At 47.8% G+C, this 140,335-nt stretch overlaps 7 protein-coding genes across 7 annotated transcripts in view; 4 read left to right on the top strand and 3 right to left on the bottom strand.

The window, feature by feature from the left end:
• CEP41 (centrosomal protein 41) overlaps positions 1-7,604 on the bottom strand; it is a 13,856-nt gene extending 6,252 nt beyond the window's left edge. The window contains exons 1-6 of the mRNA XM_058805576.1: positions 7,537-7,604; positions 7,169-7,232; positions 6,214-6,261; positions 2,009-2,070; positions 930-999; positions 396-522 (exon numbers count right to left, since the gene is read on the bottom strand). Coding sequence (XP_058661559.1) covers positions 396-522; positions 930-999; positions 2,009-2,070; positions 6,214-6,261; positions 7,169-7,232; positions 7,537-7,569 — 404 coding nt within the window. The 5' untranslated portion in view covers positions 7,570-7,604. The remainder of the gene's footprint in view (positions 1-395; positions 523-929; positions 1,000-2,008; positions 2,071-6,213; positions 6,262-7,168; positions 7,233-7,536) is intronic.
• A 2,246-nt stretch (positions 7,605-9,850) lies between these two features.
• On the top strand, positions 9,851-17,778 carry MEST (mesoderm specific transcript). The gene is made up of 11 exons (XM_058804544.1): positions 9,851-10,004; positions 10,676-10,755; positions 11,147-11,224; positions 11,972-12,108; positions 12,331-12,389; positions 13,191-13,231; positions 13,995-14,065; positions 14,792-14,893; positions 16,075-16,151; positions 16,546-16,611; positions 16,970-17,778. The coding sequence occupies exons 1-11, from the start codon at positions 9,851-9,853 to the stop codon at positions 17,083-17,085; spliced, it is 981 nt and encodes a 326-aa protein (XP_058660527.1). The 3' UTR covers positions 17,086-17,778.
• COPG2 (COPI coat complex subunit gamma 2) lies at positions 16,182-47,421 on the bottom strand. Its single transcript, XM_058804543.1, has 24 exons — positions 47,342-47,421; positions 44,497-44,549; positions 42,307-42,387; positions 41,954-42,025; positions 40,813-40,892; positions 39,459-39,534; positions 38,189-38,281; positions 37,595-37,681; positions 36,316-36,473; positions 33,742-33,875; positions 33,063-33,130; positions 32,408-32,596; positions 30,945-31,040; positions 29,382-29,625; positions 27,378-27,453; positions 25,786-25,889; positions 25,148-25,273; positions 24,418-24,480; positions 23,558-23,697; positions 22,837-23,008; positions 21,442-21,539; positions 19,617-19,755; positions 19,407-19,505; positions 16,182-18,169 (listed from the first exon to the last, which is right to left on the bottom strand). Exons 1-24 carry the CDS (start codon positions 47,376-47,378, stop codon positions 18,039-18,041), a joined length of 2,616 nt encoding a protein of 871 aa, XP_058660526.1. The 5' UTR covers positions 47,379-47,421; the 3' UTR covers positions 16,182-18,038.
• Positions 47,422-59,715: 12,294 nt separating this feature from the next.
• IL15RA (interleukin 15 receptor subunit alpha) lies at positions 59,716-67,653 on the top strand. The gene is made up of 6 exons (XM_058805975.1): positions 59,716-59,944; positions 65,302-65,493; positions 66,249-66,302; positions 66,515-66,912; positions 67,216-67,294; positions 67,390-67,653. Exons 1-6 carry the CDS (start codon positions 59,716-59,718, stop codon positions 67,413-67,415), a joined length of 978 nt encoding a protein of 325 aa, XP_058661958.1. The 3' UTR covers positions 67,416-67,653.
• A 2,433-nt stretch (positions 67,654-70,086) lies between these two features.
• On the bottom strand, positions 70,087-104,417 carry FBH1 (F-box DNA helicase 1). The gene is made up of 21 exons (XM_058805023.1): positions 104,215-104,417; positions 101,590-101,750; positions 99,646-100,133; positions 95,980-96,110; positions 92,629-92,758; positions 91,412-91,602; positions 88,940-89,035; positions 87,529-87,623; positions 86,048-86,216; positions 84,927-85,155; positions 83,855-83,942; positions 83,166-83,252; positions 82,157-82,293; positions 81,568-81,667; positions 78,731-78,852; positions 77,462-77,537; positions 75,522-75,719; positions 74,368-74,493; positions 72,387-72,493; positions 71,603-71,743; positions 70,087-70,410 (listed from the first exon to the last, which is right to left on the bottom strand). Exons 2-21 carry the CDS (start codon positions 101,747-101,749, stop codon positions 70,309-70,311), a joined length of 2,973 nt encoding a protein of 990 aa, XP_058661006.1. The 5' UTR covers position 101,750; positions 104,215-104,417; the 3' UTR covers positions 70,087-70,308.
• Positions 104,418-107,856: 3,439 nt separating this feature from the next.
• Positions 107,857-123,118, top strand: ANKRD16 (ankyrin repeat domain 16). The gene is made up of 8 exons (XM_058805851.1): positions 107,857-108,191; positions 109,266-109,486; positions 113,133-113,175; positions 114,388-114,496; positions 115,465-115,626; positions 118,994-119,072; positions 121,164-121,352; positions 122,739-123,118. The coding sequence occupies exons 1-8, from the start codon at positions 107,860-107,862 to the stop codon at positions 122,744-122,746; spliced, it is 1,143 nt and encodes a 380-aa protein (XP_058661834.1). The 5' UTR covers positions 107,857-107,859; the 3' UTR covers positions 122,747-123,118.
• A 1,715-nt stretch (positions 123,119-124,833) lies between these two features.
• Positions 124,834-139,927, top strand: GDI2 (GDP dissociation inhibitor 2). The gene is made up of 11 exons (XM_058804905.1): positions 124,834-125,007; positions 132,998-133,105; positions 133,627-133,726; positions 134,518-134,652; positions 135,994-136,192; positions 136,456-136,587; positions 136,979-137,078; positions 137,655-137,826; positions 138,576-138,720; positions 138,932-138,986; positions 139,084-139,927. The coding sequence occupies exons 1-11, from the start codon at positions 124,963-124,965 to the stop codon at positions 139,237-139,239; spliced, it is 1,347 nt and encodes a 448-aa protein (XP_058660888.1). The 5' UTR covers positions 124,834-124,962; the 3' UTR covers positions 139,240-139,927.
• Positions 139,928-140,335: the final 408 nt, after the last annotated feature.

Here is a 140,335-nt window from a genome sequence, read left to right as displayed (position 1 = left end):
GCCCCTGCCCACCCTCCCAGCAAGGAATTCCTTCCCTGTGTCACTCTGAAGCCATTCCCTGTCTCCTGTCCCTCCATATCCACACAAAACCATCACCAACAGGAATGCACATGACTGAGCTGACCAGAGCACTGTGTTATCCCCAAAATCCTGGAACGTGGGGGCTGGATGGAATCCCACAAACACATTTCCTTGTCACACCACCATCAGGTGACAACAATCTTGGGTTGCTGTTTAATGCAAACCCATTCCACCGGGAAATCCTGCCAACCCCCTCCCTGTCACCTACAATGACAAATACAGGACAAAACCCCTCAGCAGCAATTTAACATCACCAGCTGGGCTCAAATAACCATCAGCTGAGACAGGAAGGGAACGGTGTTGGTGTGAGGCACCTCTGCAGCGTGGAGCGAAGGGATTCCCCTGCCCCTGAGCTGTCCAGGAACAGGACAGGGCTGGCTGTCCCCTCAGGGCTCCCTTTGCCGTTTGTCCCCGCTCCATCGTCCCCTGCAGCACCAGCATCTGCAGAGAGAACAGGGAGCTCAGGAGCTGCACCAGGTAAACAAGCAGCTCCTAAGGGCAGCTTCTATTCCTGGAAAGAAAAGTGTGACAGCTTTAGCTTCATCCTCTTAACCGGGAGAATTTACCCAGAGCCTCCTTATTGAAAATAATAAAGAGCTCATAGATTTTTTCAGGGCTTGAGCTCTCATTGGAAGAAGTCAATAAAGCAGAATTTTTGATGTGGATTATGTTGCTGCCTGCACAAGGCTTTTCCTATTTGCAAACCTTTCATTTTAAGGAGTGTTTCTACTCCCAGGCCACAGGTGAAGTTTGATTTTCCATGTTTCCTCCTGATTAATCCCATCTGCCACTCCACGCCCTGGCAGTGACCCCAGCTCCCCCTCTGTCCCTGCCATCAGTGCTGTCACCTTGCAGCTTGTGCAGCTCCTCGTTTGTCACTTCCAGGCTTTCACTGGACAGAGAGGCCACCTGGAGAACCTGCAGGGCACAAAAACCAGCAGACACTGATCCCACATCCACAGCAGGGAGCAGCTCAAGGAAAACAACCCAGGGAGAAAAAATCCTGAGTCTACAGGATCCCACTCTTCACATTCCTGAGTTTAACCTTCCCGTTCCTCCCCTCCTGAGAAGATATTTTTTTTTTCTAGTTTGAAGCAGTTTTCTTGAACCAGCACTCCCCAGCTCTTTATTTCCTGATCAATTTAATTTTTTTAATAGGATGATTAAATAAAATAATGCACAGACAGCCTTGAAGTCCCAGCTGCTCCCTTCTGCAGTTAAACCTGGGGTCAGGGAGGGCTGCAGACCCAAAACTCAGATTTAGGTGGTTTTACACAGGGAGAGCTGCACACACAAAACTCAGATTTAGCTGCTGTTTTACACAGGGAGGGCTGCACACACAAAACTCAGATTTAGGTGGTTTTACACAGGGAGGGCTGCAGACCCAAAACTCAGATTTAGCTACTGTTTCACACAGGGAGGGCTGCACACACAAAACTCAGATTTAGCTGCTGTTTTACACAGGGAGAGCTGCACACACAAAACTCAGATTTAGCTGCTGTTTTACACAGGGAGGGCTGCACACACAAAACTCAGATTTAGCTGCTGTTTTACACAGGGAGGGCTGCACACACAAAACTCAGATTTAGCTGCTGTTTTACACAGGGAGGGCTGCACACACAAAACTCAGATTTAGCTGCTGTTTTACACAGCCTTTTTCTTTTGCAAGATGCTTGAAGATCCTTTTATTAAGTTAAAGGACAAATCAAATAAGGAATAAATTTCAAAGATGGGGTCACCACAAACTTTAATTTGTAATTAAAGGCATTTGGCCCCTGTGGAAATGAATTATTTGCTTTTATTAAAGGCGGGAAGAAGCCAAGACAGAATAATTACAGCTAAAGCTAAATAATTACAGAGGAATTTTTACTCCAAGGAAAAATGCTGCTCCTAAAAGATTTTGGAGGAGAGAAGGATTTGTACATACCAATTGAGCAAAAGTTGTCACCTTCAGCCTCTTGAACAGCTCATCCTTTTTGTACCTGTAATCTACAAAAACAAAACAAAGGTAAATTTCCAGTCCATTCCCAGTGTTTTTAGACACCAGGTCATGGCTTAATCCCAGCTTTTCTCTGAGACTCTGCTGCAGCCAGGCAGGAATTCAGGGCAGGTTGTGCTGAAGGATGAGAGCAGCAAACCTGGAGGCTTTGTGAAATACCTGTTGTAAATGAAGGGTTTGATTAATACCAGTTAAAAGAGAAGGTTTAGCTAATCCCAGATATAAAGAGAGATTTTGATTAATTCCAGTTATAAAGAGAGATTTTAATTGAGACCAGTTATAAAGAGACATCTTGTGCAGATATGATGAAGTGGAAGAGGCAGATTTAGTTCCTTGAATATGAATTTATATTTTCCATGGTGCAGGAAGCAGTTCAGGATTTCCCCCTTTCCCTGCTCTTCTTTGGAGCCCACTGGAGTCACAGAGCTCCTTAAACCAAAAGAATTATTTACCTTAATCTTTAATTTGTGTAAATAGCAGCAGTATCAGATCATGGGGCATTGTGTCTCTGCAAATACCAAGCTAAACACACAGGTGTAATCTTAACAATTCAAAAAATCCAAGATTTTGTACTTTATCTGACAATTAAATTCTGATTTTTTCCATTTGCTGCCACGGGTCTCTCCAGGAACGGATAACTGGCACAAGAAACTGGACTAATTGAGTCTTAATGGGTAATTAATACAAGAAACTGGCCTAATTGAATCTTAATCCTGAAGACACAGCTTAGGGAGGAAGAAAACTGAGCAGGGCTGCTGGCAGAGACCCAGAGCAGAGATTCCAGAGCCAAGGTGGGAGCTGATCCCATCCAGGTCCTGCAGAGGAAGGGAAAAACCTCCTGGAGGAAACAAAAGGTGGAGGAGGAGAAAGAGAAGCAGGGTGGTATCAGGAGGAACATCTTGCTACGGAATAACCTGTCCTGGGAGCAAAGGGAGCTTTGTCCCTTGGGAAATGGGGCTGGGCTGCAGCTGCTCCCTCCTGGAGCTCAGGATCTTTGGCAAATCCACTCAGCTCAAGGATTCCAAATCCTCTAAAACCATCTGCTGAAGGCTCCATCAGCTCAGGGGACGTGGGGACAAGGGGGAAGGGCTGCCCTGCACATTCCTGCAGCCACCACACCAAAAAATTCCTGTGGGATTTGCTTGTGGAAATTCTCCAGCTGAGCTGTGTTGGAGAGCCACGGGAATGCTGGAGGCTGGGATCCTTCCCCTACACATTCAGAGTTCCCAAATTCAATATCCTACCCTAAGTAATGCTGATTTTTGCAGAAAAAGCACCTCTCTGCTCCTCACAAGTTGTCCTAGGAAAAAAGAAGCCCTTCCAAAATATCCAAACCACAGGGCAGAAGCACAGGAGGTGCAAAAAATGGAACGGAGGATGAAGAGCTGCAGAAATTGAATTTCAGGATGTTAATTAATGGGAAATGAGCCTCATGGTTCTTGCAAAACCACCTGGTTTCAAACCTCAAATGAGGCTGTTAAATCTTCCTTTAACTCCAAAGAACCCCAGCAACAATCATCTCCTGTAATTACTCCCCATTTCATCTGCTCCAGGATTAAAATTGCCCAGCAAAGGCCAGAAAAGAACCTTTCTGTTATGGCAAATAAAGTTCATTTAGAAGGACAAATAAAAGTGGCAAAAAAAAAAAAAAAAAGCAGCAAAAAATAAAAGCAGCAAAGCTTGGGAAGTGCTGGATGGATAAAAACGAAGCAGAACCGCTGCCAAATGATGCAGCTCCTGCATGGCTCCTTCCCACCTCAAACAAAGCATTTTCACCCCAAAAAAGCCTCTTTGCCCTAGATCTTGCCTTTTTCTTGCTAGATTTTGCCTTTTTCACCCAAAATCCCTTCCCAGAGAGCTCAGGAGTGCTGCCTGCAGCTCCAAGAGCAGCCCCACATACCCAGTCTGATCCTGCATGGCTCCTTCCCACCTCAAACAAGGATGCAGCTCCTGCATGGCTCTCTCCTACCTCAAACAAGGACTTTTTACCCCAAAAAAAGCCTTTTTTCCCCTAGATCTTACCTTTTTTTTGCTAGATCTTGCCTTTTTCACCCAAAATACCTTCCCAGAGTGCTTCTTGCAGCTCCAAGAGCAGCCCCACAGACCCAGTGGGGTCATGCATGGCTCCTAACCTCCTCAAACAAGGAATTTTTACCCCCAAAAAGCCTTTTTTTCCCCCCTATATTTGACTTTTTCTCACTAGATCTTGCCTTTTTCACCCAAAATCCCTTCCCAGAGAGCTCAGGAGTGCTGCTTGCAGCTCCAAGAGCAACCCCACATACCCAGTCCAGTCCTGCATGGCTCCTTCCCACCTCAAACAAGGAATTTTCACCCCAAAAAAGCCTTTTTACCCCTCAAAAAGCCTTTTTTTCCCTAGATCTTGCCCTTTTCACCCAAAACACCTTCCCAGAGAGCCCAGGAGTGCTGCCTGCAGCTCCAGGAGCAGCCCCACGTACCTGGTCCTGCTCGGCTCCTTCCCACCTCAAAGAAGGATGCAGCTCCTGCATGGCTCCCATCCTCCTCAAACAAGGAATTTTCACCCCAAAAAAGCCTTTTGACCCCCCAAAAAGCCTTTTCCCCCCTAGATCTTGCCCTTTTCACCCAAAACACCTTCCCAGAGAGCCCAGGAGTGCTGCCTGCAGCTCCAGGAGCAGCCCCACGTACCCGGTCCTGCTCGGCTCCTTCCCACCTCAAAGAAGGATGCAGCTCCTGCATGGCTCCCATCCTCCTCAAACAAGGAATTTTCACCCCAAAAAAGCCTTTTCCCCCTAGATCTTGCCCTTTTCACCCAAAACACCTTCCCAGAGAGCCCAGGAGCGCTGCCTGCAGCTCCAGGAGCAGCCCCACGTACCCGGTCCGGTCCTGGCGGATCCGTTGGGATTTTCTGACATGGCTTTGCCTGGGATGATTCTGTTTTCCAAGGAACTGGCTCCTCAGGGCTTTGGAGAGGAGGGGACCGAGAGCAGGGAGAAGGGAGAGACCTCCTGTGTGTCCTCAAGGCAATGAACCCTCCCAAGGATGGATGGTCGGTGGGTGCAGCTGCTGAATTTTTGATGGCGCGGACGGGGATCTCTCGGGTTACACGAGGGACAGAGAGGAGCCTGTGCCGGGGATTTCAATCTGCATCCAAAGGGTGTCATCTATCCCTGAGAAACCAAGGGGCAGAATCCTCCACTCCCTGGCAACACAAGGCGGCCATTCAGCCCGCACAGAGTGAGAAAGCCCCTCCAAAAAAAGAGAGAGAGGAGGGAATAAAAGAAGCGCGCGGAACAGATCCGCGCCGAGATTGGAAAGGCACAAAAAACGAGATTTTCAGCAGAAATAAAAAGCCAGGCAGTGTCCAGCACTGAAATCTCAGTCAACAGAGCATTCTGGAAAGCTCAAGGTCATTCCTCTTTTCATTTTCCCCCCCCAAAGACCTGCAGTGTTTGGAAAAAACCAACCCAAAGCCAACAAACAAGGCGCAGACAAAGGGCTGTTTTGATAGCACCAAATAAATTCCCTCAAAGTGGGGCTGGGAACTCAACCTGAACAGCTCAAATCCCAATTCATGCAGCCTTCAGCTCAATTCAGGGTTTTTTTCACCTCCACAAATGCAGCTCTGAGGTTGAAGAGCTTTCCTGGCTCCTCATGGGAGAATAATCTGGGAATAAAGTCATAAATCATTGGTTTTGTTGGGAAAAATTATTTGGAAAGCCTGGGTTTGGTGGGGAAACAGAGAAATAAAGATAATTTAAGTCTTCATTAGTCTGAACAACATAAAGTCTTCAAAATGCCCATGTTTAGTAATGGAAACACAAGGAAAGAGCTTGGGTTTTATCTTTTTTGGAGTATTTCAATAGGAATTTAAATTATATAAAGATAAAAGAGCTCAAGTTGTGACCTAAAAGTGAAATAAAAGTCCCAGAAATGATCCATAAATCTTCCCAGATCAGTCCAGCCTGGATTTCTTAGCTCAGAGAGCTTCCAATAACACAATCCAATAACCAAGAAGGATCTGGAAGATTCCTGCTTGGATTTTTAAATGAAATCTGTGGAGATTTCCAAGGAAAACCTGCTGGAATTCATCTCCTGCCCTTTGAGTTTTCAACCAAGCCACTCTTAGCCCATCCTGCTCCTCCCCAGGTACTCACTTCTTTTGATCTCTTCCAATTTTTCCATGTATTTCGACAAACTATTTCCTGTAACAACAACAAAAAAATCAATTCATTACAATTATTTATTTTTATAGGTTTTCTTCAGGCCCACAGAGGCTTACATTTTAATTGCTTTGAAGGGAACAGCTGTTTGTTGTAGATCCTCTTTCACAGGGCAATAAAAGGTACAAAAATGCCACAATTTTCCTCTTTTCTCTCAAGGAAAGTAGAATTAAAGAGAAAAACCCAAGGATTTGCTGCTCCTTTCCCAACATTTTGGTGAGGATGCTACAAGATAACGTTACTGGGTGAAATTCAGCTGCTCTAACAACAAAAACCCCACAAAGACACCCCCAAATAATGATCTTGGCTCACACCCTTGATAAGATACAGGAAAAATCCATGGACAGAAATTCCAACATCAGTAATTTCTATGGGAACCACCACAAGGGAGCCTGACCCAGTTTAAACCTATTTAACCCCAAATTCTTATTTAAAAAGAAGAGGAGAAAAAAAATAAACAAGTTTCGAGACAATAATGACTTTAAACATGTGATCATCTACACACAGAGCATTTAATCTCAATTTTCAGGGGGCTGCATGGTGTTGTGTGTAGATAAATATACATAAATACATTAAAAAATATATATAAAATATACATAAATTTGTATAATTCGTGCTTGTTTAAATTTCAGATTTGAAGGAAATTGTAAATAGGACATTTTAATAATTTTTATAATTGTAAATAGGAATTTTAAATAATTTTTATAATTATAAATAGAAAATGTCTATAATTTTTATAATATTTGGTGACACTAATCACAACTACAATAAGGATTCTGCAGAATTGGGATGAATTAGCTCCGGGCAGAGGTAATTAAAACATTAATTATATTTTTCTGTCATCCTACACCAATTTTGGATGGTTTTACCCCACAGCAATTTCACTTACCAGTATCCAGACGAGTTTTTATATGTTGATATTTGGGATTCGGGGGGATGCGCCGGGTTAGAAACTGTTTCAAAATGGAAAAGACGAGAAGCCAAAATTAAAAAAATTAAGTTAAAAAAAAAGGAGAAAAACGAGCATAAAACGCGACTTGAAGGGGTTTAGGAGACAGAAAAACGAGCGAGGAATTCCTGAATGCCCATGTCGGTATAGACGCCGCTGGTTTGAAGGCTCGGAAGGAGAATTTCTGCCGTTTGCTCTCCGCGCGGAGCTCTCCCGGCTGCGGGCGCTGCCCGAACCATCTCCCCGGCCCTGCCCCGTGCTCCCCTCTCCCCCCGAGGCTGCGGAGAAGGGGAGGCCCCTCCCGGCACCTGGGGGTCTCCGAAGCCGCCCCGAGCCGACATCGCCCCTCACGGCCGCCGGCCCGCTCCGCCCGGCCCTCACGCGCGGCCGCGCTCCCGCCTCCCGCCCACCCCTCAACTACGCCCGCCGCCATTGGCCGCGCGCCGCGCCCGCGGCCAATCGGAGGCCGCGCGGCGGGGAGCGCGCGCGTCGCCCGGCAACGGGAGGGACGCGGCGGGCGGGAAGCGGCAAAGGGGGGAGCTGCGCATGCGCGGGGCGGAGGCCGCGCCCCTCCGGGACGGCGCGATGGCGGCGCGCGCCCGCGGCAGCACCTGAGAGCAGGTGAGAGCGGCGCGCGCGCGGCCGAGGCCACGCCCCCCGCCGGGAGCGCGCGCGGAGGCTCCGCCCCCCGTCCCGCGCTCAGGGAGGGGGCGTGGCCTGAGGGGAGGGGGGATGGGGGTCCCGGGCTTGGTTTGTGGGCGGGCTCTGTGGGGGGGTGTCCCCTCAGGTGGGAGTGTCCCCTTAGTGGGTGTGTCCCCTCAGGTGGGAGTGTCCCCTCAGTGGGTGTGTCCCCTCAGGTGGGAGTGTCCCCTCAGGTGGGAGTGTCCCCTCAGGTGGGAGTGTCCCCTCGGTGGGTGTGTCCCCTCAGGTGGGAGTGTCCCCTCAGTGGGTGTGTCCCCTCAGGTGGGAGTGTCCCCTCAGTGGGAGTGTCCCCTCAGGTGGGTGTGTCCCCTCAGTGGGTGTGTCCCCTTAGTGGGTGTGTCCCCTCAGGTGGGAGTGTCCCCTCAGGTGGGAGTGTCCCCTCAGGTGGGAGTGTCCCCTCAGGTGGGTGTGTCCCCTCAGGTGGGAGTGTCCCCTCAGGTGGGTGTGTCCCCTTAGTGGGTGTGTCCCCTCAGGTGGGTGTGTCCCCTCAGGTGGGAGTGTCCCCTCAGTGGGTGTGTCCCCTCAGGTGGGAGTGTCCCCTCAGGTGGGTGTGTCCCCTCAGGTGGGAGTGTCCCCTCAGGTGGGTGTGTCCCCTCAGGTGGGAGTGTCCCCTCAGTGGGTGTGTCCCCTCAGTGGGTGTGTCCCCTCCGGTGGGAGCATCCCCTCAGTGGGAGTGTCCCCTCAGGTGGGAGTGTCCCCTCAGTGGGAGTGTCCCCTCAGGTGGGAGTGTCCCCTCAGGTGGGAGTGTCCCCTCAGGTGGGTGTGTCCCCTTAGTGGGTGTGTCTCCCTTTGACTGCCATTGATTCCCTGAACCTTGATGGGGTCACGACCCCCAAGACCCCAATAAGCTCCTGACCACCCCCACGGCCCCTCAACCCCCCCCAATGACCCCATGGCCCCCGTGGACTCTTAGTGGGGTCATGCCCCTTCTCAGAACCCCATGAATCCCCACCCCACCTTCAGACCCCTGATGGATCCACAGCCTCCCAATGACCCCATGTTCCCCCTCAAACCCCAGATGGCCCCACAGTCCCCCTCAGACCCCAAAGGGGACCTTTGTTCCTCCCCAAATGGCCCCACAGTCCCCCTCAAAACCCAAATGGGATTGACCTCCCCTCTCAGACCCCAAACATTTGCTGGATCTGCCACCCTGGGGACATGCAGGTTATGGGAATGGGGGAGTTTTGGGGCCATGGAGGGGGTTATAGGAATTTAGGAGTTTTGGGGCCATGGATGTGGGTTATGGGAATGGGGGAGTTTTGGGGCCATGGAGGTGGGTTATAGGAATTTAGGAGTTTTGGGGCCATGGAGGTGGGTTATAGGAATTTAGGAGTTTTGGGGCCATGGATGTGGGTTATAGGAATGGGGGAGTTTTGGGGCCATGGAGGTGGGTTATAGGAATTTAGGAGTTTTGGGGCCATGGAGGTGGGTTATGGGAATGGGGGAGTTTTGGGGCCATGGAGGTGGGTTATAGGAATGGGGGAGTTTTGGGGCCATGGAGGTGGGTTATAGGAATGGGGGAGTTTTGGGGCCATGGATGTGGGTTATAGGAATTTAGGAGTTTTGGGGCCATGGAGGTGGGTTATAGGAATGGGGGAGTTTTGGGGCCATGGAGGTGGGTTATAGGAATTTAGGAGTTTTGGAGCCATGGAGGTGGGTTATGAGAATTTAGGAGTTTTGGGGCCATGGAGGTGGGTTATGGGAATTTAGGAGTTTTGGGGCCATGGAGGTGGGTTATGGGAATGGGGGAGTTTTGGGGCCATGGAGGTGGGTTATAGGAATTTAGGAGTTTTGGGGCCATGGAGGTGGGTTATGGGAATGGGGGAGTTTTGGGGCCATGGAGGTGGGTTATAGGGACCTGGGGATCTCAGTGGGAGCGCACAGCCCCGGGGTGACCCCGGTGTCCCCGTGTCCCCCAGGATGAAGGAGTGGTGGCTGCAGGTGGGGCTGCTGGGCGTGCCCCTCCTCGCCGTGTACCTGCACATCCCACCCCCCCAGCTGTCCCCAGCGCTGCGCTCCTGGAAATCCTCCGGGAGCTTCTTCACCTACAAGGACCTGAACATCTTCTACAGAGGTGACACAGCCACCCATCCCATGGGGACATTATAGACCTGGGCCAGGTGGTGACAAATCCCTCCCGGTTTTTGCCATCCTGGATCCTGGGGATGGACCAGAACGTTTCACTGGGGAAAGTTGGTTCTTGTACCTTGCTGGGAATGATCTCAAGATGGATCCGTCCTTCTCCTCTGGGTGTCCATGGCTGAAACTGGGATTCCACCTCCAAAATTCTGAACATCCAAGGGTTGCTCCCAGGCAAAATCTGCCAGTTCCATCCAGTCTGGCTGGCCTTGGCCTCTGCTGGCTGCCCCTGCAATTCTGGGGCTCGGTTCTTTCCTTCCTATGGAGATCACTGGGACACAACATGGAGAAGACACTGGAAACCCTTTTTGCAGCATGGAAAAGCCACTGGAAACCCTTTTTGCAGCAGCACAGAGGCTGCTGGAGTTAATTTGGGCTAATTAAATCTTTTTATCAATTAAAAATCCATAGATTTGAAATCAATCCCTGGGTTGATCACGGAGCCGGTGAGGTTTCCAAAGGGAAGCTGTGGTGGGACTCAAACCCATCCTGGGTTTTGGGGAGCAGAGGGAGAGGTGGATTCCCGGTGGGATGGACTCAGTTCCTGTCCTGGAAGGGAGGGATTTTGGGAAGAGCTGACCCCAGGGTGTCCCACTGTCCCCACAGATTCCAGCGGCGCCGTGGGCAGCTCGGACGTCGTGGTGCTCCTGCACGGCTTCCCAACGTCCAGCTACGACTGGAGCAAGGTCAGGGGTGGCATCTGACCCAAATCCCAGATTTACAGCTCCTGGGGATGAGCAGGCGGCACAGCAGGGGTGGGCCGTGCTCCAGAGAACTCCTGATTTCTGCTGGAGGTACCACCGTGCTCCAGGATTTCACCTTGCTCCTCTCCCAGTGTGAAATCCAAGCTCTTTCCACACCCCACATTCCAGGAAACACCCACAACAATCCCTTGGCTTTTCGGGGGATGGTGGGGCTGTTTATTGGGGAATGTTGACCTGCTGCTGTTTTCTTGGAGCTGGGATGTTCTCTGGGGTGCTGGGGAGGAGCACGTCCATCCATGGCTGCTCACCCTGCAGATGTTTCCATCCTCTGCTCCCACTGGATGATTTTTTGATGCATTTCTCCTCTTCCCAGATCTGGGAGGGGCTGACCCAGCGCTTCCACCGTGTGATTGCCCTCGATTTCCTTGGATTTGGGTTCAGTGACAAGCCTGTGAGTACCCTGGCATGAGGATTTTCATGGTTGCTTTCGGCCCAGCACTCCGGAAAATTGGTTTTTTGTTACAGACATCTTTTATGAAAAATCTTTTCTTTAAGATTTTTCCTCCTGAGAAGCTGAGAGGCCTCAGGAACAAAATGTAAACAATGGTTATCTGCTGCTGTGGAATGCAACAGGTGCATCTGGGATTGGTCTCATGTGGTTGTTTCTAATTAATGGCCAATCACAGTCAGCTGGCTCGGACTCTCTGTCCGAGCCACAAGCTTTTGTTATCATTCTTTCTTTTTCTATTCTTAGCCAGCCTTCTGATGAAATCCTTTCTTCTATTCTTTTAGTGTAGTTTTATATATAATAAAATAATAAATCAGCCTTGTGAAACATGGAGTCAGATCCTCATCTCTTCCCTCATCCTGGGACTCCTGTGAACACCATCACAGTTTTTGCCACCCAGGAGAAAAATTGGTTTTTCTCCTCCCATTCCCTCTGGAAAAGGGATAAATCATTACAGCAGTGGAAGGGATAGGGAAGGTTTGTGGTGGGTGGGTTTGAAGGGACTCCAAATGCACCTTGACCCTCTGGAGCATGGACAATGCTCCAATGGCCTTGTGGACATCCCAGCCGTTGGGTCTGGGCTCACAAGTGGTTCCATATCTCCACAGTCCTCCCTTGAGGCATTTCTTCTGTGGGCTGAGGGCTCCTGCTGGGCCAGGCTCTCACTGGGACCCCCTCCCCCTCTTGCAGAGGCCCCATGGCTACTCCATCTTCGAGCAGGCCACCATCGTGGAGGGGCTGCTGCGCCACCTCGGGCTGCGGCACCAGCGCATCAACCTCCTGTCGCACGACTACGGGGACACGGTGGCCCAGGAGCTGCTGCACAGGTCCTGCCCCACCTCCTGCCCTCTGCTGTCCCCACCACGATGATTTCCAGCAGATAAGTGGAAGGATGTGGTGCAGAATTTCCTTTTCCTTGTGCCTGTGGTGTCTCAGCCAGTTCCCAAAGGAAATGGAGATGATCCCGCGCAGCTTGAGCTCCTGCTCGGCCATTTCTGGGAGCCTGGGGAGGTTTGGTTGTGTTTCACCTTCTTCTCTGCTGTCCCCAGGTATGAGCACAACAGAACTGGGAGCATCCTGATCAACAGCCTCTGTTTGTCCAACGGAGGTGAGGTTTGTGCAGGGTGGGATGGGGATCCGTGGGATGGGAACCCCATGGGATGGGGATATATGGGATGGGAACCTATAGGATGGGAATCCATGGGATGGGGATCCATGGGATGGGGATCCATGAAAGGGAACCCATGGGATTGGGATCCATGGGATGGGAACCATGGGATTGGGATCCATGGGATGGGAACCATGGAATGGGGATCCATGGGATTGGGATCCATGGGATGGGAACCATGGGATGGGAACCCATGGGATGGGAACCATGGAATGGGGATCCATGGGATTGGGATCCATGGGATGGGAACCCTTGGGATGGAAACCTATGGAATGGGAACCTATGGGATGGGAACCCATGGGATGGGGATCCATGGGATAGGAACCCATGGGATTGGTATTCACGGGATGGGGATCCATGAGATTGGTATCCATGGGAAGGGGATCCATAGGAAGAGAATCCATGGGATGAGGATCCATTGGATAGGAACCCATACAATTGGTATCCATAGGATAGGAACCCTTAGGATGGGAATCCATAGGATGGGAACCCATGGAATAGGAATCCATGGGATTGGGATCCATGGGATTGGAATCCATGGGATGAGAACCCATGGGATGGATTGGCTTTCCCATCTCCACCCAAATCCCAAGGATTGCAATCAAGGTGCTCTAATTAAGCAGGAGAATCAATCCTGGGGCTCCCTGGGCCACTTTCATGGCACCATGAAGGGGGACAGCCTGGGAGATGTGCAGCAAAACCCTTCCAGCCTTACAGCTCCCTTCTTTGCTGTTCTTCCAGGGATTTTTCCTGAAACAAACTACCCCCGCTTCATCCAGAAGGTGAGCTGTTCCCCTCCTCAGCCATGCTGAACCCCAAAATCCCAAACAAACACCCCTTGGTGAGCTGCTCCCCTCTCCAGTCACACTGAATCCCAAACAAACACCCCTTGGTGAGCTGTTCCCCTCCCCAGCCATGCTGAACCCCAAAATCGCAAACAAACACCCCTTGGTGAGCTGCTCCCCTCTCCAGTCACACTGAATCCCAAAATCCCAAACAAACACCCCTTGGTGAGCTGCTCCCCTCTCCAGTCACACTGAATCCCAAAATCCCAAATAAACACCCCTTGGTGAGCTGCTCCTCTCTCCAGTCACAATGAACCCCAAAATCCCAAACAAACACCCCTTGGTGAGCTGCTCCTCTCTCCAGTCACACTGAACCCCAAAATCCCAAACAAACACCCCTTGGTGAGCTGCTCCCCTCTCCAGTCACACTGAATCCCAAAATCCCAAACAAACACCCCTTGGTGAGCTGCTCCCCTCTCCAGCCACACTGAATCCCAAAATCCCAAATAAACACCCCTTGGTGAGCTGCTCCTCTCTCCAGTCACACTGAACCCCAAAATCCCAAACAAACACCCCTTGGTGAGCTGCTCCTCTCTCCAGTCACACTGAACCCCAAAATCCCAAACAAACACCCCTGGAGCGCTGCTGTCACACCCCATGGACACCTCCAGGGTCTGGGCCTCATGGGAAGAGTCCTCCATGGATTTATCCGTGTGTCCAATGCCGAGTTGTGCTCTCTCCTTTTTCCCTTCTTCCCAAGCTCCTCAAGGATGGGGGTTTGCTGTCCCCCCTCCTCCTGCGGCTCATGAACTTCTTCTTCTTCTCTGGAGGGTGAGTGGGGTCTCGGGGGTGCTGGGCACCATCCATAACCACGTGAACCAAGTGGGGAAGGGGAAATGCAGCAATGAGAAGGAATTCCTGGTGGGGACACCCTGGAATAGAATTCCTAGAGCAGCTGTGGCAGCCCCAGCATCCCTGGAAGTGTCCAAGGCCAGGTTGGAGCACCCTGGGACAGTGGGAGGGAATGCCACCACAGGGTGGCAGTGAATGATCCTTAAATTCCTTCCAACCCAAACCATTCCATGATTCCATAAACGAGGGATTTGGCAGGGAGCAGCAGTGGATGATCCTTAAATTCCTTTCCAACACAAACCATTCCATGATTCCATAAACGAGGGATTTGGCAGGGAGCAGGTTCCTGGCACTGGCCCTGCAGAGGTGGGATTGACATCTGGACCATTCCCTCTCCACACTGGCCAAGCACTTCAGTTTAATAATACACCAATCAACTTTTCCCTGGACACTGGAAACCTCCTCTCCACAAGTGTTGGAATTCCACATTTCAGAGGCAACAAAGCCCCTGCACAATCAGATTTTCCCCCCAAAGAAGCCCTTTCAGGCCATCCAACACTTATCCCTACTTATCTGGGGGACATCCTGGCCCTTGGAGTTGTGCTGTGGAAACTGAAGTGCTGGAATTTTTTGCCCTGGAGGAGTTTCTGAGTGGTTCCCTGACATAGCTGCTGTTGTGTCTCTCTAAATCCTTTTGTGTTCCAGGCTTGGGGCAGTTTTTGGGCCCTACACTCAGCCCTCCCAGGCAGAGCTCTGGGACATGTGGACAGCAGTGAGGAACAACGACGGGAACCTCGTCATGGACAGGTACCTGGCATGAACTCCTGCATGAGCTGGGTGTCACACCTGCCCTGAGGGGCCCAGAGCTCTCCAGAACTTCAGCTGCTGCTGGAAAACACCCCTTGGAGTCCAATATTGGAGATGCCTGGAGATCAATATTGGGATAATATTGGTGGAGATGTTTGTTTTTGTTGGAGATCAACATTACATCCCAAGAAAGAGCTGGGGGGTGATGTCGGAGCAGAAATTCTCTAGGATGATGCAGGGCAGGGAAATGAAGGTTGGAGTTGGGTCTGAGATGGGGATTTTTTCCTTTGGAAGGGTTTGGATTGGGGAGAGTTTTGGTAATGATTAGAGCTCAATCCCTACTTGGCAGATATTTGAGCAGCATTGTCCCAGGAGAGATTTGCCTCTGGATTTGAACCTTCTGGGCCATTCCCAGAAATCCCAATCCCAAATCTTCACTTTGGCAATTTTGGAAGGACATGTTTTGTGCAGTTTGTGGCTTTTAGAAGGCGCTTGTGCTTGAGTTGGTGGTGGTTGAGTTGAGCTCCTTGTCTCCCCTTCCCCAGTGGGAGAACAGAATCCCTGAGCCCAGGGATGATGGTGTGGGGCTGGATTCCCACAGGAGATGCAGATCCCACCTGGATCTCATTGTGCCCATGGCCCCAGGAGTGAATTCCAGGCTGGGCAGCACCCACTGCATAACCAGGGCTTTCTTTTCTTTTCTTTTCTTTTCTTTTCTTTTCTTTTCTTTTCTTTTCTTTTCTTTTCTTTTCTTTTCTTTTCTTTTCTTTTCTTTTCTTTTCTTTTCTTTTCTTTTCTTTCCTTCCTTCCTTCCTTCCTTCCTTCCTTCCTCCTTCCTTCCTTCCTTCCTTCCTTCCTTCCTTCCTTCCTTCCTTCCTTCCTTCCTTCCTTCCTTCCTTCCTTCTTCCTTCCTTCCTTCCTTCCTTCCTTCCTTCCTTCCTTCCTTCCTTCCTTCCTTCCTTCCTTCCTTCCTTCCTTCCTCTTCCTTCCTTCCTTCCTTCCTTCCTTCCTTTCTTTCTTTCTTTCTTTCTTTCTTTCTTTCTTTCTTTCTTCTTTCTTTCTTTCTTTCTTTCTTTCTTTCTTTCTTTCTTTCTTTCTTTCTTTCTTTTCTTTCTTTCTTTCTTTCTTTCTTTCTTTCTTTCTTTCTTTCTTTTTCTCTCTTCCTTCCTTCCTTCCCTCAGTATTTTGCAGTACATAAACCAGAGGAAGAAGCACAGAGAGCGCTGGGTTGGAGCTTTGATGTCTACCTCAGTCCCATGTGAGTAGGAATCCATCCCGTGACTGTTTGGCATTTTTGGGAATTGCCCCCCTCATTTCCAGACTCCCTCCACTCATCAGCCTCTCATTATCCTGAGCTCAAACCCAGTTTTGCAGCAGAGACAACATTCCCTGTTCACAGCTGCTCCTCCAAGTGCTGCCCAGGAAAGCTGGGGAGCTTTTCAAGCCCCAAAAGTTTGAACCAGTGAAAATTTTGGGGGTTGGGGGCTGGACTTGATCCCAGGGCAGCCCAGCAAAAGCCCATTCAGTTGTTTTGTTCAGTGCTCCCAAGCCTCCAGTGGAGGGATCACTCCTGCAGGTCTCCTTGGGGATGTTCTAATTAATGAATCCATTAATTTATGGATATAAAAGCTCTGTCTGTGCTTCCCTTGCAGTGCATCTCATCTATGGACCCCTGGACCCTGTGAATCCACACCCAGAGTTCCTCCAGCTTTACAAGACAAAAATGGGAATTTCAAGGGATATTTTGCCTGGCTCTTCCCTCAATTCCATCCTCATGGAGGCTGTTTTCAATTCCCACTGGCACCTCTACAGCCACGTGGTTCAGTCAGAGCAGTTTGGAAATTGGTTCTGCATTGTAGGCACCAAAATCAGGATTTTCAGTCATGATCCATTTTTAAACCACACAGGGAAGATTTGTTTCCTGAGGAAGTCATCTCCTCCAAAGTGACCTGAGGGAAATCCAGCACTTGGAAGGGGTCAGATGGAGCTGCTCCAGTCTTTTTTTACCCCAAAAATGGGCACAATTGAGTCTGTAGCAGTTCCTGTGCTTAACCTTGCTCTGTTTTTCCACCAGGAAGGTGCTTCCCATGTCCACAGTGTCTGTGCTGGATGACCACATCAGCCACTACCCCCAGCTGGAGGATCCCCTGGGATTTCTGAATGCCTACCTGAACTTCATCAACTCCTTCTGAGCTGCTGCAAATCAGTTCTCAGTCAGGCTTTGGGGACAGGAAAAAAATTATTTTCTCTCCCCAATCCAATACTGTGCTCACACCCTCATCCTGGGCTGCCAAATTGAGTGAAATCCTTGGAGAGCTGGAAAAATGAGGGGAAAAGCAGGATTCTGACAGCTCCTCCAGCCCTGCACTCCCCTTCTTGCCCAGCTGAACTCAGTAGAGTTTAAATCAACACAAAATCAGAATTTCTTACTTCCTTCATCAGCCTGACTTGGGAAGGAACAACCTCTTCATCAGCAGGGAGAGGAGGAGTTCCCTCACAAATCCCTCCATCCCCTTCCCTTCCCAGTTCTCCATGTGGGGTTTTTCCCAGTCTGACCCCAGGAAAAGGCTGCCCTGAGGTTTGGTTATTACCTGACAAAGCTCAGAGAAATGAATCTGCCTCAAGAGATGGAGTTTAATCTCTCTCTGTACATTGATTTTTCTGTGTGGAAGAAGAGACAGTCAGAAAAATATTGCAAATTTGGAGGTGTGGGGTGGTTTTTAACTGTTTATGTTGGGAATTTAATAGCATCCCTTTAGGAATAAGGGGTTTTTGCTTTATAAACAGCCATTATGGGATATTTTTTCTGTACTGGAGCAGACAAAATTAGAACAAAAAAAAAATCTATTTTATTAACAGTAATTCATATGAATTCCACCACTTGAACCAGTGTTTATTTTCTGTTAATAAAAAGCAATTTTGACAAAAATCTGATTCTGTTTTCTCACATCTTTTCTCTTCCCTGGTTGAGATGCCGTAAGTCAGGTGGGAATGGTGTGACAACGAGGGAAGGGACACGGGAATGGCTCAGTACCAGCCAGCCACTAACGGACAGCATAGAAAAGAGTTCCCAAATGGAGGAATAAAAACCCCATGCAGAAGGACAGCAGGACAGAGGGGCAGCCCCAGGAGCTCAGTGGGACCCTCAGCCCACCGAGGCCAGGATGACATCGACGGACGTCTCGTCCTTGCTCCTGACTGTCACCTGCATGGTCACACCGTCCCCAAGGGCCAGCCTGGACCTGACCAGCACGTCACAGCCACCTCTGTACACACCTGGGACAGAGCAACACGGACAGGTCACTTGGGAGAGGCTCAGGATCCACTCCTGAGCCAGGGCAGGGCAGGTTTGGTCTTCAGCCACGTTCTGTGGGTCACATCCCATGGAGTGCTCCAGCTTGGAGAGCTGGGACAGGCCCTGGGGTGCTGGTGACAGTGGCTGCATGTCCCCAGGTGGGCAAGAGACCAATGGCACCTGGGCTGTGCCAGTCTCAGTGTGGGCACAGCCTGAGGGACACCCTGGGGACAGCTCTGGGCAGGAGAGACCTGGAGAGGGTCCAGGAAATGGAGCTGGGAAGGGTCTGGAGGGGCTGAGGGAGCTGGGCAGGGTCTGGAGAACCAGGAGGGGCTGAGGGAGCTGGGAAGGGCCTGGAGAACCAGGAGGGGCTGAGGGAGCTGGGAAGGGTCTGGAGAACCAGGAGAGGCTGAGGGAGCTGGGAAGGGTCTGGAGAACCAGGAGGGGCTGAGGGAGCTGGGAAGGGCCTGGAGAACCAGGAGGGGCTGAGGGAGCTGGGCAGGGGCTGAGCCTGGAGCAAAGGAGGCTCAGGGGCCCTTGTGGCTCTGCACAAGTCCCTGCCAGGAGGGGACAGCCGGGGGGAACAGGGACAGGAGCAGAGGGAGCGGCCTCAGGCTGGGCCAGGGCAGCCCCAGGGGAGATTTTAGGGAAAATTCCTCCTGGAAAGGGCTGTGCAGCCCTGGCAGAGGGGTGGAGTCCCCATTCCTGGAGGGATTTCAAAGCCCTGTGATTGTGGCACTTGGGTACAGGGTCAGTGGTGGCCTTAACAGTGCTGGGAATGGTTGCACTCACTGACCCCAGAGGGTTTTTCCCACCTAAACCATTCCATGATTCAGGAGAAGTTGTGGGTGCTGCAGGGCAGCTCAGGATGTGTCTCTAGCTACAGGAACTTAAGAACAAGACACTCCCATAATCACCCTTCTGAGATCAGCTCAGGCATTAAGGGGTTAAATCCTGTCTGCTCTGGAAGTTCCCAAATCAGAGATTCTCCCCCATTCCCACAGGTGGAATTCCCCATTCCCAGAGCTTGGCCTGAGCACAGACAGAGGTCTCCAAGTTCGGACCAGCTGCATTCAACACTGGGTCACTTCAGAGAAAAATTCTCTTTTACAGAGGAAAAACTCCCAAAATATCAGCAGGGTCTCCTAAACCATTTCCCTTCATTAGAAAAATCCATGGGGACACGGAAACATGGAATTCAGCAGCAGGAACACTTACCAGCCAAGTAGAGGGTGTGAGAATTTTTGTTTTCTGGCACTTTATCTGACCTCTCACAGGGCTGCATGCCCAGGAACTTGATGATGTTATTGACAGCTTCTGCTCTCAGAGATTGAAGAAGAAGATCATTCCAGGGAATTATTTATTTATCACACTAAATCAAACCCCAGCCTGGCAGCTGGGTGATCAATAAATGGGGGATTATCTCACCATCCAGGGTTTTGATGGAGCTGAGTGCAAAGGTTTCTTCTTTCTCAAAGTCATCTCCCACCTCCTCCCAGGCAGCTGCAAAGTTGGGCTTTAGAACCTTCTGGAGATGGTCAGACACTGTCACCTCCAAGTCTTCCAGCTGGGAGGAAAAAAAAGGAAATTTTCAGGCCAGTTATGGAAATGATCCTCACCTGGGAAAAGAGCCCACACATTTTGCCAAGACAATGCCTGGCTTTAATTCCAGGAGAATCATATCATACCAGCTTCTAAAAAGAGGGGAAATATTATTTATAATTATTTATGGGGAAACAGTATTGATTTAAGAGGAGAAATAGTATTTATGATGAATAAATAAATAGTATTTATTTATTAATTCATAATCCTTAACAATTTTTACACAAAAAATCTGTGAGACTAAAGGAGAGCAGAAAACGAGGCCATCACTTGGGTCAAAGCCTTTACAGCTCCTCCTGAGCTTCTTCCATGGAGAGAATTCCTCAGAATCCATGGAATTCCAGGAGGGTTTGGGTTGGAAGGGTCTTGAGGATGATCCAGTGCCACCCCTGCCATGGCAGGGACACCTCCCCCTGTCCCAGGCTGCTCCAGCCCCAGTGCCCAGCCTGGCCTTGGGCACTGCAGGGATCAGGGGCAGCCCCAGCTGCTCTGGCAATGCCAGCCCAGGCAGGAATTCCTCATTGCCAAGATGCCACCCATGGCTGCCCTCTGGCAGTGGGAGCCATTCCCTGTGTGCTGTCCCTGCAGGCCTTGTCCCCAGTCCCTCTGCAGCTCTGCTGGAGCCCCTGCAGGCCCTGAAAGCTCTCCCTGGAGCCTTCCCTGCTCCCCAAGCTCTCTCCAGAAGGACCCTTTATTTCCTCCAATATTTCCTGAAATCTGACTGTATTCTTATCATTAATTAACAAAAATCCAAATGTTTGGGGTGGAATATTGCAGCACAATTCTGAAAACACAATGGAAGCTATTTCTTCCTTCCCTCCTCTCTGTCCCCACACATCCCATTCCACAAGGCACTAAAACTTTGACAGCAATGAAGCTTTGGGGAAGGATCTAAAAATGACATTTCACAGAATTTTGCTGTTTCAGGCACATTGAATGACTTCAGGATTGAGAGGAAATGTGGGATCTCAGCACCTCAGGATGGAGGTGCAGAGTGGCCGAGACCACCCTTGGGGGGCTCGGGAGTCCTGGAATGTTGCCAGAAGTGTCTGGTGGCTGGACTTTGATCCGACACAGGAGACGACGCCTGTATGAGGACTGGGAGGAATTCACTGGGTGAATGGTGAAGGGATAAGTTAGTTAAAGTGTAAAACACAGGGTTTAGGATTTTGGTACAGGGGGGTCTAAAGAAGTAAGATGGAGGAATTGGGGCGTGTCCTGTCCTTCTTCTTCTTCTTGGCCTCCATCTTCTGTGGTGATGGTGGCACTTTGGGATTGGTTATTACTAAAAGTGCACCGGTTAATAAGAGTAGAAAGTATTGGAGAAAAATGATAAATATTGTACACGTAACTTCGGGTATAAAGATAAGTGACCACCCAGGGGCTTTGGGAGTGTGCCCATGGCTGACTTGCTGTGCAGACCTCTGTCGGGCTGAAAGAAAATCTTTTAGATAAACAATTAATAAACACCAAGACCAAGACAAGATCAGAAGTCTCTCCTCGTCCTTTGAAGCGTCGGCTCTTCAAGGCCATCCCTGGACCTAAACAGCCTAAAACAGCAGCAGAAAACCTTACAAGGAAACTTAACCCAATGGTTCCATTTCTCCCAAAGGAGTGAGAATGGGGAACAGGGAACAGATGCTGGACTCACCACATACTCATCCTCATAGCCATCCTCCTCTGGCACCCCCGTGCTGGGGTCGCAGTCCCGCACCGTGAACCTCATGGTGCAGCTGAAGGTGCAGGCCACTGGGGAGACACAAACCCTGGGTAAATGGGGAGAGTCCTCTGCTGGAACCCTCACTTCCCAAAAGCAGACTGCTAAACCCCATCAGCTTTGCCCCAGCAATACACATGTGCCCAGGACAGAGCACTTTGAGATCATTTTTCTCTTTGATTTTAACATAAAGGCCAAAGGAGGAGCTCAGGAGAGTTCCAGGGGTAACAAATCACTGATGCCAAATGCTGCAGCAGCCACCAGGAAAAAATCCATGAGGGTTTCTGACAAATGGAATAGCATCCAAACCCACAGTTTAGCAAACTCAGTTTAGTTTTAATCTTCCCTGGTATTAAAATAACTTAAAAATCCATTCCACTGATAAGTCACATTAAATAACTCATGTTAAATAATAAGTCATGTTAAAAACCCAGTGGTGTTTAAATGAGATTAAGAAAATAGAGAGGAGTTTCACATGCAAGAAAATCTCATTTGTATATTTTGTAGTAGTTTCTGATTCTCTAAAGAGAGGAAAAATTTAATTAGTCCATTAAATAAAGTCTCAAATTAGGAATATTTTTATTCTGTCTGCATTTTCCTTTCAGTGGTTCTGTTCTTAAACACTACAAAACATCCAAGGTTTTAAATGTGTTCCTTTCACTGATTCCAGGCCATAAATCCAAATTTCCATTACCTGCATCCTCTGCAAGCCTCTTTAACAACCCACCTTTAATCCTCCAAAAAAGGAGGATAATTATTTATAACATAATTAATAACAACAATAAAAATTATAGAATATTATCACTCACTATTTATAAAAATTATTTTGCTAAATGATTATTTATAAAAATTATTTTGCTAAAAAGCAGCACTTGTGATGCAGTGTGGTGGTTTTGTATGGGAGGTATTTATGGGAGTGATGTAAAAGAATTTGTGTAACAGAGTTTGTGGAACTACTGGGAAGTGGTACATGTAAAAATTATTCTAAAAATTTATTCTAATTCTTATTACTTTTTCTTTTAGTTATTGTTAATAAATTTTTATTTATACCCTTTTAAAGTTTTGAACCTGCTTTACCTTCATCGTAATAGCCAACACCAAAACCCGCCATACTCTTTAATACACTAACCAAAAAAATCTCAAAATTAACGAAATCTCAAATTAACAAACCAAAACCACTACACAAAATTGTATTTCCACCCAGTTCAAACTAAAACCATCAGATCCCCAGAAAAAAGAAAAATCCAAGGAGCTCAGGATGAACCAATCCCTGCTCCTGGCATTCCCCAAACCCTCCATTTGAGGGATGTGTGGGGCCCAATGTCTCACCTGCAGTGGGGTCATCCTGGGGGATGCTGACCAGGGTGTAGCACATGGCAGGCTGGTTGTAGGCCAGGCTGGGAGCTGGGATGCAGCAGATCACATCATACCCCTCTGATGGCTCCATCTGCACTGTCACTCTCTCCAGGAGCTGATCATTCAAGGTGTTGGTGCAGTCAAACTGCAGCAGCAAACACAGGGAAAAGGATTTGCAAACATTTCCTCACCCAGAGTTTCCCCCCTGTGGCAGATATGTTTTATGGAAAATCCTTTCCTTAGGATTTTTCCTCCTGAGAAGCTGGGAGGCCTCAGGAACAAAATGTAAACAATGATTATCTGCTGCTGTGGAATGCAACAGGTGCATCTGGGATTGGTCTCATGTGGTTGTTTCTAATTAATGGCCAATCACAGTCAGCTGGCTCAGACTCTCCATCCAAGCCACAAACCTTTGTTATCATTCTTTCCTTTTCTATTCTTAGCCAGCCTTCTGATGAAATCCTTTCTTCTATTCTTTTAATGTAGTTTTAATATAATCTATATAATAAAATAATAAATCAGCCTTGTGAAACATGGAGTCAGATCCTCATCTCTTCCCTCATCCTCAGAGCCCTGTGAACACTGTCACACCTCCCCACACCAAATCAGCTAAAATCCTCCATGGCATGCAGCAAATTCCCTGGGTTTTGATCAATTCTGTCAGATCCTGGGAGAAGGGGATGGATTCTCTCACCTGGAAAACTATGTGGGCTGGGAACACGTGCTTGATGCAGCGAACAAAATATTCTGTTTCTGCTTCTGTGAGCTGCACTGGCTCTGAGGATTTGAACAATGGACCCAGGCCCTTAAACTCTGGGATGGCTGCCAGTTGTTCTGTGCAGGAAGGAAAAGAGATCAGCAGGGACAGGCTCTGATCCTGCCCTCATTCAGCACTTCAGGGAGTCCCAGCAGGGTTTGGGTTGGAAGGGACATTGAGGATAATTCAGTTCCACTCCCTGGACACCTCCCACCATCCCAGGCTGCTCCAGCCCCAGTGTCCAACCTTGGCCATTGCAGGGATCAGGGGCAGCCCCAGCTGCTCTGGGAATCCCTTCCCAAAATCCCACCCCAGGCTCCCTCTCCAGGGAATTCCCTCCATTCCCAGCTCTCCCAGCCTGGCATTGGATCCATCCCCACCCCGACTCCTCTCTAGGAAGGCATTTTGGGCTCTGGGGGCTTCACTGGCAATCTCAGCACTCCAGGAAGGGTCTCCCTTCCCTTCTCCATCCCCAACTTCCATAAAAATCCCTGGGGATGGATTCTGAGTGTCCCAAATCCCAGAATGGTTTGGGTGGGAAGGGCCCTTCAAGCCCATCCCATTCCAATGCCACCATCCCAGGCTGCTCCAGCCTGGCCTTGGGCACTGCAGGGATCAGGGGCAGCCCCAGCTGCTCTGGCAATGCCAGCCCAGGCAGGAATTCCTCATTGCCAAGATGCCACCCATAGCTGCCCTCTGGCAGTGGGAGCCATTCCCTGGGTGCTGTCCCTGCAGGCCTTGTCCCCAGTCCCTCTGCAGCTCTGCTGGATCTCTGGACAGCCTCAGATCCCTCCTACCTTGAAAGATATCCTGGCGTGAAGGAGTCACTTTCTCAGGTTTGCTGGTCACCAGGGCAATCTCTGTGGAGAAAAAGAGCAAAAACTTTGTGCTCTGTTTCAACTAAACCATGCACGAGATTTAAATGCCATTAAATCTCCACTAAATATTCCTCATATTATCTTCCTTACATTTATTACACTCCCTCTATGTTTCTCACATTCTGCTGCAAACCACTGCCAGCCTGGCTTCTCACACACTGAAGTATCTTTTTATTTGGTGTGGAAATACTGGATTGAAAGTAGAGAAAGTAAGGCAGAGTTATGAGGAATAAACCACACCTTAGCCCTAGAATAAACCACACCTTAGCCCTGGAATAAACCACACCTTAGCCCTGGAATAAACCACACCTTAGCCCTGGAATAAACCACACCTTAGCCCTGGAATAAACCACACCTTAGCCCTGGAATAAACCACACCTTAGCCCTGAAAAGCCAGCAAAGAAATTAAAGGAGGAAAGGGGAGGGAAAAAAAATAACTCCAAAGTTGGTTGGGGTAAGTGAAGATGCTCAAGAATTGTGCAAGGACATGGAAGAAAGCCAGAGAAGTGGCTGGGAGCTCCTGGAGCGGCTTTTCCAAAGGCTGAGAACCAATAAATGCAGATTATGCACAGATTTGTCCCTGCTAACAGATGAGTAGCCCCAGGGCTCTGTGCCCTGCCTCAGCCCCTGCCATCAGTCTGGGATTTACCTGCTTTCTGCTCCAGGATGGGGGCAGTGGCCAGGGGAACTGTTTTCATGTCAAAGGGTTTCTCTGAGGGCTCCAGGGTGTACTGGTGCAGGGCCTTCTCCATGCCAGGAACAGACACTGTCAGCCCTGCAGAGCAGAAAGGCAGAAAAATTCAGTTTTGAGAGCAGGAACTGCCCCAGCACTGCTGATCCAGAGCAAACACAAAACAAGCAAAGCAGGAAAAAAGCTGCTCTGAAGATGACACAAAGTTGCCAAGTCTGAACAGTTCATTCCCAACAATTTTACACGGATTAATTAAATCCTCTGCTCACATGAATTTTCAATCACAGACAAAGCATGTTTATAACCAACCCTCATCCTTGTTTTGGATTGGGAAAAAGATGGAGCAAAAACCAAGAAATGAAAGGCCAGGTCGCACTCCTGGCTGCATTTCCCAGACCTTGCTTCCCAGATTGAGATTATTTAGGATTCCCAGAGCAGTGTGGCTGCCCCTGGGTCCCAGGGAGTGTCCAAGGCCAGGCTGGACAGGTTTAGGTTGCTAAATCTCCCACTCCCAGCACAATCACAATCAGGAAGTGCTGAGGCCAGAAAAAACCTGTGAATGAGCAGCTCTGAGTGGTTTCCTGTCTCCCACTGACCATTGAAGATGTAGGCAGCATTCAGGGCCAGCTGTCTCTGCTGCAGCACATTCAGGTAGAACGTTGCCCTGTCCCTGACCTCGTCGTCGCTGTCCATCATGCACCTGTTTGGGGACAAGGGGACAAGGTCAGCTCTGGCCACCAGAGAGCTGAGCTAAAATGGCACTGACAAAAACTGCCTTTGATACTGCAGGGACAGCCAGAGCTCCCTCCAGGGACTTTCAAGTTGTGCAAAAATGTGTTTGTACAACACAGGGTTGGGGTAATTTCAATTAAATCATTAACACCACATGGCTTAGGAAGAAACATGAAAGTGTGACATGGGAACACCCAGCTCTGGAAACACAAATGTCATTCCTGAGTAACCTGGATAGGAATTCTCTTGCTTCAAGGGCTGTTAAAAATGTTCAGGTGTAGAAAAGCTCTGTAGAGGGAAGGTGACTTTTTATATGGACAGATATTGATAGGACAAGGGGGAACAACTCCAAACTAGAAGAGATTTAGGTTGGATGTGAGGAAGAAATTCCTCACTAAAAGAGATTTAGGCTGTATGTGAGGATGGGGAGGCCTTGGAAGATCCAAGGCCAGGCTGGATGGGGCTTGGAGCACCCTGGCACAGTGGCAAGGGTGGCACTGGATGAGTTTCAAGCTCTTCCAACCCAAAGCAGTCAATGACTTTATGATTTATTACCCCAGAGCAATGCCCTCAGACCAAATGACATCCCATGTTTCCATGGCTGATCCCATCCTTCACTTCCCTGTGCTCCTTCCTTCCATCCCCTCCCTCCAGCAGTGCTCTGCTGCCCCAGCCACACAGGGAAGGTGGCAGAATAATTTCCCACTCCCCAGCTGGGACTGCCAGCCCCAGTGCCAGCCCAGCTGCTGGGACATTGTCTGCAGCCACCAGAGTGTCCCCCCAGTGCCAGCCCAGCTGTTGTCACCCTGTTTGCAGCCATCAGTGTCCCCCCAGTGCCAATCCCAGCTGCTGGGACATTGTCTGCAGCCACCAGTGTCCCCCCAGTGCCAGCCCAGCTGCTGGGACATTGTGTGCAGCCATCAGTGTCCCCCAGTGCCAGCCCAGCTGTTGTCACCCTGTTTGCAGCCATCAGTGTCCCCCCAGTGCCAATCCCAGCTGCTGGGACATTGTCTGCAGCCACCAGTGTCCCCCCAGTGCCAATCCCAGCTGCTGGGACATTGTTTGCAGCCACCAGTGTCCCCCCACAGTGCCAGCCCAGCTGCTGGGACATTGTTTGCAGCCACCAGTGTCCCCCCACAGTGCCAGCCCAGCTGCTGGGACATTGTCTGCAGCCACCAGTGTCCCCCCAGTGCCAATCCCAGCTGCTGGGACATTGTTTGCAGCCACCAGTGTCCCCCCACAGTGCCAGCCCCAGCTGCTGGGACATTGTTTGCAGCCACCAGTGTCCCCCCACAGTGCCAGCCCAGCTGCTGGGACATTGTGTGCAGCCATCAGTGTCCCCCCAGTGCCAATCCCAGCTGCTGGGACATTGTGTGCAGCCATCAGTGTCCCCCAGTGCCAGCCCAGCTGTTGTCACCCTGTTTGCAGCCATCAGTGTCCCCCCAGCCCCACTGACCTCTGCAGCAGCACCAGGATGCTGGGGAGCAGATTCTCATTCTGGGCCCCAAACTTGGCCAGAGCACTGACAGCAGCTGCAGAGAGAACAGGGAGGGTCAGAGCAGCCCAAGTTCAGCACAAACTCATCCTCACAGCTCTCAATTTTTAATTTACACAGCTCTTCCACACCACAAACCTTTCAGTGATAGGGAAAGACTCAACTATTCCTGTATTTCCACATGGAAATAGTTCTGTGATCAAGACCAGCTTCACAGCTCTGGAAACCAGCTTCAATCTGCTTTCTAGGAAACCCCTTGGAAGGTTTTCTCCCAAATTTGTCCTAAACCAGGACACTCCCTACTAAAACGATCTCAAATTTCATTTCCAGGTTGAGGAAAAGGTGTGATAATTTACTTTGGAAGGAATTTGAGATGAGATTTTTGAATTGTTCTTGATGGTGTGGTTTATTTTTTACATAGGTAGGAAGGGTGAATTTGGTTTATATTGTTATAGTATGGTTTAGAAGGCTACAAGATTCTTTTTAAGGATCTATTGACTAATAAAACACTGTTAATAGGGATATTTATGTTTTTTATTTAATCTTTAAGTATTTTGTTTTATGGATTTATGTTATAGTGTGAGGATTTTTAGTTAATTATGTTACAACACACAAACTTACAGTACTGCATTCTAAACTTTTTATCTCTGTAACTACTTTTATTTTTTATATCTTAGCCTTTAAAAACTCTAAACTTTACTTAGTTTAACAAGTCTCTGCTCTAAACTATAAATCCACATTCTCACTTTTGGCACTTAAGTTTGGAAGTTTTTTCTAAGGTCTCAGATCAAATCTTGTGTTTAATTCTAAGCTTTGGCTTACAGCCCCAAAGTTCTGAGAGTTCTTTGCATGTGGGATTCTAACAAAAAGGCAAAGAGCCAGAAGTGCAGGCCTGGAGCTGCACTCACCAGCCCTGACAGCCTCGTTCCCCTCTCTCAAAGGGGTTTTTGAGAAACCCCTATGAAGGTTTTTTCCCAGATTTATCCTAAACCAGGACACTTTCTAAAATTTTTGAAGTTCCTTTCCAGTTTGAGTTAAAGGCAAGGAGCCAGAAGTGCAGGCCTGCAGCTGCACTCACCAGCCCTGACAACCTCGTTCCCCTCTCTCAAAGGGGTTTTTGAGAAAGCCCTTTGGAGATTTTCTCCCAAATTTGCCCTAAAACTAAGACACCTAACTAAAATTATCTCAAATTTCATTTCCAGTTTGAGGAAAGGCAAGGAGCCAGAATTCCAAGCCTGAAATTCTCACAACCTCATTGTCCATAACCACCCTGGGGTCCTCCTTGCAGGATCTTGGTGGCCAGCACAGTGTGGGGCTGCTTGAATCTGCTTTCTAGAGAAACCCCTTTGGAATTTCTCCCAAATTTGCCCTAATTCAGGACACCTTACTACAATTATCTCAAATTTCACTTCCACTTTGAGGAAAAGGCAAGGAGCCAGAATTGCAGGTCTGGAATTCTCACAGCCCTCACAGGCTCGCTCCCCTCTCTCAAAGGGGTTTTTGAGAAACCTCTTTGGAATTTCTCCCAAATTTGCCCTAAAACCAAGACACCTTACCACAATTATCTTGAATTTCATTTCCAGTTTGAGGAAAAGGCAATGAGTCAGAATTCCATGCCTGGAGCTGCACTCACCAGCCCTGACAGCCTTGTTCTCCTCTTTCAAAGGGCTTTTGGAGAAACCCCTATGAAGGTTTTCTCCCAGACTTACCCTAAATCAGGACACCTTAGTACAATTACCTCAAATTTCACTTCCACTTTGAGGAAAAGGCAAGGAGCCAGAATTGCAGGTCTGGAATTCTCACAGCCCTCACAGGCTCGCTCCCCTCTCTCAAAGGGGTTTTTGAGAAACCTCTTTGGAATTTCTCCCAAATTTGCCCTAAAACCAGGACACCTTAGTACAATTATCTCAAATTTCCTTTCCAGTTTGAGGAAAGGCAAGGAGCCAGACCTGCAGCTGCACTCACCAGCCCTGACAGCCTCGTTCTCCAGCACCACCCTGTTGAAGATGAAGCGGATGTACTTGGAGGGGCAGGGGGTCCTGGGCCCCTCCTTGCCCAGCAGGTGCAGGATCTTGGTGGCCAGCACGGTGTGCTCGCAGTCCTCGATGAACTCGCACAGGTGAGCCAGCCCTGCCTCCTTGCTCTCGGGGTTCTCCTCGATGATGCTGATGATGCAGTCCACGATGGCTCTCTTGTACTCAAAGCCACCCTGCAAAGGGACATCAGGGACACTGAGCTTGGGTTGGAGCCATGCTCAGCTCCTTCATGCTTCACTGACTGCTTCCCATGGAGAAACCAATCATTTGTATAAACTGGGGGGGAAATGGACTGGATGTCCTCACAGGGCATTCCCAGCCCTGTAGGTATCCTCAGCACTGGGATTTTAGCTTTCATGGTTTTTAAGCCCTGTACTGCTTTAGGGTGTAACTCCAAACTCCACATAAAGTGTTAGTTACTGTCCTCACATTTTGGTCAGCCAAAACAATCCCTCAAGGCCTGAAACTCAAGGACATCCTACAGCCTGAGGCTCCAAAAAGTGTAAATAAAAGTGACTTTTATTGCACACTTCATTACCTGAAGCTGTAATTGGAGGACTAACCCCTGAAATGTAAATGGACCAAACTTATAATTGTGCCCATCATCCATCTTGGGTGTAGCCCCTTAGAGGCTTCTGACTGCCCAAGGAGTGATGCCTTAAGTTTTATATTTCCTATTTTCCAGATTCTGCACTGCATTATGTGTAACTCTGAACTTCCTATAAAGTGCCAGCAAGTTCTCCTCACAGCCCAGTCAGACAGAACAATCCTTCTCCAGCCCCTTGGGTTTTGGGCAGCTTCAGGGCCAAAAGTGCAACAGCAGGGAATTGAGGGGAGCAATCTGGGAGGATGGGACTGCAGAACCTGGAGCTGGAATTGCCCAATTAACCCAATATGGAAATGGACCAAAACTTATAAAAGTGTGAACACTCATGACTCAGAGTCCATCCTGGGTGAAGTCATGGCTGGGCTCTTGCACTGCCCAAGGTGAATCTATGGAGGCCTTTAATAAATCCCTATTTTATTGCTTTAACACTGTCCAGCCTCCGTTCTAGGTGGCCTCTGTACCTATTGAAGGCCTTTAATAAATCCCTACTTTATTCCTTTATTTTTGTCTAGCCTCTGTTCTAAGTAGCCTCTCAAGGCAGGAGATGTATCCATGGAGGCCTTTAATAAATCCCTATTTTATTCCTTTAACTCTGTCCAGCCTCTGTTATAAGTAGCCTCTCAAGGCATGAGGTGTATCCATTGAGGCTTTTAATAAATCCCAACTTTATTCCTTTATTTCTGCCCAGCCTCTGCTCTAAGGAGCCCCTCAAGGCATCACCGATTCCCGAGCATTTCACACAGGTCTGACCCAGCAGGAGCTGCCATCACTCAGCCCCATCTCCCTGTGCACCCACTGACAGAAGAGACCCTTCCCACCACCCAGCAGGTCCAAATGTGCCAGAACCCTGCCCAACCCCGTCCCCAGAGCAGGAGCCCCACGTACATCATCCCTGAGCATGTTGGAGAGGAAGGTCATCATCACGCTGTGCTTGCGAGGGTACTTCTGGCACAGGGCACTGATGGCCTGCACGACCACAACCTGAGGGGACACACAGGGACATGGGTCATGGCTCCTTCCTGGCAAAAACACAGGTTCCAGCTCAGGTGGTCACCCTGACTGAGTAAATCCATGTGCAAGGAGAAAAATCAGGTGGTGGATTCTCAGGGTTTGTGCAAAGCCTGGCTCTGCGAAAAAAAAATGGAATTTAGGATGGAATGTGTTAACTCAAAGTCTTCCTTTTTCCTTTCCTTTCCTCTCCTTCCTTCCTTTTCCTTCTTCCTCCCTCCCCTTCCCTCCCTTCTCCAATTTTAATTTCTCATGTTCTGTCATTAAAACTCTTTGCAATTTCAAACTTGTCTGATACTTATTTTTCTCATAAAAACAAGGACTTGAAGCAGAATGATTTTGCAGAGCTGTGCTCCTCATGATGTAACAGGTACAACTGAACCATCCTGAACTTATTTCTTACCAGATTAGTCACTACAAATCTTACAGATTAGGTAGAAATTCATAATGAACAGTTTTCAAATTATGCACCAATTTCTTGCCAGTTTAGTCACTATAAAACCTACAAATTAGGTAGAAATTATTAACACAGTTAGGTAGAAATAATTAACAGTTTCCTAACTGTGCACTAATTTCTTACCAGATTAGTCAATACAAATCTTAAAAATTAGGTAGAAATTAATAATTTACAGTTTCCAAACTGTGCACCAATTTCTTACCAGTTTAGTCCCTATAAAATTTACAAATTAGGTAGAAATTAATAATTTACAGTTTCCAAACTGTGCACCAATTTCTTACCAGTTTAGTCCCTATAAAATTTACAAATTAGGTAGAAATTCATAATGAACAGTTTCCAAATTATGCACCAATTTCTTGCCAGTTTAGTCACTATAAAACCTACAAATTAGGTAGAAATTATTAACACAGTTTCCTAACTGTGCACCAATTTCTTACCAGTTTAGTCCCTATAAAATTTAAAAATTAGGTAGAAATTCATAATTTACAGTTTCCAAATTATGCACCAATTTCTTGCTAGTTTAGTTACTATAAAACCTACAAATTAGGTAGAAATTCCTAATTAACACAGTTTCCTAACTATGCATCAAGACTGATGTAATTTAAACTCACTTAAAATCCTTCCTCCTCTCTAACACCACCAGAAGGAAGTCCAAGATTTGCAGGATATTGCCCAGGAGCCAGGAATCCACCAAATGACATTTTTCCTTCCTTGGAGAGGTGGGAGGAAGGCATACAAGGATAATTAAGCTGAAAAGGAAATTCTGAATTTTGCCCAGCCAGACTAAACCATCACAGCATTGACAAACAGGAAAAGCTTCAAACCAAACAAGAATGGGAGAAAAACCTGCAGCTGGAAAGAGCAGAGGCCTCCAGTGGCACACCTTAAACTCATCTGAGATTTCTGACACGAAGGAGGAGATCTGTTTCATGAGCCTGTCCACGCTGCTCTCGCTGCCAGTCTTGAGCAGGGTGGTGATGGCCAGCGTGGCAATGCTCCTGTTGGAGTCTGTGATGAGGTTCTCCAGGTCCAGGTTGCAGGCAGTCACTGCAGATGGATGTTTCATGGCCACCTGCAAGGAATGCAATTCCAAAATTATGTGGGAGGTGCAGCATCCTGCAGTTCAAAGCACTGGATGCAAGCAGAGCTGCAGTGTTTTAAATGGATTTTAAGTTACAGCTCGTGGGTTTGAGTCTCAAATTTCTGCAGCTCTGAAATCAGAATATCTCCTTCAAGTGGATTTTGTAATATTAAATATCCAGCTGAAAACTCACAGGTTATCAAACTACAGCTTGCTCTATCCCTGTGGTCCCAAAATGAGCAAGCACAGCCTGAATGCAGGAAGGATTTCTGTCCCAGCAGGAGAGCTGGCACAGAAAAGCCAGATTGGCTTTTCCCAAGTCTCAGCACGGAATAATTCCAAATAAAGTCACGCCAAGGGCAGCTGCTCTGCCTGAGGTAGCACAGCCATCATTAGGCCCTGCTGGCTGGCCCTGAGCTCACAGAACGAAGCTCTTGGGAGGTTTTGGAGCACTCACTTTATTGAGGGTCCTCACGGCTGCGTAGCGCAGGACAGGCTTGGGAGAGCTGCAGAAAAGCTGCAACACTGGGAAAGAAAAGAAACAAACAACCAAAAAAACAAGATTTGGCTTCTTTCAAAGAAAGGAAATAGAGTAGAATGTCTAATATATCTCCAACTACACACTGCTAAATATTCATGCACTCCATGCATAATTTAGCACACAGGTTAGAAAAACTCCTGTGTTTTATCCCACTGCCAATGACAGGGGTGGCTCGGGTGTCTCCACATTCCAGTTCTATATTCCAGCTGCAGGAGAGTTTTCCCAGACAATCTGTGGCTGTTCCATGCCTGGAAATGTCCAAGGCTGGGTTGGACAGGGCTTGGAGCACACTGGGACAGGGGGAGGTGTCCCTGTCGTGGCACTGGATGATCTTTAAGGTCCATTCCAACCCCAACCATGATTCCCTCCCATCCCAAATTCCTGCAGCTGGATAAAGACAAGCATCACCTCTAATCCCATTTATCTACACCTCTGGATGGAAAAGGGATCTCATCCAAAAGCCCTTTAACTTGGCAATAAAGGACTTTTAACCCCAAATTACCAGAGAATCAGGGTTTGGGTATTATAATTCTGCTGGATTTTCTCTGAATGTCTTTATTTCAGCTGTTTCAGGGGTACAAGGGCTGTGACCCACCTGACACAGCAGGTGCCAGCTCCCTGGCAGTGCAGTTGGGCAGGTGGATGATGGCAGAGGCAGCCTCATAAATCACCATCTCGTGCTTGTTCCTCAGGCAGCTCTCAATGAAGTCAAACAGGGGACTCTCGTGCCTACAAACACAGCAATCCCAGGGGTTTAGGATGGAAAAACCCATTTAAGATTGAGTGCAAGACTTTCATGGCCACAAACACAACAATCCCAGGATATTTTATGTGAAAACCCTTTGAATCCAAGATATTTGTGGCTACACACCAATCCCAGGATTTTAGGATGGAAAAGTCCCTTTAAGATCAAGTCTAAGACTTTCATGACTACAAACACAACAATCCCAGGATCTTTTATGCTGGAAAAAACCCTTTGAATCCAAGGCTTTCATGGCCACAAACACAACAATCAAAATATTTTTCAGGTTGGAAAAATGCCTTTAAGATTGAGTCCAAGCCTTTATGGCTACACATACAACAATCCCAGGATCTTTTATGCTGGAAAAACCCTTTGAATCCAAGGCTTTTATGGCCACAAACACAACAATCCCAGGACCTTTCAGGCTGGAAAACCCATTTAAGATCAAGTTCAAGACTTTCAAGGCCACAAACACAAAAATTTCAGGATCTCTTACATTGGAAAAACTCTTTGAATCCAAGACATTTGTGGCTACAAACACAACAACCCCAGGATTTTAGGTTGGGAAATTCCCTTTAAGATAAAGTCCAAGGTATTCATGGTTACAAACACAACAATCCCAGGATTTAAGGCTGGAAAAATCCATTTGAGTCCAAGACTTTCAGGCCTATAAACACAATCCCAGGATCTCTTAGGTTGGAAAAATCCATTTGAGTCCAAGACTTTAATTGTTACAAAAGAAGAATCCCAGGATTTTAGGCTGGGAAAATGCCTTTCAGATTGAGTCCAAGCCTTTATGGCTACACACACAACAATCCCAAGATCTTTTATGTTGGAAAAACTCTTAGAATCCAAGACTTTCATGGCCACAAACACAACAATCCCAGGATCTTTTAGGTTGGAAAAACCCATTTAAGATCAAGTCCAAAACTTTCATGGCTGCAAAAAAGAATCCCAGGATTTTAGGCTGGAAAACCCCCTTAAAATCAAGTCCAAGACTTTCAAGGCCACAAACACAACAATCCCAGGATCTTTCAGTCTTGGATTCAAAGAGTTTTTCCAGCCTTTCATGACTACAAACACAACAATCCCAAGATCTTTTATGCTGGAAAAACCCTTTGAATCCAAGACTTTCATGCCTATAAATACAACAATTAACGGATCTTTTAGGATGGAAAAACCCATTTAAGATCAAGTCAAAAAACTTTCATGGCTACAAAAAAGAATCCCAGGATTTCAGGCTGGAAAAATCCCTTAAGATCAAGTCCAAGGCATTCATGGTTACAAACACAACAGTCCCAGGATCTTTTAGGCTGGAAAAACCCTTTAAGATCGAGTCCAAGTCTTTATGGCTACAAATGCAACAGTCCCAGGATCTTTTAGTCTTGGATTCAAAGGGTTTTTCCAACCTTTCATGGCTACAAACACAACAATCCCAGGGGTAGAGGATGGGAAAATCCCTTTAAGATTGAATCCAAGACATTTGTGGCTACAAACACACCAATCCCAGGATCTTTTAGTCTTGGATTCAAAGGGTTTTTCCAGCCTTTCATGGGTACAAATACAACAATCCCAAGACTTTTTATGTTGGAAAAACCCATTTAAGATCAAGTCCAAAACTTTAATGGTTACAAAAGAAGAATCCCAGGACTTTAGGCTGGAAAAACCCTTTAAGATCAAGTCCAAGTCTTTATGGCTACAAATGCAATAATCCCAAGATTTTTTATGCTGGAAAAACCCTTTGAATCCAGCACTTTCATAGCTACAAACAACAATCCCAGGAACTTTTAGGCTGGAAAAACCCATTTAAGATCAAGTCCAAAACTTCCATGGATACAAAAGAAGAATCCCAGGATTTCAGGCTGGAAAAACCTTTTAAGATCAAGTCCAAGTCTTTATGGCTACAAATGCAACAATCCCAGGACCTTTTAGGCTGGAAAAACCCATTTAAGATTGAATCCAAGCCTTTATGGCTACAAATACAGCAATCCCAGGATTTCAGGCTGGAAAAACCTTTTAAGATCAAGCCCAAGTCTTTATGGCTACAAACACAACAATCCCAGGATCTTTTAGGTTGGAAAATCCCCTTTAAGATTGTGTCCAAGACTTTCGTGGCTATAAAAGAAAAATCCCCGGATTTCAGGCTGGAGAAACTCCTTAAGATCAAGTCCAAGGCTTTCAAGGCTACAAAGACAACAATCCCAGGATCTTTTAGTCTTGGATTCAAAGGGTTATTCCAGCCTTTCATGGCTACAAACACAACAATTCCAGGCTCTTTTAGGCTGGCAAACCCCTTTAAAGATAAGTCCCTGCATTATCTCAGCACCACATTTCAGCCTCTGTGGAGATTTCCAGAAACACTAAAAACCCACAGCAGTTTCCAACCCTTCATGAATTTCTGTGATTTCAACCCTGCCTCTCACTTACCCCTCCTCAGACTCCCTGAGGAGTTTGCTGGCAATCCTGATCAGCATGCAGTAGGCAAACTGGGATTTCAGGCCAGATTTGGTGAATTTGTTCAGCATCTTGGACACAGCCAGGCGGTCGTTTTTCCTAAGGTGATAGAGCAGCCCCAAAGCATGATACTATGGGATGGGAAACAGAGGGCAGGACTGAGTGCAGCTGCAAAATCCACGTCAAAACATCCAACAGTGGGGTAATTATTGTCCTTTCCTGCACAAATACCTTCTAACCTCAACTGAGCTGAGATTCCTGACAAATTGCAAAGATCTGCAACGTTTCCTTGCCCTTTCTGTCCACTCTCAACTATTCCTGAAGATCCAAAGAGCCACAATGTTAATTTATTTCCTTTTTTTTTTTTCCCATTGAATGTCATAACTTCAAAGGTTTCACATTTGCACAGTAATTCCTGCATTTCTATGAACTCCACATTCAGGACATCCCAAAGCCTTGAAAAGACAGCTGGCCTCACAAAAATCCTTGAGGCCTTTTTGATGGAAGCACAAAGGGACATGTCCAGTTCCTTGCCAAGTTATTTTGGGGTTTTTTTTCCTCCCATACAATTGATTTACTGCAAGGCTTAATGAAGCTGCTAAGCAGGCAAGAACAAAGCTGATTTTACAGAATCTCTGTGATCATGAGTCTGAATAATCCCATATTCTGAACACCATCAGAATAATCCCATATTCTGAACACCATCAGAATAATCCCATATTCTGAACATTCAGAATAATCCCATATTCTGAACATCATCAGAACAATCCCATATTCTGAACATCATCAGAATAATCCCATATTCTGAACATCATCAGAATAATCCCATTTCCACTGATGTCTGGAATGTCTGTGCAAAAATTTTGCTCTTGTGGATATTTTGGCTCATCTTTTGCATCTGGTAAATTTTCTGAAGGCCAAGAGATGCTCATTTGAAGGCAGTGATAATTTCCCATTTTTTGAGCACTCAGATTCAAATCCCTTCTGTAAAAACCACTGTGGGACAGGCATTCCAGAAATTTAGGGTAAAAAGGGAAGAGAACTCCAGAGCCAGCTCTTAATTAACAATCTTGTCCTGGCATCATGGGAAATTTAATTAATTTTTTAAAACTGTCAAGTTATTTCCCAAAAATCCCAATTCTTGCTTTCAAAAGACTAAAGAAGAAGATTTTTTTTCTCAAATTTTCTTCAGAACTCCAGAATGCCACTAAGCCCCCGCAGCGTTTTTAGGGACAGCCACCCTCAAACACACCTGGACCATGATGTTGTCACTGGAAGCTGCTTCCTGAGCTTCATTGATCCACCTTTTGACCACATCATAGCTGATCTTCATCATGTGCTGCAAAGAATTGGGATTGGAGACAAGTTCACAGCAGTTTCACAGCCACTCTTTATCCTACACCCCTGTAAACTGTGGATTTCCCTCCATCCCAGTCCCAAATTACCATGCTCCACTTCCATGAATTAAAATATTCACTCATGAGGTCTTTCCCAGCCTTTTCTCCTCAAAAAGGGAGAGGAAATCAGAGTGGATTCCTTCCCCCTGCCCTGCTGGTGTCTATTAGCAGAAATAATCCTGAACTGCAGTTTCAGCAGGAGATTTCATGGCCCCTCCCCAGATAAACTCATGTTTTACACAGGCTGCAGAAACCTGAGCATTTGGCACTAGAAATTATTATGATTGATGTACTCAAATGTAAGAAAAGAATTGGAGGAGAGGAAGGAAAGTGGGTTTTTCTTATTTTCCAGTGAGATGAAGAAACATCTCAGAGAAAAAAAAATCAAAACAAGAACAGCAGACTCAGCTTCCCAGCCTGCCAAAACACCAGATTGACAAAAACCTTACCAAGGAAGACACGAGTGCAGAGCTGGACACACCAGGGACCTTGTCCACAATGGCCTGTTTCATGTACCTCTCAATGGCCTGCAGCATTGTACCCTGGAAAACAGGGAAACAGGGAAAGGGGAAGTGTGGGTGCTGTGGAGGAAGGGGATAAAAGCAGCAGAAAGCAAAAATTCACATTCAAAGGACCCTCAGCAAAAATCTGGAGTTAATTCTGCAAGGTAGACGTGGGTTTGAGCTGCTTGGTCCTGATGGGTCAGGGACAAAGTCACAGCAGAGCAATCCCAGGTAAAAACTGGAGCTTCCAAATCTTCCAGCTGCACATTCCAGTGCTCCAGCACCACATTTTCCTGGAAATTGCACAGAGAACTGAGTGCAGCAATCTGAAACTTCCAGATTTTCTACCTGCACATTTCCAGTGCACAGGGCATAGATCAGAGCAAGCCCAGAGAGAAACTGGAGCTTCCAAACATTGCAGCTGCACATTCCAGTGCTCCAGCCCCACATTTCTCCTGGAAATTGCACAGAGCAATCCCAGATAAAAACTGGAGCTTCCAAACCCTTCCAGCTGCACATTCCAGTGCTCCAGCCCCACATTTCTCCTGGAAATTGCACAGGGCATTGAGTGGAGCAATCTCAGATCAGAAACTGAAACTTCCACATTTTCCAGCTGCACATTCCAGTGCTCCAGCACCACATTTCTCTTGGAAACTGCAGAGGGCATCAAGCAAAGCAGACCCAGATAAAAACTGGAGCTTCCAAACCTTCCAGCTACACATTCCCAGTGCCCCAATGTCACAGAGCTCCTGGAAATTGCACTGGGCATCAAGAAGACCAATCTCAGATGGAAACTGGAGCTTCCAAACCTTCCAGCTGCACATTCCCAGTGCTCCAGCCCCACAATGCTCCTGGAGACTGCACAGAGATCTGAGAGCAGCAATTTCAGACAGAAACTGAAACTTCCAAATCTTCCAGCTGCACATTCCCAGTGCTCCAGCACCACATTTCTTCTGGAAATTGCACAGGCACTGAGTGCAGTAATCCCAGATAAAAACTGGAACTCCAAACATTCCAGCTGCACATTCCAGTGCTGCAGTGTCCCAGAGGTGCTGGAAATGGCACTGAGCAGCCCCCATAAAGCAGCAGCCCCAGCACTGCTGTAAATTCACCCTACAAGAGGGCAGTTTTGGGATCGAGGGGGCAGTTTTGGGATCGAGGGGGCAGTTTTGGGATTCCAAAGCCCCCATCAGCTCCCCCCAGCGCCTGTACTCACATCAGTGATCCTGCACAGAGCTCGGATGGCCGGGCCTCGATAGACATCCTCCTTGCCTGTCATGTCTTTGGTGAGACTGAAAGCACCAAACACCCCGTTAGCACCCCCTGATCAGCCCAATCCCACAGGGACTGTGTGACATCCACCCCACCCGGCTGCTCTGCCCTGTTAGCACCCCCTGATCAGCCCAATCCCACAGGGACTGTGTGACATCCACCCCACCCGGCTGCTCTGCCCTGTTAGCACCCCCTGATCAGCCCAATCCCACAGGGACTGTGTGACATCCACCCCACCCGGCTGCTCTGCCCCGTTAGCACCCCCTGATCACCCCAATCCCACAGGGACTGTGTGACATCCACCCCACCTGGCTGCTCTGCCCCTGCCCTGTTAGCACCTCCTGATCACCCCAATCCCACGGGGACTGTGTGACATCCACCCCACCCGGCTGCTCTGCCCTGTTAGCACCTCCTGATCACCCCAATCCCACAGGGACTGTGTGACATCCACCCCACCGGGCTGCTCTGCCCTGTTAGCACCTCCTGATCACCCCAATCCCACAGGGACTGTGTGACATCCACCCCACCGGGCTGCTCTGCCCCGTTAGCACCTCCTGATCACCCCAATCCCACAGGGACTGTGTGACATCCACCCCACCGGGCTGCTCTGCCCCGTTAGCACCTCCTGATCACCCCAATCCCACGGGGACTGTGTGACATCCACCCCACCCGGCTGCTCTGCCCCTGCTGAGGAACAGCCTGCTCATAATCAGCTTCATTTGACATTTATCAACATCAAAATAAATGCACAACCCATTGAATTGCTGTGCTATGGCCTGCTTTGCTAAGCTCATTCTGTTTCTTGGTGCTGCTGCTTGCTCCACATGGAATTTTCATTTAGAAATACTGAGCAAAGTTCACTTTGGCTTATTTTCTATATTTCTAAAGCTGTTCAGCAATCCAACAACAGATGCAATTTTTGCTCTTGCAACAGCTGCAATGTCTATTTTTGCAGTTAAAAAATTAAGAGTTCACTCTTAAAAAATTAAGAGTTCAGAATGAACTGGGCTTTGCTCTGCTTTTCTTTAATGGCTCTGACTGCAAAGTCCCAGCCTAAACTCTGACAAAACAGGAATTAAAAACCCCAACACCGCAAACCACAGGAAAACAAAGTAACAGCCACTTGATAAACTCAATTCTGCCAGAGAGAGGAAACAAAATAACAACCAGAGGTGTATCACAGAACTCCTGTATCCCTATAAAACCTCAACTGTAGCAGCTCAACCACAGCCAGGGAGCTGCAGCCCCTTTTCCAGAGGTGTAAAAATCCTTTTCCCGGGTTCTGGAGGGGGTCCCACCTGCTGGTGACAATGATGACATCCTCAGAGATATTGGCCATCTCTTTGATTGTCAGGTAACACATTCTTCTGAGGGTTTGCTGTGGAAATGGGAAGAAAAAGATTAAACTCAAAGGTAATTAGAGGTTTTAAAAGATAAATGAAGAAAAAAATTAAATATTTCACTTTGAAAGAAAAAGAAGCTTTTAAACAAAACACATTGTTTTCAACTCAAAGTTAAAAGTGCAGAACTACATTTGACCCCTGGATAAGAGCCAAACTCCCTGACATCAAACTAATCAGAAGAGGAAGACATCAATGTTTGGTAAAATGATAAGAACGGATACAAAAACTCATTACAATTATCAAAGAAGTGATGCAGCATATCTGTACTCAGAAGCCTCACAATCATCAGTTAAAAGCTTTGAAAATAATTTTGTTATTGTAAAAAAAAGGAAACACATGTGAAGTGTTGACATCAAGTCTTTGAAAACAATTAACTTTATATTTTAAAAAATATCCACATTTACTTTTTAAATGTGGATATGAGAAACACTTTAAACACACTGCACTCCCAAAAATGTTGTGACATCTTTGAACAGCTACACCTTCCTTGGACAAATCCCTAATGAGCAAACCCTTTCTAATTAAAGTTAATGAGCCCCATCCCATGGAATACACTGCAGAAGAGATCACAGGAGGACTTCACACTCTGCTGAGCCCAAAGCTGAATTCCCAAACTCAATTCCCAAACCATTCTATGGTTTTTAGGGTGCTCTCATCCCTTGCCACAATGAGCTCAAGGCTGATCCATGTGCTGATCTGCAGGCACTTTTGGAATTCCATTTCCCATTACGCAGATGGAGATTTGCACAGGTGGCACTGCTTTGTGAAGCCAGGCTTTGTCACAGCCCCGCTCTTACAGCAGTAATTCATTCACCCAGAGCCCACACAACAACCACATGGTGCTACCCAGCCCTTGATCCCCACAGCAGAGCTCCATTCACCCAGAGCTCACACAACAACCACATGGTGCTACCCAGCCCTTGATCCCCACAGCAGAGCTCCTCCTGTGCAGCGCTGCCTCCCACACCCCGAAGCCCAGCGCTGGCAGCTCCTGCAAGCCCAGGCAGAGCAGGGAGAGGCAAAACCCAGTTCTTACATCGTTGGACTGAAACAATCTGGTCATGGCAAAAAAAGCTTCCGTGGCTTCCGTGGTCCCAAAGTGCTCACCCTGAAACCAGCAGAGAGGAAAAGCAGGAATTAAAACCCAGCTCCTTTTCTAATGCCCTCCCACACAGCAGGAATCTCTCCTTGGAGATTTTCTCCTGAAAGAAACCATCCTGTCCTTCCCAGGGAATCCACAATTCTCTGCTCTAAATGCCCTCCACAGAGATGGAAGTTTCCCAAAGAGTTTTCCCTGTGGAAAACATCTTTCCCACTAAAAATGTTAAATATTTCCCACTAAAATATTATTCAAATTCATTCTGGATGGAGAGAAATCCTGAGAGTTACCTGGTTCAGCAGGTACAGGATCTTGGTAAGGATGTGGAGGCATCTCCGTGGGTTTATGGGGGTCTCATTGAAGAGCCGTGCCTGGGGATGAAACAGATTCTGCTTGAACAGGTCCCAACAATGATTACTTCTCTTTAACATCAAATTAAATTAATCTGTTTCCAGCATAGGAGCTTGTAATTTTATTTGTATTATATGTGTCTTAGAGAACGTGTTCAAAATTCAGTGAATCTGTTTCCAGCTGGGCAATATGTAATTTTTATTTGTATTAAACAGAGGCTCAGAAAACGTGTTCAAAATTCAGTGAATCTGTTTCCAGCCAAGTAGTTTGTAGTTTTAATTTGTATTAAATGAGTCTCAAATAATGTGTTCAAAATTCAGTGAATTGGTTTTCAACAGAGCAGCTTGTAATTTTTATTTTTATTAAATGTGAGGCTCAGAGAACGTGTTAAAAATTCTATGAATCTGTTTCCAGCCAAGCAGCTTGTAATTTTTATTTGTATTATATATGTCTTAGAGAATGCGTTGAAAATTAAAAGAATCTGTTTCCAGCTGGGCAATATGTAATTTTTATTTCTATTAAATATGAGTCTCAGAAAATGTGTTCAAAATTCAGTGAATCTGTTTCCAGCTGGACAACATATAATTTTTATTTCTATTAAATATGAGGCTCAGAAAACGTGTTCAAAATTCAGCGAATCTGTTTCCAGTCAAGAAGCTGCTAATTTTTACTTATATTAAATGTATCTCAGAGAATGTGTTCAAAATTCAATGAATCTGTTTCCAACAGAGCAACTTGTAATTTTTATTTGTATTATATGTGTCTTAGAGAACGTGCTCAAAATTCAGTGAATCTGTTTCCAGCTGGGCAACATGTAATTTTTATTTGTATTAAATAGAGGCTCAGAAAACGTGTTCAAAATTCAGTGAATCTGTTTCCAGCTGGGCAACATGTAATTTTTATTTGTATTAAATAGAGGCTCAGAAAATGTGTTCAAAATTAAGCAAATCTGTTTCCAGCCAAGCAGCTTGTAGTTTTAATTTGTATTAAATGAGTCTCAAATAATGTGTTCAAAATTCAGTGAATCGGTTTTCAACAGAGCAGCTTGTAATTTTTATTTTTATTTTTATTAAATGTGAGGCTCAGAGAACGTGTTCAAAATTCAATGAATCTGTTTCCAGCCAAGCAGCTTGTAGTTTTAATTTGTATTAAATATGAGGCTCAGAGAATGTGTTCAAAATTCAATGAATCTGTTTCCAGCCAAGCAGCTTGTAATTTTTATTTGTATTAAATATGAGTCTGTGTAAATATGAGAAGAGGTTCTTGTATCTTTCGTTTGCAGCAATCTGAACAAAGCACAAACAACTCAATTTGCCATCTGGAAGTGGCAAAAATGCCTGAAAATACAACATTTTTTCTTCAGGAAGAGCCCCCTGAGATGCCACACGCCCATGTGGGAGGCAGAAGCCACGTGTCACCTAATTACCCTAAAAACCCCTCGTTAACTGCAGATAAAATAATTTACTGACACTTTGTGTGGTTCCAATGAGTTCTATGAATTTGGCCATGCACATTTCGTGTGGTTCCAATGAGTTCTGTGAATTTGGCCAGGCACATTTCGTGTGGTTCCAATGAGTTCTGTGAATTTGGCCATGCACATTTCATGTGGTTCCAATGAGTTCTGTGAATTTGGCCAGGCACATTTCGTGTGGTTCCAATGAGTTCTGTGAATTTGGCCATGCACATTTCGTGTGGTTCCAATGAGTTCTGTGAATTTGGCCAGGCACATTTCGTGTGGTTCCAATGAGTTCTGTGAATTTGGCCAGGCACACTTCGTGTGGTTCCAATGAGTTCTGTGAATTTGGCCATGCACATTTCATGTGGTGGTTCCAATGAGTTCTGTGAATTTGGCCATGCACATTTCGTGTGGTTCCAATGAGTTCTGTGAATTTGGCCAGGCACACTTCGTGTGGTTCCAATGAGTTCTGTGAATTTGGCCAGGCACACTTCGTGTGGTTCCAATGAGTTCTGTGAATTTGGCCAGGCACATTTCGTGTGGTGGTTTCAATGAGTTCTGTGAATTTGGCCAGGCACATTTCGTGTGGTGCCAATGAGTTCTGTGAATTTGGCCATGCACATTTCCCCACGAGCAAGCAGGAATTCCAGAATTACCCTGGGACCGTCCCTACCTCCTGGAGCACAGCGCTCTTCTCCAGATGCTGGAAAGGGTTGGAGCCACTGCCTGGGGAAACAGAAACCTCTGAGCCGTGGAAGTGAATTCCTCACAGCCCAGCTGAGCACACAGAGCAGCCCAAACTCAACACAACCACCCCAAACCAGTGCCACTCCTCTGGGAATACCTGATGGTGGCCAGCAGCTTTGAATCCGCTTCCTAAAGTGGTAAATTCAGAGTTACAGAAAGAATAAAGGTAAAAAAACCCAAAACTTGAGAGGAAGAAAATGGTTTGCTATTTCAAACACCTTTAATACCTTTTATTACCTTTCATATACCAAATATTTTTAATATTTCTTAATACATAGATGGCCTTTACATAAAACTATTTCCTTTTCCCACTTTCTTAATTTCATTATAAATATATAATTTCCTAATCCACTTGTTTTTATTATATTATATATATTATTATATATCATTATATCTATTATATATATTTTATTTTATATTATGTCATATGCTATATTATAATATATATTATATTCTATTCAATATAATATAATATAATATAATATAATATAATATAATATAATATAAATTGTGATATAATACATAACTATTTAAATTATATATAATATATATAAAACAAAAATAAAAATTTTAGAACAGTAACTAATACTTGGTCTTTACCTTCTTCTTCCTAAGTTTAAATAATGTTTTGTAATTAAAAAAAGTCCACGTTACAAACTCCAAATAATTAGGTATTAAATTAAAAGTAAAAATAATTGAAATTTAATTTCTCAATTAAATAATTTAGCCTTTATAAACCTTACATTAAAAAAATCACTATTTTATAACTTTTAATTAAATACTGTAAAAGTCACAACTTATAACAGAAATAAAAAATAACAAACATCTAAACCTAAACACAGAATTCTATCTCTAACACTTCAATCTCAATTTTAACAAAAATAGGAAAAAAAACCCAAACCAACAGCAGGGTGCTGCAAGCCCTGCCCAGCCTGGCCTTGGGCATTGCAGGGCTAGGGCTATTACATAGGGTTTGTTATAGAAATATAGAGGGTTTATTCTATCCTAGAGGGTTTATTATATAAATACATGTCATCAATTCTCTGTTTTTTTTTTTTTTAGGGGTGAAACATCTGCACTGAGCAGAGACAGGGATAAAACCCTCTCTAAAAAGGGAGAGCAAACAGACCCCAGTTCCTTTAGATTTGTCACCAGAGGGGAGAAATCCTTCGTCGGTCAGTCCCTACAGCTGAAACACAAATTGCCCTGAGCTGCAGAGACGAGAGACCCCGGCAGCACGGCCTGGGCTGCAAGGAGATTTCAGGATCATTCACTTCCACCTGCTGCCACCAGCAGGGACATTCCCACTAGCCCAGCCCGCTCCAGCCTGGCCTGGGGCACTTGCAGGGACGCAGCCACGCTGCTCTGGGAATTCTGTGTCACCTCAGCACCTCCCTGACCCCCAAACCCCCCTCAGCATCCCACTCACCTCAGCACCTCTCACCAGCTCCCTCAGCTCAGTATCACTCAGCACAGCATCTCCCTCCCTCACCTCAGCACCTTCCTCAGCTCAGCACCTTCCTCAGCTCAGCACCTTCCTCAGCTCAGCATCTCCCTCAGCACCTTCCTCACCTCAGCACCTTCCTCCCTCACCTCAGCACCTTCCTTCCTCACCTCAGCACCTTCCTCACCCCAGCATCTCCCTCAGCACCTTCCTCAGCTCAGCACCTTCCTCACCTCAGCACCTTCCTCCCTCACCTCAGCACCTTCCTTCCTCACCTCAGCACCTTCCTCACCCCAGCATCTCCCTCAGCACCTTCCTCAGCTCAGCACCTTCCTCAGCTCAGCATCTCCCTCAGCACCTTCCTCAGCTCAGCACCTTCCTCACCTCAGCACCTTCCTCCCTCACCTCAGCACCTTCCTCACCCCAGCATCTCCCTCAGCACCTTCCTCAGCTCAGCACCTTCCTCAGCTCAGCACCTTCCTCAGCTCAGCATCTCCCTCAGCACCTTCCTCACCTCAGCACCTTCCTCCCTCACCTCAGCACCTTCCTTCCTCACCTCAGCACCTTCCTCACCCCAGCATCTCCCTCAGCACCTTCCTCAGCTCAGCACCTTCCTCAGCTCAGCATCTCCCTCAGCACCTTCCTCAGCTCAGCATCTCCCTCACCTCAGCATCTTCCTCGGCATCTCCCTCACCTCAGCATCTCCCTCAGCACCTTCCTCACCTCAGCACCTTCCTCACCTCAGCACCTTCCTCAGCTCAGCATCTCCCTCACCCCAGCACCTTCCTCCCTCACCTCAGCACCTTCCTCACCCCAGCATCTCCCTCAGCACCTTCCTCAGCTCAGCATCTCCCTCAGCTCAGCATCTCCCTTACCTCAGCACCTTCCTCAGCATCTCCCTCACCTCAGCACCTTCCTCAGCATCTCCCTCACCTCAGCACCTTCCTCAGCATCTCCCTCACCTCAGCACCTTCCTCAGCATCTCCCTCACCTCAGCACCTTCCTCAGCATCTCCCTCACCTCAGCACCTTCCTCGGCATCTCCCTCACCTCAGCATCTTCCTCGGCATCTCCCTCATCTCAGCATCTTCCTCGGCATCTCCCTCACCTCAGCATCTCCCTCAGCACCCTCCTCACCTCAGCACCTCCCTCACCTCAGCACCTCCCTCACCTCAGCACCTCCCTCACCTCAGCACCTCCCGCACCTCAGCACCTCCCGCACCTCAGCACCTCCCGCACCTCCACCCCGCGTTCACCCCAACCCCCGCCGTCTCCTCAGCCCCCTCCCGGCCCCAGCACAGCTCCCCTCGCCGCCAACCCCCCCGTACCGGACTCCTCGTCCTTTTTATCGAACTTCTTGATCATGGCGGCCCCGCTCCCGCTCGCTCCGAGAGCCGCCGCCTCAGCAGCCCCGCCGGAAGCCCCGCCCCCGTCCGGCTCTCTGGCATCTGATTGGGCATCGGCGCTGTCAATCAGTCCCGGGGCTTTCCGTATCGCCAAGCCGCGCCCCCGCCCGCGCGCTGAGGGGCGGGGCCAGAGTGAGAGCGCGTCTTAAAGGAGCCGCGTCGTTATTTTTTGAGGGGAGTGAGGTTCCGCTGGCCGACAGAGAGATAAATAAATAGCTAAATAAATAATCTGCGCTCCTGGCCAAGAAACGGAGACTCCTGTGGAGTTCACAAGGAATTTACGTGGAATTCACATGGAATTGGCATCGAATTCACGTGGAATACACGTGGCAATCCAACCCTCTGGGGCCTTTGGCAATAGCTGGGGTGAGTGAAGCAACTCCTGCGTAACTCTTATGTAACTCACATTTAACTCCCGTGACAAACCACACATTGAACCCCTTGGCAAAAAAAAAAAACCCAACAAAACTCTCATGTAACTCATGTGTTAACAAGTTAACAGAGTTAACTCTCAAGGCAAAGAAACCATTGAGCCCACTGGCAAAATAAAGGATTGCCATTAATCTGCCAAGTAACTTCCATGTAACTCGTGTGTAACTCACAGGGAACTCACAAGTAACTCTCAGGTTACTATCCAGACTAAACAACCATAGCAGCCCATTGGCAAAAAAAGGATTCTCATTAATGTCCCCATGTAACTCATGTGTAACTCACAAGGAACTCACATGTAATTCCCAATTAATTCCCAATTAATTCCCATGTAACTTGTGTAATTCTCAAGGAACTCACAAGTAACTCTCAAATAACTTTCTAGACTAAACAACTATTTGAGCGTTTGGCAAAAATTAAAAAAAAGAAAAAAGATTCCCATTAATCCCTCAAGTAACTCCCATGTAATTTGCAAGGAACTCACATGTACATCCCACGTAATTCCCAATTAATTCCCGTGTAACTTGTGCAGCTTGCAAGGAATTCACTAGTAATTCTCACCTAACTCTCCATATAAAACAAACATTTGAGCCCTTTGCCAAAAAAAAAAAAAAAAAATCCCAATAATCTCCCAAGTAATTCCCATATAATTCCCATGTACCTCATATGTAACTTGCAAGGAACCGACATAATTCCCATGTAATTCCCAAGAAATTCCCTTGTAACTCATGTATAACTCACAAGGAATTGACATGTAATTCCCATGTAATTCCTATGTAATTCCCATGCAACTCCCAATTCATTCCCATGTAACTCATGTGTAACTCAGAAGTAACTCACATGTAAATACAAAATAATTCCCATGTAACTCATCTGTAACTTGCAAGGAACCCACATGTAATTCCTAAGTAGTTCCCAAGTAATTTCCATGTAATTCCCAAGTAATTTCCAAGTAATGTATGTGTAACTCATGTGTAACTCACACATAACTCTTTTAACACATCAAGCCTTTGAGCCCCTTTAGAAAAAACTGCCTAAAGTCATGCCAGGGCAGGTTTAGGTTGGATGTTGGGAAAATTCTTTGTTGGGAAAATTTGTGCCCATTCCCAGAGGGATTAAACACCCTGGGGATGTGGCACTTGGGGACACGGGCAGTGCTGGGAATGGGACTAAGTTTTCCCTAAAATATGAGGAATTGGGATATTTACTGTTATTAGCAATTTATTTGGTGTTAGATATTTATTTCCTGTTGGATATTTATTTGCTGTTAGATGTTTATTAGCGCATGTTCCTATTGATAGTTGTTTTCTATTGTTTGATACTATCTGTTATTAAATCCCTATTATTAGGTATATAATATCTATCTATTATTAGTAGATATTTAGATTAAATAAAGAGGGGAAGTGATGCCTCAGGGTTTGGCTTTTCTATTTTTCCCATTCTGTGCTGCTTTAGTGTGTGGGTCTGGGCTTCACATTCAGGGATGGTGAGCTGTGTGCACAGAGCAGGGAGACAAAACAATTCCTGCTCCAGCTGGGCACCAAGGACAAATGCCCCAAATCTCAGCCCAGGAGCACAAACCCCGTGGGCTGGAGAGAGAAAAACAAGCAGGGTGGGACTGCCTGGGCTAAAGCTGCAATGGGACAATGAACTGCCCTGTGTGGGTAAAAATTCCAGTGCTTTTGGCTTGGAGCAGGGGTTGTAAGGGAAGGATTTTGTTTTACTCCTCAAAACACCAGCAGCAAATGGGCTTCTGAAACAAGGGGGGTAGAGGATGGGTTTATTTCCTAAAATAAAAAGTGAGATATATATAGTATATAGTATATACTATATACTATATAGTATATACTATATACTATATACTATATACTATATACTATATACTATATACTATATTATATCTAATATAGTATAATATATAATACATAATAATATATAATATATAATACATAACATATAATATATAACATATAACATATAACATATAATATGTATGATATATTATATAAATGATATGATATGATATGATATGATATAATATAATATAATATAATATATATGCTATATAATATATGCTATGTGCTATATGCTATATGCTATATGCTATATTATATATTATATATTATATATTATATATTATATATTATATATTATATATTATATATTATATATTATATATTATATATTATATATTATATATAGTGTGTTATATATCATTTATCATACGTTATTTTAACCATTGTCCCTGCCTGTATCCTGTTAAATCCAGCAGCAGTGACTTGGACAGGCTGGAGCACAAAGCCATGAGCCCATTTTAAAATTTTCTTTCCAAAGCTGGATTTTTCATGGTATTTTAGGAACTTGACAATGAAAAACTTCTGAATTTCATCCCATTTTCCTGACTTCTCTTGCTTGTAATCCACCATCCAGGGAGTTGTGAAAACTGCTGGGGTAATTTATGAGTTCTTAAACTTAATTCTGGTTCTTTCCTGTGCTGCTGAGCCAGGTTTAACAGCCCAGACAACAATTCTGGGCAGGACATCAAGAGTGGGGTGACCTTTCCTACCACATCCTGCTCAAGTGGAAACACATCCTACTCCTGACAGAATTATTTTCTCCTGAATAACCCCCTGGTAAATAAATGCAGATAAACTCCATGGTCTCCAGATAAAGAGACTGGAGTGATGAATGGGTTCATTCAGTGCCTTTCCCCCTCAAACTGAGGAAAGAAATCAACATTAAAATGTCAGGGATTATTTCAAATTTCTGGTTTCCCTTCCCCATTCCCATTTCTGGTTTCCCTTCCCATTCCCTCTCTTCAGCATTTTTGGGGTCTCCAGTTTACAGAAGTGATTCCCATCCCACTGGGAATGAAGACTGGCAGGGCTGCCAGAGCTCAGATTGGATTTTATGGAGTGACCTGAGGGATTTGGGAACTTCCATCTAAAAGCTGCCCTGCTTTTCCCTTGTTTTTCCAAATGGGAGTTGTGTGCTGCATTCCAAACCCCAGGGACAGGGAAATTCAGGGCAAACTGGACACCTGTGATATATAATATATAATATATTATTTTTAAAATATATATAATATTTTATTTTATATGTTATATGTTATATAATATGTTATGTGCAATATATATAATATAATATATAATATATAATATATAATATATAATATATAATATATAATATATAATATATAATATATAATATATAATATATTATATATTATATATTATATATTATATATTATATATTATATATTATATATTATATATTACATATTATATATAACATACAATACACATTATGTAATAGATTATCTATTATTTTAAATATATAATATTTTTATTTTATTTAATATGTTATGTTTTATATAATATATAACATATATTTTACATAATATATTGATTCTATATAATATATTAGTGTTTATATTATAATATTAATATTATATAATAATTATATATATTTTAGATATTAGATATAAATTATATTATATTATATTATATTATAGCATTGCATTGCATTGCTTTGCATTGCATTGCATTATATATATAACACTTATAACAGGTATTGTTATAATATATAAAATGTATTCCATATTAAGTACATTTAATATATATTAAATATATCAATATATTTAACATACTTAATATATTAAATTATTTTATGTTTTTAATATTTTTCATATATTATAAATTATATTTTATTATATAGTATCATATATTAAATATGTTATCTATTATATGTGTATAACATTAGATATATTACACATCACAATATAGAATATAATATATAATATAATATAATATAATATAATATAATATAATATAATATAATATAATATAATATAATATAATATAATATAATATTGGGATATTTTTTGTCCCACATCCAGGATATTTATCCCAGGATTTATCCTCCCAGGATGAGGAGGGAAACACAACCACCCACAGGGATGCTGTGGGTGCTTCCCAGCCTGTTCCTGCCACGCTCCCAGCTCTGGGGTTTCCACTGAAACTCGAGGGTTTGTAATCTCAGCCACCTGCAGGAAGAGGAATTGTTCCAAAGCAAATCCCTCAGCAAATGTCACAGGCAAGTTTTTCCAGCAGTTTTTCTTCCTCTTTAACACATCATCTCCTTCAAGTGCTTGTAGAGGTCAAGGAGAACATCCCAGCTTTAATTCCAAGGGGAATATTTGGGTTTCCGTACAAGTTTTTCCAGTGATTTAACACAGGCTTATATTCAAGAATCCCAAGCTATCAGAATTCACAGCTGTTGATAGCAGAGCCAAGTGGAATTTGATAATTATTGACTTTAAAGATAAAGTTTAAAAAGAAGGGGAAAAGGAAACAAACCCCATGTGATGGACATTTATTTATTTATTCCTAGAAAGTGAAGGTGCAAGGGTCCATACAAATCTTCCCTCTTCCTTCTCACCCTCAGAGAACAAAACAATGTATGAATTCTTTTTGTTGCAGGAGAAACCCTCTGGGAATGTTATTTCAGGGAAAAGGGGATGTGTCCAAGCCTCCAGCTGGAATTTTCACAACCTGTTTTGTCAGTGCTCTTCCCTCCTAGAACAGCATCAAATAATTGAGTTGGATTAAATAAAACCTGGGACCAAAATCTGTTCATTCTGTTTGGGCAAAGGCTGCTTCTCAAAAACAGCCTCGCTTCTGAGAATTGAAAGTTCCCAGACCAGAAGTTGAGACCTGAAGCAAGCTCAAAATAACCCGGTGGTTTCACGGGTGCTTTCCCTCACAGGGAAACCGAGGTGAAATCCAGAAAACCCCCCCGGAGATCCCCTGAGCCGAGCCCAGCCACCCACCCTGCTGCTCCCGCTGCATTCCTGGAGCGTCACACTCCCGACACTCCGGCAGGGAGAGATTTCCCTTGGGAAGGCTGGAATCTCTCTAGCCCGAGGTCACAAATGCAGCACAGACACCTCGTTTTTACCACTTCTGCCAAATCCCAGCCAAAACAGGAAATGTTTGTTGTAAAACTGCAGCAAGTGTTACACGTGGTGTATTTTAGCTTTTATGAGAGAATGACCTTGCAAAGCTTAGCACTGGATCTTCTCCTTCTCCTTCTCCTTCTCCTTCTCCTTCTCCTTCTCCTTCTCCTTCTCCTTCTCCTTCTCCTTCTCCTTCTTATTCCTTTTCACCATCTCCTCATTCTCCTTGCTTTTCTCCTTCTCCTTCTCCTTCTCTTTCATTTCTCCTTCTCCCTTTCCACCTTCTCCTTCCTTTTCTCCTTCTCCTCCTCCTTCTCCTTCTTCCTTTTCACCTTCTCCTCCTCATTCTCTTTCATTTTCACCTTCTTTTTCTCATTTTCCTTCCTTTTCTCCTCTTCTGTCCTTTTCTCCTTCTCCATCTTCCTTTTCACCTTCTCCTCCTCATTCTCCTTCCTTTTCTCCTTCCTTTTCTCCTTCTCCTTCTCTCATTAAAAAAAAAAAAAAAAAATCATAATTCCCATGGCACAAAATGTTACCACCGGAATTTTTTCCTTTCTCTTCATTCCCAGGGCAATATTTTGACTTTTCCAGGTGTCTCCAAGCACAATGGGCAGCGCTGCCTCGGGACAGAATCTGGGCCCAGCAACTGCTCCTTGCTGGATTAAAAGGAGGTAATTAAAATGAAAGTAATTAACCTGATGGGAAACCAGCCCAGGCTGCCAAACACAGACCATTTCCTGGGACCATTTTCTCTGAGCACATTGAATTATCAGGGATGAATCACAGTCCCAAATATTCCTTGGAGAATGAACTCACATCCTGAGCATGTTTTCGGTACTCAGTGCAGGAATCTGTGAGAGCTGATAAGAAATTAGGTAAATCCTGCTTAAATCCTCCCAGGTAAACAAAAGCTGATTAATAACTGGTGTTTGGACCATTCTGCTCCTTGAGGCAGAGTTTTGGTTTCTGTTTCTGGAATAAGAATCCAAAGGAATACTTTTGTCCTGGAAGGAGATGGATCCTCGTCCCTGGTGCTTTAAAACTAGGAGTTTGTCTTGCTTTGGACACTAATCTCTAGTCCTGACTTAAAATCCAGCTTTTTTTACCCAAGAATCTCCAGTTCAAGAGAAACATCCAAGAACACAAAACCCTTCCATGAGCTGCATGCAAGGAGAAACCTGGAACTCCTCAACCCTTCCACCTGTGCTGCTGCATCCTCCAGCTTCCCTTCCCTGGAGCTGCTGGGGGGCCTCAGGAATTCCCACCTGGATGCTGAAGTGTCCCTTCACCAAACCAGCTGGACAGGGAAGCATCCCTTGACCCCCCCAGGAACTCATGCGTGGAAAACGTGGGAGAGCTGTCCATACCAAGAGCCCCAGCTGCCTGAGCAAGGTGAGGAACAAGGGATAATCCTCATTCCCTCAAGGTTGGAGTGACACGGCCTGGAATCATCCCAAGTGGAAATGTACCATTGTTAGCAGAGCTTTGAAAACAAAATCTTCCAGTAATTCCCAGCTTGAGTTGTCCCAGGGTGGAAACTTCCTGATGACTTATGGGAAATCATGGAATCTGAGAATGGCTTGGAAAGGATCCCAAGGATCACCCAGTGCCACCCCTGCCATGGCAGGGACACCTCCCCCTGTCCCAGGCTGCTCCAGCCCCAGTGTCCAACCCTGGCCATTGCAGGGATCAGGGGCAGCCCCAGCTGCTCTGGGAATCCCTTCCCAAAATCCCACCCCAGGCTCCCTCTCCAGGGAATTCCCTCCATTCCCAGCTCTCCCAGCCTGGCATTGGATCCATCCCCACCCCGACTCCTCTCTAGGAAGGGATTTTGGGGTCTGGGGGCTTCACTGGCAATCTCAGCACTCCAGGAAGGGTCTCCCTTCCCTTTGCCATCCCCAACTTCCATAAAAATCCCTGGGGATGGATTCTGAGTGTCCCAAATCCCAGAATGGTTTGGGTGGGAAGGGCCCTTCAAGCCCATCCCATTCCAATGCCACCATCCCAGGCTGCTCCAGCCTGGCCTTGGGCACTGCAGGGATCAGGGGCAGCCCCAGCTGCTCTGGCAATGCCAGCCCAGGCAGGAATTCCTCATTGCCAAGATGCCACCCATGGCTGCCCTCTGGCAGTGGGAGCCATTCCCTGGGTGCTGTCCCTGCAGGCCTTGTCCCCAGTCCCTCTGCAGCTCTGCTGGAGCCCCTGCAGGCCCTGCAATGTGCTGGGAGCTCTCCCTGGAGCCTTCTCCAGGCTGAAGGGCTGGTGCAGAGGGCCTGGTGTTAACCAGGGATCTGGTTAATTAAATGGCTGCTGTAATTGGAGCAAACCCTATCCATGTAAATGTTCAAATAGTCAATGATTAAGTGCTGCTCAAACCTTTTGTGCCCTCATCCTTTTGCACCCTCTCCAGCCCGTCCCCATATTAATAATTCTGATTTGATCCTGACCTGGAGCTCATTTCATCCATGTGATAAAAAATAGAATGGACTGAGCCAGGAACATGGAATGTTGGAGAGAATCCAGAGGAGGCCACCAGGGTGATCAGAGGGATGGAGCAGCTGGGAGGAAAGGCTGGGAGAGCTGGGAATGTTCCCCTGGAGCAGGGAAGGCTCCAGGGAGAGCTCCCAGCACATTGCAGGGCCTGCAGGGGCTCCAGCAGAGCTGCAGAGGGACTGGGGACAAGGCCTGCAGGGACAGCACACAGGGAATGGCTCCCACTGCCAGAGGGCAGCCATGGGTGGCATCTTGGCAGTGAGGAATTCCTGCCTGGGCTGGCATTGCCACAGCAGCTGGGGCTGCCCCTGATCCCTGCAATGGCCAGGGTTGGACACTGGGGCTGGAGCAGCCTGGGACAGGGGGAGGTGTCCCTGCCATGGCTGGGGGATGGGAAAAGATGATTTTAAGATCCCTTCCCACCCAAACTTTTCCATAATTTAATGAAATTTATATTAAAACCTGGTTTTGCCAATTCCACTGATGGTGGTGGTGACGAGACAGTGGTGACAACCCAGCCCAAAAATTGCTTCTCAGATGTTCAAAGCCCTTGAAAACAACCTCCAACACATGAGCTTGGATGTGGGGTGGATGATTCCAAAGGTGAATTCCTCTGGAGATCCAGATGCTGTGCCCAGCCCTTGCTGTTCTCCCTGCCCCAAGGGAGGGATGCTTTGGGATCACATCCTTGTCCTGGTGCTGGATGGGAAGGATCCTTTGATGCTGCACCTTGGGGAGGTCACAAAGGGCTCCCTGAGACAGGGACCTGGCAAGGCTTGGTGGGATCATCCCACAAATACGGGAAAATTCCCTCTGACCACCCCAGAGCTGCTCTGGAACTCAATTCCTGAGCTGGGAGTTCCTTCCCAGCTGCACCCCACACTCACAGGGTCAGACCACTCACCCCACGTTTGCCATGGCAGAGCCTCAGATGTCTCAACCCTTAAATAATTTTAATCTCAGTGCAGTAAATAAATAATAAAACAACAGCTCAAGCTGGTGCCTCTCAGGAGGTAAAGGACACCCTGGGTTTGGACCTTCACAGTCCAAGCATGGAAAATTCCGGATTCCTCAGCTCCTGCCATAGCTCTGAGTGTCTGGTCACTTGGCTGGACCACAGGTCCCTGTCCCTTTGCTGGTCAGTGCCAGCTCATGTCCTGTTGTCCCCAGCTCACGTCCTCTGGTCCCCAGCTCATGTCCTGCTGTCCCCAGCTTGTCCTGTTGTCCCAGCTCATGTCCTGTTGTCCCCAGTTCATGTTCTGCTGTCCCAGCTCATGTCCTGTTGTCCCCAGCTCATGTCCTGCTGTCCCCAGCTCATGTCCTCTTGTCCCCAGCTCATGTCCTGCTGTCCCAGCTCACGTCCTCTGGTCCCCAGCTCATGTCCTGCTGTCCCAGCTCATGTCCTGTTGTCCCCAGCTCGTGTCCTGTTGTTCCCAGCTCATGTCCTGCTGTCCCCAGCTCATGTCCTGCTGTCCCCAGCTTGTCCTGTTGTCCCAGCTCATGTCCTGCTGTCCCAGCTCATGTCCTCTGGTCCCCAGCTCATGTCCTGTTGTCACCACGCAGAGCTGGACCTGCCACTTGCACTGAGTGTGTTCCTGAGCAGCCAATCACTCCCTAGCTCTGGTTTTTCATGGAAAGGCTCAAGGATTTCCATGGAAGGTATTGCAAAAAGTGCCCTTCCCTGCCTGGAGGGATCACGGCCCTGCAGGTAAACTCTCACCCAGTTGTGCTTATCTTCTGGAAGATTAGCAGCTGCAGAGCTCGTTTGCATCAGCAGCACCAAAACCCTCATCTGGAAAGCTCAGACACAATTGGATTGTTTATTTCCTTTGGAGGAGTCCTTGAGAGGACAGGCAAAGTCTTCCCCTGCAGGCTGAATTTTCTCTCCCCCAGGCTGAGCTGACCAGGCTGAGCTGCAGCCCAGAGTGCTGTGAACCCTGCCCTGCTGACATTTCCCAGCCGGGATCCTGTGGGTTCCCAGCCCGTCCAGAGTACAGCCACAGGCGTCACCAGGCACCCTCGGCACTGGGACAGCCCTCAGCTGCAGGGCAGCTCCCCGCATCCTCTCTTTGCTCTTCCTCAACATCTTCATGGTGAGATTTTTGTGGTTTGGGTTTGTTTGCTTTTTGTTAGAGTCAGGATTAAATGTATGAGACAGCATTTCTTGCTTGGATTCAGATATTTCCTAGTTCTGGTTCTTATTTCTATTTCAGTCTCACAAACTGTGAGTTTTATATATTCCACTCAAAAACACAAAAAATGGAGTTGTATCTCTTTCTTTAGAAGGTTTTTTTAAGGATAAAATGTTTAGTTAAGAAATTATACTTTAATTATTTTTACTTTTAACTTAATGACTAACTACCTGTGGCCTGCAATGTGGACTTTTTTGTCCAATTACACAACACCCCCCAAACCCAGGGAGAAGAAGGTGAAGAAGAAGAAGAAGTAGTCACCACCCTAAAATCTCTATCTTGTTATATCTATATCTATAAATCTATTACTATATATCTATTACTATATATCTAGATATATAAATATATAGATATATAGTATATATACATACAATATATCTATATATATACTATATATGTATATGTATCAATATATAGATATATAGTATATATCTATACTATATGTATATGTATATATACACTATATATACTATATATCTATATCTGTATCTATATATCCATTACTGCATTCTAAACCCTTAAACTCTGGGTTTCCCCCCCTATGATCTCACACACTTCCATTCAAACTGCACACCCACAGTCCCAGTTCCACCATTCCATTCTGGAAGCTTCTCCAGGCCTCAGCTCAGTGCAGGGTTCTCTGGGGGTCAGTGCTGGCAGCACAGAAATCTCCAATTCCCAGCACAAAAATCTCCAATTCCCAGCACAGAAATCTCCAATTCCCAGCGCAGAAATCTCCAATTCCCAGTACAGAAATCTCCAATTCCCAGCACAGAAATCTCCAATTCCCAGCACAGAAATCTCCAATTCCTAGCACAGAAATCTCCAATTCCCAGCACAGAAATCTCCAATTCTCAGCAGCCTCTCTTCTGCTTCAGGGAGGGTTCATGGTGGTTAATTCTCTTTCCTTGGGGGCAGAGGGAGAATTTATCCCTCTGTCACAAAGATTTGGCCATGAAATGTTATCCAAGTTACCCTTTGCTTTCCCTTTGCTAGACACGTGGGGCTATTTGCTGATACTCACTGATAAAATAAATAAAAAACCAAACATGTGAGAATAAAGAGGCCACGAGGAAGGAGCTGAGCTGGGCAGGATTTGTTGTGAGCAGGATCTGAGTCCTGGCAATGCTGTTGGATAGAGCCTGACTGCAGGAGCTCTGCAGAACTTGCAGGGCTGGATCACAGCTCGTTTCCCGGTTTGGAGATTAGTGTGGGGACCAGCACGTTCCATCTCCAGGACTGGGATCCGTGGAATCCCCTGCACGCCTCGGGACTCCGCGATTCCCCCGGGCAGGGAGTGCTGCCTCCTGTCCTGCCGGGATCGGATCCCTTCCCGAGATGTTGCATCCCGGGAGAACCGCGGCCCTCCCGGCTATCGCAGCGACCCCAATCTCGCATCCCCCAGGCACTGCTTTCTCCAGGGGTACCCCATCCCCTCTCCTCCACCCGATACTGCACCCCGCGGGTCACGAACCCCAAAATTTCGTCCTTTTCCTCCCAGGGCATCTCACGCGCGCTGGGTGCCGCATCCCTGTGTTTCATCCCTTTCCGGCTATTGTGTTATAAGTCGGTCCCCGGGACCGAATTCCGCTGGGGTCCCGAACCCCCCCCCGGCACCGCCGCCCCCTGACCCCGCATCCCCTCCCCGTCCCGCCGCCCACCCCTCAGGGCGGCGCGTCCCTGCCGGTGCCCGACTCGAAAGCGAAAGCGAAACCGCTGGGGCCGCACCGGGACGGCGACAGCTGCGGGGAAGCGCCGCGGAGCTGCCGCCGGCTCGCGGAGCTGCCCCGGGCCGGGCCATGGCACCGCCGCTGCTGCCGCTGCTCTGCGGCACCGCCGCGCTCCTGCTGCTCCGCGCCGCCGCCGACTCCGGTAAGCGGGGCTGCCCCGGGCTCCCGGCGCCCGCTCCGAGCGCTGCCCGCGGCGTCCACACCCTCCGGGGAGCGCTGCGCCTTCCCGCGGGTGCCCGCTCCCGTTCCGGGGTCCCTCCGCCTTCCCCGGGGTGCCCGCTCCGTCCCCGGCGTGCCCGCTCCGCTGCCCGGGATGCCCGCGGTGCTCCCGGGATCCCCGCTCCGCTCCCAGGTGAGCCTGCCCGACTTCCGGAGGGGATCGCGCCACTGCCGGGGCTGCCGAGCTCCCACCGAGGTGCCCGCGCTCTCCCTGGGCTGCCCGTGCCACCCCTGAGGTGTTTGCTCCGGTCCCGAAGGTGCTCGCTCCGCTTGCCCGGGATGCCCGCGCTAATCCCCGAGCTGCCCGCTCTGCTCCCCGGGATCCCGGTGCCAATCCCCGAGCTGCCCGCTCTGCTCCCCGGGATCCCGGTGCCAATCCCCGAGCTGCCCGCTCTGCTCCCCGGGATCCCGGTGCCAATCCCCGAGCTGCCCGCTCTGCTCCCCGGGATCCCGGTGCCAATCCCCGGGGCCCGCTACCCTTCCCGGGCTACCCACGTTATTCCCTGGGGTACCCAAACTCCCATTTGGGGTGCCCACACTGTCCCTGGGGTGGCCATGCCATCCCTAAGATGCTTTCTCTGCTTCCTTGGGTGGTTGTTCTGCTCCCCGGGGTGCCCATGCTACTCCCTGGGGGTACCCAAGTGCCCTCTCAAGGTGCCCAGGTTGTTCTCCAGGATGTCCATGCTGCTCCCTGGGGTATCTGTGCTGCTCCCTGGGGTGTCCATGCCACACCTGGGGTGTCCCTGATGCTCCCTGGAGTGTCCATGGCATCCCTGGGGTGTCCATGCCACACCTGGGGTGCCCACGCTGCTCCCTGGGGTACCCATGGCATCTCTGAGGTGTCCATGCCACACCTGGGGTGCCCACGCTGCTCCCTGCATTCCCACACCTCTCCCTGGGTGCCCCCTGCCCCTGCAGGCTGCAGCCCCACGTTCCCTGGGTGCTCACCTGGCTCCTGGCAGTGTCCAGGGAGGCTCTCCAGGATCTGTGCTGGACGTGGGAGCTGCAGCCCTGTGGGTTTTCAGCCTGGCTGCGCTCCCTGGGTTTCCCATGGCACTGGGAGTTGTCCGTGGCTGCTGAGCCTGGAATGTCACATCACTGTCCTGCCTCTCCAAAGGCCCAAAACCCTGGGATCGCTGGATCATGATGGCTGAAAGACACCTTCAAGGTCACTGAGTGTAACAATTAACCCAGCACTGCCAAGGCCAGCACTGACCCTGTCCCCAGTGTCACATCCACGGGCCTTTAAATCCCTCCAGGGATGGGGACTCCACCCCTGCCCCGGGCAGCCCATCCCAATGCTTTAGAGCCCTTTCCAGGAGGAATTTCCCTAAAATCCCCCCTGAGCTGCCCTGGCCCAGCCTGAGGCCGTTCCCTCTGCTCCTGTCCCTGTTCCCCGGCTGTGCCCTCCTGGCAGGGACTTGTGCAGAGCCACAAGGGCCCCTGAGCCTCCTTTGCTCCAGGCTCAGCCCCTGCCCAGCTCCCTCAGCTTTTCCTGGTTCTCCACACCCTTCCCCAGTTCTGTTGCTCTTGGATCTTTGGGAAAATTCTCATCACAGCTTGGGCCTTGGAACTACGCCTTGGTTCATCCTCCCAGAAGCTCCTGGAAGCAGCAAGAGCATTAGGAAATACTTCATTTGCTGATCATGTGGCAGCTGTGAAGGATTCTGTGAAATAAGGCTGGAAGGGAATGCACAGCTTTGGGACAGCTTCAGTGCTCACTGTTCTCCGAGCTCCTGTGGGCTCCTGAAGCCTTGGAAAATGAATTTATCCCTATTTATAACAGAACGACACAAATGGCCAGGAATGTAAAAGTCTTGGGTGACCAAAATAAGCCAGAAGAGTGCCATGCACTGGGAAAACATGAGCCCTGAGCCTCAGGAACAAGCTAAAAATAGCCCTCCAAAGTCGTTCCTCACTGATCACGGATCCCAGACACCCTGACAACATTCCAGGCAGCAGTGCTGCCACCAGGATCGTTGTTTGGGGCAAAACCCATGGGTTTAGGCCGTGTTAGAGAAAATAAATAATATTTATTTCTTTTAATTCACATGATGGAGAATTGGGTGTGCTGTTGCATCCCACGATGTTCCCACTGGGCATCCTGTCCTCCCCGGCTCAATTGGGAATATTTTTGAGTTGAAACGTGGAAGTTTTATCGATTTCCGTGATTTTGGCATCTCTCATGGATTTTTCTTGCATCCAGATTTATGAAATTCCTCTTTTCTCCACTTTTGTTTTTGCTCATGGCTTTTAAATTTTGAGCAGGAAACCCCCACTTCTCTGGGCCTTTTCCTGATGATTTTTTAAGGAGAACAGCCAAGTTTTTCGTGGTGTGGATTCTCCAGTGTCCAGCTGTGGTTGTGCATCCCTGGGAAGCTGTCTTTGGACATGGAATGGCATCACATGGCAGCATCTCCATGCCAGGGATCATCCTGGCTGTATTCCCTGTTCTGCTTCCCAGCGTGCCAGGATGAGCTCATCCTCCACAACCGGCATCGCTGGTGGGGAAAGACAAGAAAAAGAGAAGGAAAAAATCCATGGAAATGCAAACTCCATGGATATCGGGCACATTTCAACGTGGATATTTAATCCCAGCAGGATGCAGGGAATCCAGATGGAAATCAGGCAGCTGGAGGTGTTTTCCTGGGATGGTCAGCTCCCGGCGCCGCAGCTCCTTTGGGAGTTGGCCAAGAATGGGATGAGTCTTTGAGCACCTGGGATGATCCATCCATGGGAAATTCCAACTCATTCCTGAGGGATTAAAGCCTAAATTCTGCATCTCCAGCTGATTCCTCCCCTTTTCCCCCTTGGAACGTGTTCTGTCTCATCAAACAAGCTGAAATCCATGGATGGTGTGAACACCGGATGGTGATCCCGGAGAGCGGCGCTGCTGGGATCTTGTTGGAACAACTTGGGCATTTTTTAGGAGATTCCAATCAATTGTTAAAAAAAACCCTCTTTGAAGGGATTGGGATGAGGAGAGGAGGTTTAAAAGCTGGAAGGCATAAACACAGCTCACAGATCCTGGATTTTCCTGGACATTTTTGGTGTTTCCAGCTGAATTTCCTGCTGTGCTCCCTTCAGAAGTGCAGCTGGAATTGGCACCAGGAGGGTTTCTCACTGACTAAGGGCACAGTGCCAGCTCTGGTGAGTTGTGACACTGTTGTGAAACATCCTCAGGCAGGCATTTCCTGGTTCCAAGAGCTGCTGATTCCAGGAATTTCACCCTCATCTTGAGAGGAGACCAAGAGCTGCTGCACTCAGCACATGCATGTCCCCATGTCACTCGTGTCCTCTGGCCAGGATCACACCCAGATCCACCTGGGCACTGAAACGGAGCAGATTCCTCCTGGATGTTCTGGGGATGCGCCACAAATTGGGGCAGGAGGTTTTCAGGATGGAGATTTTTATCTCTGGATGTTTTGGGTGTTGTGGGTGCATGTTGTGTTCCTGTCTCCATTGCTGCTGTCCCACTGTCCCCAGTGCCCATCCCCAGCTGCTGTCCCACTGTCCCCAGCCCCAGTCCCCATCCTGCTCCCATTCCCACTGTTCCCAGTCCCCCATCCCCACGATTTCTGTTCCCATCCCCACGATTTCCAGTTCCCCATCCTGCTCCCATTCCCATGATTTCCAGTTCCCCATTCTGCTCCCATTCCCACGATTTCCAGTTCCCCATCCTGCTCCCATTCCCACGATTTCCAGTTCCCCATTCTGTTCCCATTCCCACGATTTCCAGTTCCCCATTCTGTTCCCATCTCTATTGTTTCCAGTTCCCCATTCTGTTCCCATCTCTATTGTTTCCAATTCCCCATTCTGCTCCCATCCCCTCTGTTTCTATCATGTTCCCATGCCCACTGTGCTTCCAACCCCGTGTTCCCATTCCTACTGTTTCCATCCCCATTGTGCTCCTATTCCCATCCTGCTCTCAATCCCCATCCTGCTCCCATCCCCACAGTTTCCATTCTCATCCTGCTCCCATCTCCATCCTGTTCCCATCCCCACTGTTCCCATTCCCATCCTGTTCCCATTCCCACTGTTCCCATTCCCATCCTGCTCCCATCCCCGCTGCCATCACACTCCTGTCTGTCCCTGTCACTGTCACATTCCCATCCCTGTGTGCTCCTGTCCTCCCTGCCATGGCATTCCCATTCCCAGTGTTCTTCCACCTCTATTCCATAATGATCCCAGCCCAGCTGTGTGTTCCTCCTGGCTGGACACTGCTCCATCCCAGCTGGACATTGTTCCATCCACGGCAGGCATCAATTCATCCATCCATCCTGGCCATGCCTCATTCCATCCTATCCCTCCTTCCCATCCCAGATATCCATCATTCCTATTTCCCAGATACCCATCTTTCCATCCTATCCCTCCTTTCCAGATATCCATCTTTCCATCCTATCCCTCCTTCCCATCCCAGATATCCACTGCTCCATCCTATCCCTCCTTCCCAGATACCCATCTTTCCATCCTATCCCTCCTTCCCATCCCAGATATCCATCATTCCTATTTCCCAGATACCCATCTTTCCATCCTATCCCTCCTTCCCAGATATCCATCTTTCCATCCTATCCCTCCTTTCCAGATATCCATCTTTCCATCCTATCCCTCCTTTCCAGATATCCATCTTTCCATCCTATCCCTCCTTCACATCCCAGATATCCACTGCTCCATCCTATCCCTCCTTCCCAGATACCCATCTTTCCATCCTATCCCTATTCCCCAGATATCCATCATTCCTATTTCCCAGATATCCATCATTCCATCATGTCCCTACTTCCCATCCCAGATATCCACTGCTCCATCCTATCCCTGCTTCCCATTGCTCCACACTTCACATCCCAGCCCTGCATGGATCCATCCCATCTGTGCATCCCATCCCAGATATCTCCAATGCTCCATCCTGCTCCATCCATCCATCCATCCATCCATCCATCCATCCATCCATCCATCCCATCCCATCCCATCCCATCCCAGGGATGGATCATGAGCTGTTCCATCCATCCCATCCCAGGATCATGAGCTGTTCCCACACCACCACAGGGATCCAGGAGCTGGCACAGCTTTGGAGAAACCAGGAAATTTTGCCCCTTGCACCAGAAAAGAGTGGAAATTTCATCACCCGGCTATGGAACCGAGCTCATCCTGAGGCTGAAGGGAAGCAGGAGCTTGTTTGGGGAAAAGCAAAGCCACAACTCAAAATCCACTGCTGTCCCTCTGTCTGGAGTACTTGGATTTCAGCTGCCACCTTCCAGAGGGGGAAAACTCCTGGGAAGAGGCTGGAGGACTCACCAGCAGCTGGAATTTTTCACGTCCAGCTGCGAAATGAGTGGAGAAGGAAGGATTGGGGCAGTGACCACAGCTGGAATTCAGCAGCTGGGGGCAGCTGGGGCTGCTGGCCTGGGACAGTCACTGCAAGGGGATGGAATTCCATAAAAATTCCTTGCTGGCTGGAGAAGCTGCTGAGTGACCACAAACATGCCGGAAGTGGAGTTTTCCCTTTCTCCAGCCTCTGGAGCAGCTGCTACAAGTGATCCAAAAAAAGCTGGGAATATTTTCCCTTTCTCCATCCCCCGTGTCAGGCACGAGGTTCCTTTATTTTTGCAGGATGGATAAATCCCTATATCCACCTCTAGGCAGGATTTTCTAGCATCATGGAAAGGTCTGGGTTGGAAGGGAATTTAGGGATCACCTCATTCCGTGTTCCACCATGGACAGGGACACCTTCCTCTATCCCAGGCTGCTCCAAGCCCCGTCCAACCCACCCTTGGACACTTCCAGGGATGAGGGGTGGGGAAATTGCCCAGCACAGCCAGAGGTTTTCTCATCTCCCTGTTGTGATTCCATGTTTTTTTCCCATCCCAGTGCACTGCAGCCCCCCCAAGGCCGTGGCCAACGCTCACATCGACGCCGGGAACCGCACGGAGCTCAACTCCCGCCTGCGCTACTCCTGCAAGCCCGGCTACAAGCGGAAAGCTGGAACCTCCAGCCTCATCCAGTGCGTCCTCTGGAACGGCTCCCAGCCCCGCTGGACCGACCCCACCCTCCAGTGCATCCGTAGGTCCTCGGGGGAAGCTGGGACGCCTCCAAACAGGAGGATGGGAAGAAATGCGAGCGCCGCCCGAGTTCTGTTTCCTCCAAAGGAATCAGAAATGGGGAAATTATGGAGAGGAATTTAATCCGTGGAATTCCTAATGGCTAATGGCTTGGGAAAACAAAAGTTTAGGGCCTCGCATCCTTCAGTGCTCCCAGACCTGGGAGAGGAATTTATTGTTGAGGACAGAACACCAGGAGGAATGCGGAATTTATAAACCGCAAAGAGACTTTGCATAAGGCAGCTGCCCAATTTGAGATAACATAATTAAAAATATGGATATGAAAGGATGGATTAATTAGGATAATTAAAAAGGGACAAATTATTAATCAATAGATGGTAGAATGGTAATTCATGACTTGAATTTATAAACTACAAAGAGACTTTGCATAAGGCAGAGGTGCCCAATTTGAGATAACATAATTAAAAATATGGATATGAAAGGATGGATTAATTAGGATAATTAAAAAGGGACAAATTATTAATCAATAGAAGATAGAGTGGAAATAATGACTTGAAGGCAGTGAACATTAATTCCTTGTTTTGCTGAAATATAAAAATTGTTAAAATTTGACAACTAACATCCATGTTTTGGAATTTGTGGAATTTCCCCCAGACCTCAATGTTGGATAGGATAACTTTGACTCTCTAACTTACCAAACCACTTGGAGAGTTCCTGTCCCAGCTGATGGTGTCTCCCTGTTGTGTTTTCCCCAAGGAGATCCAGCTCTTTCCAGGGAAGCCCCCGGCGCGGCGAGCACGACCCAGAGGGGTGAGGAACGGGATTGGGATTGGGTTTGGAGCTGCCACGGCCACGGCAAGGCCACAGCTCCCAGGGTGTGGGAACCACAACATTCCTGCGCCGGGATCAGATCCCACGGGGTGAAATCCCAGTGTTCTGTGGCTGCTGGATGAGGGCACGGAAATGACGGCGCCGCCTTTTGATTTTGGGAATTTAAACATTTCCCACTGTTTTCCCAGCAGGAACCACCAGTGCCAGCCCAAATTCCAGCCCCTCTCCAGCTCCCAGTCAGTCACCTGTGCCACCAGCACCTGATGGGCCATCCCCAGAGGGATCCAGGCCACCGGAGATGGTTCCAACACCGGACACGTCCACGGTGGGAGAGGGGACAACCCCGCTGCCCATCCCGCCCTCGGACTATGCCGCAGGTTGGGCTGATTGCCAAGGAATGCCAACCTCCCCTGGGGCCTGGTGCATCCACAAAGGCTCTCTTGCTTTTCCAATGGAACTTCTCCTTCTCTCCGACCTCCTTTTTAGTGAGGCTCCTCCCAGCATCCACCCCTCTCCTACCTTTGCAGCTCAACATTTCCTTTTCTCTCCTCTTTTCCAGTTTCCATCCGGTCTGTGGCCTCTTCTGTTGGTAAGCTGGGGGAAAAAAAGTCTTTGGGAAACAGGGGCTTATTTCAATTTTTTTAAGCTTAAAATCCCTTTTGGGGTCTGTGGGAGCTTTATTCCATGGCCAATGGGAATGCCACTGAGGGGGGGAAGGATTCAGCACCCAAATTTCTTCCTGGAAAGAATTCCCAATTCCCCCTCTCCAGGGGTGGGGAGGGAATCTTGTGATGGTGCCTGGAGTGGTTTTGGCTCCTCACGGAGCTGTTTAGGTGGAATTCCTCAGCCATGGGCTGGGAGACGCTCCTCACCCCGAGTGTCCATCCCTCAGGACTCCTGGCGCTGCTGGCCATCGGAATTGCGGCCGTCTGCTGCTGGAGGAGGAGGAGGAGGAGAAGGAGGAGGAGGAAGTAAGTGCCAAACCCCAGCATTGAGTTTTCCGAGGCTTCTGCGTTTTCCAAAGAAAAGCCTTGGGATGCCACTGATGCTCCTCTTCCCCCCACAGAGGCACCAGGCAGGGCTACGCCGTGACGGAGATGGACATTCCCATGGAGGGAATTCCCTCTGGGAACGAGGAGGTGCCACCTCCTGTCATTGTCCCTACGGGCTGAGCACCCCCCCTGGGGACACTGGGCACACCCACCATGCCGAGGGATGCCGGAGGATGGAATTCTGGATGCTCCCCTGAAGGGGGACAGAGCACACAGAGCAGCCAGGGATGTGTGGCTGCTCTTCCCGGCCTAAACATGGACGATTCCCATGGATGATCCCAAAGGTGGGTGGGTGTCCTGCACTGGGATTTGGGGGAATTGGCTCTGGGGATGCTGCTGGTGGGCAGGGAGAGGGTTGGGATGTTGGGATGGAGTTTGGGATGAAGCTGAGCTGCCCTGCCCCAGGTAATTCTCATTCCCTGTCCAAGAGCATGGATAGAGTTGGAATAGCAGGATACCTGTCCCATCCCTTTCCCAGCTTTGTCCCCAAATCCCAGAAATCAGATGGAGAGCACCCAGCCAAGATCTTCCCCACATCCTCATCCATTTCCTGGCTTTGCCCCAAATCCCAGAAAATGGATGCAGAGGGACCCAGCCAAGCATTTCCCCATATCCTCATCCCTTTCCCAGCTTTGTCCCCAAATCCCAGAAATGAGATGGAGAGCACCCAGCCAAGCATTTCCCCACATCCTCAGCTTTGTCCCCAAATCAAGACAAGTGAAAGATTTTGGGACCATTTTGGTTCATCTTGGGTGCAGCCCTGGCTTTGTCCTGCTCTCTGTTTCCAGCTCCCCAATCCCTTTCCTGGCTTTGTCCCCAAATCCCAGAAAATGGATGGAGAAGGACCCAGCCAAGCATTTCCCCACATCCTCATCCCTTTCCCAGCTTTGTCCCCAGATCCCAGGAATTAGAGCAGAGAGAACCAGCCAAGCATTCCCCACATTCTCATCCCTTTCCTGCTCTCTTGCAGCCACTGAGCCGGAGCCAAAGGAGTTGGGACCATCCTGGCTCACAGAGGGCTCAGGGATCCTTTGGAACCACTCCCAGCCCTGATCCCAGCTCTGGATCCCGATCCCAGCGGCTCAGGGGAATCCAAGCTGGAGCAGCTTCTCTACAGACACCACCAAGGACCAAATAACACAATTTAGGAATATTTTTGTGTGTTTTCCATTTATCCATCAGAACGTTTTATCCACTTGTTTCCTTATCCAGGTTTTATCCACTTCTTGTTTCTTTATCAAGGTTTTATCCACTTGATCCTTTACACTATGGAAAAGGCAGCTCTTTATTTTTATGTATAAATAAATATATTTTATATAAAAAATAACAGAGCAGTGGGTTCTTAACTGGATGGAAAGGACTGGATTGGGATGAATCCATCCCCACAGCACCAAGGACATTCCCATCAGGCACCATGGACATGAAGGGTTCAGTCCCTTCCTCTGGAGCTGCCAGGTCTCAGAGAGCTTGGGGAGCTGCAGGGATCCAACAGCTGAAATCCCATGGCTCTTCCTGGCTGCTCCTGTCCTGTTTGTGCCAGGATGTGTGCCCAGGGAGGAGGAGAGGCTGGCAGGGAGCACTGATCCACTGCCTGCTCCAGCCTTTGTGCTTCCATCCACATCCAAGGGCTTGGGAATGCATTCCTGGAGGCAGCTTTGAAAGTGAAAGGAGAGGGAGGGAAGCAGCTCCGTGCATGGAGCAGACCAGGATGTCTGAGATTCCTGCAGCAGGCACAGCCCACAGCTCCAGCACAGATTCCTTAAAGCACTTTCAGTTTAGATTTCCTGTGGCACAGGCTCTGGAGTTGTGGCACAAGGCACAGAGTGTGATCCACCTGAGCATTCCTGGCAAACAAAGGGTATTTAAGGGCAGGCAAGAGACACTAAGGAAGTGTCAAGGCTTTTTTTGGCTACACATTTAATTTTAGGATTGGAAATCCCTCTCCAGTTTGTCCCTGAGTTTGGCTGGAACCAATCCAAAGGAATTTTTCTGCTGCTGCCTCATTTCTTCCTTCCTGGTTGGCTGCAGGGAGAAGGGAAAGAATCCAGGGAAATCCCTTGGCTGCAAGGATGGAAAATGAGTTAACTGAGAGAGATTTGTGATTTCCTCCCATGGCTGGGCAGGAAGAATTCATTTTAAAGAAATTAACTTTCTTTGGATATTTTCCAGTGTTGTGCTTCCTCTTTTTCCAGTGGGTCAGAGGGATTTCCAGGAATGATAAAATATTCAGGAAGTTTGGACACTGGTGACAGGAGGAAGAGAGGGAATGTTCCTGAATGAGCCCTGCTCTGTCTGATCCATTCCCAAAGTGCAGATTCCTCTGGATATCCCATTCCCAGCTCCTGGAGGATGAGGCAGGGCTGGAGGAAAGGCATCACATGGTCCCCAGGGAGCCTGGAAGTCCCTCTGGAGCTGGGAACATCCTGCTCCAACATCCACCTGATTCTGGAGCTGGGAACATCCTGCTCCAACATCCACCTGGAATGTGGAGCTGGGAACACCCTGCTCCAACATCCACCTGGATTCTGGAGCTGGGAACATCCTGCTCCAACATCCACCTGGATTCTGGAGCTGGGAACATCCTGCTCCAACATCCACCTGGATTCTGGAGCTGGGAACATCCTGCTCCAACATCCACCTGGAATGTGGAGCTGGGAACACCCTGCTCCAACATCCACCTGGATTCTGGAGCTGGGAACATCCTGCTCCAACATCCACCTGATTCTGGAGCTGGGCGAAATCCTGTCCAACATTCAATTGGAATTTGGAGCTGAGCTGAAATCCTGTCCAACATCCACCTGGAATTTGAAGCTGAGCTGAAATCTTGCTCCAATATCCACTTGATTTTGGAGCTGGGATGTGCCAAGAGGATTTGTCCCACATCCAGGATAGCTCTGGGAAGCTGGAGGGCTTTGTTAGAGCTGGATGGGCTCCTACTGGATCGCTGGGACAGAGGTGAGTGCAGTCAGGGGGCCGAAGAACAGCCAGGTGCAAGCCTGGCAAAGGAATCCCCCTGGATCCTGGCTGCCGTCGCTCTGTGGGAGGAAAAGAGGAGATTTCAGAGAGGAGGAAGCTGCAGGAACACAACCTCAGCTTTCCCAGCTCTGCCACCATCCAGGGAAGGGAGCCATGATGTGTCCAAAGCAAGGAAATCCCACCCAGAATTGTGGAATAGTTGAATTTTAAGGACATCAAGTCCAACTGTTCCAAGGCAAATTGATGCCCTGTGAAGGCTGAGCTACAAGAGAGGCCAGATGGAGTTAAAGCAGGGATTTATTCACAGGATCTCCTGCATGGCTGCACCTTGGGCAGCACCAGAGCCCAGCCAGGGCTGCACCCAAGATGACCCAAAACGGCCCCAAAATGCACGAGCGCTGCCGGGGTCTGTCCCTGGGATCAGCTCTGCTCCATTTGCACCTTGCAGTTCATTGTCCCATTGCAGCTTTAGCCCAGGCAGTCCCACCCTGCTTGTTTTTCTCTCTCCAGCCCACGGGGTTTGTGCTCCTGGGCTGAGATTTGGGGCATTTGTCCTTGGTGCCCAGCTGGAGCAGGAATTGTTTTGTCTCCCTGCTCTGTGCACACAGCTCACCATCCCTGAATGTGAAGCCCAGACACTAAAGCAGCACAGAATATAAAATAGAAAAACCAAACCTGAGGCATGACACCCCCGTCCCCAAGTGCCACCTGCACAGGGCTCTGAAACCCCTCCAGCAATGGGAATCCCAGCCCTGCCCTGGGCAGCCCCTGCCATCACTGGGAACCCTTTCCATGAGGGAATTGTCCCCAGTGTCCCCCCCGAGGCTGCTCCCTCCTGGGCTGGCCCTGTCCTGGCCACGGAGCTCTCCAGAGTGCCCTCGTGCTCCCTGCACAGCTCGGCCTCCCCAGCCCCTCTGGGCAGGGCCCAGCTGGGACCAGAGCCAGGCCTGGCCCCGAAGGTTGGATTGTCCCTGGGCCAGCCCCAGGTGGACATTCCATGGGCTCCAGGGGTCACACGTGGGATCTGACACAGCAAAACCCCACACCTGGACCCACCTGAGGCCTCAGATGGGATCTTTGGGATGGAGTGGATTTGTGGGAAGTGCATCCTGGAATTACCCTTGGAATTCACTCCTGGTTGTGAGCACCAGGAAATGGATGGGGAGCTGAGATCCCTGCTCAGAACAGGGACTGCAATGGCTTGGGAAGGCTCCCAGATCCCAAATCCCAAATCCCAGGGAAGGGACGCACGTGAGTCAACGGGAGCTTCTTCACCACCAGCCCCGAGGTGACTTCCAGGGAATTTGTACATCCTGGCACACAACAAGCAACAGCAGCTCCAGCCTTGTCCTTCCCAGCCTCACTCAGCAGCTCCACCCGCAGGAAACGCTCCTAGGAAATGTGGAAAAAAGGGAATTTCACCCTCAGAGGCAGCTGAGGGAAGCTGAACCTTGCTCCAGAATTATTTTAGCCCCTAAGGAAGAGACTTGGAACACGATGGGATTTAAAGAAGGAACAAAACCCCAAATTCCTGGTGGTGAAAAAGCTCCAGCAGAGGCCAGTGGCAGGAAAGAGATGGAAAGGAAAGAGATGAAAAGGAAGGGGAAAGGGAAAAGGAAAGGGAAAGGGAAAGGAAAGGGGAAAAAGGAAGGGGGGAAAAGGAAAGGGAGGGAAAAGGAAAGGGGGGGGGAAAGGAAAAGGGGGAAAAAGGAAGGGCTGGAAGGCCCTGCAGGCAGGGAAAAGGGAACCTCCACACTTCCATGGAGATAAAACCCCAGGATCTGTGGAAAACAACATCCAAATGCAAGAACTGTGGAAAAAGCCCACTGCAATCCTGTGCCTTCCTACTGGACCCTACTGCTGATGGAGCAGCAAAATGCAGGAATAAAAGTGATTCCAGCTGTTGTGGTGCATGTCAGCACAAGGAGCAGTCCATGGCATGGATCCCAGGATCAGGAGGGATCTCAGGATAATCCTTTGGTGCCCTGAATCACCCCACAGCAGGATTCCCTTGCCCTGGGAAGGTTTCACTCACTCCAGCCAGAGACAGAAGGTTTTCCAGGGATTTGGACATCAGCAGGCACCTCTTGGCCCTGGTCACGGCCACGTAGAGCAGGTTCCACTCGTCCTCAGGGGTCCTGCCTGGGAGGGAGGAGAGGCAACCCACGGATTTAGGGGTGAGCAGCACTCTGTGCTCCTCCCAATGCTCCAACCAGTGCCCCCAGAATGAGCTCTGAGGCTCCTTCCCACCCCAACCATTCCAGGATTCCATTTGGGAAAAATTTCTGACATTTTGTGCTGCTGGATGTGCTGATCCTGATTTTCTCTGCACTGAGGAATTCAGGCTCTGTCTCCCAGGACATTCCCACTCCCGCTTGTCCTGACAGGAGGAGGAGGAAAACAGAGCCTGGAGGGATTTGGGATGGCTGGAGGCTCCTTTCCATGGAGAAATTCCCCAATATCCAATCCAAACCTCCTCTGGCTGCTCCCTCTGATCCAGGGGCTCATTCCCTGGACAACCTGGATGCTCTGGGCATTCCCATGGGGGTATGAACACAGAATTCCCAAATTATTGAGGCTGGGAAAGAATGCTGCAACCAGATGAGGCTTGGAGCACCCTGGGATAATGGAAGGTGGCACTGCCCATGGAATTGGGTCCCTTCCAAGCCAAACCATTCCAGGATCCAGCTCCAGAAGGACAGTGGGGGTTTCCATGGGAAAGCAGGAATTTGTGTTTGCAGCTCCGGCCTCATCCCACGTTTCTCCTTTCACTCTGCATGCCTGCAGAAGCCATTCCAGATTCCTGTTTTCTGTTTGGAGCCCAGGCTGGGCTCTGGAGGAGCTTCCCAGTGCCTGGATTCCCTCTGGGAATTCACAGGGAAGGGAGAAACTCCAGAACAGGAGCCTCAGGGCTTCCCAAGGCTGGAGTGGGCTTTGCTGCTACACAACTCCAGGCTTGGCTGTGGGAATATTTATGGAATGGGAGAATCCATAGGGCTGGAAAAGGTGTGCAGGAGAACGAGGAGGGGGAAGTTGTTTTAATGGGGAAAATCACTGGGAGGGCCCTAAAAATAGGTACAGGAAAAAATAAAGACTCGACCTTTCTTTTCCTTGTTCTGTTTGGAGACAAGATGGTGGAATCAGGGAATCATGGAATTATTGAGGTTGGGAAAGGCCTCTAAGACATGGAGTCCAACCATTCCCAGCACTGCCAGGGTCACCATGTCCCCAATGCCACATCCACAGGGCTTTAAATCCCTGCAGGAATGGGGACTGCACCCTGCCCTGGGCAGTTCCAGTGCCTGGCCACTTTTTCCATGGAGAAATGTTCCCTAAAATCCAACCCAAACCTCCCCTGGCACAGCTGGAGGGATCAACAATGGGATCAACAATGGGATCAGGGGATGCTGAGCTGCTCCAGAGCCTGGAATTCCCAGCTGGAATCAGCCCTGGGCACCCCTGACCTGGCTCAGCCTCTCACACCAACCCCATGGGAATGGTTTATCCAGTCCTGCCTTGGGATGGGAATGGTTTATCCAGTCCTGCCCTGCTGGGATTGCTGGGATGGGAATGGTTTATCCAGTCCTGCCTTGGGATGGGACTGTTGGAGCCAGGGAATCCTTGGGGTTGGGAAACATTTCTAGGATGGAATCCAAATATTCCCAGCAGTGCCAGGGTCACCTGTGTCCCCAAGTGCCACATTCACAGGGCTTTAAATCCCTGCAGGAATGGGGACTCCATACTTTCCATGGAGAAATTTTCCCCAAAATCCCCCCTGATCTGCCCTGTCCCAGCCTGAGGCCGTTCCCTCTGCTCCTGTCCCTGTTCCCTGGGCTGTCCCCTCCTGGCAGGGACTTGTGCAGAGCCACAAGGGCCCCTGAGCCTCCTTTGCTCCAGGCTCAGCCCCTGCCCAGCTCCCTCAGCCCCTCCTGGTTCTCCAGACCCTTCCCAGCTCCCTTCCCACTCTCCAGCCCCTCACCACCCTTTCCTTTTCCCCTTTTTGGTGTCTCCCTCACCAAGGGCAATGTTCATTCTCCTCAGGAAGGCCCCAGTGACAGAAGGGATTTGCACAAAATCATCAGCGACACAAACGGTGTCGAACTCCAGGCCCTTGGCTTGGTGCACGGTGCCGATGAGAAAATCTGGGAAAAACAAGGAAAAAAAGGGCCAGTCTTGGCAAAAATAATGGGAAATTTTGTTTTATTTCATTCTGCATCCATTCCCCTTTTCCCAGAGTTAAATCAGGAGCAAAGCTCCTCTGTGGGGAATCAGGGTGGATGAAGGGAATTTGTACCAAGGGAAATTCCTGGTCAGCATTCCAAGCTCCAGCCACATTCCCAAACAGGAATCTTCAATATCTGAGGAATTTTCTTTCCTCAAATTTCAACAGGAATCCTAAATGGGAAGGGCTCCACTTTCCACTATCCCAGTGTCCAGCCTTTGCTTGACCGTTGCAGGGATCAGGGGCAGCCCCAGCTGCTCTGGGAATCCCTTCCCAAAATCCCACCCCAGGCTCCCTCTCCAGGGAATTCCCTCCATTCCCAGCTCTCCCAGCCTGGCATTGGATCCATCCCCACCCCGACTCCTCTCTAGGAAGGGATTTTGGGCTCTGGGGCCTTCACTGGCAATCTCAGCACTCCAGGAAGGGTCTCCCTTCCCTTTGCCATCCCCAACTTCCATAAAAATCCCTGGGGATGGATTCTGAGTGTCCCAAATCCCAGAATGGTTTGGGTGGGAAGGGCCCTTCAAGCCCATCCCATTCCAATGCCACCATCCCAGGCTGCTCCAGCCTGGCCTTGGGCACTGCAGGGATCAGGGGCAGCCCCAGCTGCTCTGGCAATGCCAGCCCAGGCAGGAATTCCTCATTGCCAAGATGCCACCCATGGCTGCCCTCTGGCAGTGGGAGCCATTCCCTGTGTGCTGTCCCTGCAGGCCTTGTCCCCAGTCCCTCTGCAGCTCTGCTGGAGCCCCTGCAGGCCCTGCAATGTGCTGGGAGCTCTCCCTGGTCCCTTCTCCTCCCATCTCTCCAAGCTGCCTCCACAGCAGAAACATCCCAACCCCAAACCCTCCCGTTCCACCTCCGCTCTCCCTAACAAACCACCCCAACGCCCCCAGATCCTTTTCCCAGGATGGAAACCCATCCCGATTTTCTCCTGGGACGTGGCCTCACCTGCCAGGCCCTCCTGGGCCACGTGGCTGGCCCTGATCCTGCTCACCAGCTCCGGGATCCTGTCCCTGTGCCTCTCCACGATGGAGATCTTCACCTCCAGCTCTCTGTCGTCCACGCGCGCCGCGTATTCCCTGAGCCCCGGCAGGCCCTCGGCCTCGGCCCACCTCCTGATGAACGGGTCCTCGATCTCCAGGTGTGCTGCCACAGAAAACGCAATTAGTTCATGCTTTTTAATTTTTATTTTAATTTCTATGATTTATTTCATAGTTTTAAGTTCCTATTTTTTTAATTTCTATTTCTATCTTTCATTAAGATTTTTCCGTCCTGCATCGGTTTCCCTCGTTTTCCAGCTGCTGAAGGAATTTTCCAAGCAGTTCATCTCACAAAAAAGTGGGAATTTTATTCAGGTAATCAGATATTTGTGGGAAATTGGGGAATCTTTTGTTGTCTCTATTAAAAATTTCATCTGCTGTTCCTAGATTTTAAAGGGATGATTTTTATCCTGAATTTTTTCCTGAATTTTACTCCATATTTTAAAGGAAATCCTGAATTTTATCCCATATTTTAAAGGAAATTCTGAATTTTAATCCTGAATTTTATTCTGAATTTTATTCCATATTTTAAAGGAAATGTTGAATTTTATCCTGATTTTTTCCTGAATTTTATTCCATATTTCAAAGGAAATCCTGAATTTTATCCCATATTTTAAAGGAAATTCTGAATTTTAGTCCTGATTTTTTCCTGAATTTGATTCTATATTTTAAAGAAAATGCTGAATTTTATCCTGAATTTTATCCTGAATTTTATTCCATATTTCAAAGGAAATCCTGAATTTTATCCCATATTTTAAAGGAAATTCTGAATTTTAGTCCTGATTTTTTCCTGAATTTGATTCTATATTTTAAAGAAAATGCTGAATTTTATCCTGAATTTTATCCTGAATTTTATTCCATATTTCAAAGGAAATCCTGAATTTTGTCCTATATTTTCAAGGAAATCCTTAATTTTAATGATGAATTTTATTCCATACTATAAAGGAAATCCTGAATTTTATCCTGATTTTTTACTGAATTTTATTCTATATTTTCAAGGAAATGCTGAATTTTATCCTGAATTTTTTCCTGATTTTACTCCATATTTTAAAGGAAATCCTGAATTTTATCCTGAATTTTTCCCTGAATTTATTCCACATTTGAAAGGAAATCCTGAATTTTATCCCATATTTTAAAGGAAATCCTTAATTTTTATCCTGAATTTTAAAAGGAAATCCTGAATTTTATGTTTTAAAGGAATGTTTTAAAAGAAATCCTGAATTTGATTCCATACTATAAAGGAAAGCCTGAATTTTATCCTGAACTTTATTCCATATTTTAAAAGAAATCCTGAATTTTTGTCCTGAATTTTATTTCATATTTTAAAGGAAATTTTAAAAATGGGGCTTTACACCCAAAACAATCCAGGGAAGGGTAAAAATAAATTTTAAAAAATTGAAAATTTGAAAAATTTTAGGAAAAAATATCCCAAATTCTGGGTTTACTTGCACTGAAAATAAGGAATCACTGCGGAAAGCTGGGAAAAGATGCCTGACAAAAATTCCCAAATTTTGGAATTTCTGGAATTAAGCAGCCAAAATAGCCCAGCCCATGATAAAGCCATTAAAAATGAGGTTTCAACTAAAAAATTAATTAGGAAATATAAAATTAACTGGGGTTAATTATGAAAATATAATACATAATTATATAATATGTATAATGCATAATATAAAAATTATATATAATATATAAATTATATGTGATAATTAGATATCAAATTATTATTATTATTATTATTATTATTATTATTATTATTATTATTATTATTATATTACATAATTAAAAGGGTTTTGATTTCCAGCAAAACTAAAAAAATCCTGGAAAAAAGAAGGAAAAGGGAATACTCACAGTTTTTCCTGACATCTGCAGGCAGGCTGAGCTTCCAAATATCATAAATTTTACTCAGGCCAAATCTCTCCAATCCCTAAAAGGAAGAAAAATGTATGTACAAAATTAATTTATAAACCAATGTTTTATTTATGTATTATTTTTGTATGTATTTATTAATATATTTTTATTATTTTATATATATTTATATGCTTTATTTATGTATTTATTTTATTTATAAAATTATTTATTAACAAGATGTTGAAAATAAAATAACATAAAATAAAAATAATAAATTTATTGTATTTATAAATTTGATTTATTCCAAACTGCAGAAGATTTTCCATCCTGAGCACTTCAACCCCTCCTTGAATTGGAATTTGGATATAAAAATGATGGAAAATTTGAAATATCAGTCTAAAATCCCCAAAGATCAGATTCCAAACCTGTTAAAATTCCCAAAATCAGGCTCCAAACCTCTCCAAATTCCACCAATTTTGTTGTTTTCCTGCCCCATCCCTGATAAAAAATGGGAAAAATTATCCTAAAAATGGGATGAGGCTTGCAAGGATTGGAGAGGAACAGCTGTAAATAACAAAAAAAAAATCCTGCTTTTTCCTGAAAATTCCTGCTTTTTCCTGGAATATTCATTGAAAACCTTGGAATTCTTTATTCCTGCTCTCCATCCCTCTTTTCCTTGCCTCATCCCTGATAAAAATGGGAGAAATTAACCCAAAAATGGGATGAGGCCTGCAAGGCTTGGGGAATAACAGCTCTGAATGTCATCCTTGGCCACAAAAAATTCCTGCTTTTTCATGAAAATTCCTGCATTTTCCTGGAATATTTATTGAAATCCTTGGAATAACTTGTTCCAGGTGTCTATCCCTCTTTCCCTGCCCCATCCCTCATAAAAATGGGACAAATTATCCTAAAAATTGAGGCCTGCACAAAGAAGCCTCAAAACGGGACAAGGCCTGTGAGGGTTGGAGAGGAACAGCTCCAAATATCATCCTTGGCCACAAAAAATTCCTACTTTTTCCTGAAATATTTATTTAAAACCTCAGAATAACTTGTCCCAACTGTCCACCCCTCTTTTCTTGCCCCATCCCTGATAAAAATGGGACAAATTATCCTAAAAATGGATTGAGGCCTACACAAAGAAGCCTTAAAATGGGATGAGGCCTGTGAGGGTTGGAGAATAACGGCACCCCAGGGCACAAAAAATTCCTTTTTTTTTCCTGGAATATTCCTTGAAATCCTTGCAGTTTGACTGGGTGCAGTGCCCCTCACCCCAATGACATGGATTTTGGCCGGGGGGTCTCTCCCACAGAATTCCACGGCATCCTCAAACACGTTCAAGTTGCTGCGGGACAGCAGCGCCATCTTCCCTTGCTGGGCTCCCCGCACGTCCCCTGGGGGAGGAATTCCCAGTTAAATACAGCAATCCCAGGAGAATTCCCAGTTAAACCAGCATTCCCAGGAGAATTCCCAGTTAAACACTGCATTTCCAGCTGGAATTCCCAGTTAACCACAGCCATTCCCATTCCCAGTTAAACACAGCATTCCCAGCTGGAATTCCCAGTTACCCACAGCCATTCCCAGTTACCCACAGCCACTCCCAATTGCCCACAGCCACTCCCAGTTGCCCACAGCCACTCCCAGTCCCAGTTACACACAGCCATTCCCATTCCCAGTTACCCACTCGAATTCCCAGTTACACACAGCCATTCCCATTCCCAGTTACCCACTCGAATTCCCAGTTACACACAGCCATTCCCATTCCCAGTTACACACAGCCATTCCCAGTTACCCACAGCCATTCCTACTCCCAGTTACACACAGCCATTCCCAGTTACACACAGCCATTCCCATTCCCAGTTGCCCACAGCCATTCCCAGTTACACACAGCCATTCCCAGTTACCCACAGCCATTCCCAGTTGCCCACAGCCATTCCCAGTTACACACAGCCATTCCCAGTTACCCACAGCCATTCCCACTCCCAGTTACACACAGCCATTCCCAGTTACACACAGCCATTCCCATTCCCAGTTACACACAGCCATTCCCAGTTACCCACAGCCATTCCCATTCCCAGTTACCCACAGCCATTCCCACTCCCAGTTACCCACAGCCATTCCCAGTTACCCACAGCCATTCCCAGTTACCCACAGCCATTCCCAGTTACACACAGCCATTCCCAGTTACCCACAGCCATTCCCAGTTACCCACAGCCATTCCCATTCCCAGTTACCCACAGCCATTCCCAGTTACACACAGCCATTCCCAGTTACCCACAGCCATTCCCAGCTGAAATTCCTGGTTAATTATTAATGAGTATTACTAATATTTCATTAATAATTTACTCAATTTATTATATTTTACTACTAAATTTAACTTTATATTTTATTATTAATTTATCTTTGGAAATTAATCACTATTTAAAATTAATTGTTAAATTAATTACATATTTTATGATTTTATATTTTGCTATAAAATAATTATTTCTATTTTAATGCAAATGTAATAATAGGCAATAAATTGTTTATTGCTTATTATCAATTTAATTTAACCGTTCATTATTTAATATTTATTATTATTTAACTTTATCTTTAATTATTAAATTAATTTAGGTATTATATATAAATATTAATATAACATTGCATTATTAATTTGATATTTATAATATTTTATCTGTCACTATTAATTTAATATTTTATTATTTTACATTTTATTAATTATAAATTCATATTTTATTATTAATTTAATTTCATATTTTGTATTGAATACTAAGACTTCATTATTTTATCTGTTACTATTAATTTAATAATTATCTGTTATTATTAACACATTATTTATCTTCATTATTAATTGAATTTAGTAAATTAATTATTTCTATTTTAATATTAATTCAGTTTTATATTTTATTGTTAATTAAATATTTACATTTCATTATTAATTAAATATTTATTCATTAATTAAATATTTACATTTCATAATTTTATGAGCTACTACTTAATATAATAATTTTTAATCTCTTAATAGTTAATATTTACCTGCTATTATTAATTTAATATTTTCCATTATTAATTACTTTTAGGAAATTAACTAAATCTTTATTTTTGGGAATGAATTGAGTATTTATTTCCAAGCACACAATTTTCAAATTTAAGAATAAATTAAAGTACATCAATTCCATTATTTAATATTTGTTGTTAATATCATTATTTCATACAATTAATCCAATATTTCCCAAGTTAACTAATGTATTTCTCATTTATAATTAAGTTACTAAATTAAATTTATAGTTTAATTATATTTATTATATATTATATTATTTAATATAATATTATTTACTATAAATCAGTAATATTATTTATTAGTTAACATTAACAGTATTTGACATTATAGTAATATTAAGTATTATATTAATATTTGTTATATCAATACATATACCGTACCAATAAAACCAATAATATTATAACAATATAGTAATATATAATAAAATATATAATATATAATGTAATGTAATAATATATAATAATATAATAATATAATCTATAATATGACATAATATATATTATATATAATACATGTTATAATAATATATATTGTATATATTAATAATATACATATAAAATATATAGTATAATGATATAATAAGTATTATGGTATAATGGCAATAATATAATATAGATATAATATAATATCTAATAATATAATAATATATAATAATATATTATATATAATAAAATATAACATTATATATAATATATATCATTATACATACTATATGTTATTATAATATTATATATATGATATATTGTATATATTATATGTGTATTATTTTATATATAATATTATACGTATTATATGTTATAATTTATATATTGTATATAATAATATATAAAAATATATACATTAGAATAATATAATACATAATATGGTATAATGTGGCAATGATGTAATATAGATATAGCATAATAGAATGTAATGTAATGTAATGTAATAATTATTCTGGATTGAATTACTGAATATTTTTTATTTAATATAATGAATGAATGAATGATTCCCGATTGAGTTCCTGGGGAATCCCTGGGGATCTCTGGGGTCCCCCTTCCCAGCTCACCCCTTTGCCTCCCTCCCAGCAGGGTTTTGCTGCGGATCCCTTTGCACACATCCAGGATCGTGGCTCCCACGTAGGCGATCTCGGGGCCGAACCTGAAACTCTGGAAAAACCCCAGGATCAGCAGGAAAACCAGAATCATTCTTGGAATCTCGAAAATTCTATCTATCTATCTATATGGAATTATGGGATTCCCTGAAATCTTCTGGACTGGTTTTTTTTCCATGGAAAAAGCAACAAAATCCCTTCAAAATATTCCTGGAAATCCTGGTCATTGTTAAATCCAAATGATGCCATTCCCACCAATCTCCTGGAAATTTTTTTTCCCTGGAAAAGGCACCAAAATCCCCAAAATACTCCTGGAAATCCTGGCAGCTGGATCCAGCATTCCAGATGTGATCCCCTCAAAAAAGAGGAATCTCCCTGCAACAAGGCCTCAATCCCAACTCCCACTTTTCCACCAACAGGATGGGATCCCTCCACTAAAGCCCCACAACTGCCAGATTCCCCTGAATCCTGGGAAAAGCAAACCCTCCACAGTGCCAAGTTTTCCATGGATCTGGGATTTATCCATGGAAAACGCTGCCCTTACCTGGGTCAGGTAGTACACGTGGGTGTGAGGCACCAGGTACAGGGTGTTGACAGCTCCCCTGAAGGTGTAGATCTGCTGGTGGGGGTCTCCTACCAGGATTTTCCCACAGTTTTGGGATTGCACAATATCCACAATGGCTGTGAGGGGAAAAAATTGGATCATGAAGGAAGAACCTGCTCCAAATCCAAGGGAAAGCTCAATTTGGATGAACCTGTTCCAATTCCAAGGAAAAGTTCAGTTTGGATCATGAGGGAAGAACCTGCTCCAATCCAAACCCAAGGAAAAGCTCAGTTTGAATCATGAGGGAAGAACAGGCTCCCAACCCAAGGAAAAGCTCAGTTTGAATCATGAGGGAAGAACAGGCTCCCAACCCAAGGAAAAGCTCAGTTTGGATCATGAGGGTCCAAATCCAAAGAAAAGCTCAGTTTGGGTCATGAGGGAAGAATCTGCTCCAATCCAAACCCAAGGAAAAGCTCAGTTGGGATCATGAAGGTCCAAATCTAAGGGAAAGCTCAGTTTGGATCATGAGGGAAGAATCTGCTCCAAACCCAAGGAAAAGCTCAGTTTGGATCATGAGGGTCCAAATCCAAAGAAAAGCTCAGTTGGGATCATGAGGGAAGAACCTGCTCCAATCCAAACCCAAGGAAAAGCTCAGTTGGGATCACGAAGGTCCAAATCTAAGGGAAAGCTCAGTTTGGATCATGAGGGAAGAACCTGCTCCAAACCCAAGGAAAAGCTCAGTTGGGATCATGAAGGTCCAAATCTAAGGGAAAGCTCAGTTTGGATCATGAGGGAAGAACCTGCTCCAATTCAAAGCCAAGGGAAAGCTCAGTTTGAATCATGAGGGAAGAACCTGCTCCAAACCCAAGGGAAAGCTCTGTTTAAACGTCAAACCTGAGGGAAAAATTAGTTAAAATTCCAAGTGTTTAGGGTGAGATACTTCCACCACATTCCTGAGCACATGGAAATCCCCTCTGGGAGTGGGAGTGGAGCTCCTGGAATAACTCACCTGGAGTGCAATCCTGGGCTTCATCCACAAAAATGGCATGGTATCCCAAGAGCTGGGGCTTGCTGAGCTGCCAGAGTTTCAAATATCCTGAGGGAAAAAATCAGAAATTTCAAGGACAGGGAAGATCCATCAGGACCTTTAAAAAAAATCCCCCTTTTCCCCTTTTTTTGGTTGTGTTTTTTTGGTTGTTAGTTTTTTTTTGGGGGGGTTTTTTTTTGTTTTTTTTTTTTTTTTGTGACACTTCTGGCTTTGCTTCCTGTTTGGAATTTCCACATTTGGAAGGGTTGCAAAAAATCTCTGTCTCCCTTGGCAGCCCAAATTTGATTATTTCAAGCTTCTCAATGCCCACCAAAAACTCCAAGAAAAAGGTTTTTCCCAGTTATCTCCAGCACTATCCAGAGGAAAGGATGTGCTTCCAAATTTTGGGCTTGATTTTTAGCCATTAAAAAATGGGAATATCCTTAAAATCTGCACGTTTTTATCCTAGTGGGAGCACAAATTCATTTTATGTATTTTATAAATATATATAAAAAGAAAAATTGAGCCAGAGGGATATTCCCTGGTGAGCCATTGGCAGGAAAAAAGGGATTTTCTCCTTCTGGATGCTCAGCCAGAAGCAGGAATAATAAATCCATTGATTTATCCACCTCCAAATCCCTTTTTCCCAAGGGATTTTCCATCTCTTTTACCATCACAAGTCATCTTGTATTTCTTCTCTACATCTCCATCCAGCTTCTTCATGTTGTGCCAAATTTCTTTGGCCTCTTCCACATTGATCTAAAATGAGAAAACAGAAGGATTGGGATAAAATAATGGGATAAAAATAAAATTATGGAATGGTTTGGGCTGGAAAGGGCCTGAAAGCCCATCCAGTCCCACCCCATCCATGGACAGGGACATTTTCCCTATCCCAGGGTGCCCCAACCTTTCCTTGGGCATTGCAGGGATCAGGGGCAGCCCCAGCTGCTCTGGCAATGCCAGCCCAGGCAGGAATTCCTCATTGCCAAGATGCCACCCATGGCTGCCCTCTGGCAGTGGGAGCCATTCCCAAAAAGCCCCAGATCCCTTTTTTCCCATCCCAAGCAGCTCCTCAGATCCACAAGGATTTGGTGAGGAGATTGGCTGGAAGTATTTTTTCGAGAAAAGAGGTATTATCCCTTTTTCCCCCAACCATCACCTTCCTCCCAATCTTTGATTTCTCCTCCCAACCTTTGGATTTTCCTCCCAGTCTTTGATTCCTCCTCCTAGTCTTTTGATTTTCATCCCAACCTTTTGATTCCTCCTCCTCCCAATCTTTGATTCTTCCTCCTGATTTTCATCCCAATCTTTTGATTCTCATCCTTCTCCTCCAAATCTTTGATTTCTCCTCCCAGCCTTTTGACTCTTCCTCCTCCCAATCCTTTGATTCTTCTTCTTCCCAGTCTTTTGACTTTCATCCCAGCCTTTTGATTTTCCTCCCAATTCCTTTGCAATGTTGCACCAGCCTCTGATTTCTTCCAAAGCTCAGGATTGACCCCAACCCTTGACTGAAGGATTCCCCAATCCCAAATTTCAGCTGAACACGGGAAGATCTCTTCCAATCAACATTTTGGGAAGGGGGATGAGCAAGAATTATTTTATAAAATCATGGAATGCTTTGGGTTGGAAGAGACCTCAAAGCCACCCCAACCATGAGCAGGGACATTTTCCACCATCCCAGACCTCCCCAAAGCCCATCCACGAAACCTCAGCAAATTCCAGAGCTCCATCCCAAAACCTCACCCTCTTTTCCTGTGGGCTCACTTGCTCCATGTTTCCATGGGTGTTTTTGAACCAAAGGGGCACGTGCTCCTCAGAGATCTCCTCATCTGAGGAGGAGAAGAAGTTCCCCAAGGTCTGGGACACCGTTTTCCCTCTCACAAACAGGGACTGGCCCTCCCTGTTCCGGAGGAGGAAGCTGATGGAATAAACTGACATCTTGGAGAAGTTCAGCTTGCCTTTCTCTTTGTAGCTGTGCCAGAGGGACAAAAAAAAAGACAAAAAAAGGATAAAAAACAGGACAAAAAACCAACAGGAAACAAAAAAGACAGGGAAAAGAGAGGGAAAGAAAAAGAGAGGGAAAGAAAAAGAGAGGGAAAGAAAGAGACAAGAAAGAAAAAGACAGGAAAAAAAAAAAGGAAAAGAAAAAGACAGGAAAAGAAAAAGACAGAAAAAGACAGGGAAAAATAAAAGACAGGAAAAAATGGTCAGGAAAAAAAAGACAGGAAAAAAAGGAAAAAAGACAAAAAAGAAGTTAAAACACACAGGAATCCCTTTTTTTTGTGCACTATCCCTGGAAAAAGCTCAGCTTTATATCCCAATTCATTCAAATATTGGAGTATCTTTAAATCTGCACAATTTGTCCTGATGGAAGCACAAATGTGTTGATTTTATACATTTTAGAGATGGAAAACTGAGCTCATCCCTGGAATTCCAGAGTGTTTGCAGAGCCAGGGAATGGGATTTCCTTTTTTTTCTAAGTCTTTCCTACCCCCAGCTTAAACGTGCCAGAATTGGACAGAAATTGGATCATGAAAACAGCTCAGGATAAGGAAATTCATCCTCTGGAAAAGGAATTGATCCTCAGGAAAAGCAGCACTTGGAGCATTCCAGTGGGAATGGGAAGTGGGAAAAGCTCACTCCCAGTGGATTTCCACCTCCCTGTGAGGAGCTCCCTGGTTTTGGGGTGCCCCCATGGATGCTAAAACCCCTGGAGCATCCCACTGCATCCATCTGGAAGCCATCAATGATAAATCTCCCCCCATTATTTGTGCTGCCTCAAATCCTGGAGGTTCCCCTCAAAACCACTTCCCCTTCCTCGTCCTTTCCCTGCTCCCACCAAGGGGTTGGAACTCCCCACTCACCGTCTCCCAACGCTTCCAAAAGCCAAGGAGTGGAAGGTCTTGCAGGTGACATTCCTTGGGAAAACCATCTTCCCCTTCTCTGCCACAGCTTTGTTAAAAGTCAGGTAAAGGAATTTCAGCTCCGAGAATTTCTCCGCGTACTTCACCAAGGTCGAGGTTTTCCCTGTGCCTGGAGAGGAGAGGAAAATGGGAACAACATAAAAATAAGGAATAAAATATCCATGGTCAGGAATGAATTATTCCACATATTTTAATTCTTTTTTACACTCCTGCTGTCCCAACTCCAATATTGCACTTCACTCCTGATTTCAGAGAAACAGGGAATTATTTGGGTTGGCATCAACCATTCCCAGCACCTCCAAGGCCATCCACGTCCCCAGGTGCCACATCCACAGGTTTTTAAATCCCTCCAGGAATGGGGTCTCCATCCCTGCCTGGGCAGCTGAGCCAGGGCTGGATAAGCCTTGCATGGAGGAATTGTCCCAATGTCCAACCTAAACCTTCCCTGGCACAGCTTTAGGAACTGCCCACTCCAGTGTGGGTCCCTTTTCCATGTGCTCAGTCCTTCAGGAACTGCTCCCTTTATCCATGTGCTCAGTCCTTCAGGAACTGCTCCCTTACCACGGGGTCAGTCCTTCAGGAACTGCTTCAGCCTGGATCCCTTTTTTCCATGTGCTCAGTGCTTCAGGAACTGTTCCCTTTATCCATGGGGTCAGTCCTTCAGGAGCTGCTCCCTTTATCCATGGGGTCAGTCCTTCAGGCACTGCTCCCTTTATCCATGGTTTCAGTCCTTCAGGCACTGCTCCCTTTATCCATGGGGTCAGTCCTTCAGGAACTGCTCCCTTTATCCATGGGGTCAGTCCTTCAGGCACTGCTCCCTTTATCCATGGGGTCAGTCCTTCAGGAACTGCTCCCTTTATCCATGGGGTCAATCCTTCAGGAACTGCTCCCTTTATCCATGGGGTCAGTCCTTCAGGAACTGCTCCCTTTATCCATGGGGTCAGTCCTTCAGGCACTGCTCCCTTTATCCATGGGGTCAGTCCTTCAGGAACTGCTCCCTTTATCCATGGTTTCAGTCCTTCAGGAACTGCTCCCTTTATCCATGGGGTCAGTCCTTCAGGCACTGCTCCCTTTATCCATGGGGTCAGTCCTTCAGGCACTGCTCCCTTTATCCATGGGGTCAATCCTTCAGGAATTACTCCTCCTGGGGTTCCAAGGAAATCTCTCCTCCAGCACCTGGAGCATCTCCTCCTCCTCCTTTCCCAAACTCAGGATCTGTAGGGCTGTTCCACATTTTCCCACTCCTCTCTCCCCTGTTTTTATTCTGCCTCCATTTTTGGCAGATTTTCCCTAAAATTTGTTATCCCAGAGGCACAAATTGATCCCCTTGGGATCTCTCAATCCCTCAGACAGAGGGATCAGGGAGGGAAGGAGCAGATCGGGGATTGTCCAGGGATTTTTCCAACATTTTGGGCTCTTACCTGCAAATGCCATTATTTTCACTGTTTGGCCAGGCTCAATTTTGTGACTCAGAATCCTCTGCTGTTCATGGGTCAGTCTGACATCAGCCTGTCCACTAAAAACAGGGAAAAAATTCCAATCAACACGTGGGGAAGGAATTATTAATACTTTAAAAACCCCTAAAACAAACCATCCCACTTAAAAGAAATTGACAGGGAAATCAGAGATTGATTGATCCCATCCCAACTTGGTTATTGGGAAAAGGAGAAAAGCATGGAGTAAGGAAATAGTGGAGATAAAATAAAAAGTCTTGGGGAAGATTTTTTAGGGAATATAGGAAAACATCACACACCAACAAAGGAAAATATATTTTTGAGGGACCAAGATGTGCTTTAAGAATGAATTTGGCACCTCAAGCTCATTAAAACCAGTTTTATCTCAGTTAGACCTCGGTGATGGATGAATTTATCCCATTCCCTTTCTCCAGGTGAGGATAAAGAATTGAATTATTTATTGCAGCAGCAGAAAAGAAACCCAGCTTGGATTTCTACATGCCAAGGAAGTGGTAAATTCCTTATAAATAAATTCCTTATTTATTGGGAAAGCTGGGAATGTGTTGGAGCTCTGGATGCTGAGAATTTGAGACTTTCTGTACTGACAGACTCTGACTCACAGGAGAACACTGCATTTGACCAAAGGTGTGGAGAAGACTTCCAAAATTAATTAATAGCAGATTACAAGAGTGTAGTTTAATTAGAAGTGTGTAATATCACCAAACACAAAACTTGAGAGTTTAAAGTTTCAAAATATAGTAATATATATATAAATAAAAGTTTTAAGACAGTAACTAATCCATCTTCTTTACCTTCTTCTTTCTTCTTCATGAGTTTAGATTTTTATGGAAGCTGGGGATGGAGAAGGGAAGGGAGACCCTTCCTGGAGTGCTGAGATTGCCAGTGAAGCCCCCAGACCCCAAAATGCCTTCCTAGAGAGGAGTCGGGGTGGGGATGGATCCAATGCCAGGCTGGGAGAGCTGGGAATGGAGGGAATTCCCTGGAGAGGGAGCCTGGGGTGGGATTTTGGGAAGGGATTCCCAGAGCAGCTGGGGCTGCCCCTGACCCCTGCAGTGCCCAAGGAAGGATTGGGGCACCCTGGGACAGGGGAGGTGTCCCTGCCATGGCAGGGGGGTACTGGTTGATTCCAAACCATTCCATGATTCCAAGACAGACCCAGGAGCAAATTTAAACTCAGCACTCCCAATTTTACAGATCTAAGGCCCCAATCCTGATTTTCCCTGAGGATTCATGGGAAGGTGGTGAGCAGCAGGATCAGCTGTGCCACTGATCCAGCTCCACCTCTTCCTGCTGTGGAATATTTGGGATATTTGCTCCTCTCTCCATGGAATTGCTCAGCATGCACTGCTTGGATCACCTGGGACTCAAATCCATCCTTCCCTCTTGCAGAGGCTGCACAATTCCAGAGGCATTTTCCATCAGATACAAACAGTAGAAAATATTGTAGTGAAGCCTGGAAAAAATAAAGGATAAAACAGGAATTACTGAGAAATAGGAAATAGTTAATAATTTTATGTATAAAATTATATATATAATAAAATTATATATAGTAAAATTATATATATGTATTATATAAATTATATAAAGTTATATAAATATAGTATATATAAAATTATAAATATATAGTTAAAACTATACATAAAATTACATATACATAATATATATATTTTTATATTATAAAATTATATAGAATTATATATATATAGTATATATATTATATATATACTATATATACCATATATAGTTATACTATATATAACTATATATAGTTATAAAATTATATATATAGTATATATATTATATGTGTACTATATATATACCATATATATAGTTATACTATATATACCTATATATAGTTATACTGTAACTATATTTATATATTAACTATATAAATATAATATATATTATATTTATATATAAATATATATTATTTATATATATAATATATAATAATTAATTATATAATATATATTATATAGTTAATATTGACAATGTATATAAAATATATATATAAAATAACGAATTAAACCTCTGCAGCCACTTAAAACACCACCAATATCTTGGATAATTAAAAAAAAAAGCCTCAAGCTCTGCAGGAAATGATGAATAATTTAAAATGTTCTTTAAATAATTCTGCCCTGCCAGGTTTGTATTTCAGGGTCTCCCATGGCAGCATGAGCTGGGATCAGAGTCCAGGGGATAATTCTGCTCTCCTGAGCCACAGTCACCAACAGAGCTGGGGCTGGGGGGCCTTGCAGGGAATTTGGGGCTGATTTGGGCTTTTAAAGAGAGGAAATTTTTGGTTTAGAATGGTTTTAGGGCAGGTTTTTAACTCTGATAAGAATTCTTGCTGGTTTTCACTGCAGAGGGAAAAGAGATCCTTTGGGTTTAGCTGTGTTGACAACAACTGGTTTAAAATTAACCTGGATTCTCCAGCAGGGTTTTCCCACTGTGCTTTTCCCTCTTTCGGGGCAGTTTTGTCCCTTTCTTGCAGCCCTCCAGGACACATTTTGTGTCTCTCACCAAGACTTGGACCCTCAGACTCATTAATTACCACAAACAGCAATCAGGCAATTCCTGCAGGACACATCTCCTCCTTACTCCCAGGAGGAATCCCCACTTTTTCTGGGGAGGTGGAAATTCTAAAATCCCTGGATTTTGACCTGCCACATTTCCTGCAGGTTAGTGACTTTATCCAGCAATGAATCAATCATTAACATCCCAAACAAACATCCCAGTTTCCCTCAGGATGAGCCTTTCCCTGTCCTAGAGTCCCTTAGAACTCACAGCTTCCAGAGCCATCTAATTCCTGGATATTTGCATTTTCCACTCCAGTTCCTTCCCACTTTTCTCTCCAGAAGGATTTCCCTGTGTCCTCATCCTTATCCCCCCTGAAATCCTGAAGGAATCTCAAGGAATCTCTGCTCAGATCCTTTTTTTTTTTTTTTTTTGGGAACAAAAGGATCATGAGGGAAGGAGCTCCTAGGACTTGGAATGAAGTAAAATAAATCAGTTTTGGGGAGGTAATAAAAACATTAAACTGTCATAGCTGAGTAGGAGGAGTCTTTAAATCCTCGTTTTATTTTGGGAAAATTTGGAGTTTTTTGAATGTTGTCTCCTGAAAGGAGTGACAGGATAAGGGGGAGTGCCAGAGGGATGGGATAGATGAGAAATTGGGAAGGAATTCCTGGCTGGGAAGGTGGGGAAGCACTGGAATGGAACTCCTAGAGGAGCTGGAGCTGCCTCATCCCTGGAGGTGTCCAAGGCCAGGCTGGAGATCCAAATCCCCAGGGAACTGGAGGGATCTGAAACTCAAATTTGGAGAGACCTCAGAGCCTCCTCCAGAGCCTCCAGGGGCTCCAGGAGAGACTTTGGGATAAAGGATGGACAGGACACAGGGAATGGCTTCAGACTGGGAACAAAGGGAGATTTAGGATGAGATCTTGGGAAGGAACTCCCAGAGAAACTCCAGCTGCCTCATCCCTGGAACATCCAAAGCTGGATTGGAGCACCCTGGGATGGAATGGGAAACTCCTGACCTGTTGGAGATGGGAATGCTCCTGTTCTGCTGGGATTTGGAGGCATCTGAAACTCAAAGTTGGAGAGACCTCAGAGCCTCTTCCAGGGTCTGAAGAGGCTCCAGGAGAGACTTTGGGATAAAGGATGGAGGGACAGGACACAGAGAATGGCTTCAGACTGGAAAAAAGGGGAGGTTTGGGAAGGAATTCCTGGGCTGGGCTGGAATTCCTAGAGCAGCTGGAGCTGCCTCATCCCTGGAACATCCAAAGCTGGGTTGGAGCACCCAGGGCTGGAATGGGAAGCTCCTGACCTGTTGGAGATGGGGATGCTCTTGTTCCTCATGGCCAGCAGCAGCGTGGCCATGCAGTGCAGCACCTCGGTGACCTCCAGCAGGGCCAGCTCCGAGCGGGGGCTCCGGAAACATTCCAGCAGCCTCTGGATGTCCCCAACGCCGTCAGAGAACAGCACCATGACAGCAAACATGGCCCACATCTTCTCTGCCTGGGCAAGGACAAGGGAAACACAGCAAACAGCTTGGAGCTTCCAGGGAAATCTCACTAGGAGGTGGAAAAATTCAGTGAGGACTGTGAAATCTTAAATTGATGCCTTGAGAAGGCTGAGCTAGGACAGAGGCTGGGCAGAGTTCCAGAATAAAGCAGGGATTTATGGAAAGGATCCATGGATCCCCCTTGGGCAGCACCAGAGCCCAGCCAGGGCTGCACCCAAGATGACCCAAAACGGCCCCAAAATGCACGAGCGCTGCCGGGGTCTGTCCCTGGGATCAGCTCTGCTCCATTTGCACCTTGCACTTCATTGTCCCATTGCAGCTTTAGCCCAGGCAGTCCCACCCTGCTTGTTTTTCTCTCTCCAGCCCACGGGGTTTGTGCTCCTGGGCTGAGATTTGGGGCATTTGTCCTTGGTGCCCAGCTGGAGCAGGAATTGTTTTGTCTCCCTGCTCTGTGCACACAGCTCACCATCCCTGAATGTGAACCCAGCCCCACACACTAAAGCAGCTCAGAATATAAAATAGAAAAGCCAAACCTGAGGCATCATGGTCAGCCCAAATGATCCCAAATAACACCACAGAGGGAGGAGTTTGGGACACAGGAGGGCACAGTGACCTCAGACAAGTTTTAGGATGGGTGAAAAAGGGAGGAGCACATCCCATATTTGCATCCTGTCCAGCTTTACCCATCCAAATTTATGGGAATGGCACGAAGGCAAACCTGGATCTCCCCAGGAATGTGGGCTGAGGTCAGATCCCAGGGCATGGTGAGTGACTGGAGGGGTGATGCCTGTTCCCAAACCACTTTCTGTGGGATTTAGGGATCATTCCTTCCAGCTGTTTGCCTTGATTCCAGAGGAACCAAAACCCATTAAAACACAGCTCCAGAATTCCTCCAAATCCATTTGGTGACAGGAAGCACCACAGAGGCTTGGGGACACTGCAGGAATTTGTTAAAAAAAAAAAAAGCAGAAATAAGAGTGAAATAAAAGAAATAAAAAAGAAGTAAGAGTGAAACTCACCCCAGGCTTGCTGTGCAAATCTGGGAATTTGCTGAGGACACAGAACTGAGCCTTTGGGAAGAGGGGATGGGTTCCCAGCAGCTGCAGAAGCCTGCTGGGATCCACCCGGGCTCCTGTGGATGACACCAACCTGTGCAGGGGGAATAACAGGGATTTGCTCTCCCAGGAACTTGGGGCTGCTCCAAAGCACAGCTGGTGATGCCCACAGCTCACATTAATGCAGCAGGGACCCTCTGAGAGCCACTGAACTCAGCAAAAATAATGTTAATAATTGTCACAAGGGATTGCCTCTGCACAAAGAACACTGCACACAAATCAGTGTTTACCTAACTTTGTATACAGGTAAATTACCAAATACCCATCTTTCAGAAAATTTAAAATATTAATGTAGTCTGTAGATGTTTTTTCAAGCACAGTTTTGACTTCTGCATTCAACCAATCATACTTGCTGTCATAGTTTTACATTAAAAACATTAAAAAAACTGATATAAAGCTTCCAACCATTAAAAAACTGCACAGACCTCTGCGAAAAACACGCAGAGAAAAGAAACCTGGGAACTATGAATAAAATTTTCTTCATGCCCTTTTAAAGTTTTAAACCTACTTTACCTATTTCACAACAAAAAAATAAACACATTAATAATTAACTAGCACCAAAAGCCACCACACTCTTTAATACATTAACCAAAAAATCTTAAAATTAAAAAAAAAAAAATCTGTGATTCTGCATTTTGTGGGAAAAATACAGGCAGGAAGGAAAAGAGTTTGGGTCTGGAAACCAAACCATGCACGAATTGCCTGCATCTCTTCACCTGAACACCCTGATGCCTCAGAAATAATGATTCTTAAATCTTCTCTCCACCTGAACACACTCCTATTAATAAAAATTATACTTAATTCTTAAATCTGCCCTTCACCTGAACACACTGATGCCTCAATAATAATTAATCTTAAATCTGCTCTACACCTGAACACACTGATGTCTCAATCATAATTACACTTTATTTTTAAATCTGCTCTTCATCTGAACACACTGATGCCTCAATCACAATTCTTCTTGAATTTTCTCTCCACCTGAACACACTCATATTAATAATAAAAATGTACTTTATTATTAAATCTGCCCTTCACCTGAACACACTGATGACTCAATAATTTTTCTTGAATCCTCTCCACCTGAATACATTCATGTTAATAATAATTATATTTTATCCTTAAATCTGCTCTCCACCTGAACACACTGATGTCTCAATCATAATTACACTTTATTTTTAAATCTGCTCTTCATCTGAACACACTGATGCCTCAATGATAATTCTTCTTGAATCTTCTCTCCACCTGAACACACTGTCTCAATCATAATTATTCTTAAATCTGCTCTCCACCTGAACACACCCATATTAATAAAAATTAGACTTTATTCTTGAATTTCCTATTCACCTGAACACACTCATATTTACTCTTTTCATGAACACACTGATGCCTCAATGATAATTTTTCTTGAATCTTCTCTCCACCTGAACACGCTCATATTAATAATTATATTTAATTATTAAATTTGCTTTTCACCTTAACACACTGATGCCTCAATAATAATTTCTTGAACCCTCTCCATCTGAACACACTCATATTATAAAATTATACTTTATTCTTAATATTCTTAATAATAATTTTACTTTATTTTTAAATCTGCCCTTACCTGAACACACTGATGCCTCAATAATTTTTCTTGAATTAAAATCTGCTCTTCACCTGAACACACTGTCTCCATCATAATTATTCTTGAATCTTCTCTCCACCTAACACACTCATATTAATAAAAATTATACTTTATTCTTAGATCTGCTCTTCACCTGAACACACTGATATCTCAATCGTAATTATTCTTAAATCTTCTCTTTACCTGAACACACTGATGCCTCAATAATAATTCTTCTTGAATCTTCTCTCCACTTGAACACACTCATATTAATAATTATACTTTATTTTCAAACCTTCACCTGAACACACTGATGCCTCCAACATAATTATTCTTGAATTAAAATCTTCTCTTCACCTGAACACACTGATGCCTCAATAATTCTTCTTGAATCTTCTCTCCACCTGAACACACTCACATTAATAAGAATTATACTTTATTCTTAAATCTGCTCTCTGATGACTGATGACTCAATAATCATTTTTCTTGAATCCTCTCCACCTGAACACATTCATGTTAATAATAATTATACTTTATTTTCAAATCTGCTCTCCACCTAAACACACTGATGACCCAATAATAATTTTTCTTGAATCTTTTCTCCACCTGAACACACTCCTATTAATAAAAATTAGACTTTATTCTTGAATCTTCTCTTCACCTGAACACACTCGTATTAATAATAATTATACTTGATTCTTACATCTGCTCTCCACCTGAACACAGATGCCTCAATAATAATTATATTTCATTCTTAAATCTGCTCTTCACCTGAACACACTGATGCCTCAATAATAATTTTTCCTGAATCTTCTCTCCACCTGAACACACTCACATTAATAGGAATTTTACACGATTGATCCTTTTATGAGGAGGAATTCACTGTGCTGCCCCCACAGCACCCATGTTCATCCCTGCTGTGTTTTCCATCAATCTGAGCAGCTGGAATTTGCATTTCCAGCCCATTCCTGTGCCAGCAGCCACCTGGACAAGAATTCCCAGTTTTGTGGCCCAGAAGAGCTGGAATAAATTCCTGCACCCAGCTCTCAGACTGGAAGCTCCTTCTGGCTGTCTGCAAGTGTCCCTTAGTGCAATTCCATGCCCAGGGGTGGAACTGGATCATTTTAAGGTTCTTCCCAATCCAAACCATTCCATGATTCCAGAAGTTGGATCCACCTTGCTACTTTATTTTTTCTCTATCTTAACCTCTAAACCTTTATTTATTTTAATGTGTCTCTGCTCTAAACTATAAATCCACATTCCTGCTTTTAAATTTGGAAGTTTTTTCTAAGGTCTCAGATTAAATCTTGTGTTTAATTCTAAGTTTTGGCTTACAGCCCCAAAGTTCTGAGAGTTTTTGGCATTTCAGGCTCCAGCACTGTGGATGTGGCACTTGGGGACACGGGTGGCCTTGGCAGTGCTGGGAATGGCTGGATTCCATGTCTTAGAGGCCTTTTCCACCCTAAAGAATTCCATGATTCCAGGATCTTGTGTAACAGAATAAGGAAAGGAAAGTTTTGTACCTCTTTTTAGTGGTTTTTCCTATTAAAATCACTTTCCCTCCCCATTTTCCTGCACATGTCCCAGAAGACAAACCTGGCAATTTGAAGAAATCCCAAAGGCAGGACAAGGTGAGGACGTGCAGGACTCACCTGACCAGCCCCAGCACACAGCCCTGGTGCTCCTGGGCTATGGAGAATTCCTGCAGGATCTGCTCCACCCTCAGCAGGGCTGACTGCTCCCTGCTCAGGAACTGCTGGTAGAGCTTCTTCCAAGGGATGAACTGGAGTGGGAACACAGCAATCACCTCATGGCATCCCAAAGGCAGAAATCAGGGGGGGCTCAGAGCCATGGGGGTGAAAAAGGGAGCTGGGGGGGAAAGGGAGATGGGGAAGGAAAGGGGGGAAAGAGAAGGGGGAAAAGAGAGAGAGGGAAAAGAGGAGGGGGGAAAATGGGGGAAAAGAGAGAGAGAGAAAAAGAGAGAAAAAGGGAAAAAAGGAAGAAAGAGGGAGGAAAAAAATAGGGGCGAAAAGGAAGGGGGGAAAAGGAGCTGGGTGGGAAAGGGAGATGGGGAAGGAAAGGGGAAAAGGAGAGAGGGAAAAAAAGAGAAGTGGGAAAAGAGAAGGGGAAAAAAGGGGGGAAAAGAGAGGGAAAAAAGAGAGAGAAAAAGAGAGAAAAAAGGGGAAAAGGAAGGAAAAGGGACAGGAAAAAAGAGGGAGGACAAAAAATAGAGCGGAAAAAGAAAGGGGGAAAAAGGAGGGGGAAAAAGGAGCGGGATGGGAAAGGGAGATGGGGAAGGAAAGGGGAGGGGGGGAAAAGAGATGGAAAAAAAGAGCAGGGGAAAGGGAAGAGGAAAACAAAGAAGGAAAAAGGAAAAAAAGAGAGAGAAAAAGAGAGAAAAAGGGAAAAAAGGAAGAAAGAGGGAGGAAAAAAATAGGGGCGAAAAGGAAGGGGGGAAAAGGAGCTGGGTGGGAAAGGGGGATGGGGGAGGAAAGGGGAAAAAGAGAGAGGGAAAAAAAGAGAAGTGGGAAAAGAGAAGGGGAAAAAAGGGGGGAAAAGAGAGGGAAAAAAGAGAGAGAAAAAGAGAGAAAAAAGGGGAAAAGGAAGGAAAAGGGACAGGAAAAAAGAGGGAGGACAAAAAATAGAGCGGAAAAAGAAAGGGGGAAAAAGGAGGGGGAAAAAGGAGCGGGATGGGAAAGGGAGATGGGGAAGGAAAGGGGAGGGGGGGAAAAGAGATGGAAAAAAAGAGCAGGGGAAAGGGAAGAGGAAAACAAAGAAGGAAAAAGGAAAAAAAGAGAGAGAAAAAGAGAGAAAAAGGGAAAAAAGGAAGAAAGAGGGAGGAAAAAAATAGGGGCGAAAAGGAAGGGGGGAAAAGGAGCTGGGTGGGAAAGGGGGATGGGGGAGGAAAGGGGAAAAAGAGAGAGGGAAAAAAAGAGAAGTGGGAAAAGAGAAGGGGAAAAAAGGGGGGAAAAAGAGAGGAAAAAAAAGGGAGGGAAAAATTAAGAGAAAAAAGGGAAAAAAAAGGAAAAGGGGGGGGAAGAGGGAGGAAAAAAAGAGGGAAAAATAGAGAAAAAAGGGAAAGATGGAGGAAAAAAGAGGGAAAAATAAGAAAAAAGGGAAAGAAGGAGGAAAAGGAAAGGGGGGAAAAGGAAAGGGGGGAAAATAAAGGGGGGAAAAATAAAGGGGGGAAAAATAAAGGGGGGAAAAATAAAGGGGGGAAAAATAAAGGGGGGAAAAATCCTCAAAGGCTGCAAACAGGGCTGGATTTTTGGGGATGGTGAGTGCCTGCAGAGGTGCTGCCTGTTCCCAAGCCACTTTCTGTGGGATTTAGGGATCATTCCTTCCAGCTGTTTGCCTTGATTCCAGAGGAACCAAAACCCACGAAAACAGAGCTCCAGAATTCCTCCAAATCCATTTGTGACAAAAACCACCACAGACACACCCAGAGGCTTGGGGACAATGCAGGAATTCCCTGGAAAATTCCTGCCAGGAGAAAAGGCTGCAGGGAAAACTCTGCAAAGGGCATTTTATGGAATATTCCAGATTTTTTTTCCATGGATGGGAAGGAATGTTGTTCCAACATGGATTCTGGATATAGGGCTGCAACCTTTGGGCCAGAAGACCAAATAAAAAAAGGCAGGAAATCTAAAAATTCATGGATTGTGGGAAGAAAGATGGGATTTAAAGGAACAAGGAGGCAGGCAGAGCATGGATGATCCCATGGGATAATCACAGAGTGTTCTTTACCTGTGGATCTCAGATTTTGGATATAGGGCAGCAACTTTTGGTCCAAAAAAAATGGCAGGAAACCTAAAAATTCCTGGATTTGGGGAAAAATGATGGGATTTACAGGAACAAAGGGAGGAATGGATGATCCCATGGGATGATCCCAGAGCATTCCTTACCCACAGATCTCAGATATAGGGCAACAACTTTTGGCCCAGAAGACAAAAAAAAAAAAGGCAGAAGACCTAAAAATTCGTGGATTTGGGGAAGAATAATGGGATCTAAAGGAACAAAGGGAAGCATGGATGATCTATGGGATCATCCCAGAGTGTTTCGTACTCATGGATCTTGGATCTTTTGGTTTAGAAGACCAAGGAAAAAGGGCAGAAGACCTAAAAATTCCTGGCTTGTGGGAAGAAAGATGGGATTTAAAGGAACAAGGAGGCAGGCAGGGCATGGATGATCCCATGGGAAGAAAGATGGGATTTAAAGGAACAAAGAGAGGCACGATGATGATCCAATGGGATAATCTCAGAGCGTTCCTTACCACAGATCTCAGATATAGGGCAACAACTTTTGGTCCAGAAGACCAAAGAAAAAAATGGAAAAATGGCAGAAGACCTAAAAATTCATGGATTTTGTGAAGAATTATGGGATCTAAAGGAAAAAAGGGAAGCATGGATGACTCAATGGGATCATCCCAGGGTATTCCTTACCCATGGATCTTGGATCTTTTGGTCCAGAGGACCAAAGAAAAAGGGCAGGAAATCTAAAAATTCCTGGATTGTGGGAAGAATTATGGGATTTAAAGGAACAAAGGGAGGCATGGATGATCCCATGAGAAGAATGATGGGATTTAAAGGAACAAACAGAGACATGGATGATCCCATGGGATAATCTCAGAGCGTTCTTTACCTGTGGATCTCATATTTTGGATATAGGGCAGCAACTTTTGGTCCAAAAAAATGGCAGGAAACCTAAAAATTCATGGATTGTGGGAAGAATAATGGGATTTACAGGAACAAAGGGAGGCATGGATGATCCCATGGGATGATCCCAGAGTGTTCCATACCCATGGATCTTGGATCTTTTGGTCCAAAAGACCAAATAAAAAAAGGCAGGAAATCTAAAAATTCCTGGATTTGGGGAAGAATGATGGGATTTACAGGAACAAAGGGAAACAAAGGATGTATGATCCCATGGGATGATCCCAGAGCGTTCCTTACCACAGATCTCAGATATAGGGCAACAACTTTTGGTCCAGAAGACCAAAGAAAAAATGGAAAAATGGCAGGAGATCTAAAAATTCATGGATTTTGTGAAGAATTATGGGATCTAAAGGAAAAAAGGGAAGCATGGATGATCCCATGGATTTATCCCAGAGTAGTCCTTACCCATGGATCTTGGATCTTTTGGTTTAGAAGACCAAAGAAAAATGGCAAGAGACCTAAAAACTCACAGATTTAGGGAAGAAAGATGGGATTTAAAGAACAAAGGGAGGCACGGATGATCCCATGAGAAGAATGATGGGATTTAAAGGAACAAAGGGACACATGGATGATCCTGTGGGATGATTCCAGAACGTTCCTTACCCGTGGATCCCGGATTATCTCCCTCCAGCAGCGACACACCAGGCTCAGGTTCTGGTACAGATCCAGAACTGGCAGGAAAGCAAAGATGTTCCTGAGGATCTCAGGAGGAAGGTCCTCCATGGATCCCTGAGGAACCTGCCAGCTCCGCGTGCCCAGCAGCCCGAAGCGGGAATCGGGAAGGGGCTCCACCTCCAGCTCCTCCCACTCCTGCTGGAGCCCACTGAGCTCTGGGATCTTCTCCTCAGGCTCCTCCCAGAGCTCCTGCTCCGCTTTGGGAATTGCTCTTTTCCTGGAGTGGGCCCTGGGGGGCGGCACCGAGGCCTGGGGAGGCAGGGAGAGCGAGGGCTGGCTGAAGGAAGCAGGAGGTGCAGGGGAGAAGGGGTCCAGGGGCTCCTCCTTGATCCCAGGGCTCGGCATCCCCGCGCCTCCCGCTCGCGGCGACTTCAGCATCCCAAAGAAATCCGAGATCTTCCTCTGCTGGCCTGGTGCTGCACCAAGGGGAAGAGTGGCAATGAGTTCCGTGGAAATCAGGGAACGAGGAAGGATTTGGGGTTTTGGTGGCATTCCAGGCTGGGCAGGGAATGTTCAGTGGGAAGGGAGCCAGGTACAGAGAGAATTCTCAGGAAAATGGGTCGGAATCCCAAATCTCCCAGGAATTCAGGGCGGGTTTGCTGGGGTTTCCGCTCAGCCACAGGTGTGGAGGCAGCAGGATTTGGGCAATAAAATGAAATTAAATTTGAACAAAAGAATAAAAAAGAAAATAAAAACTTTAAATGAAAAGAAATAAGATGAAAATAACAAATATATAAACCAACATAAAATAAGAAATAAAATAAAAATCATATAAAATTGTAAAAAGCAAAATTAAATGCAACAAATAAAATGAAAAATTAAATAAAATAATTATACTTTTAAAAAAATAAAGTGAATAAAATCACAAAATCTCACAGAGAGGAAATGGGTCAAGGAAACTCTTTTCAATGGAATCCTGGAATGGTTTGGGTGGGAAGGAACCCCAGAGCTCCTCCAGTGCCACCCCTGCCATAGCAGGGACACCTCCCACTGTGCCAGGCTGCTCCAGCCCCAGTGCCCAACCTTGGCCATTGCAGGGATCAGGGGCAGCCCCAGCTGCTCTGGGAATCCCTTCCCAAAATCCCACCCCAGGCTCCCTCTCCAGGGAATTCCCTCCATTCCCAGCTCTCCCAGCCTGCCATTGGATCCATCCCCACCCCGACTCCTCTCTAGGAAGGGATTTTGGGGTCTGGGGGCTTCACTGGCAATCTCAGCACTCCAGGAAGGGTCTCCCTTCCCTTTGCCATCCCCAACTTCCATAAAAATCCCTGGGGATGGATTCTGAGTGTCCCAAATCCCAGAATGGTTTGGGTGGGAAGGGCCCTTCAAGCCCATCCCATTCCAATGCCACCATCCCAGGCTGCTCCAGCCTGGCCTTGGGCACTGCAGGGATCAGGGGCAGCCCCAGCTGCTGTGGCAATGCCAGCCCAGGCAGGAATTCCTCATTGCCAAGATGCCACCCATGGCTGCCCTCTGGCAGTGGGAGCCATTCCCTGTGTGCTGTCCCTGCAGGCCTTGTCCCCAGTCCCTCTGCAGCTCTGCTGGAGCCCCTGCAGGCCCTGCAATGTGCTGGGAGCTCTCCCTGGATCCCTCCCTGCTCCAGGGAACATTCCCAGCTCTCCCTGGATCCCTCCCTGCCCCAGGGAACATTCCCAGCTCTCCCTGGAGCCTTCCCTGCCCCAGGGAACATTCCCAGCTCTCCCTGGATCCCTCCCTGCTCCAGGGAACATTCCCAGCTCTCCCTGGGTCCCTCCCTGCCCCAGGGAACATTCCCAGCTCTCCCTGGAGCCTTCCCTGCTCCAGGGGAACATTCCCAGCTCTCCCTGGGTCCCTCCCTGCCCCAGGGAACATTCCCAGCTGTCCCAGCAGTACCTCTGGGATGTCTCCGTGTGCCGTGGACGGGATGAAGGCCCCGGTTTCCCCCTCCTCCTCCTCGGGGCAGGCTCAGGGGGTGCCTCAGCGGGGCTGAGCCCTCGGGGCTCCGGGCCAGGGCCGCGCACTCGGGGGCTGTGAGGTGCCGCCGGCGCCGCATCCTGCGGGACACGAGGGAAAACGAAGGGAAAAAATAAAATTTTATTTTCTCCTCTGGAATTCTGAGAGGCCGCAGGGTTTCAGCAAGTTATAGTGGAGTGATGGTTCCGTGTGGATATTTAGGGGATGATTTGTTGGGGTATATTTAGTTAGGAATTCCATCCCAGCCAGGAGTTCCCAGAGAAGCTGTGGCTGCCCTTTTTTATAAATGACAATATAGCTACAATTTCATAATCACATATGATATAATTAGATGTGATGTAATATAATAAGATATAATAAGATATAATATTATAAGATATGATATAGCATAATATAATATAGTATAATGTAGTATAATGTAGCATAATATAGCATAATATAACGTAACGTAACATAACATAACATAACATAACATAATATAACGTAATATAATGCAATGTTATAAATGACAATATAGTTAATATATTATATCATAGTACAAATAAAATTATTCTATAGTCATTATAATATTGTAGCTGTAAGTAGAATTACTCTATAATTATTATAATATTATAGTTATAATATTACTATATTAGTATCATATAATATATTATGTATAGCCATATAATCATATTATAATATAAAATATTACATTGTTTATAATAAATATTATTGTCTTATATTATAATTATATTTTTATATTAGTATGATAGGGTTATTTATATTATTATATTATAATACATTATAGTATATTATACATTATATTATAATATATGATACAATATTAACAATATATTAATGGAACCATATTATCTATATATCAATGGAATATATTAATAATATAATATGAATATTGTAGAATTTATAAATTCTGTAATATATTTATATCATCATAATAATATATTACTTGTACAGTATATAATACATTATATAATAAATATAATTAATCAAAGTAATAATATAAATAAATATAAGTATAATAAATTATATAATATATAACACAATCTAGTAACATTATAATATATTAATTGTCTTTCATATTTATGCATTGGCTTTACAAGTTATTGTTAATCACAACAGTTTTAATATAATACAATTTATAATCCCTTTTAACTACTTTTTAGATATAATATAATCTGTCAGCTTTTATATACACCATTTAGCTTGCACAAATAGTAATAAAAGAAATATATGCTTAGGTTTTCTCATAATATTAGAATAGAAACTATGTAGTTAAATGTAATTAAAATTAAAATTTTATTAAAATTAATTATGTTGAATACTTTTATTTACATAACTAACTCAGATAATGGCATAAAATAACAATGTTAATTCAATTTATTTGTGGAGCATCTTATCTAAATGATAATATTTCAATAACAAGAACCAAGACACCCAGAAAAATGTTCCCTACTAATTCTCCAGTTATCAAGAAATGTCAAAACAACAAAATAGAACCTCAAGAAAAAATAAAATACATAAAATAAAATAACATGCAGACAAGTCAAAAGGTCAAAATCAAGAAAAAGTATTCTCATAACACATAAACTAACAAAAATATTATATATAATACTGAAATATTATATATATTATATATAAAATATGTATATTATATATAATATATTGAAATATATATAATCCTCATAAATATGCATTTAACCAATGTAATAAGAATATAGAAGAAAATTATTTTAAACTAATGGTGTGCTTTTGGCAATTTGCACTAGATATATATAGAAGAAGAGATTAAATAAAATAAACCAAAATTAGAAAACCAAAATAAAATAATAAAAAATTAAATAAAAGATTAAAAATTAAATTAAATTAAAGGACAAACTCATTTTCCCAAGGAGGAAATTGGTTAAGAAGACTCTTTTTCATGGGATTCTTTTATCTCTTATTAAACTATTAACCCTTTTGCAGTTTAAAAAAATCCTCCTGGGAATTATTCCCATAAAATAACCAAACCTTACTTGGAACAGGCACAAACTCCTCTCTTCTGGCCACCAAAAACCCCCCACAAAATTCAATTTTTTTTCCACAAAAGAAGCCAAAGCCAGCAGGAGCGGCTGTCACAGGATGAGCTCCCTCCTGCCAGCATCAGCAGTTTCACTTTTGCTTCCTTTAATTTATTTATTTCTCTTTTAAGAGCAGCAGCCCCAAAAAAGCCCCATTTTCCTTAGGGCAGGATCCAAGGATCAGCCTGGTTATTCCTTGGGATAATTTCAGGGTTTTTTCCAATGGAATGATTTTATGGACGTGCTGCTCCCTCCTTTTCAGCTCAGCAGAGCTAAAACCACTCAGCTCTTAGGGGAGCCTGGTTCCCAACATCCCCATTTCCTCAAAATATGGGAAACGAGGGAAATAAAAGGGAAAAACCCAATTCAAGGCACTTTTATGGCTTTCAGGAATGTGCTGAGGGAATCTGGGGCTGGATTTGGGTCATCTTTTCCAACCGAAATCATCCCAGGATTCTACTTAAAAATGGAATTTCTCAGGCTTCACCTGCATTCCTATTTTTTCCCAATTTCCCGTGTGGCTTCCAGTGTCAGCCAGGGCACGACATTCCAGCTGGGAAGCCAAAGGATCAGAGGATGGAGGGGGAAGCTCCCAAGGGATGAGAAACATTTGGGATGAAGTTGGAGCTGCTCCCTGTTTTCCCTCCAGAACGTCCTTTCCAAACCCTTTCCCAAATGGATGCACCGTCCTCGTCCAGAGGGTGCCCTCATTTCCAACCCCCCATTCCCAAAAACCCCTCAGTGCCAACGCCCCAGTTCCAAGGAATCCCCTTTTAACCCCTTCTCAGCCAAGGGCCCCCCTGTTCACTCCCCCATCCTGTTACTCCTCATTCCCAATCCCTCAGTTCCAAGGATTCCCTCTTTTTTCAAAGCTCCTCTCAAATCCCAAGGATTCCCCCATTCCCAAGGATCCCCTCAATGCCAGCTGTCCCCTCAGTGCCAACCCCCCAGTTCCAAGGATTCCCTAATCCCCAAGGAATTCCCTTTTAACCCCTTCTCAGCCAAAAGATTCCCTGTTCACTCCCCCATCCTGTCACCCCTCATTCCCAATCCCTCAATCCCAATGATTCCCCTTTTTCTAAGGGTCCCCTCAAATCCTAAGGACACCCCCATTCCCAAGGCCCCCCTCAATGCCAAGGGTGCCCTCACTGCCAATCCCTGAATTCCAAGGATTCCCTCATTCCCAAGAAATTTCCTTTTAACCCCTTCTCAGCCAAGAGCCCCCCTGCTCACTCCCCCATCCTGTTACTCCTCATTCCCAATCCCTCAATCCCAAGGATTCCCCCATTCCCAAGGCACCCTCAATGCCAAGGGTCCCCTCAGTGCCAATGCCCCAATTCCAAGGATTCCCTCATTCCTTAGGAATTCCCTTTTAACCCCTTGTCAGCCAAGACGCCCCCCGTTCACTCCCCCATCCTGTTACCCCTCATTCCCAATCCCTCAATGCCAAGGATTCCCCCATTCCCAAGGGCCCCTCACGCCGAAGGAGCCCCCATTCCCCAGGACCCCTCAATGTCCAAGCTCCCCCGCAGTGCCCAAACCCCCTTCAATCCCAAACCTCCCTTCATTTCCAAGGGTGCCCTCTTCCCAAACCCCTCAATTCCAAGGATTCCCCCATTTCCAACGGTGCCCCCAACGCCAAAAGAGCCTCCATTCCCAAGATCCCCTGCAGCGCCAAAAGCCCTTTGAATGCCAATCCCCCGCCTTTGCCAAGGGTCCCCTCAGTGCCAATCCCTCAGTTCCAAGCATTCCCTCATTCCCGAGGGCTCCGCATTCCCAAATAAACCCCATTCCCAAGGAAACCCCCTCCCCGTCCCCCCCACGTTGCCCCGAAATGGTCGCGCCCTCCTCACCCGCTCCCGGCGCTTCCGGCCCCGCGCTCTCCACCGGCCCCGCCCCCTCCCCGCTGCCCAATCAGCAGCCAGATCAGCGCACAGCACTGTCCAATGGTGCAGCACTTCCGTGTTGGGCGGGGTTTATTTACCTCTCCCCTTGCGGTGACGTCAGTATCTCCGCGCGTGACGTCACGGGCGCTCCGCGGCGTGCGGGTGGGTTGGAAAAACCGGGAATTTTCCCGCGGGAATTGCGCGGCCTGGGATGAGCTGGGGAGGGAATGAGGGGCGGATCCCGGACTGCGGGAGCCCCGAAGGGAACGGGAACTTTTGGGTTTCCTAAAGAAAAAAAGAATTTATGTTGTTTTTTCCTGAGGAAAAAATGAATTTTTGTTTGTTTTTTTTTTTTTTTTTTCCTCAGGAAAAACAGAAATTCCTGTTCGTTTGGGAGGGGAAAGGGAATTGCTGCTTTTCCTGGAGGAGGGGTTGGTGTCTGACTATCCGCAGGAAAAAGGAAATTGTTTTCTAAAGGGAAAGGGGAATTTCAGATTTTCCTGAGTGAAAAAGAAAATTTATGTATTTCCAGCTGGTTTCTGGCTTTCCTAAGAGGGAGAGGAATTTTGGAGTTTTCCCAGAGGGAATGGGAATTTCTGTGTTACCAGGGGGAGAGGCTGGTTTCTAATTTTTCTTAGGGAAAATGGAAAATCCTGGTTTTCCTGAGGGAGAAACCCATTCCTGGTTTTCCATATGAAAAAGCAAAATTCTGTTTTTCCTGATGGAGTGGCTAATTCTTTGTTTTCCCAAAGAAAAAGGAAGTTCCTGGTTTTCCTAAAGGAAGAGGGAATTTCGGGTTTTCTGGAGGAAGAGGTTTTCCTAAGTAAAAAGAAATTGCCCATTTTTCCCTGAGGAAAAAGGGAATTTCAAGATTTCCTAAGGGAATTTTATTTCTGTATTCCCTAAGGAAAAAAGGAATTTCTTTTTGCCTAAAGAAGATGTGGCTTTCCTATTTTCCTGAGGGAAAGGCTGATTTCTGATTTTCCAGAGAAAAAATGAATTTCTGCTTTTCCAGAGGTTCCTGGGCATCCCAATGGAAAAAGAAACTTTGGTTTTCCCGAGGGAAAAGGGAATTTCTGTTTTTCCTAAGGGAAACGTCAGATCCTGGATTTCTTTAGGAAAAGAAAATCCTATTTTCTGGAGGGAGAGACCAGATCCTAATTTTCCCAAGGAAAAATAATGGAATTTTTGCTTTTACTGAGGAGTGACTGCTTCCTGAATTTCAGAGAGAGAGGAAAATTCCTGTTTTTCCCGAAGGACAGGCCAGGTCCTGGTTTTCTAAAGGGCAATTTTCAATTATCCTGAGGGAGAATGAAACCTTTTCATTATTCTGAGGGAGAAGGAAATTGCTGCTTATCCTGAGGGAGAGGCCACTTCATGGATTTCCTGAGGGAAAAATTCCCATTTTTCTGGAAGCGGACACCAGGCTCTGCTTCTCCTGAGGGAAAACCTCATCCCTGCTTATCCCAACTCCGCAAACCAACCAGCATATCCCCCAAAATCCTGATTTTTTTGCCTCTTTCCCCTGAGGCCTGGCTCCATGGCTGAGCAGGAGAGGCAGTGGCAGCTCCTGAGGCTGGTCCAGGAGGGAAACCTGGATGCGCTGTGGGATTTGTGGATTTCCTGAGGGAAAAATTCATGTTTTTCTGGCAATAGACACAGGTTTCTGCTTCTCCTGAGGGAAAACCTCAGTCTTCCTTATCAAAACCCCCAAACCAACCAGGATACCCCCAAAATCCTCATTTTTTACCTCTTTCCCCTCAGGCCCAGCTCCATTGCAGAGCAAGAGAGGCAGTGGCAGCTCCAGAGGCTGGTGCAGGAGGGAAACCTGGATGTGCTGTGGGATTTGTGGATTTTCTGAGGGAAAAAGTCCCATTTTTCTGGAAGAAGGCACTAGGCCTTTCTTCTCCTGAGGGAAAGCCTCATTCCTCCTTATCCCAACCCTGCAGACCAACCACAATATTCCCCAAAATCCCAATTTTTTGGACCCTTTCCCCACAGGCCCAGCTCCATGGTGGAGCGGGAGAAGCTGCGGTGGCTTCTGAGGCTGGTCCAGGAGGGAAACCTGGATGCGCTGTGGGATTTGTGGATTTCCTGAGGGAAAAATTCATGTTTTTCTGGCAATAGACACAGGTTTCTGCTTCTCCTGAGGGAAAACCTCAGTCTTCCTTATCAAAACCCCCAAACCAACTAGGATATTTCCCAGAATCCTGATTTTTTACCTCTTTCCCCTCAGGCCCGGCTCCATGGTGGAGCAGGAGAGGCTGCGGCGGCTCCTGAGGCTGGTCCAGGAGGGAAACCTGGCTCTCCTGCGGGATGAGCTGAAGCTGGATGAGGTTCCAGAGGCTCGCAGCTGGCGCTGGGGACGTTTGGGAGATTCCCTGCTGCACCACGCAGCTCGTTTGGGACACCGGGATGTGCTGGAATTCCTGGTCCAGGAGGTTGGGATGGACATGGAGGTGGCCAATGGGGACTACAAGAGACCCCTCCATGAGGCTGCGTCCATGGGGCACCTGGAATGTGTGTCCTTCCTCCTGGAGAGAGGGGCCAGCGTGGACTGCTTGAAAAAGGCTGACTGGTAGGTGCTGGGATTTGGGATTGGGTGGGGAGGGTGGGAATGTGGCTGCTGGAGGTGGTGTTTGGGATTGTGTAATGGGTGGGAAGGAGCTTAAGGATCATCCTGGGACATCTGGGACACCTTCCCTTATCCCAGGCTGCTCCAGCCCCAGTGTCCAGCCCGGCCTTGGGCACTGCAGGGATCAGGGGCAGCCCCAGCTGCTGTGGCAATGCCAGCCCAGGCAGGAATTCCTCACTGCCAAGATGCCACCCATGGCTGCCCTCTGGCAGTGGGAGCCATTCCCTGTGTGCTGTCCCTGCAGGCCTTGTCCCCAGTCCCTCTGCAGCTCTGCTGGAGCCCCTGCAGGCCCTGCAATGTGCTGGGAGCTCTCCCTGGAGCCTTCCCTGCTCCAGGGGAACATTCCCAGCTCTCCCAGCCTGGCTCCAGCTCTCAGAGCTCCATGGATTCCTCTGGATTTGCTCCCGCAGCTCCAGGTCCTTTTATTGGTATCCGAGAGCTGGACTCCGTGTGGGATCACCTGAGTGGAGCAGAGAGGGCAGAATTCCCTTCCCCTGCTGCCCACACTGTGGATCCAGTTGGATTTTTGGGAGAAATTCCAGCCCTATCCCTACTTTCCCCCTGTTTCTCCCAAAAGCTGTAAATTACTGCTCCACTCTTCCCTTAGGGATGGAAAAATAAAACAAGGATTCTCCCCTGCTCCCAGATGAAAGCCTGGGAGGGTCCTTTGCAGCTGAACTGCCACAAGTCCACAGGCAGCATTCCAGAGCTGGGAATTGAGGCTGTGCCAGCCTGGAGCTGAGGCCAAGATTCCACGAGCCTGGATTTGTGTGGCTGTGCTCTTCTACCCATGGATAAAAGCAGGGAGCTCTGTGCTTCCTAAGGCATACCCAAACCTTTGGGAAAAGTCTCATTTGCTTTAAAAACACAGAAAACTCTGAGGGACTGCATGGAAAAGGTGCTGGAATATTCCCAGCCTGGAACAACAGTGCTGTAAAACCTCCTGGATCCTCAGGCAAAGCACCTGAATGAGATTTGCTGTGCCAGGTTATTTTATTTCCCTGGATCTTCTTCCAGGACTCCCCTGATGATGGCTTGCACCAGGCAAAACTTGGAAGTGATCAAAACCCTGGTGGAGCACGGAGCCAACCCGTTGTTGAGGAACAAGGATGGCTGGAACTGTTTCCACATTGCCAGCAGGGAAGGGCACCCCGAGGTGCTCCACTACCTCCTGGATGTGTCCCCAAGCTGCTGGGACACCAAGAGCACCACGGGGAGAACGCCTCTGCACACAGCAGGTACACCCGGGGTGGATCAGGGAAGCCTTCTGGAATCTCATCCAGCCTTGCCTCATCCTGTGGGGGAGCCAGGTTTTCCTCCTGGAGCAGCCTCAGGAGCTGCCATGGCTTCTCCTGCTCTGCCATGGAGCCAGGCTTGAGGGAAAAGAGGCAAAAATATCAGGATTTTGGGGGATATCCTGGTTGGTTTGGGGCTTGAGATAAGCAAGAATGAGATTTTCCCTCAGGAGAAGGAGAGGCTGATGTCTGCTTCCAGAAAAGTGGGAATTTTTCTCTCAGAAAATCCTGCAGCACATCCAGGTTTCCCTCCTGGACCAGCCTCAGGAGCTGCCATGGCCTCTTCTGCTCCATCATGGAGCCAGGCCTGAGGGGAAAGAGGCAAAAAAATCAGGATTTTGGGGGATATGCTGGTTGGTTTGGGGAGTTGGGATAAGCAGGGATGAGGTTTTCCCTCAGGAGAAGGAGAGGCTGATGTCTGCTTGCAGAAAAATGGGAAATTTTCCCTCAGGAAATCCATGAATACTTGGGTTTCCCCTCAGGAGAAGCATAGTCTGGTGTCTACTTCCAGAAAAAATGGGAGCTTTTCCCTCAGGAAATCCACAAATCCCACAGCACATCCAGGTTTCCCTCCTGAACCAGCCTCAGGAGCTGCCACTGCCTCTCTTGCTCTGCAATGGAGCCGGGCCTGAGGGAAAAGGGGCCAAAAAATCAGGATACTATGGTTGATTTGGGGTTTGGGATAAGCAGGAATGGGGTTTTCCCTCAGGAGAAGGAGAGGCTGATGCCTATTTCCAGAAAAATGGGAATGTTTCCCTCAGGAAATCCATGAATCCCACAGCACATCCAGGTTTCCCTCCTGGACCAGCCTAAGGAGTCACCATGCCCTCTCCCACTCTGTCATGGAGCCAGGCCTGAGGGGAAAGAGGCCAAAAAGTTGGGATTTTGGGGGATATCCTGGTTTGTCTGCAGGGTTAATATAAGCAGGAATGAGGTTTTCCCTCAGGAGAAGCAGAAACTGGTGTCTACCTCCAGAAAAATGGGAATTTTTCCCTCAGGAAATGCACAAATGGGCCTCTTGGAATTCTTGGGGTCCTTGGATGGAGTCCATCTCTCCCTGGCACTGATGGATCTGAGCTCCCTTGGAACAGGGATGTGATTTTCCTCCCTGCTGTGAGAAGCTCCCCAGCTCCAAGCACATCCTGGCATTTGCAATTCCTGAAAGCAGCAGAGCTGCTGGGAGGAACTTTTTGGGATCTGCCTGGGGATGGATTTCCTTAGCACAGCCTCAAGCTGGGCCTGGGGAGGTTCAGGTGGGATATTGGGGAAAATTCCTTCCTGGAAAGGAGTTGTAAGAATTTGTAAGCATTGGGATGAGCTGCTCAGGGCAAGGGTGGAGTCCCCATTCCTGGAGGGATTTAAAATCCATGTGGAGGTGGCACCTGGGGACATGGGGCAGTGGTGGGAATGGTTGGGCTCAAGCACTTTCCCAACCCAAATGACTCCATGATTCCAGTCATAAACTCCAAATTTTCCAGTCTCCTTGCCCTCATGCCATGGTGAGAATTCCAGGGGTCCTTTCTGTGGAGGAGAGGGACAAGCCCTGCTGGGAATACTCAGGAGCTGTTGTTGGAGCCCACCATGTCCACAATTCCCTTTCCCTGCCCTTTTCCTTGATTTTAAGGGATATTTAAAGGGAATGGGCAGGTTTAGGAATCCTGGGCATCCCCAGGATTGTTGGGAAGCACAGGAGGGCTCAGACCACGTCCAGGGTGGGAATCAGGCTGTGCATTCCAGGTCTCAGCAGCAGAGATGAGCCCTGCCTGCCCAAACTCCTTTCCCAAAGAATTTAATTGGGATTGACTCCCTGGAAAATCCCGAGGTGCTGGGAGGAGCCCCTGCTGTGCTGTCACTGCTGTGCCTTTTCCAGCCCTTGCTCTGCCACTCCTGGCTCATCAGCAGTGACAATTCCAGCCCCTGGGCACCACTGAGTCCTTGTGCTTGACCTGGGAATGCAAAAACCAGGGAGTGGGTTGGTGCTGGGATCACTGCAGCTTGCCTGAAGTGGCTGATCCCGATTTTTTAACGTTCTCCCATCCCTGCCCAGCTCTGGGTGTTGTTTCCATGGGGCTGGCAGCTCCTCTCCCTGCAGGAGATGTTGGGTTGGGATCTGGGACAGGGTCAGGAGCAGGGTGAGCTCTGGGATTTGGGGTTATCCTGTGGGAAGGGGGGAATTCTGACCTTGAGGCAAAGTAATTTCCCTGCTTTGGGATATGGGAGTACAACTGGGATCCAGCACCTGGATTCTGCTTCCTAGAGGTGTCTCCACCTGTGTTTTCTGTGGCAAAGGCACCACTCCACAATTTGGGTGGATTTTTGGAATTTCCTGATCCAGCCAGGCCCTGGGGCAGCAGCTGGAGTGGGAGTGACTGGGAATGGGGAAGGGCTGGAATTAGGGAATTAGGGAATTAGCATTTAACCCCTCAGTGCCCCCAGTGCAATCTGATCCCAAACTGCTGCTCCCTGGTATCCCCTCACTTATCCCATGGGATATTCCCAGTTCCCAAGGCAGGAGCAGGGATAAGGGATGGTGTTGGAGCTTCTGGGGGACGTCATGTCAGGGCCAAGTGCCTGTTCCAGGGGTTTCCATGGATTTCCATCCCAGGGGTGTGGCTTTGAGCACATTAACCCGTGACCAGGCCAGCTGCCTTCCTGAAGGGTCATTTTCTCCCTCCTGCAATTATTTTTTTTATGAATAAGGGTTGATTCCTTCAGCTTTGTTGCTTCTTGTATCCCGAGGGAAGAAAGCTGGGAGGAGGTAATTAGAGGATGTGGAATGCAGCAGAGGATCCCAGCTGTCCTGAGCCTCTGCTCCTGATAAAAGATGGAATTGTGAGGGATTTTTCTTCCCATGACTTGGATTTTCCATCAGCTTGGGTGAAGAACAGGCAGGGAGCAGGAGCAGAGAGCCAAAATCTGGGAATCCCTCAGTGGGATTCCAGCTGAAAGCACACATTTCCCAGGAGCCCTTTTCCCATCAGCTGATGGAGCAGCTCCAGCCTTGGTCTGATATTATTTTTCTCTCGAATGTGTTCCATTTGTTTTGCAAAATGACCTGCAGAGGAAAAAAAAAAAAAAAGCAGCTGGATCAAAGCTGTGTGAAGTGAAATGTTTAAAAAAATCAAAAACTGGAATATTTCAGTGCCTCGGGTTCAAATTCTCCCCCTCTGTTGTTGTTTTCCCTCTGAGATGGGTGAGGATGATGAGGTGGGAGTGGCTGAGGAGGGCTGGCAGTGTTATCCAGCATTTCCCCAGCTCTGTGTTCCTTTTGCTTCTCCCAGATCCCAATCAGGAATGAACAAATAATTGGGAGAAACCCTCTTTGTTCCAGCTGCATTCTGTGGCAGATGGAGCCAGGCATTGCCCATTCCGTCCCTATTTCCTGCTTTACCTCACATTCCCAATGGCATCAGAGGAAGGGAAACCTTTTTTCTTTAATCCACAAAAACCTGATGAGAATAAAGCTCCTTGGAGCCCCTTCAGCATCCCAAAAGGATCAGCAACCCGAGCATGCCTCGCTGTAGGAACACAATGCCACAGACCCACAACCAATCCATGTTTTTCCTGATTTTTTCCCATCTTTTCCCAGCAATGCACGGCTGTTCCCAGGTCGTGGAGCTGCTCCTGGACCGGTAAGCAGGCTCCTCCCAGCTTTTCCTGCCCCAGCTGCCATTCCCTGCCAGCATTTGCACACAAAGGATGCTTGTGCTGTTCCAGCTGCCCTGCTCTCCATCCCGAGGCTGGCTCCTCCCGCTCCAGGTTTTTCCCAGCTGGGAAAGGGACAAGGATTCCCTGGGGATGGGCTCCCTCTTGCTTGTGACACAAATCCCAGTTATGTAACTCAGCCCTGGCTTTGTTTTCCCTGCTGATTCATTCCCAGTGTGACAACAGCCAGAGCAGCTTCTCTAGGCTGGGCTTATCCTTGTTTTCCTGGGGAATTGCTGGGAAGCGGCTTTAAAGCAGCTCGGTTCCCTTTCTCTGTTCTCCCTCCCCAGAGCTGGAGCAGCTTTCCCTGGGAATCACAGCTCATGCCAGCCTGTCCATGCTTGGCTCAGCATAAACAGCTCTGTGATCTTTAATTCAGTTTTCTCTCATTTCACTGCAGTTCAGCCTGAATGGGATTGTATTTTGTACATCATTCCGTGAGGAGCTGGTTATTCCCTGCTTCCAGTGCACTCATGGAAACCCTCTGGTCAGGAAAAAGGGAATCATAAACGATCTGTAGAGCCCCAAAGAGCTGAACCACATCTCTGATCCCAAAATAACCCCACAAATCATTCCCCAGGCCCTAAAACACCAGGAAAAAATAGTCTGTGGATGAGCTTTATACATTCCATTTTCAATCCCAGCTGCTGGGAGTCTCCTTCCATGAGGATTTTGGAGCTGTCCACAGCTTTGGGCTGGTTTTCTCTCCTGTCCCTTGCAGGTGTCAGTACAAAGGTGACAGCAGGGACAGCTCTGTGATCTAAGCCAGGCTTTAATTCAGTTTTCTCTCATTTCACTGCAGTTTAACCTGAATGAGATTGTATTTTGTACATCATTCCATGAGGATCTGGTTATTCCCTGTTTCCAGTGCACTCCTGGTCCCTTCTGGAAACCCTCTGGCCAGGAAAAAGGGAATTATAAACGATCTGTAGACCCCAAACGAGCTGAACCACATCTCTGATCCCCAAAAAACCCCACAAATCATTCCCCAGGCCCAAAACACCAGGACAGGTTTATCCATGGTCTGTGGATGAGCTTTATACATTCCATTTTCAATCCCAGCTGCTGGGAGTCTCCTTCCATGAGGATTTTGGAGCTGCCCACAGCTCTGGGCTGGTTTTCTCTCCTGTCCCTTGCAGGTGCCAGTACAAAGGTGACAGCAGGGACAGCTGTGGGGTCACTCCCTTCATGGATGCTCTCCAGAACGGGCACGTTGGCATCGCCCGGCTGCTCCTGCAGAGACACCAGGTGGGTGCCAGAATCCCTCAGTGCCTCCTGCAGGAGCTGAGCAGGGCTGCCAGGGCAGGTGAGCCACGTGTTCACCATGACTGGAGCACAAGGAGGCAAATTTTCAATTTTTAAAGAGAGAAATTGTGTAAAAAGGCAAATCCCCCTGGAGATGGGAAGGATTTGGCTGAGTGAGGCTGTCAGGAATCATCTCCTGGGGCAGGAATCGTGGAATGGTTTGGATTGGAAGAACTTTAAACAAGTTTTAAAAGCTTTAAAAATCATCTCATTCCACCCCTACCACAGGCAGGGACACCTTCCATTATCCAAGGTGGCTTCAACCCAGCCTTGGACACTGCCAGGGACCCAGGGGCAGCCCCAGCTTTGGTGTAAACGTGTCCCCAGAGCTGGTGCAGTGGGATGGTGACACCAGGCAGTGGCAGGAGGGGACAGGACATTCCCAGCACTCCAGGGGCAGCTGTGGCACAGCCAAAAGCAGCTCTTGGAATGCCAGGCTTGGCATGGAGGCTCCAGTGGCTGGGATAATGTGGAATTGTCCATCCATGAGTTATCCAGAGCTCCTCCCTGCCCTCCCTCTCTCCTGGCAGCTCCTGCTCCTGTGCTGGCTCCCAAAAATCCCTGATTTCCTCCAGGGAATGCCATTAGAGCCAGCTGTGCACAGCAGGAGCCAGACCACTGCAATCAATAAATAATCATTTATTGATTATTGACTGATTGATTGCTGGATGATCCCAGCTGGTTGGGGCCCCCTCATGGCTGATTCTCCCAGAGGTGTTGGTCAGATCCTGGATTTCCTAAGGAAAAGGAAATGCTGTTTTATGGACTGGGAAGTTTGTTGTGGTTTTAACCCCACACTTCAAGCACTGAGGGTGGGAGAGGTGGGAAACCTCGTGGAGGTTCCAGAGGGCGCTGATCTCACTTGGGATGAGTGCACTCTGTGTGATTTCCGTGCTGTTCCCTCCCTGCAGGCCTGTCCCACAGCTGTGGATGCCCTGGGAGCTCAGGCCCTGCACAGGGCAGCTGTCACAGCCCAGGATGGCTCCATCCAGTTCCTGGTGGCCGAGCTGGGCCTGGATGTCAACGGGACAGCGACGTCCCTGCAGCTGCCAGCCCTGCACTACGCGGCCAAGGTCTGTCCCTGCTCCCAGTCCCCTTGGGCAGCCTGGGCCAGGCACTGAACCAGCTGGATCAGGTGTTGGCCACCATGGAGGAATTGCCTTCCTGGCTCATCCTGTGCCACTGTCCCTCTGCTCCTGGCCAGTCCCATTCCCTGTCCCATTCCTGACCAGTCTCATTCCCTGTCCCATTCCTGACCAGTCCCATTCCCTGTCCCATTCCCAACCAGTCTCATTCCCTGTCCCATTCCTGACCAGTCCCATTCCCTGTCCCATTCCCAACCAGTCTCATTCCCTGTCCCATTCCTGACCAGTCCCATTCCCTGTCCCATTCCTGACCAGTCCCATTCCCTGTCCCATTCCTGGCCAGTCCCATTCCCTGTCCCATTCCTGACCAGTCCCATTCCCTGTCCCATTCCCAACCAGTCTCATTCCCTGTCCCATTCCTGACCAGTCCCATTCCCTGTCCCATTCCTGACCAGTCCCATTCCCTGTCCCATTCCTGGCCAGTCCCATTCCCTGGCCAGTCCCATTCCCTGTCCCATTCCTTGTCCCATTCCTGGCCAGTCCCATTCCCTGTCCCATTCCTGGCCAGTCCCATTCCCTGTCCCATTCCCTGTCCCATTCCCCGTCCCATTCCTGACCAGTCCCATTCCCAACCAGTCTCATTCCCTGTCCCATTCCCAACCAGTCCCATTCCCTGTTTTCAGGGTGTCAGAAGAAATGTGGGCAGCAGGGTGAGGGTGGGATTCTCCTCCTCTGCTCTGGTGAGATCCCACCTGGAGCACCAGATCCCAGCCCTGGGGCCAGCAGCAGGAGGACCTGGAGCTGCTGGGGAGAGCCCAGAGGAATCCATGGAGCTGCTGCAGGGCTGGAGCCAGGCTGGGAGAGCTGGGAATGTTCCCCTGGAGCAGGGAGGGACCCAGGGAGAGCTCCCAGCACATTGCAGGGCCTGCAGGGGCTCCAGCAGAGCTGCAGAGGGACTGGGGACAAGGCCTGCAGGGACAGCACACAGGGAATGGCTCCCACTGCCAGAGGGCAGCCATGGGTGGCATCTTGGCAATGAGGAATTCCTGCCTGGGCTGGCATTGCCAGAGCAGCTGGGGCTGCCCCTGATCCCTGCAGTGCCCAAGGCCAGGCTGGAGCAGCCTGGGATGGTGGCATTGGAATGGGATGGGCTTGAAGGGCCCTTCCCACCCAAACCATTCTGGGATTTGGGACACTCAGAATCCATCCCCAGGGATTTTTATGGAAGTTGGGGATGGCAAAGGGAAGGGAGACCCTTCCTGGAGTGCTGAGATTGCCAGTGAAGCCCCCAGAGCCCAAAATCCCTTCCTAGAGAGGAGTCGGGGTGGGGATGGATCCAATGCCAGGCTGGGAGAGCTGGGAATGGAGGGAATTCCCTGGAGAGGGAGCCTGGGGTGGGATTTTGGGAAGGGATTCCCAGAGCAGCTGGGGCTGCCCCTGATCCCTGCAATGGCCAAGGTTGGGCACTGGGGCTGGAGCAGCCTGGGACAGGGGAGGTGTCCCTGCTATGGCAGGGGTGGCACTGGAGGAGCTCTGAGGTCCTTCCCACCCCTGGAATTCCATATTTGTGTCCAGCTGCCTGCAGAGGAGGGACAGGAGATGTCCAAAAGTGGGAAAGGAGAGCTGGGAAGGTGGGGGGAGCTCCCAGAATTTTATCAGTGTCCTTCACACCAGAGTTGTTTTGAATTCCTGAACCACTGGAGCTTTCTCCTGCTCCCAGCCCATGTGGGGAGCAGAGCTGTGGGTCCTGCAGCATTCCCTGGGAATGCAGAGCAGATCCCAAAACTTCCCTGCTGACCAGGATTCATCCTGGGATCCAGCTGGCAGCACAGCTCAGACCCAGGGATGTTAAACCCAGGATTTTGGTTTGTAGTGGAAATTGAACCTCACGCCAGTGCCCTGCCCCTACAAACCCATCCGTGCCACTCCCTGGGAATGCTGGCACCATCCAGGCTGGCACAAAGGAGCCCTTTCTCCCATTTTCCTGGCCTCCTGCTCCCAGCAGCCACGTTCAAAGCCCTTGTGGTTGCCAAGGGTACGTTGAACAGCAGGGCTCTGGGGGGAATACAATGTGCCTTGGAGGAAATCCCAGCTCCTGGGATTTGGGAATGACTGGATGGGATTCTCTCCCTTCCCTCCCCAGCCTTGGTGTCACTTTGTATTTACAGCACCACTCGTTTGCCTGGTGGGTTGTGTTTTTATCTCCCTCTTTTCTTATTCTTTTGCATTTATAAACACATGAAAATCAAATTATTTTTTAAATTCAATTTGCTGCCAGGGCTGTGGCAGCTGCAGCAGTTCCTGGCTCGGTGTCTCTGCCATGGAATTGGGTTTACAGGGAAATGGGAGACTTGGGATCAGGGAAGATGCTGTGGAATCCTGTGGGAATAGGGAAAAAAGAGAGGGGAGAGGGGGGATAAAAATGAGAGCTTTCCATTTCCAGGCTGCAGGACAAAGACTAATTCATGGCATTGAGGATGTAATTCCAAAATCAGGCGTGTTATTTAGGGAAAAGGGATTTATTTCTGGAAAAGCCTGTGCAGGGTGGAAGGAGAGGGGGGCTGTGCTGGGATTTTCCCTGTGGAATTTGAAATTGGCTCCTGGCAGAGGAAGGAGGGAGGGAGGAACAGTGGATTGGGGCTGGGTCTTTTCCCAGGGGATCCCAAATCCTGGAGGGATCCTTTGGGAAATGCCAGTGCCTGAGGGAGGCAGATGAGCAACAGCCCAGATCAGCAACAGGTTCTGCTCCTGGAGCTGGAATAACCTTGGGAACATCAACTCCAGATCCCCTGGGAATGGAGGGATTTGAAACTCAACGTTGGAGAGACCTCAGAGCCTCTGCCAGGACCTAAAGGGGCTCAGGAGAGAGACCTGGGATAAGGGATGGACACAGGGAATGGCTCCCACTGCCTGAGGGCAGCCATGGGTGGCATCTTGGCAATGAGGAATTCCTGCCTGGGCTGGCATTGCCAGAGCAGCTGGGGCTGCCCCTGATCCCTGCAGTGCCCAAGGCCAGGCTGGAGCAGCCTGGGATAGGGACAGAGTCCCTGCCCATTGGAATTTGATGATCTTTAGGGATTTTTTCCAACCCAAAACATGCTGGGATTTTAGGAAGCTGCCTGGTGGCACCTTTCTGGCCAGTTCCCATGGGATAATAATTCCCATGAGTCCCGTGGGATAATCATTCCTGCCCCATGGATCTGATCTGAAGGAGCTGAGCCTGATTCCCACCTGCTCCCAGATCCTCTGGAGCTCCTGGTGCCCCCAGACATGACCAGGCCAGGGCAGATCTGTGCAGTCCCAGGTTGGGGATGGATCCAAGCCCGGAGCTGATCCCAAATTCCTCGTTCTGCAGGAAGGACATGGCCACACCATCCAGACCCTGCTGTCCCTGGGCGCTGATCTCCACGCCAAGGATGGGAAGGGCCGTTCTGGTGAGAATTCCAAGCTGCTTTTCCCAGCTTTATGTGACACCAAGAGCTTCCACAAGCACATCCCAACCTCAGCAGGCAGGGAGATGCCAAACTCATGGATACATTTGCCCTGGGGGCAGTGTGAGGCATCATCCCAGGGGTTTTTGGGCATTTTGCATTCCCTGGCTTTCAATTTTCTGGAATTTCTGCTGGGGCTTTTCCATTGGGGGAAGAACAGAGACATAAATTGGGAAATTCCTGCTTATTTTTCTGAGGAGCTCCGATGCTGCCTCTTCCCCATCAAATTTGGCTGGAATGATCCTGTTGGAAGCAGGTTGGATGGACAAACACAGGGATTGAGCTCTTCAGCCTCAATTCCTCAGCAAACAGCCTGGAAATGGCTGATGAGCAAATAACACCAGAGAGCTGGCACGGAGATGGAGTTGCTATAGCGATGCCGGAGAGTCGGCATTCCCAGCGGGAGACGCTCAGGCAGCTCTTGCATCAGCATCTCCCAAAAAAAGAAATTAAAAATTCAAATTTAAAAAAAAAGATAAATGTGGTTCAGCCATTGCCCAAATTGCCACATTCCCCAGCCCTGGGTTTGGTTAAAGCCATGTTTCAGCAGTGCCATCTCTCCCTCCGCCCCCTCAGTGACTAAATCCAAGCTCTGCTGAGCCCATCCAACCCTGGCATGTTTTTTCCTGTGGCTCCTCCTTGGCTGGGTTTGGGTCACTGCGTCCTTGGGAAGCTTCTCATCCACATCAGGATTACCCAGAGGGATCAGGATGCCTCCTTTGGATCACATGAAAGGAGGATTTTTAACAGTGAGGGCGGGCAGGGGCTGGGCTGGCATTGCCAGAGCAGCTGGGGCTGCCCCTGATCCCTGCAATGTCCAAGGCCAGGCTGGAGCAGCCTGGGATGGTGTGAGGTGTCCCTGCCATGGCAGGAGGGTGGAGCTGGATGATCCCAAACTTAATCCTGCTATTCTATCCCAACCCAGAAACCACCCAGGTGGGACTGGATGATCCCAAACTCAATCCTGTGATTCCATCGCAACCCAAAACCATCCAGGTGGAATTGATGATCTTTAAAATCAGACTCAATGACCCCAAACTTAATCCTGCGATTCCATCCCAACCCCAAAACCATCCAGGTGGAACTGGATGATCTTTAATTGGATGATCCCAAACTTAATCCTGTGATTGTATCCCAGCCCCAAAACCATCCAGGTGGAACTGGATGATCTTTAATTGGATGATCCCAAACTTAATCCTGTGATTGTATCCCAGCCCCAAAACCATCCAGGTGGAACTGGATGATCTTTAATTGGATGATCCCAAACTTAATCCTGTGATTGTATCCCAACCCCAAAACCATCCAGGTGGAACTGGATGATCTTTAATTGGATGATCCCAAACTTAATCCTGTGATTGTATCCCAGCCCCAAAACCATCCAGGTGGAACTGGATGATTTTTAATTGGATGATCCCAAACTTAATCCTGTGATTGTATCCCAACCCCAAAACCATCCAGGTGGAACTGGATGATCTTTAATTGGATGATCCCAAACTTAATCCTGTGATTGTATCCCAGCCCCAAAACCATCCAGGTGGAACTGGATGATTTTTAATTGGATGATCCCAAACTTAATCCTGTGATTGTATCCCAACCCCAAAACCATCCAGGTGGAACTGGATGATCTTTAACTGGATGATCCCAAACTCAATCCTGTGATTCCATCCCAACCCCAAAACCATCCAGGTGGAACTGGATGATCTTTAATTGGATGATCCCAAACTTAATCCTGTGATTGTATCCCAACCCCAAAACCATCCAGGTGGAACTGGATGATCCCAAACTCAATCCTGTGATTCCATCCCAACCCCAAAACCATCCAGGTGGAACTGGATGATCTTTAAGATCAGACTCATTAACCCCAAACTCAATCCTGCGATTCTGTCCCAACCCAAAACCCCAAACCCCTCCGTAACCCCACAGTGCCGAACCCCATTTTCCCCCCTGTCCCTGTTTATCCCCCTGGGGATGCATTTTCCTGCAGAGCGGGGTGGGGCAGGCCCAGGAGGTGACAGGGTGCTGCTGTGTCCCCAGCCCTGCACGCGGCCAGCGCCGGGCAGCGCGTGGGGGCCGTGGGGGTCCTGCTGCGGGCCGGGCTCCAGGACGCTCCTGATGCCACGGGAACGCTGGCCCAGCAGCTGGCCAGGAGCCCTGATGTCATCCAGCTCTTCAGGGGACACCAGGCAGCACCTGAAGAGGAGGAACCTGCTCCTTTTCCACACGGTACAGTGGTCATTCCTTATCACAGGGGTTCCGTGCTGTTATCTCCTATCACAAAGGTGTCACACCTTCTTGGTGTTTCTCGTGGGCAGCTCCTCACAGCACTGACTCTTTGTCCTTCACAGGGCACCCAACAAACGCCAGCTTTCTCCTCACCCAGCTAACCCACTCTTTTATAGCCCTCATGCTCATTGGACACAGCTGTGGCCTGTTCCTAACCTTTGATAACTGGCCCAGCTGCAGCACTTTAGGGGTGAGATCCACTCCTTCTTGGGGTTTCTCATGGACTACTCCTCACAGCACTGACACTTTCTCCTTCACAAAGCACCCAAATGACTCAAATTCCCTTCTCAACACCACCCCACTCTTTTATAGCACTCTTGTCCTTGGTCACAGCTGTGGCCTGTTCCTAATCTTTGATAACTGGCCCAGCTGCAGCTCTTTAGGGGTGAGGTCCACACCTTCTTGGTGTTTCTCATGGACAGCTCCTCAGAGCACTGACTCCTTCACAAAGCAGCCAACTGATTCAAATTCCCTTCTCACGCAGCCACCCCACTCTTTTATAGCACTCTTGTCCTTGGTCACAGCTGTGGCCTGTTCTTAATCTTTGATAACTGGCCCAGCTGCAACTCCTCAGGGGTAAGATTACTTTCTACACCATCTTTATTTTCTTATGTTCTCTCCCCCTACAATTCCTTGCCAGATTTAGGGAAACAGCTGAATAAAATCCCCATATTGATCCTCAAAGTCAGGAGTCTCTTTAAATTAAGGATCCCCCAAATAGGGGACTTGCCCCATGAACAGAATCCCCTTCAATTGTATCTCCCACTAATGAGAGAACACTAAAAATTAAGAAGCCTCCCAAATAGAGGATCCTCCCCTAAATTGAGGAAAAACCCCTAAATTGAGGAAACCTCCCCCAAATTGAGGACCCCCTAAATGGAGGATTCTCACCCAGACTGAAAACTCCCCCAAAGTGATGAATACCCTAAATAAAGGAACCCCCCAGGTTAAGGAGCCCCCCAAAACTGAGGATCCCCCCCAAATAAAGAACCCCCCATAAAATCAGGATTTTTACCCAAATTTGAGCAGAGGAGCCAAGCTTGGCATTTGGGAGTAGATTTAGGAGAAATGTTTGAAATAGGATTATCTCTAAAGATAATGGAGGTGATGGTCTGGGCTCTTCCCTGGGAGGGTGGGGAGGGCCTGGCACAGGTTTCCCAAAAAAGTTGTGGCTACTCCATCCCTGGAAGTGTCCAAGGCCAGGCTGGAGCAACCTGGGAGAGTGGAATGAGATGATCTTTAAGGTCCCTTCCCACCAAAATTATCACATTCCTGTTCTGATCCATGCTTATAAATTTATTTTCTTCTTTCACCTCTTCTGTGCAGCTCCCTGAAACAGAACCATCCAGGGAAGTGCCACTTCCAGGGATCCTCGTGGCTTTTCATGGGAATTTCCACACCCTGAACATCCCCATGGAGAAAATCCACCTGGATCATGGATTTACCTGCTCTCCACAAATCCCTTAAACTGCAATAATTTGCAGTTTAATTTTTATGTGACCTCTTTGGGTAGCACAGAGACACTTGGAGCTGCTTCCACCTTTTGAATCCTCTTTGTAGCCCAAGCTGATCCCAAAACCTGCAGGAATCTGTGGTGGGACCTCAGCCTTGTGAGGACACCAGGGATCTCTGGATCAGACTAAAATAAGGAGGTGTTTTATCCCAGACTGGAATGCTGGCAGTTCCCAGCACTGATGAACTTTAAATCCCAACAATCTGCTCCTGGAATTCCCAGCAAGGTAAGAGCAGCTGCAGCTGTTGGGTTTGTGCAGCTGGAATTATAAATTCCATCCCAAACCGATGTGTCCTTGTCTGTTTGTGATGCCAAGAGTTAAAAACTGATGGAATTCTGCCTTTTTTGGGGATGGCAAATATTAAAAATCAAGAAGGGAGTGAGGTAAGGCATGCACCATGAACCATGGCTGGGTTTGAGTGGGAAATTCCCACCTTGCTCTCCCTGGAGCAGCCCCGGGTGGGTGAGGAAATTATTTTATTCCTCCAAAAGGAATAAAAAAAAATTAAAGGATAAAATTTAAAATTTAAGGATCCATGGATCCTTAAATCCATAAATCCAGCTCTGGCCTCCCGACAGCAGGAAATGCAAGGAGCTGCTTCATTCCAACTTTTTATTTATCATTTTAATAAGCCAAGGAATATCTGTGTCCTCCCAGTATTGCTGATGAGAAAAACCAGTGGGAATGTTCCCAGATATCCATGGAAACACAAAGGGGAAATTCCTTAAAAAACATGGGAACACCTCAAAACACCAAGGGGAACGTGCATTATTTTGGGGGTTGGAAAAGGAATGTGGGTTCAGCTTTATACCTGCAAAATTGCCCCAGGGAATTCTGGTTTTTCCAAAAACTTTTCCTTCCTGTTTTTTATTCCCAAACAATTGGGATGTAGGAATGCAGCCTGATTAGGGGTTTTTGTTGGGATAGTTGGCACATTTCTAATTAAAAGTGGTCCATGGGGTTGGGTGGAAAGGCATCAGATGTGGAGGGATTGGGGGGTCCATTAAACCCCCCTAAACTGAGGAACCCCCTCATTTAAAGACCCCACTAAAGTGACAACCCACCCTAATTTAAGGACCTCCCTAAATTGAGGATGCCCCCCAGTGAACCCCCTAAATTGAGGGGCTCCCCAGTATTAAAGAACATCCCCAAACTGAGGATCCCCTTGAAATTAAGGATGCACCAAATAGGGGACTCCCCCCAAAAAGAGAACCCCATTCAATTGCATCCCCCACTAATGAATGAGAGGTCCTCCAGAATTAAGAACCACCCCCAAATTGAGGATCCTCTCCTAAATTGAGGAAAAACCCCCAAATTGAGGACCCCCTAAATGTAGGATCCCCCCCAGACTGAAAACTCCCCCAAAATTATAAATACCCTGAACAGAGGAACCCCCAGGTTAAGGAGCCCACCAAAACTGAGGACCCCCCAAACCTGGGTCTGTCCCCAAATAAAGAACCCCCCATAAACCGAGGGCCCCTCTCCAAGTGGAGAAAATTCCCTAAACTGAAGAATCCCCCAAATGGAGGATCCATGAAAATTGAGGACCACCCCCCATTGAAGGGCCCCCCTAAACTGAGACCACCTCAATTAAAGGGCTCCCCCTTTAAACTGAGAACTCTCTCAAATTAAGAAACCCGTCCCCTTGAGGGCTCCCTAAAGTGAAGTGCCCCCCAAATTGTGAGCCCCAGAAATGAAGGAGCCCCCCCAAATTTAGGACCCCCCCCCCGCGCACACCGAGCCCATAGGGGCGGCCGTGGAACTGCGCATGCGCGCCGCGCCCCCACCACGGTGGCAGCGCCGCTCGCGCGCGCATCGCTCCCGCCCCTTGAGTGACAGCCCCGCCAGCCAATGGCGTGGCGTATCCGGCCGTGATTGGCAGGCGCGTGGGCGGGGCGCAGGTGGCCCGGCCCCGCCCCTCCCGGCGCGGTCCCCTCACGGCGGCGGCTCCATTTTCTCGCGCTCCCGCGGCCCCCGCGTAGCGCCCGGTTCGCCTCAGCCCCGGCCGAGAGACCCCCGAGACACCGCGCGCCGCCATGAATGAGGAGTACGACGTGATCGTGCTGGGCACCGGCCTCACGGTGAGGAGCAGCCGCCGCCCGCTCGCGCCTCGGGCCTGCTGCGGGCGGCCGCCGCCCTGCCCCGCCCCGCCGCCCCCCCTCCGCCATCCCCCGGCTCCTGCGGCTGACCCCCTTCCCCAGCTCTCACCCACCCCGGCGCCGCTGTCCTTTGCCCGTCTATCACCTGATCATCCCCCCCAGGCTGGGTGTGAGCCCCCCACGGCCTGGGGCGCTCGGGGCTTTATCCCCTCCCCCAGGGTGTGCGGTGCCCTCCCCGGGCTCTCACCTGATTCTCACCCCACTCGCCCCATTCAGGCCGTGTTCTTCAGCTGTCACCTGTCCATCGTAGCCCCCCCGCCTCTGTCTGGATTCTTCCCCCTGTCCTTATCCCTAAAATTACTGGGGATCTGGTGTATGTGACCCCCTGGGGGACCCCTGGGTGCTTTCCCCTGTCATTAATTATCTCAGCACCCCCTCGGCTTCAGTCCCACCCCCACCCTGGATCCTTTCCCATTCATCTCCAGCCCAGCCTGGGATCCTCCCCCTCCGCCCCTCAGCATTACCCGGGGGTCTGGTGCGTGTGACCCCACCGGGGGACCCCTGCCTCATTTCCCCATCGTTAACTCTCACAGCACCCCGCAGCTCCAATCCCCACCCTGGATCCTTCTCCCCATCCCTAACTGGACCCCCGGGTGGGGTTTTTATATGATTTTTATATATATATATTTTTTATAAGAGCTCCTCGTGTTTGGATATCCCCGTCCCCGATCCCCGCCGCTCCCAGGGGGCCCCAGGAAATGCGGTTGTTTTGCGGAGGGAGGGCGTGGGGAGACTCGGACAATAAAACGCCGACGGGCATTTGTTGCCTTTCATTTATTTTTTAATTATTACCTTATTTTTTTCCATTCACGCATCCCTTCCCCCTTATCCCCGTACCCCAACCCTAACGTGGCTGCAGGTCCGTGCAGGGTGGAGGCAGCCGTGGTTGTCCCCCCCCTCCATCCCCATTCCCGCTCCGCCTTTGCAGCCTTCGGCTCCATCCAGCCCTGACTGCAGCAGGAGGGGGATGGGAGGCTGGCGAGCCTGTCAAATTTCCCTTATTCCCCCCTCCAAAAAAAATCCCCTTTCCTGCGATGTGGCTGCATCCCGGTGATCCCTGAGGAGAGCTGACAGCTGATGGGGTGCGGCGGAGGGAGGGGGACGAGCCCTGGTGGGGCTTTGTCCTATTGTGGAGGATGCAGCCCGCGCCGCAGGCAGCCCTGGGGAAAAAAAACATGGCAGTGCCGCTGCCAGGGAGGTTTGCAGGGGGATTTCTGCCCGTTCCTGCCTTCCTGGGGGCCGGGAGATGCCACGGGAGGGCGGATTGCAGGTTCCAAATGCGAGGCATTGTTTGGGGAAGGGGGAAGAAAATCCAATATGGTGGAAAGGTTTTCCTCCTTGTGCAAGTGGCCTTTCCTGCTTTTGTTCCCTCCTGTTGGTGGGGAGAGGTGGCCGGACAAAGGGATCTCTTTGGGGTTGGCCCAGTGGGGTTCCCCCACTTCCCCTGGGATGGAGATTAAATTGAAATCCAGGCGTGGTTTGGGTGCTGTGATTGGTGGGGCTGACACAGGACCCCAGGGGAGGCACAGCTGGGTTATCATCCCTACTATCCCCCTCTTTTGGCGTTGGGGAGAGGGGTGACACAGCTGGGACGTGGCACAAAGGGAAGGGGTAAGGGAAGGTGTAAGGTGTACCTGGGGTGTGGCACAAGGGAAGGTGTAAGGTGTGTGTCCATATGCTCCAGGGGACACCCAACTGTCCCAGCTGCTTTCATTCCTTTCCAGGCTCTCCTTTGAGGAGGAGCAATGGTTTAGGAGGAAAAAGCTTCTTCCCCTTGATAGGGAAAGCTGGAGCCTGTCCTAAAGCCTGGCCCAGCCCAGCCAAGCAGGGAAAGGCACTTTTGGGGAGGTGAAATATAATGAGCTTCTAGTGAAGGGGCCTCCAATAGATCGGAGCTGCATTAAAATGTTAATTTATGCTTTAGTGTGAGCGGGGTATCAAGTTGGTGAACTGCAGGGCTTAATCTCAAACTGACAAATGCCAGTGTAAATTTGACAAAAGGCCTCTTGTGAAATCACTTTTAAGACAAGCTCCTGCTAATGAGCAGCGGTTGAGTTAAAAGGAATAAATTAGGGCCGAATTTTAAGGTGTGCTGACCAAACTGCAGAGCCTGGGAATATCCAGGAGCTCGGATTTTGCTGCTGGTGTGCTGGCTTTGCCTCTGAAATACCAATTAGGGTGGGCTTCGTCTGGTCTTGAGCAGCTCATGTGGAAAAGAATGGAAAGCAGAGGTGCTGGTGCAGCCATCCCAGAATTCCTGCTGCTGGCTCAGCCATTGTGATGGTGTCACAGCAGAGCTGGGTCAGGCTGGCCTGGAGGACCCTCCTGCACAGCTGTGGTAGCAGTGGAAAAGGATCTGGTACCTGTGGTACCTGAGGAGAAGGAGCTGGAAACACATCCAGTTGTTCCTTTCCTTTTCCAGAGCAGCTGTCACAGAAGTTCTGGTGGTCAGGCTGCTCCTGGATTTGCTGCTGGAGCCCTTCAGGCCCCTGTTGTGGCTCTGAGGTTGTGTCTCTGCTGCTGATCTGAAGGATTTTTTTCTTTTGCCAAAGGGAAAGTTCGATTGTTGGTTTAAAGAGGAAGAATGAGTGGTTGGAGCTTTGTAAAAGAGCACAAATAAATCCATTGTAGTGGTCATTCTGGTTGGGTCTGTGGGGCCACTGGGTGCTGTGTGAATTCCACTGGGATGGATCTGGAAGTGCAACATGAATATTTCAGGTGTTAATCTCTTCCTCAGCAGTAATGAAGGGCTAAAGGCAGCTTTAGGACTGGGATTACTGGCACTCCAGCTATTTCAGCTTTTCCCTTGTGTGCTAATCAGAGACCCCATTGCAGTGCCAGCTCATAGAGATGTGTCTTAGCCCTGTGGGGAAAAATAATCCTGAATTATTGCTGATACAGTCCCTCAGACTTCCAGAACTCCATGGCTGCTCCTGCTCCCTCTGCCTGGATCGCTGTGGATGAAGTGAGAGCTGCATCAGAGCTGGTAGATCTTCCAGCTGCCTCATTCCTGCTGGGAATGGCTTTTCCAGGCTGCTGGAGCTTTAATAGCTTTAAGGTCCTTGTCTTAGGCTTTCTGTGTGCATCATGTGTGCCAGATTAGGGATCATCTTCCTGCAGCCCTACTGCCCAGACTGGTTTTTAATCTGGTGCAGTGGTCACACACTGGAGAGCTCCTCGTGGCTGGATTTTCTCACCTCTCTTTTCAGTTCACAGAATTTCCCAGCCCACCGTGATTCCCACCTCTGCTGTGGGAGTGGCTCACTGCTTCCTCGGTGGTTATGTCAGAGTGGGATGTTGTGCCTGGGCACGGGCTCTGTTGTCTGCCCTCCCTGCCTCTGCAGAGTTATTTTCCATGGATTCTGGGATAATTGAACCCTCCCAGTTGAGCCCCAGTAGGGGAATGCTCCGTTCCTGCTGAGGTTTCACTCTTTGCAGGCTGAGCTAAGCTGCTTACCTGCCAGCTGCCTCCCCATGGTAAAGCTATTCAAATCCACCTCAGAGATACAGATTCACTTTCTGTGGGAGCAGAGGAGCCACACTCATTGGTTCAGGATGTATTTATTCCTACAGGCCCAGGCTGTGTGGCCTGAAGAGCCTCAGAGTGACTGTGAGGCCCATGTGGGAGCATCTGCTGCAGGGGACGCCCAACTGTCCCAGCTGCTTTCATTCCTTCCACGGCTCTTCCTTTGAGGTGGAGCAATGGCTTAGGAGGAAAAGCCCTCCCTTTGATGGGGAAAGCTGGAGTCTGTCTGTGCTTTGGTAGCAGAGGGCATTGTTGCAGTGTGGTGAGGAGCTGTTTGTGCAGGTGTAGGATGAGCAGGAGCTGTTTGTGCAGGTGTAGGATGGGCAGGAGCTGTTTGTGCAGGTGTAGGATGGGCAGGAGTTTGTGCATGTGTAGGATGGGCAGGAGTTTGTGCAGGTGTAGGATGGGCAGGAGCTGTTTGTGCAGGTGTAGGATGAGCAGGAGCTGTTTGTGCAGGTGTAGGATGGGCAGGAGCTGTTTGTGCAGGTGTAGGATGGGCAGGAGCTGTTTGTGCAGGTGTAGGATGGGCAGGAGTTTGTGCAGGTGTAGGATGGGCAGGAGTTTGTGCAGGTGTAGGATGGGCAGGAGTTGTTCTGGGAGGTGTGGGATGAGCAGGAGTTGTTTGTGCAGGTGTAGGATGAGCAGGAGCTGTTTGTGCAGGTGTAGGATGAGCAGGAGCTGTTTGTGCAGGTGTAGGATGGGCAGGAGTTGTGTTTACAGGTGTAGGATGAGCAGGAGCTGTTTGTGCAGGTGTAGGATGGGCAGGAGCTGTTTGTGCAGGTGTAGGATGGGCAGGAGTTGTGTTTACAGGTGTAGGATGAGCAGGGGCTGTTTGTGCAGGTGTAGGATGGGCAGGAGCTGTTTGTGCAGGTGTAGGATGGGCAGGAGTTGTGTTTACAGGTGTAGGATGAGCAGGAGCTGTTTGTGCAGGTGTAGGATGGGCTGGAGCTGTTTGTGCAGGTGTAGGATGGGCAGGAGTTGTGTTTACAGGTGTAGGATGAGCAGGAGCTGTTTGTGCAGGTGTAGGATGGGCTGGAGCTGTTTGTGCAGGTGTAGGATGGGCAGGAGTTGTGTTTACAGGTGTAGGATGAGCAGGAGTTGTTCTGGCAGGTGTCGGATGGGTCAGGCTGTGAGAGCTGGAATTGCCGGTGTCACTGCCCAGGTGACCCTGCCCAGGCTGGAGCAGGGATCTCCGGAGGTCCCAGCCCAGCCCAGCCATGTGTGCCTGTCCCTGGGCACGGCCAGCCCTCCCTGCCTTTCGAAGAACGCGCCTGGCGGTGCCAGAGCCGCTCCCGAGGCTGAGGGGATTTTGCTCGGTGCCCAATCCTCCCCTCGGCGCTGGTACGGGAACAGCCCTGGCTCCAGTTTCCATCGGGCTGTCTGAGCCTTGCTGAACTGCCGCCCTACTTGGAGGAAATCCACGGAAACCTCCTCGCTTCCCTCCGTTCCTCAAGGCCTCTGCATGCACGGGGGCTGGCCATGAACAGCTCCTGTCTCCAGGGAGGAGCTCATGGTCTTAAGCAAGCATGGAAACACCAACACCTCCAAGTCACTCCTTATTTTTATTTCCATGGACTCCCAGTGGATGTGCTGTCCCCACATTGCGGTGCTGGTTTCTCCCTGGTTCCCTGGCCATTTGCAGCAGCTCAGATCGTTCATTCAGCAGCCCAGTGAGCTCCCGGGAGCTGGTAACCTGAACTGGCCGAGGCAGAGCACTGTAGTGGCAGCGTGACTGCAATTTGCATGGCTTCTGTTGGATCTGGATACCCGGGGCTCTCCCTGCTGTGTCCTGCTGCTGCTGTCAGCAGCTGCCCCCTGTTCTGTTTGGTGGTGGTGACGTTTATAAACGAGCAGAAAATGCAGAGATTTGAACTGTGACACTTCCCCTTTTTATTTGCACTCCAAACTGTCCCCAGCCCTCCCTTATCAGCACAGGCCGTTTGTTTTCCTCGCTCCCTGACCCGAATGACAGCGTCACACATCCAGCGCTTCCCAGTCCCACAGCCAGCGCTGCATCCACAGGAATTGCTGAGCTGGGAGGATAAATCCATTGTGCAGCTTCATGGCCATCGTGGCTGCACGGGGAAGTGGCCTGAAAGGGCTGGGCAGGATTTCAGAGTGCTCGGTGAGCCTTGGGTTGAACAGCAGGGTAAGAGCTCCACCCCAGTCCCACAGCCCTGCCCAATGGGTGACAGTGGAGAGGAGCTTAAGGCCTCTTGTTTCTTCTGCTGGTGCCCCCATTCACTCCAAGGGGTGCACACTCCTCTTCTGGGAGCACAGAGCAAGGAATGCTTTGAGGTTAAGTGGGTGACTGAGATCAGCTGACATCCACATCAGTGGACGTGGCTTGTGCAGCTTTTCCTGAGCTCCCTCCCTCCCTTTGGTGCTGATTTAGTCGTGAAACCCTGGTTGGCTTCCTTGTGGCTCAGCTCCAGCATGGACACTCGCAGCCCCGTGCCACCATCTGGCCGGGCTGGTGAGCCAGGGCTGTGGGAGATGTTCCAGGGATAAATCACAGGGCAGAGCAGGGAGTCCAGCACAGAGCTCTGTCAATGTAACTGCTCAGCGATGAGGCCCGTGGTGTGGCAGTCCTGCCTCGGGTGTGGTTAATCATTAACGCTGGAGCCACTTTTACTCCTGTGGTTACTCAGCGGTGTAGGCTTTGAGTAATGACTTCGCACGGGGTTCGGTGCAGCTGTATGTGCCGGGAGGATCTCTGCTTGCTCCAGCCCGTGGGGAAAAAAGGAGGGACCTTGTAGGATCCTTGGAAGGATGGTACCGTGGAAGGAAGGAGCTTTTGTGGAAGCACTGTGGCTCACTACTCACAGTCCACGTGGTGATGATGAAGCCTTGTGGGCACCGTGCTGGAAATCTTCCCTGACTTCAGGCACTGAATTCAGAGTATCCTTGCTGTGTGTGAGGCTTTGCTCCTCAGGTCCTTGGCTGGATTGTGGTGACATCCTGGTGGGTGACAGACTGGCCTGCACTGCCCTGCTGTCCCAACAGAGAAGGTTTTTGCAGTGCCACCTGGAAGCAGCAGCACAGCAAATCCTCAGCCAGCGATCCCTGCACCTGCAGATGTCTGACCTTAGAACAAAACAACCCCTGAGAGCTGCTGAAGTTGATTTTACAGCTTCCTTTACAGCCAGGATTGACTGCAGTCAGGATTTACACAAACAATCCGCAGTGGGAACTCCTGGTGTTTGTGGTTTTCCCGCCTGACACCTGCACTGGTCAGGCTGGAGCTGGAAATGAACCTCGTGTGCTCCACAGGAGGGGGAAGTGCCACAGGAGGGGAGTCCTGCCTGAGGGGCTTGTGGAGCAAACAGGAAAGGTCTCCTGGGGACATAGATCTGCAGGAGGGCCAGCCTGCCTGCACGAGTCCTGGCAGATGTGCAGGGCTGGCATCTCAGCAGCTGGGTGGGGGTTTCACACTGCATGAAAGATTTGCAATGGTTTGGGTGGAGAGACCTGAAAAACCACCCTGCCACGGCTGGGGCACCTTGCACTGGAGCAGGGCTCCAAGCCCCCTCCAGCAAGCCCCAGCCACCATGTGAGATGTGGCCAGGACCTACCAGAGAGATCCTGGTGAGGAATGGGAGCTCAGCTGCTGCAGGGAGCTGAGGCAGAGCAAGATCAGGAAACCCTCCAAGATAAGCTGTCCTAAGCACACAGACATTGGAGTTTTTGTTAAGCTCCTTGGCCGGGGAGTGCCAGCGCCGGTGCAGAGTTGTGTTTTAATGGGGATTTAGCTGTGCAGGGGCTGAGCTGGTCCTGCAGCCTGTGTGTGCTCTGTGTGCTCTGCAGTCACACACAGCAGCTGATCTGCTGCTCCTCGGGGGGCACAGAGCAAGGAGAGCAAAGCTGAGCTGGTAAAGCACCCAAATGCCTTCATTTATTCTTTATGCTGCTCTCTGAGAGAAGCTGGTGATTATCCTGAGTGTCCCAGTGTGGCAAATATTAATAATTGAAGTTCTGAGGAGACTGATTGAAGTCCAGGTAAGATTTCATTCTCCTGCTGCCTCTGTGTGCACACCCTTAAACTGACACCTGGTGCCTTAGAGGACAGATTATCCTTTGGCTCCAATGCATGGAATTCCCAAAAATTTCCTCAGGGAAGCCCTGATAGGTGGTGGTTGTGCAGGGATCCAACCTACACACAGTCTCTGACCTCTTGCTTGGCTTGCCCAGAGCAGACAATAAATTTATTCAGAGGTTAATCTGCCTCCAGGAGGTGCCTGAATTCTGGAACGAGGCAGCTGCTGTGCGTGTTTGCAGAGGGCTGTGCAGCTGCAATGGAGCTGTCTGAACGTGCAGTTAGGGAAAATGGGAAGGAGGAGGCTCCAGTGCAGCTGACCCGTCCCTTGCATCCTTTCCTCCCTGCAGGAATGCATCCTCTCCGGGATTATGTCAGTGAATGGAAAGAAAGTCCTTCACATGGATCGGAACTCGTACTATGGAGGGGAAAGTGCTTCCATTACACCCCTGGAAGATGTAAGTGTGACAGACCCATCCTTGTGTCCTTCCTGGCATCCCACTTGGCCTTGGGGGGGCTTCAAATTAATGACTCTGAGGATTTCCTTTGGGTAAGGAAGGTTTATGGCACTTCCTCAGCAGTGGGGAAGATGCCAGTGTGGGGTGTTTGGAGTTGGAGGGTTGTGCTTGTTTCCTGTAATTCCCACTTGGAATCCCAGCAAATCCGAGCACAGAGCGTTCAGAGCTGTTAGAGCTGGCTGTTAAAACTCTGCAGCTAAATTGTAAATTGGACTAAGAAATGCCATTAAACAGTCCATCATAAATCCCCAAAGCCTGGATGAGCAGAATTACACTGCCTGCTTCTTCCTGTGACAACTCACTGGATGTGTTTGTGTGCTCCAAACTCAGATTGGAGCTCAAACTGAAGAGCTTCTGTTCAGCCTGGAGCTGTGGGCGTGGAAAGTGTGTCCTTGTGTGGGAGAAATGACACCCAGACAGATTTCCTGGGCTATAATAAGTTCTGTATTCTCTCTCCAAAGCTCTACAAAAGGTTTAATCTCCCGGGAACTCCACCAGAATCTATGGGGCGGGGAAGAGACTGGAACGTGGACCTCATTCCTAAATTCCTTATGGCTAATGGTGAGTGACCCTGAGCTCCCAGATACTCCTGGGTGCTGGAATAGGACAGGAACTGCCAATCCTGAAATCCTCATCCTTTGATCCGTGTGCTCCAGTGCTGGACTGGGCCAGAGCAAACCCCTTATTAGTGAAGGGTTCCCAGTGCAGGGCCTAAAACCAGCCCTGGCTGCTGGAATCCCATCCTGGAGCACCAGGGATGGATGATGGATGGATGGATGGATGGATGGATGGATGGATGGATGGATGGATGGATGGATGGACAGGGACGGATGGATGGATGGACAGGGATGGATGGATGGATGGATGGATGGATGGATGGATGGATGGATGGATGGATGGATGGAGGGATGATGGAGGGATGGATGGATGGATGGACAGGGATGGATGGATGGATGGATGGATGGATGGACAGGGACAGATGGATGGATGGACAGGGATGGATGGATGATGGATGGATGGATGATGAATGGATGATGGATGGATGGATGGATGATGGATGGATGGATGATGGGTGGATGGATGGATGGATGGATGGATGGATGGATGGATGGATTGATGGATGGATGGATGGATGATGGGTGGATGGAGGGATGGATGGATGGACAGACGGACGGACAGGGCAGTGCCTGGCTCAGGGCTGCTGCAGTGGAAGAACAGATGGATCCCAGCCAAGGCTGGGTGCTTTAGTCCCAACCTGTCCAGCCTGCAGAGGGAATTGAGCACGGGAAGGGTTTGTTGCCGTGGGAGCTGCTGTGTCTGTGTGTGACTGTGCCAAACCCCTTCCCCTGCAGGTCAGTTGGTAAAGATGCTGCTCTACACAGAAGTCACTCGTTACTTGGACTTCAAGGTGATCGAGGGCAGCTTCGTCTACAAGGGAGGAAAGATCTACAAAGTTCCTTCCACTGAGGCAGAAGCTTTGGCCTCCAGTGAGTAGCTGCACCTTTTCTGTTCCCTTTGAATTCCCTAAACAGAGGCAAACCCATCCCTTGGGATATCCTTGATGCTCCTCATGCTTTAAGGAGCATCCTCAGGGCTCTCCTGCACCTCTTTGCCTTCAGACCCCCCTTGCTGTGAGCCTTGGGTTTGCTGAGCGCTGTTTTCTCGGAGCTTCCGAGCTGCCCGTTCAGTGAGGTTCTGCTGAGAGCCTGGCAGTGTTTTCCTTCCCCAGGAGGTTCCATCTGGGGCTCATCTCCCACCTCTGCCATAAATATTTGCTGTCATGTCCTTGTTGGAATTGTGTGTGTGAAAAACATTGCAGGCAAATTGGAATGACTAATTCTGACCTGTGGCACCTCAAACCTTAATTGGTGCCTGCTTAGATCTCACTGCTCAAATAAAGCTAATAACAGTTTGGTGGAATCCATTAGGCTCTAGAGGGCATTCCATGAGCTGCAGGCATGGGATGTGTTCAGCAGCACCTCTGAAACATCTTCTGATGAAGTGACTCCTGCAGTTGATCCCAGATCTGCAGGGCTGAGCCTTCCTCATGGCAGATGTCCCTGTGTGCTGAAGGAACCAGGAATTCCTTCACTTTGGCCACATCTCATGTGTGGTCTCCAGGACACTCATCCTGGCAGGAGTGGAGGTGCTGCACTGCCCTCATGTTTCCAGTCTTGCTTCTGCAGTTTGTGGAGAGCTCAAGTGCAGAAATGGAGCCTTGTCCAGCCTCATGTTTGGGGTTTGAGGGACAGGACAAAGGGGAATGGCCTCAGGCTGAAGGAGGGCAGGGTTAGACAGGATCTGGGGAAGGAATTCCTGGCTGGGAGGGTGGGGAGGAGCTGGGCTGGAATTGCCAGAGCAGCTGGGGCTGCCCTGGATGGATCCCTGCAGCATCTAAGGCCAGGCTGGACTTGGAGCAACCTGGGACAACAATGGGAGGTGTCCCTGCCACAGGAACTAAGGCCCTTTAAGGTCCCTTCCAACCCAAACCATTCCTTGTTTGAACACTCAGGGGTTCCTACCCACTGCTGAAATGGGAAAGGCACAAAAGTCACTGAGGGATCTGAATTCTCACAGATCCCTGGTTCTGAATTCTCACAGATCCCTGGTTCTGAATTCTCACAGATCCCTGGTTCTGAATTCTCACAGATCCCTGGTTCTGAATTCTCACAACCCCTGGTTCTGAACTCTACCAAACCCCTGGTTCTGAACTCTACCAAACCCCTGGTTCTGAACTCTACCAAACCCCTGGTTCTGCTGAATTCTCACAAGCCCCGATTCTGAATTCTACCAAACTCCTGGTTCTGAGCTCTCCCACCCCGTTTCAGGTTTGATGGGTCTGTTTGAGAAGCGCCGCTTCAGGAAGTTCCTGGTGTACGTGGCCAACTTTGACGAGAACGACCCGCGGACCTTCGAGGGCGTGGACCCCAAGAAAACCACCATGAGGGATGTGTACAAGAAGTTTGACCTGGGCCAGGATGTCATTGACTTCACAGGCCATGCCCTCGCTCTCTACAGGACCGATGAGTAAGTGGGAGGGCTCAGCTGCTCCCCAAATCCCAGGGTTTGGGGTTATTATGGGATTGATTGGTTATTTTAAACATGGAGGGTTCCTGGGTAAAACTTGTGCCACCGAGTGCTCCTTAAAGGAACTGCCAGGGAAGCAGTGCCAGGAGCAGCTGCAGGGTGGGGAAGGAAGCGTCATGGGAAGGCAGAGTTTGCTCTCTGGGTGTGTTCTGCTGGAAGTGCTGCCTTGGGAACATCCCAAATGGTGTCACTGTCCTTCCCAGCTATCTAGATCAACCCTGCCAAGAAACAATCAACAGGATCAAGCTGTACAGCGAGTCCCTGGCTCGGTACGGGAAGAGCCCCTACCTGTACCCCCTGTATGGCCTTGGAGAGCTGCCCCAGGGATTTGCAAGGTGAGCTGCACTTGGCTTGCACTTGGTTTGCACTTGGCTTGCACTTGGCTTGCACTCTGGGTTTCCTCCAGTGGGCTGTGCAGTGGAGCTGGATGTGTGGAGTCACTGAGCTTCCAGAATGTGCTGCTGCACAACATGCTGTGCTCCTTAATGGTTCTTTCACTTAATTAAGAGATGGTTCCTCCGCGTGAGATTCTTTCTCTGCGGGTTTGTTCACCTCTGGATTTGCTGAGGGATGCTGTTGGCAGAGTGTTTATCCCTTGTGTTTAAGCAGAGGGTTTTGAGGAGGTTTAAGTCTGAGGAGGGGTTTATCCAAGAGGAGCAGCCCCTGGGGCTGGAAGGGCTGCTCAGGTGCAGCCCTGGAGGTGCTGAAGGGATTTTCCTGTTGCAGGCTCAGCGCAATCTATGGAGGCACCTACATGCTCAACAAGCCCATCGAGGAGATCGTCATCGAGAACGGCAAAGTGGTCGGGGTCAAGTCTGAGGGGGAGGTACGGACCCTTCCCTCCCTCCCTGCTCCCCTTGTGCCCCTCAAACTGACATCTTCTGGGTTTGATCACAGAGACAAAACCCTTTCTAAGCCCAAGGGCCAAACGTTGGGCTGGGGCTGTTGTCCCTGTGCCAGCTCGCTGAACACACAATGTCCTGATGGGCAGAGCCCTCAGCACCCCTGCTCCAGGAGCTGGGGTGAAGTCTCCATGGGCTGGCAGGGAATAATTCAGGGAGGGAGCTGCTCCTCGTGTCCAGCTCTGCCCTTGGCACTCTCAGCTGCTCTGACAGCTGGCACGTGGCCTTCCTGCAGCTTCTGCACCACCTGGCTGGATGGAGCTGGGAATGCTGCCAGCTTGGGAGCTGAGTGGGCACTGATGGGACAGCTGAGCACTTGCTGGTGGGATAACGTGTCCCTTGGGGTGGGAATGACGTGTCCTGGCTGGGAACAGAGGTGACAGTCCGTGCTAGAGACCAGAGTGTGTGCAGCCTGGAGGCTTCAGATGGATAAATGGTAAATTGTTACTGGAGGAATCATTTCTGATGTGAGCTGGGTGATTCTCCCCGTTGGCTCTCAGGTGGCTCGCTGCAAACAGCTCATCTGCGACCCCAGCTACGTGTCAGACCGTGTGACCAAGGTGGGCCAGGTGATCCGGGTCATCTGCATCCTCAGCCACCCCATCAAGAACACAAACGATGCCAACTCGTGCCAGATCATCATTCCACAGAACCAGGTCAACCGGAAATCAGGTGTGTGCAGGGGGTGAGCTGGGCCAGGGCCAGGGCCAGCTCCTGCCCTGCCCCAGGGGCTGCTGGGGCCCAGCAGGGCTGAGCTGCACTTAGGGGACGTGGGAGGAGCTGTGGTTGGAAAACCTCGTGAGGAACCTGCGGCAGGAAATGGCCCAGACTGGGAGAGGTGGGGGAGGGGCTGCTGGCCTGGAACAGGGCACTGGGAATCCCAGCAGATTTTGGGAGCTATCATGGGAAACTGAGTTTTGGGCATCTCCCATGTCCAGGCTGCTCAGCCAGGAGATGAGAGCATGCAGGGCGAGGATGGGACTCACTGCAGGTTCTCCAAATGACCCAGGGGGTGCCAAGTGTCAGGGCAGCAGGAAGAGATGTGGGCACTGTTTTGGGATGGGAGTGAGGAGCTTTCGGCATGAGGGTGGAGAAAGTTTTGGGATGAGGCTGGGGAGGTTTTGGGATGAGGCTGGGGAGGTTTTGGGATGAGGCTGGGGAGGTTTTGGGATGAGGCTGGGGAGGTTTTGGGATGAGGCTGGGGAGGTTTTGGGATGAGGCTGGGGAGGTTTTGGGATGAGGCTGGAGGAGGTTTTAGGATGAGGCTGGAGAAGGTTTTGGGATGAGGCTGGAGGAGGTTTTAGGATGAGGTTGGAGAAGGTTTTGGGATGGGGCTGGAGGAGGTTTTGGGATGAGCCTGAGGAGGTTTTGGGATGAGGTTGGAGAAGGTTTTGGGCTGCAGCTGTGTCCTGTCCCCCCAGATATCTACGTGTGCATGATCTCCTCTGCCCACAACGTGGCAGCGCAGGGCAAGTACATCGCCATCGCCAGCACCACCGTGGAGACCGCGGACCCCGAGAAGGAGATCAAGCCAGCCCTGGACCTTCTGGAGCCCATTGAGCAGAAGTGAGTCCTCGGCCAGCCCCTGTCCCCACGCTGGGGGACACTGAGTCCTCGGCCAGCCCCCGTCCCCACGCTGGGACCTCTGGAGCCTGCCCAGAGCTGGTCGGGCTGAGTGTGCCCAGCACTTTGAGCGCTGCCCTTGCACTGAACCGCTCCTGCTCTGAACCCATCCTTCCAAACCAAACCAAACCAAGGCTGTTTCTCGCCTGTGCAGGTTTGTGAGCATCAGTGACCTGTTTGCACCGACCGACCTGGGAACCGAGAGCCAGGTGAGTGAGGGCTGAGCCGGGCTGGGCAGGGATGGGCTCCAGCTGCAGCTCCAGCTCGGGGCTCCAACGCCGCTTCTGCCTCTGCCTCTGCTTGCAGATCTTCATCTCGCGCACCTACGACGCCACCACCCACTTCGAGACGACGTGTGATGACATCAAAGATATTTATAAGAGGATGATGGGATCAGAGTTCGACTTCGAGGAGATGAAACGCAAGAAGAACGACATCTACGGGGAGGAGGAGCAGCAGTAATGAGAGTCTCTAATTAGGAGAAGTTTAAATCGGCTAATATGAATATATAAGGAACTTAATGAACACTGTACGAAATTCAATATTGTAAGGCCTGCTTTTGTAATCCCATCTCTGAGAGATTGAAGAGTACTGCACTGGTAATGTTCCCTTTTTGGATATCATGTGTTAATTATTTCATTCTAGTAGGGCTGCTGTCCAGAATCTGGCAAATTCCTGACTGATATTCCTGACTAACCTCGTAAGCAGAAAGGCAGACTGAACTTACTCTTATTATTATTATTTTTGCAGACGTAGACGTGGGTGCAGATTTGAAATAACTCATTGACAGCTGTGTCTTACCTTGTCTTTTTAATCATTTGTAAAACATCCTTCACAATCCTGTGCTTCTGGTGAGCTCGTAGATGTGACGCTGATGTCACTCAAACCTGATATCAAGGAAAATAGAAACTGAGCACTCCATTATTGTGGACAGCATCCCTAAAAGTCTCTCCCATCAATCTTAACTCTGTGGCAAAGTTGTATCATGGACAAAGCCCACACCTATTGTAGCAGCAAATGTTGGCTTCGTTCTGGGCACAGAACTTAACCTCCACTTAAGCTTCTAAACCCGTTTACATCGGTTGGGACACAGCTGTGCCTCAGGCTCCTTTGTGTTTTAATCTTAATAAAATTGAGAGAACAAATTACAGAGCAGGCAAGATGTGGAAGTATTTTCTGTCCCCCGGTGGCTTCTCGGATGGACCAAACGGCGCTGCGGTATCGGCATGACAGAGCCTGTGCTTCTCGTGTCTCCTGAAGGCTCCAAATGATTTCTGTACTGCGAAGTAAAGCCAAATTCTGGAAACCAGTCCTGGCCTCTGGTCTGATTCACTTCAGTTCCGGGAGCAGCAGCTCCAGGCTGAGACCCTGCAGCATCTCTGCCTGCCAGGGCTGAGACGGGAGCGTTTCCTGCAGGAAGGCATTCCCTGGTTCCACGGGAGCATTTCCTGGTTCATGGGAGCATTTCCTGGTTCCACAGGAGTGTTTCCTGCAGGAAGGCATTCCCTGGTTCCACGGGAGCATTCCCTGGTTCCACGGGAGCATTTCCTGGTTCATG

This window comes from Ammospiza caudacuta, chromosome 5 (genome assembly GCF_027887145.1).
Source record: "Ammospiza caudacuta isolate bAmmCau1 chromosome 5, bAmmCau1.pri, whole genome shotgun sequence".
Classification (NCBI taxonomy): Eukaryota; Metazoa; Chordata; class Aves; order Passeriformes; family Passerellidae; genus Ammospiza; species Ammospiza caudacuta.
This window is presented reverse-complemented; position numbering and strand designations above follow the sequence as displayed.

Coding starts and splice junctions, on each gene's coding strand:
- MEST (XM_058804544.1), top strand. CDS start 9,851: ATGAAGGAGTGGTGGCTGCAGGTGGGGCTGCTGGGCGTGCCCCTCCTC. Junction 14,894..16,074: donor GGGAACCTCGTCATGGACAG/GTACCTGGCATG, acceptor TCCTTCCCTCAG/TATTTTGCAGTACATAAACC. Junction 16,152..16,545: donor GATGTCTACCTCAGTCCCAT/GTGAGTAGGAAT, acceptor CTTCCCTTGCAG/TGCATCTCATCTATGGACCC.
- COPG2 (XM_058804543.1), bottom strand. CDS start 47,378: ATGATCAAGAAGTTCGATAAAAAGGACGAGGAGTCCG. Junction 44,550..47,341: donor TAAAAAGGACGAGGAGTCCG/GTACGGGGGGGT, acceptor CTGTTTCCCCAG/GCAGTGGCTCCAACCCTTTC. Junction 24,481..25,147: donor CATCCTGGAGCAGAAAGCAG/GTAAATCCCAGA, acceptor TTTTCTCCACAG/AGATTGCCCTGGTGACCAGC.
- IL15RA (XM_058805975.1), top strand. CDS start 59,716: ATGCCCGCGCTAATCCCCGAGCTGCCCGCTCTGCTCCCCGGGATCCCG. Junction 66,303..66,514: donor GGCGAGCACGACCCAGAGGG/GTGAGGAACGGG, acceptor TTTTCCCAGCAG/GAACCACCAGTGCCAGCCCA. Junction 66,913..67,215: donor GTCTGTGGCCTCTTCTGTTG/GTAAGCTGGGGG, acceptor TCCATCCCTCAG/GACTCCTGGCGCTGCTGGCC.
- FBH1 (XM_058805023.1), bottom strand. CDS start 101,749: ATGCGGCGCCGGCGGCACCTCACAGCCCCCGAGTGCGCGGCCCTGGCC. Junction 85,156..86,047: donor TTTGGAAGCGTTGGGAGACG/GTGAGTGGGGAG, acceptor CCTCTGGCACAG/CTACAAAGAGAAAGGCAAGC. Junction 78,853..81,567: donor GCTGGGAGGGAGGCAAAGGG/GTGAGCTGGGAA, acceptor TTCCTCCCCCAG/GGGACGTGCGGGGAGCCCAG.
- ANKRD16 (XM_058805851.1), top strand. CDS start 107,860: ATGGTGGAGCAGGAGAGGCTGCGGCGGCTCCTGAGGCTGGTCCAGGAG. Junction 109,487..113,132: donor AACGCCTCTGCACACAGCAG/GTACACCCGGGG, acceptor ATCTTTTCCCAG/CAATGCACGGCTGTTCCCAG. Junction 114,497..115,464: donor TGCTCCTGCAGAGACACCAG/GTGGGTGCCAGA, acceptor CCCTCCCTGCAG/GCCTGTCCCACAGCTGTGGA.
- GDI2 (XM_058804905.1), top strand. CDS start 124,963: ATGAATGAGGAGTACGACGTGATCGTGCTGGGCACCGGCCTCACG. Junction 133,106..133,626: donor CCATTACACCCCTGGAAGAT/GTAAGTGTGACA, acceptor CTCTCTCCAAAG/CTCTACAAAAGGTTTAATCT. Junction 138,721..138,931: donor CTGGAGCCCATTGAGCAGAA/GTGAGTCCTCGG, acceptor TCGCCTGTGCAG/GTTTGTGAGCATCAGTGACC.